At 58.1% G+C, this 139,543-nt stretch overlaps 3 protein-coding genes across 5 annotated transcripts; all 3 read right to left on the bottom strand.

Annotated features, from left to right (window-relative positions):
* Positions 1–7,906: 7,906 nt before the first annotated feature.
* Positions 7,907–119,835, bottom strand: DSCAML1 (DS cell adhesion molecule like 1). Its single transcript, XM_074162324.1, has 33 exons — positions 119,793–119,835; positions 110,886–111,203; positions 107,092–107,238; positions 41,418–41,564; positions 39,968–40,246; positions 38,962–39,237; positions 38,099–38,395; positions 35,899–36,171; positions 32,581–32,859; positions 32,189–32,308; positions 31,890–32,066; positions 27,364–27,563; positions 26,751–26,847; positions 26,521–26,649; positions 25,968–26,135; positions 25,725–25,795; positions 24,584–24,824; positions 23,491–23,637; positions 23,252–23,407; positions 22,483–22,622; positions 20,935–21,088; positions 20,588–20,705; positions 20,314–20,477; positions 19,928–20,026; positions 17,859–18,047; positions 17,474–17,761; positions 17,223–17,378; positions 17,071–17,101; positions 16,694–16,812; positions 16,200–16,352; positions 15,346–15,540; positions 14,062–14,373; positions 7,907–8,340 (listed from the first exon to the last, which is right to left on the bottom strand). Exons 1-33 carry the CDS (start codon positions 119,833–119,835, stop codon positions 7,907–7,909), a joined length of 6,117 nt encoding a protein of 2,038 aa, XP_074018425.1.
* An 8,774-nt stretch (positions 119,836–128,609) lies between these two features.
* Positions 128,610–131,244, bottom strand: FXYD2 (FXYD domain containing ion transport regulator 2). The gene is made up of 6 exons (XM_074162312.1): positions 131,151–131,244; positions 130,309–130,347; positions 130,130–130,204; positions 129,175–129,211; positions 128,995–129,025; positions 128,610–128,808 (listed from the first exon to the last, which is right to left on the bottom strand). Exons 1-5 carry the CDS (start codon positions 131,242–131,244, stop codon positions 129,001–129,003), a joined length of 270 nt encoding a protein of 89 aa, XP_074018413.1. The 3' UTR covers positions 128,610–128,808; positions 128,995–129,000.
* Positions 131,245–132,316: 1,072 nt separating this feature from the next.
* Positions 132,317–136,882, bottom strand: FXYD6 (FXYD domain containing ion transport regulator 6). 3 transcript variants are annotated; one of them, XM_074162310.1, is made up of 8 exons: positions 136,626–136,882; positions 135,754–135,816; positions 135,547–135,585; positions 135,343–135,417; positions 135,200–135,236; positions 134,893–134,942; positions 134,731–134,773; positions 132,317–134,178 (listed from the first exon to the last, which is right to left on the bottom strand). In XM_074162310.1, the coding sequence occupies exons 1-7, from the start codon at positions 136,660–136,662 to the stop codon at positions 134,745–134,747; spliced, it is 330 nt and encodes a 109-aa protein (XP_074018411.1). In that variant the 5' UTR covers positions 136,663–136,882; the 3' UTR covers positions 132,317–134,178; positions 134,731–134,744. The 3 variants fall into 3 exon arrangements, with proteins under 3 accessions (XP_074018411.1, XP_074018412.1, XP_074018410.1); XM_074162311.1 differs by having other exon boundaries at positions 132,420–134,178; positions 136,622–136,877; XM_074162309.1 differs by having other exon boundaries at positions 132,420–134,178; positions 136,428–136,681.
* Between the last annotated feature and the right edge of the window lie 2,661 nt (positions 136,883–139,543).

Below are 139,543 nucleotides of genomic sequence, written 5' to 3' on the forward strand. Positions count from 1 at the left end.
AGTTCCCTCTTGTGCCCGGGTGTTTGGGCTTCCCAGTCTGGGGAGCAAGTGCTGGGAATGTGCACCTCGAGTCTTGGAGCCCTCGGGGTTGGGGAGGAAGGAAAACCCTGCCCTATCCAGGGCTGGGGAGAGGAAAGGAAGCGGAAAGGTTTGCTAGGGGCTGTGGCACCAGCCTGACAGTCGTTCCCGGCCCTACTGACCGTGCCTCGGGCTTCTGTAGCTCCTTCTCCAGGGCTAGAGGGTCCTTGTCCCTGCTGTGTGGTGTGGGACGCCGGGGGAAGCGACTGTCCCAGTGTCACGGCGTGAGCCTGCAGCAGAGCCCTGAGCCCTGCCTCTCCTGCCGTCTCTAGACCAGCTCCTGCCCTCTGCCGTTCCCTGTCCCCAAAACCACCCCAGGGCAGGGAGAGGAGGCAGAGGTCTCTGCTTGTCCTGGTGGCTCCTGTGCCACCCTGGGCAGGTCTGGGTCACCCATAACTTGATGCGGAGCCCCATGGCCTCGGCCTTACCCGTGAGCTCTGCAGCCCTACTACCTCACGATGAGAATCGCTCATCGGTGTGGGACGGGAAGAGATGCTGAGCGTCGTCACAGCTGGTGGGGCCACCACGGGTTGCGATCGCTGTTGGTGCATGTGGAATAGCAGCTCTTTCTGTTGCTCTTCTCTGCTCTTACCTGCCGCGAATCCCTTCTGTGTCCAGCTCGGGACCAACCTGTTCCGTGAGGAGCCCCTGCCCTACCTCGTGTACCAGCCCCTGCCCTGGCAGATCCAGTGTGTGACCCAGAGCCGCCGCACCAGCCGGGACAGCGAGGTGAGGGCTCCTCCTCCGCATCTCTTGGGGGACAGGGCAGTGCCTGGAGCAGGAGGAGCAGCAGGTATCTGTTACCCAAACAGCCTGCTCGGAGCAGAAGGCTTGGGCAAGGGGGAGAGGTTTTTCTCTTTCCCTTGAAAGACAGAAAATAGGGTGATACCAGGAGGCAGGATAAGGTGAAAAACGTTGAGAAGGTATTTGTAGGAAAATTCAGGCTTATTCTTGGGAATGAAAATACTCCCGAGCAGACCTGCCATCCCAGGTGCTGCAGTGTCGTGGTGGGTGCTGGGGCTGAGGAACTAAACCCAGCGAGTCTGGTTCCACATGGATTTGAAATGCAGATGGAGTGAGGCCGGTGCCAAGGTACATCCTGAGATGCTACCAGCACAGCTCACGGAGCTGATTTCATACAAAGCTCTTCTCTGCCTCTCCTTGGAGGGCTTCTCACAAATGCAAATTAATTAATCAGTGCTCTGTAGTGCTCTTTAAGGGAACAACAGTAAGTATTTCAAGCTTCCCAAAGGGAACGGGGAGTGGAAAGCTCGGTGAGGCCCTTTCAGAGCTTCCCAGCTGGCCCGAAAGGGGCTGTTCTCGCCACCTCTCCCTGACACGTAACCAACTCTCTATTTTTGTTCTCTTCAGAGAGGCCGGAGCTCGCGGCACAACAGCATCTACTCTGTTTCTGGAGAGAGAGGTGAGTGTGGAGACAGCGCAGCAGGGGAAACTCAATGTTGTGACCGTGGGATGCCACAGAGGAGCAGGCACTGCAGCACCCGGACCCTTCTTGGCTTCTCCTTCAAAAAAAACCCCAAACCAAACCCTCTCTGACATTATTAAGAGGTATTTTGGAAGTCAGTTCTGTGGAGGGAAGCCCTCTCAGACAGTTTTCCCTCCAGCCCAGCCTGTGGCTTGCTGGCTGCGCTGTGCTTTCAGTCAGTTCCCCTCCCTGGGGAGGGTGCCCTTCGTGCCACCCCCAGGAGGGCACCTGGGCATGGACAGGATGGTGAGATGTTCCTCGAAACCTGTAGGATCAGTAAGTGAAGGGCCTAGCGTTGCACGGCTGAACGTACAAGGGTGTGTGTGCGTGCAAATCCCTGATTCCCACTGAACCCCATGGGTCAGACTGGCCCCTAAAACAGACCCCCCCCCTTCCTCTTTTTTTCCCTGGCCTGGCAAAACTACCCTCAATTCCCCCCTCTTTCCTGCTCTTGTCTCCGGGACTCTGCCCCCTCCGCTGAAGTCGAGCGCTCAGCAAAGAGGATTTGAGCGCTTCTATTCCGAGCGCGGCTCGGGCAGCAATCGGATAAGGGTCGGTGAAGCGATGCTGTGGCAGAGCAGGGTGCTGAGCCACGGTCCTCCTCCCTGGACCAGCAGCTCTGGCCAGCCTGGGCACCGCTCTGGGAGAGGTGAAGGTCCCCAGGGCTGACAGTGTTGTGTTTGTTGGGGCAGCGGGCTGTTATTGATGGGCCTGGCCGTGGCCGAGCTCCTTCAGTAGGTGTATTTCTTGAAGATCCGGGGGCTCGTTCCTGCAAGCGTACCGCAGGACGAGCCCTGGTGGCTCTCTGGCCTCTGGTTTTTTTGCAGGGGGCAGGATTTATGGCTGACGATGTATCTTGTTGAGCAGGGCAGGGGGGAGCCGCTTCCCGACATGGACTCTCTTTATGCCTCTTTTTACTTTGCGATTTCTTTTCGGGCGTGAATAAAAAGGGGTTCAGGTGCCGGCGATGAGTTTATACAGCAGCATCTGGCACCAGGATTCCTGATGGCTGCTCGGGGGGTGCTTAGCGGTGACACGCTCGCTTAAAGGAGCGCTGCTGAGAGCCTTTGATTCAGTTCCTGTTGAATTCCACAATACTTCCCTGATGCCACATTAAGCGTGGGGCGGGGAGGGCTCCCATTTGTCAGCGTGAGAGCTTTATTGCTGTACAGCGCCGGGCTTTATTTTATTTTTTTTTTTTTCCCCCCCCTAATCTTATTTGTGTGTGTGAAAGTAAGTGAGTATCATACTTGGTGATTAAACGTGGGGAAGCCGAGGTCTTTGGGGAGGAAAGCTGTGTAAATAGAGGGCTTAGCGCTGCCGGGGAGGCCGGGCTCTGCTGAGCCTCTCGCTCCATCTCCCTCTGCCACGGAGATGAGCCCCGTGAGCTGGTGGAGTCGGGGTTTCCTGCTGTGGATTGTCCAGCTTCTTTCATCTCCGTAAGAGTGAAGCCCCACTCTGGGGGGAGCCTGGGGTGCACGGGGGCCAGTCTGACCCCATGGCGGGGGATACCAGAGCCCTGCCCTGCTCGGTGGAGCCTGTTCAGGGCCACCGGCACCGCCTGTGCTCACTGGGATGCTCTGTTGTCGCTCCAGGCAGCGTGACCCCTGATGCCAGCAGCGAGGGCAAGTTCTTCAGTGATCCTTCCGAGAAGGCAGCCGTCACCATCCAGACCCACTTCAGGAGATACCAGCAGCAGAAGCAGGAGAAGAAGTAGACGTGTCGGCCCCCCCGTGCCCTGCGCTGCCCCTCCTCTTCGTCTGTTCCGTACCCCGGAGCGATTTGCGGCCATGGTGACTGTGAACCTGCTCCCCGATACGTAGCTCCTGGTGTGTCCGCAGCTGTAGATACTCGGCCGTTTGTCTTGGTGGCTGCTCGGAGTGAGACCTCTTTCCTGCTCAGTCCTTCCCCAGACAGCACTGCCTTGGGGGCCGGGGTGCGAGGGGCTGTTTGGTGGGACCTCAGCAGCCTTGACCAGCCTCGGTGGCATCACCCAGAGCTGCGTGGTGGCCGGCCGCGGGGCTGGTGTGGGGCTGGCTGAGCTGGCCAGCCCCCCAGGCTGTGTCAGTGGAGACCCCACACAGCTGATAGCGGTTGTGGCTGGTCGTTGCCCAGCTGGGGGCTCGTTTTGCCTGGTAGTAGCCCTCTCCTGTGCCTCCATCTCCACTCTGCCTCTGGAGCTGGAGGAGGGGGGAAGGACTGTCTTGTCCCCTGTTCCAGGCAGCGAAGGGAGCAGGAGCGGAGCCGTCTGCTGACCGTGAGCTGAGCCTTCTTTTCTTGGGGAGGGAAGGGGGGGCTGGTTTCAGAACGGGGATGGGGTGGGACTCTGCCTCCTGCAGCTGCGCGTGCCAAGGTTGAACCCGCTCTCCACCAAGTCGGGGTCCTGCCTGAGACAGCCCCCTGCTCGCTCTGGTGCTTGGGTTAGTGCCCACTGTCCCCCCAGCCACCCTGTCCTGGTCTTCTGGTCCAGCAGAGACCTGCTCCCGCTCCGACAGGGATGGAACTCCAAGGTTCTCTGGGGTTTTGGCACCAGTTTCTGAGTGCCGGCTTTTGGAGGGTGCAGAGCTGGTGAGAAAGGGGGGAATGTGGAAGCTCTGGGCCAGGAGAGAAGCGGGAGGAGGTTTGCTGCGAGCAGGTTCGGTGTGAAGCTGGTGATGAGGGGGTGCTGTGGCACGGTGGGCGCTCGGGGGGAAGGAGCGGGGCTCGGAGGAGCTGCTGGCTGTGGACGGTGCTGCCCTGATGGCTTGAGCGCGGTCGTAATTGCTGCTTTGCTGGGTCTGGTGCTGGATTCTCCGTGCAGAGCTGTGCCCCTGGAGCCCTGACTGCCCCCAGGCTGCCCTTTCTGTCCTCTCCAGCCACAAAAAAGTCTTCAGCCCTTCTTAGCAGGGCTCCATCCCCAGCTGCCCCTGCTTATCCTCAGCTTGGGAGTGCTGGTTTCTGGTATCCGGCTTCTGCTCGTGCTCAGTCGCTGGCTGTGGTGGGCACCCAGTGCTGCTCCTCTGAAGGAGAACTGGGAGAGCAGGTGGTTTGGTCCATCGCTCTGTGGTGGGGTGGGCTCTGCTGTGGGCAGCCTGACAGCGGGAGGTGTGTGTTGGCTGGCGTCCGGGGGCTCGGCTGGAGGGCTGTGTGGGGCAGCTGGCAAAGCGGACCCAAAAATCAACCCAGCTCTTTGGATTTCTGAGCTCGATGGGGCTTTTTGGGGGGCCTGTTAGAGGCGGAGTTTGGCTTGTGTGGCTTGAATTGGCTGTTTTCCTTCAACTCCTGGTGGGTTAGTGTGGGGAGGGGCGGGGGGGCTCACTGGGAGCTCGGGGGGGGACGCTGGGGTCTCATGGTGAGTGCTGGAAATTTGGACCGTCTTAATAAACTGTGCAAAGCCCAGGGCTGGGAACTGCTGGGGAAGGGGGAGGGTGGAGGGACCTTGCGAAGATGTAGAAGGAAATCTGTACTAGCCACTTCCAATAAAGATGTATTAATCGGTGTTAATCTGTTCTTCTTTTTGTCTTGCTAATCCCCTTACTCTCCCAGCTGAGAACACACTTGCCTTTTCTTGCCTCTTCTATTTAAAGCCTGGGCTGGGTGTTTGGGAGGTGCTGCGGGGGGGCACTGGGCTCTGGGCTTAAAATCGGTACCGTGTGAAGGTTTTGGAGTTTAACGCGTGCTCAGCTGTTGGTGAAATCCTTAGGGAGATGCCTGAGAAACGCTAGTTTGCTTGTCAGCGCTCTCCAGCGGATCTCGGGGGGAGACAGAAGGGGCAGGACTGGTTTCACTGGGTTGAAGGCAAGCGCTGACCGGTGTAAGACAGCCCCGATTTGGGGACGAGCTGATGTGGGCTGTGAGCGCAGCCACCGCTGCGGGGACCCACGGGTCCCCTGGAGAGGCGAGAGGGTCCTCAGGCCATCGGGGGGTTGCAGCAGCCTGTGTGGGACCCCACCTGCAGCCAGGAGGTTCCCGGGACTCTGCGGAGTCACTGGTGACCAGTTGCTGCGTGTCCCCCAGCCTCTCTGCTGCCTCGGTGTTTTCCCTCGACGACTCGCTTTAAGGTCAGCCGAAAGCTCTTTCTGGCTCGAACGGACCCTGTTGGAGCTCTATGGAGTGGTCTGCAGCCCTGAATCGCCTCGCTCGTGTTCCGCCTACGAACGCTGTGCAAAAATCCTCGCACGCCGAATTGGAAAATCGCCCCTGGTTTTGTCTCCAAAAAAAACCCGTGTTAAAATGGAGTGAATGGAGAAACTCGTGCATGGAAGTAAATGTTACTCAGGACAGATCTTGGGATTCATAAAAAAAAAAAAAAAACAAACAAACAAAGAACAACAAACCAAGGCAAGGTAAGTACTTGCAGAAGAACGTAACCCCACTCCAGGCATGGATTTGGAGGCTGCCTGACTGCTCTTGACAGGAACTCTCAGCGCATCAAAAGCAGAGGCTCCAGGTGCCGGGCAGGAACCCAGATCCTCTGGCCGAGCGCCCGGGACGCTGCGGGCAGAGGGAAAGCCCCTGGAAGGGTATTTGGTTCACCAGAAGCAAACTCTGCCTCTAAGGTAAGGTGTTGCTGGGGGTTTCGGTGGGAAAGAGCAACCCTGGCGCTTGTGGCTTCACGCGAGGGATCGGGACGTGATCCCTGGCGCCTTTGCAGCAGCCCGTTTGGGGAGGGTGCCCCTCTCACCAGGGATGCTCCTCAGTGCAGGATGGCTCCCAGTCTTACCAGAATAAGCACCAAAACTGACTTAAAACCAACCAAACAAAAAAAGCACAAGAAACTGTCATAATAGCTCGTTTCCTGAGCCTCATGGGGGAACAGCTGCCAGGCGGTTCCAGCTGCACTGGATTTAAGGAGACAGAACCAGAAGGGAAAGGAGGATTCGCTGACCAGCTGGGACGCCGGGATGGCCCCTCGAGCAGGGAAGTCACTCCAGGGTTACGTCTCGAGATTCGGAGATTCCTTGTTGCAACAGATCTTCAGTAAATGACTAACGGGATGCTAAACTTGGAACTGTCATCCAAGTGACGTAAAGGATCGAGTGTGCCCCTGTAATCCCTTAGCCATAAACCGTTGACCAAGTCTGGGACTAGGACCGGATCCAGCCGCCCCTAGACTCCTCTCCGAGAAGGAGTTTAGAAAGCAAGGGGGTCCCTTCCGAACCCCGTGACTCAACGGGAGGGTCTCCCTGACCATAAATAACCCAGTGTGCCTCGCCAGTGAATCTTGTAAAATACTGTCGCGTTTACTTAGTTGCGTAAAACTTAGTGTTGGTACCAATAAGTGTGTTGCTGCTGCGGCTCCACGAGAGCGGTGCGTCGCTCCAGCGGCGACACCGGCCTGACAACAGGAACAGGAGGGATCTGCCAGCTGGAAATGGAAATGGTTACGCTACGTCACCAGTGACACCGATTGCTTTATTTGCATACCATGGTTTGGGTTGTTCATTTAAAAAAAAACAACAAAAAAACCCCCACCAAAACAAAACAAAAACAAAACAAAAACAAAAACAAAACAAACCCAAAAAACCCCCAAACCCAAAAACCCCCACCAAACCTAGGAGAGGTATTAGAAATGTGAACTCTGTGGCACTTGCTTATAATTGATGTGTTAAACCAGCATTTCTTTCTGCCTCGGCCGTGGGTTTCCGATGGGTGAAAGGGGAAGGTGCGATCTGTGTTTTGGCTCATTGTTACGGCGGCTGGTGACAGCCGAGAGGGAAAATAAAAGCGAATCGAGGTGGGGCTCGGCTGGACTCTCCCACGCTGTGCGGTACCCGGTGGAGCTTCCCCGGGGATCACCGCGTCCTCGGGGTGTTTTACTGCCCCGCGCCGGGGGGCAGCGCTGCCGTCGGTCACGGTGCTCCTGGATTGACCAGCTCCTGCCCCGCTCACTCGACGGACGCCCGGGTATAAACATAACCTTTATTGCACACAGCGCTGGGTTTTTTTTCATAGAAAAAGGTATTAACACATAAGCATTTGCAAATTCGAAGCAACTCCTGTTGTTTTCAGAACAGTAAAATAGCATGCAATTGTCTTTTGAGACGTTCCTTTTTAAAACCACCGACAAGATTAGGGAAGAAGAAAAAAAAAAAAAAAAAAGTCGTCGCTGAGTCTTTCCTTGTGCCCCTTTCAAAATGATGTGAAATATATATATGTTTACATATATATTATATTTTTAAATCTGTAACATCAAATTCTTTGTGCCCTGGTTTCTTTTTCTGTTCGGAGAAGAAGAAAATAGCTTCATTTATACAAAAGAGTTCGTTATGTACAAGTTTGTTAATTAAATATAAATGGCGCGGGGGGGGGAGGTGGGTGGGGGGTGGGAAACGAGCAGCGTCCGGTCTCGGGCCGGTGCCCTCACACCAGCGTGTAGGACTTGGAGTAGGCTCCGGCCCCTTGTTTTTGAGACCTGCTCACCCCCGATGTGCTCATTTCTAGGAGGGAGTCCCTGGAGCCCCCCACTTTGGAGTGCGTGGGGGCGGTGGCCGGTGGCTCGGTGGCCGCGGCGGTGGCGGGTGCCGCGGTGGCGGCGGGCGCAGCGGCGGTGCTCGTCGTGCCGGGCATGGGGAGAGTCCGTTGAGGTAAGGTGGTTGCGGCGGAGGCCGGGGGGGGCAACCCAAGGGGTTTGGCGCCGGGGTCCAGCGTCATGTGGCGGGCTTGCGCCTGGTAAGCCCGGGCCAGGTTGCGGATGGAGGCTTCCCGCGGCGGCACCACCGGGCAGGGCTCGTGGGCATCGGGCTTGCGGAAGAAGGCGTCCGACTTGACGTAGAGCGGGAGGTTGCAGTAGTCGCCTGCGAGGGGAAGGGGAGGGAGGGTCAGACATATATATATAGAGATGGAGCACCTCCCGCATGAAGCCAGGCTGAGAGAGCTGGGGTTGTTCAGCCTGGAGAAGAGAAGGCTCCGGGGAGACCTCACAGCAGCCTTCCAATATCTGAAGGGAGCCTCCAGGAGAGCCGGAGAGGGACTCTTTGTCAGGAGATGTAGTGACAGGACAAGGGGTAATGGTTTTAAATTGGAAGAGGGGAGATTGAGATGAGATATTAGGAGGAAATTCTTTACAGTGAGGGTGGTGAAGCACTAGAACAGGTTGCCCAGGGAAGCTGTGGATGCCCCATCCCTGGAGGGGTTCAAGGCCAGGCTGGATGGGGCTTTGAGCAACCTGCTCTAGTGGAGGTGTCCCTGCCCATGGCAGGGGGTTGGAACTCGATGATCTTTAAGGTACCTTCCAACTCTAACCATTCTATGATATATATATATTTATTTTTTATATATATATATATAAAAAAAAATATAAAAATTGATAATAATTGATATATATTGATTATATATACATAACGATTGATGATATATATATATATATATAAAAAATATATATTATACACAGTGTGCCGTCGTCATCCTGCGGGGTGTCACCGCAACGAGCGGGTCAAACCGTGCTCTCCAGTGCCTTGTAGAACGTGCTCGAGAAAGTACGACCCTGCCGCGTCCCGTGCCCTCACTGCTGCCTGCGGTCAGCACCGCGTGCGTGTGTCAGGGCAACTTTGCCGCTTCCGCGCGGTGCGTGCCATCTGTCAGGCTTTTGCGCGGGTGGAGGGAGAGGACGGAGAGGTAATACATGGTGCGGTGGCAGAGAGCTGTGTGCGACGCGGGGCACCAGGATCCCACCAGGTGGGATGTAGCACCTTCGGCTTCGTAATGTGCGTAAACACCTGTACTACATTGATCGCAGCTACCCTGCGCTGCCCGCTGGTATAGATTCTATCCGACACTATGCCGTGCTGATGGCAATTTTGTGTGTGGTACAAGGCAGTAGGACCTATGGCGATAAAGAGCACGTTTTTGTTTTGTAACGTGTTCCGTGTAAACATCGGTGCTGCGTTTGAAACACCTATCGTACACCTCACGCCCCTGTTTGTTATATATTCCATCAAATTCTCTACGATGCTAATGTAAAGAGCACAGGTGCTACAGGAAACAATACATTGGCTCTGTTGTGTCCCATGGAATAACACCCAACAGTAGTGCCTCGACTGAGGGTTTATCTGTATGCACACGAGGCGTTGTGTTACTGCACTGTCTCGCATCGTATTGGTCTGTTTGTGTTATGGAACCCTTACTACTATATGAACATTTTTAGGTACTTCTGCATATAGCATGCCACCCGTTGGGCTGTTCAGATGGTGTATGATATGTAATCTATCGCACGGTGGCAGTAATTACTGGTGCCCCAGGGCAGCAGTCTCTATGGGGTATGTGCCACAGTCTGTTTTGTGTGGTCTGTGTGACCAGCCGTACCCCCGTCACAGCACCCACCCCGCTCTACCCGCCGGTTTATGTTCTATCCAATCCTGTACTAAATCTCAGCTTTGTGTGCGATACGGGGCAGCGATACCTGTGGTGATAAATATCACATTCCGGCTTGTAATGCGCTCTGTGGAAACATTTGTGCTGCGTTTGAAAGGCCTGTTATACACCTCCCACCCTCGTTATGTATTCTATCAAAATCTCTATAACGCTAACGTAAATAGTGTATACGCTACAAGAAACAGTAGAGCGTCTGTCACGTTCCATGGAATAATATACAACGGTAGTACCTCGACTGAAGGTTTATGTGTACGTACACACGAGGCGTTGCATTACCGTATCGTCTCGGGTTGTATTGTTCTATTTGTGTTATAAACCCCTTACTTTTATGTTACATGAACACTTTTCGGCACTTCTGCATAGAGCACGCCGTGTTAGGTTTCCAGACGGTGTATGTATATATAACGTATCGTACGGTGGCAGTAATCCGTGTGTGCTCCAGGGCAGTGGGGTCGGTGGTGATATACCACGTGCTGTCCTGTGGTCTGTATAAACAGCTGTACTGCATTCATAGCACCTACTCTACCCGCCGGTATGTATTCTATCCAATTCCATACTGTGCCGATGTTAACTCTGCGTGTGTGATACGGGGCAGTCGTATCTATGGCGATAGATATCACATCTTGTTTTGTAACGTGTTCTGTGCAAACACTTGTGCTGCCTTTGAAACACCTATTGTACGCCTCCCACCCTTGTTATATATATATATATATGTCAAATTCTCTACGATGCTAATGCAAAGAGCATATATGTTATAAGAAACAATACATTGGCTATGTCATGTTACGTGGAATAATATACAACAGTAGTACCTTAACTGAAGGATTTAGGTGTATGTACACGAGGCATTGCATTACTATATTGTCTTGGGTTGTATTGTTCTATTTGTGCTATATAAGCCTTACTATTATGTTATATGAATATTTTGAGGTACTTCTGTGTACAGTGTGTCATCTGCTATGTTTCTGTATGGTGTATGTGTATGCAATGTATCCTATGGTGGCAGTAATCCCTGTGTGCTCCAGGGCGGCGGGGTCTGTGGTGATATACCACGTGCCGTCCTGTGGTCTGTGTAAGCATCTGTACTGCATTCACAACGCCTGCTCTACCCTACCCACTGGTATAGATTCTATCCAATGCTATACCCTGCTAATGGCAATTTTGTGTGTGAAACAAGACAGGAAGATCTCTGGTGATAAATACCACGTCTGGTTTTGTAACGTGTTCCGTGTAAACATCTTGGGGTGCGTTTGAAACACCTATTATCCACCTCACGCCGTTGTTATATATTCTAGCAAATTCACTACTATACTAATGTAAAGAGCATATATGCTAAGAGAGACAATAGATGGTCCACGTCGTATTACACGAACAGCATACCATGTGTACGTGCAGAAGACATTGCGTGACTCTATTGTTTTAAGTTGTATTGTTCTGTTTGGGTTGTATAACCCTTCGTATCGTCTGTTCATACGAATGTTTTTAGCTACTTCTGCAATTGCGTGTCCCGTTCAGGTTTTTCAGGTGGTGCAGGACACGGAACACATTGCACGGTGGCAGCAACCACTGTGTGTGCTCCAGGGCGGCGGGGTCTGTGGTGATATATCCCGTTCTGCTCTGTACCACGTCCATAAGAGCTACTGCACGCCACTGCTACAAATTCCGCCAAATACCATACCCTGCTACCGGCAATTTTGTGTGACACGGGGCGGTAATACCGGCGGCGGTTTGTATCACGCTCTCTTTTGTCACATGTTCAGGGTACCTGTACGCCCCCCACGACACCTACTGTAGCTGCACCCCGTTGCTATATACTCTATCAAATACTCTGCTGTAAATAGCACATATGCTGCAGGAAACACTATCTTGGAATTCCATGGAACGATATATAATGATAATACCTTAATGGCAGGGTTTATGCGTACGTTTACATAAGGCATTGGGTTGTGTAAGAAAATACACCACTATAACGCTGTTACTTTTAACTGTATGTTTTGTAAGGCGGTTTGTGAAATACAAGCTATTATTATGATGTACTATATATATATACACTAATATATACTCTATATTTATATACTATTATTATATTATTACTATTGTAATATATTCTGATTCTGCTATGCAATATCCACTCCACTATGTAAAATGTAAGTATAGTGTCTTTGCAGAAAAATAATATACTATGTAATTTATAGTGTATAAATTAGCTGCCACTTATCATCACATCTGTAATCTTAGAGTGGATCTACTGTGTATTTTACACACATCCAATATATGTACTATGTTAAAAGAAAATTGCAGCTGCTGCAGTGTACTCCCCCAAACAGCACCCTGGAACGTGTGTATTAACTCTGGGAGGAGAAAGACAAGTCCTAAGCGGCTGTAGTGTTTCTGGTGGTGGGTGGGAGGGGTGGAAGGGTACTGGGACAGCTTTGCTGGAGTAGCTGTACGCCGCTGTCTTTGCTGCTTGTACTTAAGTGTATTGTCTCTGTTTGAGAAAGACAAGTCCTGTAAAAGGGTACAACTGCTGGAGACGTGGCCCTGAGCAACCACCGCCACACACAACAGCCCGTAAAAAGCCATAACCCTAACAGGACATCGCAACGCACTCAGTGGAGATGACCTTGTGCTGTTCTTGTCTCAAATTTTTAAATCCCTGCGCTGAACGGCTGTCGCCTTAGAGAGCGGAAACAGACGCTTGTCGTGCTGGGATGTATCCACGCTACAAGGGTTCTACTGAAAACATTGGAAAAAACCCACAAACTTGGTTTAAAACCTGCTTTTGTGTTATTACTTTGTGACGAAAAAGGGGAGGGAAGAGGAGAAGGGGAAAATAAAAGGACGATGCCAAGGGGGCCAAAGCATAGCCCTGGCGGGTCAACTGATGCTGCCAAGTGCCGAATTTGGGAGTGACAGCAAATTAAAGGGTGAAGATGGTGAATATAAGCCAATAACAAAGTAATTCTTCCCCACCCAGAGGATACCCCCCCCACCCCCTGCAGGAAAGCTGGGGAGGGACTCTGGATCAGGGAGGGGAGCAATAGGACGAGGGGGAGGGCTTTGGCAGTGGAAGAGGGGAGATTTATCCTTGTCTTCAGGAAGAAAATTTTTATAGTGAGAGTGGTGAAACACTAGAAGATGGAGTGGTTGGACTGCAGGACCTTTAAAGGTCCCTTCGAACCCAAACCTTTCTATGAATACTGAAAAACAAGCAGCAGCAGCAAGTAGGACCAAGGAAAAAAAAGTGGAAGAAACTATTTCTTCTGACTTCTGTTCACTTTTATATGATAAGAAATGATTTTTCTGTCCTTACACCGAGGCCAACCCAGGACCCTTGAGGTAGGAGAGAGAGCCTGGGATAAGGAAGACTGTCCTTCAATTGGCGGGGGGGGCAGATCGGGTTAGACATCATTTAAGATAACTTGACCCTCAAATCCATGGGCCTGATGGGATGCACCCGTGAGAGCCAAGGGAACTGGCAGACGTTATTGTGAAGCCACTCTCCATCATACATGAAAAGTCACAGGGAAGAGGAGGGGTGCCCGAGGACTGGAGGAGGGTGAATGTCACTTCAGTCTTCAAAAAAGGGCAAGGAGGAGGATACAGGAAACTACAGACCCATCAGCCTCACCTCCACCCCTGGAAAGGGGAGAATGCAGAGCACGTGAAGAGGGCACGGGACACGTGACGAGGGCACGGGGTAGGTGAAAAGAGCGTGGGGCACATGGAGAGGAGCTGGGTTGCCAAAAAAAAAAAAAAAAGGCAAAGAGAAGTCTTGTGACAAGAGGAGGAGAGAGAGGCAAAGAGACGTGCGGAGGAGAGAAAAGGGGAACCTTTAGTTAGATTCCATGTGTGTTCTCTTTTGTGTGGGAACCTCTTCCAGCTTGCGTTGGGATCTAGAAGAGCTGCCTGTGGGACCTACTGAAATCACCACCTCTACAGTGGTCACACACAGGCACGCCAGAAGGTACTGCAGGATGGAAAGATGAGCACTGGGGATGGTGGAAGCGAGAGATGTTTCCCCCTCCTCCTTTCCCCCCTCCCCAGGAGCCGTCCCCGTACCTTAAGTGTTTTGTGTAATGCAAAAATAAAGAGGAAGCGTACAACTAGAGCAAAATACCGAGCCAAAGCCCAGCTGTACATACTCTTGCTGGCACGGTGCGGGATGGGTACGGCCACGCTCTTGCCCCGCTCGCTGTCCTGGGGCTTGGGGGGGGAGGCTGTGAAGCGACAGATGCCCGGCTCGGAGGGGGTGCTCATGGAGGTCATGCTGTCGGCGTTGTCGGTGGTGCCCGTGGTCATCTGGTCGGAGGAGCTGTCGGAGATGAAGCACTCCGTGATCTCGAACTTGGCGTGCTGCAGCTGCTCCTCCAGCTTCGCGTGCTCGTAGGCACGTGCCAGTTCCTCGTAGGTGGATGAGGCGCTCTCCGTTGACACCATGCTGTTCCGCCCCTTGTCTGTGGAGGAGAGGACCCATCACCCACCTGGGAATTCTTCCTGGCCCGAGAACATCATTTTCCACATCATTATTGTGACTGAAAGGCCCAGGCTGTCCCCGCTGACCCTTCCTGCTCAGAGCCAGCCCAGAGCTTCTGGGGCAGACCAGGAGGTGACAGCACCCCCCCATATCTGCCACCGGGACAGAGCCCTGCCCACACACCCCCTCACCAGGGCAGCTGCGTCACTTAACCTGGAGCTCTACACTCCAGAGCAGAGCCAGGAGCACAGGGCAGGGGACGGCACCAGCAGCAGCTCATGGAGAGTGCCAGACCTGGCAGAAGAGCCTGTCCAGTTTACGATGCTATCGGCTGAAAGCAGTGGTGACTACAACATCTCTCTTGTGAGAGGGACTTGGGTCTTTTTAGTCTGGAGAAGAGAAGGCTGAGGGGGGATCTTATCCATCCTTATCAATACTTAAAGGGTGGGTGTCAGGAGGACGAGGCCGGTCTTCTTTCAGTGGTGCCCAGTGAGAGGACAAGAGGGAACGGGCACAAACTTGAACATAGGAAGTCCCATCTAAACATGAGGAGGAACTTCTTTCCTGTGAGGGTGGCAGAGCCCTGGAAGAGGCTGCCCAGAGAGGTGGTGGAATCTCCATCTCTGCAGATATTCCAAACCCACCTGGACACGTTCCTGTGAAACCTGCTCTGGGTGGACCTGCTCTAGCAGGGGGTTGAACTAGATGATCTCCAGAGGTCCCTTCCAACCCCAGATCATTCTGTGATTCTATGAAAACTGTACTCCAATTTCTAGTAAAGATTATGACTAGTAAGTGGCTCGCACAGTGGAAGTCCTGGTTCCACAATCCCGTTGACTCACAGTAAATTCTCCTTCTGCAGCCACCCTGAGTTCATGGTTTGGGGTCACCACCACCAAACACTTGTACCCCAAAGCAGCAACCCCCGGAGCGCAGGGTGCCCCTGCCCTACCTGTGTCCTGAGAGAGGCTGGCGCTGTAGCTGTCGCTCTCGGTGACCGTGATGCCATGCTGGGACCCCACCGTCCTCCAGTCAGAGGTGAGGGTCCGTGCCGGGGTGGACGCCTGGCACTTGGTGAGGGTCCACTGGCTGGAGTACCGGTTGCGGGTGCTGTGTGCGGACTTCACGCTCTTCCTTGACACAGGGTCTAAGGCACAAAGGTGACAGTCACGGAATGGTTTGGGTTGGAAGAGACCTTGAAGATCACCTCATTCCACCCCCCTGCCCTGGACAGGGACACCTCCCACCAGTCCAGGTTGCTCAAAGTCCCCTCCAACCTGGCCTTGAACACCTCCAGGGATGGGGCATCCTGGCACAACACGGCCTCCCAAGAAGCTGCAGGAAGCTTTGGAGGACCACCACCAGCTTTGTAGCCTGCCCTAAATTTCTAGGAAATGCATTGAGTTTGGGCGCTGTGGGCGTGAGCTGGGGGGCTGTATCCCCCATATCCTCCCCCACCCCCCGCCAATACCCCACAGAGATGCTTTGAGTCTGTCCCCAATGAGATCTGGCACAACACAGCCTCCCAGGAAGAGTCACAGTGGGTGACTCAGGATGCTGTCCCATGTCCCCAGAGCGCTCCCTGCTCCTTCTGCCTTAACAACATCCGCTTTTAGGCACGGCCAGATCCTGCCCCCCAACACCCCGCTGCAGGAGCACCCCTCTGGAAGGGGACACGCCAGGACTGGCCACGGTGCCCCTGTGCTGCCAGAGGGCACTCAGCCCCGTTCATCCCTACCTGCCTCGTGCCCGTGTCTGGCAGCCCCCCCACGTGCTGCTCCCAGCACACCCACCCCAGTCACTTACTGGTGCCGGGGCGGATGTCCGACATGTCGATGAGGGGCCCCGTGTTCTGGATGAGAGCGGGGTGATGCAGCGAGACGCCCGTGCAGAAGCTCTGGGGGTTCACCGCCTGACTGAACTCCGTGTCGGTCACCGGGATGGTGGCTTTGTCATCCCCTGCGGGGGAAAAAAAACTGGAGCTCACACCTCTTTCTCTCGCTGTAGGTGTCCACCAGCCCACACTTGGCACAGCCGCGGGGCTCCCTGGCTTCCCCGCTGTAGGGCACATGGGGATGGAGGACGGGTCCCCAGCCAGGGCAGGGGGGTGACAGTGGCCCCCGTCGAGGCAGAGCCCAGCCGAGGAGATTGCTGTGGGTGCTGCGAGCAGACACACAAAGGGGGAATAGAACCCTCCATGGGCAGGGGACAGCCTGGGGGCACCCCGGACTCCTCGGGGCCAGAAGGGGTGCTGCGGCCGGGGTCGGGGCCCCATATCACAAGAAGGGCACGGTGCTTACCCAGTTGCTTGATGCCCTCCTTGTCCTCAATGAGGAGCTGTACCCGAGGGATGTCGATGTGCAGTCGGGGGCCTTGCGGGGGGCCCTTCACCGGCGTGTCAAAGCTGCGGTTATTCTTGCTGTGAGGTAAGAGGGGACGCAGACCCCGCCATTACTGGAGAGAGCCCCCGCGGCTCAAGCCCAGCAGGGGCTGGGGGGTCCCTGCCGGCCAGCCCACCGGGGCTCAGCTCTCCAGCTCTCCCCCAAGCAAGCTCCAGACCCTCTGGCTGGCAAGAGCCACCAGGAGCACAGGCTTCCCCGGTCTGAGCCCGCGCTTAAAAGCACCAAGGAGGACCCCCAGCACCCAGCATCCCACCACTCGCAGCTGGGAGACCCACCTGATCAGCATTTCAGCCAAACTCTTCGCATCTGTGCAAGGGACACAAAAAGAACCAAGAAGGAAGTTGGTTTTCTTTACTTTATAAGAGTCATTTAGGGCATAACAAGCCCATTCGGGAAAGCACAGCTCTGCCCCTGAGCCCCATCTCACCTCGAAGCCTCTTCAGCCGCTTCTCCTTCCTCTTCTTGCGGATGATGAAGAGGAGGGCTACTCCCAGCGTGGCCAGGATCACGGGGCAGGCGATGGTGAAGAGCTTCTTCACGTCGTCGCCCTCCCCTTGGGCGGACTTGATGGGGGGGATGGTGCCTGGGGCAGAGCGTGGGCAGGTGAGCGGTGGGCGCTCCCGGCAGCCCCCCCAACCAGCCGTCCTCCCACCCCGTCCCCCTGTCGCCACCACTTACTGCCGTCGTAGTCCAGCGTGGCGAACTGGGTGGTCTCGTTGCCGCAGCCGGCGCTGTTGCAGGCCTTCATGCGGAGCTCGTACCAGGTGGCCTCCCGCAGCTCCGTCAGGAAGACCTCGCTGGAGCTGTTGGTGCGGAGGCTCTGCCAGACCCAGTTGCCCTTGGGCCGGTACTCCAGGACGATGGCGGTGATGGGGCAGCCCCCGCTGCTCCAGCCCTGCAGGTTCAGCCTGGCGTGTGTGGAGTTGATGTGGGTGAAGAGGTGCTGGTCCTTGCTGAAGGAGGGCTCTGCGGGAGAGGAGCCGTCAGGACGGTTGCGGTGGGGAGGGGACCGCACCGCAGTGTCCATCCTGAGCGGGGCAGGGACACCGTGGGGCAGGCTCACCTCTGCCGTGGGTCTTGGCTTCGATGATCTCACTGATGCGGCCGGCCCCCACGCTGTTCTTGGCCGCCAGCTTCACCTTGTACCAGGTGCCACACTTGAGGCTCTCCAGCTTGAAGGAGCGCTCGGAGGAGCTGATGAACACATCCTTCCACTCCTCGCTGTTGTCCACTGAGTACTGGAGCACAAAGCCTGCGAGAGACAGGACACGGCGGTCACCTGCAGGCACATGGAGTGCTGAGGGGGAGGCGAGTGGCACCCGGGCAGAGCAAGAGAAGGGTTACCACCGGCACGCAGAGCCCACGGGGTACCCTGTGCCCACCTTGGGGACATCCCGTGGCAGAGTCCAGTGCACCAGTGGGTTCCTGCCCAACTGCATGCACGTGAACGGTGATGGGAACGCAGCCTACGTGACCGGCACGGGTTACAATTAGCTCCAAACCATTAGCTGGAATGATCTACAGCCCTCCTGGACTCTGGACGTGGCCTCAATGGGGCTCAGCTCATCTGCCCGCCCTGCCCTCCACACGGCCAGGAGCCTCGGGGCAAGTGGCACGCGGGCACCCTCAGCAGCTCGCCACCTTCCCAGTGCCCTGCCAGAGCCCCCTGGCCTCTCCCCAAGAGCCAGCCCCCCTCTGCTCCCCTGCCCACACATCGCCCACCACGGCCCCACTGCTTGGTTCCACGCGGGGAGCACGGAACGTGACGGATCGAGCGAGGCTGTAAATCCGAGCCGGGATTAGCTGGCTCCCCCGGGAAGCCGCTGGGAAGTTGCTTCTGTCACTGAGTGCCGCCTCCTCTGCTGTGATTAAGAGTATTAGGAAGCACACCGTGTCCTAGATGAGCAAACCTGTCACACCACCATCTACAAGATGCTCGCTGGGCTTTCCCGGGGAGCACGGAGCTTTTTTGGGGGGGGCGGATACACCACCGAGTGCGTCGGTGCCCCCCAGGGCAGCGCGTCTGCTGCCCCGACTGCTCTGACCTTGCTGGCAGTGCAAAACCGCAAAACTTTCATGGTGCAGTGATACCTCTGGCTATTTGGGCAGGTTCTTTTGCCAGTTCTCAAATAAAAATAACAGAGAAGAGCAGGCTTTGTGTGAGCTTGCAGGACCGCCCCGGCTGCCGATGCTGCCCGGGCACCGGGGTGGCGATGCCAAAGGAGCCACGCGAAGGCACGCGTGTGCCTCGCATCAGCCCTGCGAACGCCCAGCTCCGGCTCAGACAGAGCAGTGCCCGAAGAGAGGCTTCCCTATGGCTGCAGGACAGGGGAACCAGGACATTCCCGGGTCTGCCCGTGGGCACAAGCTTTCCCGGGCACATCAAAGCCGGCCTCGGCACCCCCGCGCCGCCCACGTTGCCTGGCACCCTGGTGCCTGCCACCGGTTATTTATTTATTTTGTACAGGCAGCGTGTTTTCAATATTTCTAATCCAATTATAACCAAATTTATCAACAGAGTCCGCTGGAGTGAAAGGCTGCTGGCTGGGGAGATTTGCTTGTAATTACTTTCATGCTTTTAATTAATTGTAAGCGAGGCCTCCTTCCCCGCTCCCCCCTCCGTGTGCAGCTGTTTCAACGTATAATTCATGAGATGAATCAGAGCAGAAAGGAGGCTCTGGAAAGCAGGGACGTTCCTGGAGCCCTCCTGGAGCCCCCAGCCTGCCAGGGATGGGAGACACTGGGCAACGGGGGACAAACCCTGCCCCGTCGGGTTCAGAGTCACGCCAAGGCCGGGAGACACCGAGCAGCCACCGGGGCTGGCCCTGGCCACCAGCGCCCGAGCAATTAACTGAAAGCCCTTCATTAGCTACTTCAATCACTGCCTCTTGCCCAAAGCACCTTCCAAGCCCCTTCATTAGGGCCGGCAGCCCTTCTACAACCTGGGAAGCATCACCCTTAATCCGGAGCGTTCCAGAGAAGGAGAAACTGAGGCACCGAGATGAAAAAGAGTGCTCAGCGTGCAGGGATGTGCCTGAAAGCCCGGGCCACGAGCCTTGTCCCCAGGGCCAGGACCAGGGGCAGCCACGGCTCTGGGATGGGTGCCGACCCCATCGCCCGCAGCAGCCGTACCCCGGATGGAGCTGCCCCCGTTGTCCCCGGGAATCCAGGCCAGCGTGATGGACGACGCTGAGGTCTTGGAGACGGTCAGGCGGGGCTGGTCCGGGGGCACTAGGGAGGAGGGAAAAGCCCGTGAGCACCGTGCATGCATGGGCTGAAAGTGCCCCAAAACTGTGTCCCCCCTAAAAGGAAAACGACAACGAGCCCTCCCCCTCAGCCCTGGGGCAGTGAGAGCCCCTCACTCACTCAAGAAAGACCCTGGGGTGCTTCACCCACCGGGAGCAGCAGGCACACAAGAGCACGGGGCTCACACCGTCCATCGAGAAGGACCGTGACCATACGGGGCACAGATGGACACAGACATGGGGCCGCAGGCCACCCCCGCCAGCGCCCCTCACCTTGCACCAGCAGGTTGATGATGATGGTGTCGAAGCCCCAGGTGTTGGTGGCCGTGCAGGTGTAGTAGCCCGAGTCTTCCGCCTTCACCGAGCGCAGCACCAGCGTGCCGTTGGCCTGGATCAGGCGGTGGCCGTCCACCGTCACGGGGATGGCAGAGTCCTCGCTGTCAGGAGAGGACAGGGTCCATCAGCCGTGTACCACACGGCCAGGGCGATGCAGCGGGCACGGTGACCCCAGCCCAGGCTGTCGCATGGCTGCCCCACGCCTCGCTACCTGTCCTTGGTCCACTTGATGGCGGGGACGGGCTCCCCGACAGAGTTGCACGGCAGCCTCACGTCCTTCATCCACGGGGTGGTGACGGTGCCTCCGAAAGAGATGATCTTGGCAGGGGCTTGGGGGCAAGGAGGAGGTCAGCCTGGTGGGCAGGCCCTGTGCGCCGACCCCCCCCGGCGTGGAATGAGAGCCAAGACCCCCCCCCGTGCCATCCCCTCTTTGCCCCGGGCACGAGCTACCCCCGCCGTCCCCTGCTCATGTGGAGCAGCCAAAGCAACCCGAGGGGCAGGGGACAGCAGAGCCAGGGTGTTGGTCCCCCTCCCGTGAGCCGGTGGCCCCCGCCGTACCTTTCCCAGCAGGCTCGATGGTGACTTTCTCGCTGATGTTGCCACGGCCGGCGGAGGTGACGGCGGCCACCCACAGCATGTACTGCTGCCCCCGGTTCAGGTGGGCGATGCGGTAGAAGAGCTGGTCGGGGCTGGTCTCGTACTCGCTGGGGGCCTGCGGGGGGGAACGGGAGAAGGTACAGCCTCCCTGAGACCCTCAACTCAACCCCATCGCCCTCAGCCCGGGCACCCTGACAGCGGGAGCAACACCATCAGCTGCCTGCACCTGGGCATCCCCGCCAGCCCCCCCCGGTACCCCCAAACCCAGAGCATCCTTACCATCCCGCTGCGCCATCCCCGACCAACTAGCGAAAGAGATCTGTGGGTCCCGGTCACCCCACCTGGACCGATCCCTGGGGAGCTCCCTTGGCTCTCTGAGGGCCCCCGGCCGCCCCAGCAGCCTCCTCCCTCGAGGTGCCGTGGGTTTGTGATTCAGCCCCGCTCGGCATTTCTCAATGCCAGCCTAAACCGGCTGGTGTCGTAATTTCTCCAGGGAGCCCGGGCCGGAGCCCGAGGAACAGATGGCTGCGACGGCATGATGCGTTCCCGGCAAAGGACGCTTCCCCGGCCGCCCGCCGAGCTGCAGCGGGTCCGGGCACGGAGGCAAGCCCTGGCCGTGCGGCCAAAACCCCTCTGCGGTCACAGTCGGCAGCCGGGAGCTCCCCGAAACCCCGTGCGGGCTCATTTCCCGCAGGTGATGCAGGGACTGTCCCCAACCCCGCTGGCCGTCCTCCGGGGAGGTCTGGCTGGCAGCAAGGCTGCGCGCAAGCGCCGGTTCCATCGCGTCGGGGCCAAAGCCACCCTGCCCCAGGCGCCCTGCGCCCCACACAGCACCCACAACACCGGCCCCGGCGAGGTGGGGGGCAGGACCCAACGACGGGATGTCGCACGGGATGGATGTGGGTTCGTGTCTGCAAACACACAGGGATCAGCGCATTCGCCGCCTTCAAACACGCGCCCTTGTGGGGCCCGCAGGTGTAAACGTACCCCACAAGCAGACACCTATATGAATACTGTATAGTATACATAATTTTTTTTTTTACCCAAATGACAGCTTTGACAAGATGCCAAGAAAACAATATCGGATCCCAGCGGTTTTACCAGTCGCTTTGATGAAAAGATTATGTTGCCCTGGAAACCAGAGGCTCAGATAGTGAAATGAGTTTGAGAAGGAGCTTTTGATAAGCACTAGTCTGCAGACCTCCCATCAACCTCCCCCCTTGCAAAGGAGGGATGGGGCCAGGTTTGATTCCTATTTTATTTTCGGTCCGCTGCTGGCACGTTTCCCCTCCTAGAGCGAGCGCTGAGGAGGGGAGAAGCCGGAGGAAGGGAAGAGGCAGAAGATGGGACTATGCCCTGATGAAGAGTGTCTACGGGTACAACTCTCCAGTGCACGGACCTGGCCTGAGGGTCTTTTCCTGCTGCCGCAGCCTGGCATCAGCCCTCCCTCCCGTTCCTGCTTGGCATTCCTTTGGCACCCCCTGGTGATTCCCCATCCCCATCCCGTACCGGCTGCCCCGAGCCGGGGCTGGAGCAGAAGATGGTGTATTTCCGAATGATGCCGTTGGGCTTGGCCGGCGGCAGCCAGGACACCACCACGCTGCTGGCGGAAGACGGGACAGCCTTGATGCCAGCTGGGGGACCTGGAACTGAAGGAGGGAGAGGGTGGTCACCCCGCCATCACCCCACCGCCTGCGGGACACCTCTCCAGGGGCGCCTCCGGTCCCCTCCAACCTGGAGGCGGGTGGAATAATCGCAGCCCAGGCTCTGGTTAAGAAATGGTGATTGGCTTTTAATGGCCGTGTCCGTAATCCGCCGGAGTGGCTCAGCCTTACCCCTGCCCAGCTGCGGCTCCCCGGCATCTGGCGCTTCCCAGGACGGGCAGGCAGCAAGGGCAGCCCGCGGGCCCGGGAAACGCTGCGCTACTGACTTAATGGCATTAAAGTAGGGCAGGCAGGGGTGTAAATATTTAAATATCCACACTTAAGGAAAAGAAAAAAAAAAAAAAGAGAGAGAGAGAGTGGGAAATGCCCCGCCCGTGGCTGCGCACTGGGGGTTTCCTCCGCGCCCCCGCAGCCGCTCCAGCCCTTCCCTGGCCAGCGCAGCCACACAACACGCTGCGGCAGGAGCGAGTGCTCCCGTGGCTTTCTCTATTCGCTGCTGAGGGCTCCTGCTCAAGGCTCCATCCTCCTGCTTCTCATTAACACGCGTTGCTGAGGTTGATCAGCCGGGGCAGGAGGAGAGCGCAGCCGGCTCCCCCGGGCAGTGCCGCACTTACTGTCCTCCTTGGTCTGGATGTAGAGCACGCTGCTGCGGACGCCGTCGCCAGCCTGGGTGTAGGCCAGCACCTGCACGCTGTAGTTGGTGAACTTCTCCATGCCCCGCAGCTCCACTCGCTCCCGCGTGGTCGTGATGTTCTGCATCTCGCCCCACTCTGCGGGGAGACGGGGCCCGTCAGCCCCACGCCATCACCCGGCCGGGTCCCCCACATCGCCCGTTCTCCACCGAAACACTCACCTCCGTCCATGTAGAGGGACCAGAAGATGACCCGGTACCCCTTGAGCACCCCGTTGAGGGTGCTGCGGGGGGGTTCTGACCAGGAGATCACGGCCACGTCCGACGTGATGGAGATGGCCCGCACGTTCTCGGGGGGCTGGCTGGGAACTGAGGAGGGGACGGACAAGGGGGACAATCAGCAGGAGGATGGAGAGGCAGATGCCAGGCTGAAGGAGCCACGTCCCATGGGTCAGCCATCCCGACTGCACCCACATGGGACCCCGCTGCGCTGCAGCCCCCTCTCCCCTGGCTTCTTGAGCCTCTGGAGCTGGTCCTGCTCGGTGTGCGGGGCACCAGGGCCAGGTGAACACAGAAGTCTGTCCCCAACATGTATTTTTGCTCCTCCTGGACCACCCAGGTGGGTGCAACCCCCCTGCTCACGGGGACAGGGAGGCCACCGGGACACGCTGCACTTCCCAGCCAGGGGAGAGCGGGAGAGCTGGCTGGATGCGAGGTAATTAGATCCCATTGCCCCATAAGAGGTAACTCTAATTTTTATGAGCATTTAAATGATAATACATCACCGTAACGATCCTCTTTGAAAATGATTATTGTTTCATATTACTTAGGTGCAAAAATATAAGCACCATGTAATTAGGGACAGAGTATAATAAACTAATACAGATAGTCCGTTTGAACAAAATGAAGGTAATATAATTATGGAAAAGACACTATTGCTAAAACAGGGGCCCTTGAATACCCCAGGAGGAGTGCTAATGCAGCCAGGAAATGATCACGGTTTGACAGGCTAACGAGAGCCTTAATTAAGTATGAAAAACTGCTGAGCAAACACACTGCAAAACTTTTTCTTCCTTGTTTTTAAACTGACTGGGGCCACCAGCGGCCTCTCCCGGATGGAAACCTCCCTGGCACTTCATCAACATCTAAATCCACCTTGACATCCTTCTAAACCCGGTGCCACTGGCACCCCCGTGCTCACAACTCCTCCCCAGGGCTGCGGAGAGCAGCAGCCACCCCAAATCCTGCTGGGGACAGGGCAGGGAGTCCCCTGGGTGGGACGTGGCACCGGGGATGGGGACAGGGACAGCCTTACCGTCCTCCAGCGTGGTGGCGTTGATCTCGCTGGAGGAGGGTCCCGTCCCCGCACGGTTGAACGCCTGCACCACCACCCCGTACTGGGCAAACTTCTTCAGGTTGTCCAGCGTGTAGACCTCGCTGTCCCCCGTGGCCTTCATCTCCACGATGCTGTACTGCCCGTTGCTGCCGGGGCTGTTCTCCCGGTACCCGATCTGGTAGCCACGGATCACCCCGTTCTGCAGCTCCTTCTTCGGGGCCTGAGGAACCGGGGGGGTGTAAGACAGAGCGGTGTCACGCAGGGCTCCCTCGCCACGACCACCTCTCCCCAGCATCTTTTCTCAATGCTTTTAGACTTTCTCTCCCCACGGCAGCGCTCGGGTGGACACACCGAGTGGCAGAATAAAAAGGGCCACCAAGTTCTCAGAGGCCGCCGGCGAGGAAGGTGCTGGCTGGGCAGCAGGACGTGCTGCCCGTTCCCCGACTGGAGCAGCTCAACGAGAGGAGGGAAAAACCCCAAGTCTGACAGCTTTAAAAATACACGAGGCCAGGCTGAGATCAATCTTAACAATATTTCTCTGGAGCATTAAGAAATCAATAGGGTTGATTGCAAATTTATGTTACAAAGCCAGGGCGATCCATCTCACTGAAATACTCTTAAAACAAAGTGACTTATCTTTCAAGTGAATCTTATTTTCTATTAATCTGTTTTTCAGCACTTAAGGGGAAGGGGGGAGGGGGGAAGCCGGAACCCTAAATTTACCTATTTACCAGTTCATTCCAGAGTCCTAACTTTATAATCAATTTTATTTTTCATTAGGCACCTTCGGAAAAATAAATCCGATTCTAAGTTTTATCGATCTTTGCTCAAACACTTTGCAACCCAGCTTTCTCAGTTTTTACATATTTATCCTCTCTCCCCACGGCCCCCCACGGGCATCCTATGAGATAATGAGCCGGTTATAAAGCATGATTAATAAGGACGCTGAGCTGCGCGCCCAGCCTTCAGGCTTTCATATCGCCCGGGAAATGCCTTCGTACCACTGACGGGAAGTCGGGTCCCAGGACAAGCTGCCACCTCGGAGGCTTGGGATGGCGTTTGGTGCTGCCCAAGCCCACCTGGCCAGGAAAAACCCACTCACCGCCGCGGCCCCGCTCACCTTCCAGGTGACCTGGATGCTCTGGGACGTCATGGGCTGCAAGGTGACATCCATCGGAGGCCCGTCGGGAGCTGCGGAGAAACAGACCCAAAAGAGCATGTTGAGAAGCATCAGGGAAAGTATGGGGAAATACTCCGCTTCCAGAGAGCTCTGCCGCAGCCAGCTTCGCTCAAGGCTACTGCCCCCGCGCTGCCCGTGGCCACCGCTGGCCCCGGTGGCCGTGCCGCGAGCCGGGAGCGGCACCTGCTTCCTCCGTGCTGATGGTGAGCTCCTTGCTGGGCTCGCTGCGCCCGATCTTGTTGAAGGAGTACATGCGGATGCTGTACACGGAGGCCGGGTGGAGGTCCACGATGTTCGCCTGGTTGATGGTCGGGGAGATGTTGCGCGTAGACTGCTTAAAATCCCAGGAATCTGGAAAAGCAGGGGCATGAGGCAGGAGGAGGGTCAGTGCCCGAATCCTGCGGTACCAAGGGAGATGAAGTCCCCCAAAGCCTCCGTCTTTTGTCCCCAGCGCCCCCTGAGAGGTGCTGCTTCCCCGCTCCTCGCTGTTGCGCGCTCTGGGTTTGGCTTTTTGCAAATATTGTCTCTTTAAATATTCCCTTTCAAATGCTCCCATCCAGCAGAAATTAACATATTTCATTAATGCTGCTCTCTCCTTTCTTCATCAAAGGAACCGGGATGCAAAATATTCCCTTGGAGGCACCGGTGGGACAGCCCCACACCTGCCTGGGCAACCCAGCCCCGGGACACGGTGGCCACAGCACAGCCCCCAGCCCCAGCGCTTGCCATCACCTACCCGACTTGTTCTTGTACTCGATATCGAACCCCGTGATGATGCTGTTGCCGTCAAACCGCTGCGTCCATCGCAAATTCATGCTCCGGGCTTTCACCTCGCGGATCTCCAGCTCCGGCGGGTCCGGGGGCTCTTGGGGACACAGGGGCCGGGTTAGGGATGACAGGGAGAGAAGCCTCCCGGGAGCAGGGGGATCCTCGCGGCGAGGCTTCGCACCGCGGGGGAATGAGTACCTTGGACGGTGAGCTGGATCAAGCCCCTGTCCTCGCCGTAGGAGTTGATGGCGTGGCAGGAGAAGAAGACCGAGTCCCCGCGGTCGGCTGGTTTCAGCTGGGAATGTTTCAGAGAGAGAAGAGGAGCCAATTCAGACCGAGATATCCCCAGCACCGTGCCCCTGCCTCCTCCCGGTATCACAGCCAGCTCCCACCACCGGCCCCGGCAGGAGATGTGCCTCCGGACCCCCCCAGCTGGCTCAGATCTGGGCTGATAATTTCTTCTTCGAGGCATCCCTGGCGCTAGAGAGCACCTTCACGGTCGTCACCCCTTGTACGGGCGGCTGAGATTTAGTGCTCGTCGCAGCAAGCGGACGGTGGCTGGTTTTTAACGGGTGTAATTAAAATTGGAAGCCTGGCTCCTCGCGCGGGCCCAGGGCAGCACTAACTCTTACGCCGGCTGCAAAAGTCCAGGTGGTGGCCAGGTTCTTCGCCTGCCTTCCCCGCAGTGTGCTGGGGCCGGGGGAGACACAATCCCTCCGGCGGGTTTCCTAACATCCGTCCGCGTTAGAAACGCGATTTTGCCACCCTGGGAGCCCACCCCCCGGGGTGCAAGACCCCCGGGGCCCCTCACCTTGAGGGTGGAGATGACCTCGTCGCCGTTGTCCTTGGTGGTGATGGCGTAGCGCATGTTGCGGTCGGGATCGATGACGGTGTCGCCCTTCTCCCAGCGGATGATGATGGGCCGCTCACCCCGGGCGGTGCAGTTCAGCTCCTTGGTCTGCCCCTTGATGGCGATGGTGGTGTTGGGGTGGGAGGTGATCATGGCCGGGACTGCGGGGAAACAGGGGCTCACCCGTGTGCCCGGGGGGACAGCTCGGTGCCACCGGTGGCTGCCCAGCCCCGGCACAGCCCCCGGACCCCATCGGGGAGGAGGCGGATGTGGCTCTCACCGAGAGGCCACGCAGCCCGAAGCGGAATTGTCTCGCTGCATTATACAGCTCAGGATCATAAAATAATGAAGCAGATAAATTTTATAATGCATAGCATTACACCAGGGTAGACAATAAAACGTGAAAGACAAATAACCAAGCGCACACTATAATGAAGAGAAAGCCTCCAGTCTGAGACGTGCGGGTATGAATTATTGACTAAGGTTTTACACTCCCGAGGATGAGAGGAAGAATGTTTTCCATCACAGATTTGCATAATTCACTCGTATAAACCTGGGCAGAATATAGAGTGCGATTTCACATCAGCAAGGCCGCCTTTGCATTGCAGATGCCACATATATATATATATATTGTATTTTTTTCCCCCATTACCACCCCAATATGCAAAGGAGGAGGGTGGGGAGACCCCATGCCGCACTCACATCACCCAGGCTGCAGCACCCAATGTGGGCGCATCCCAGTGCTGCCCAAGCAGCGGCTGCAGCACGGCCAGGGATGGCCCTGGGGATGGTATGGCCAGTCCCTCTCGCCATGGGCAAGTGCCCGCGGCCAAGGCACAAAGCTGCCACCTCCTGTCCGGCCACCTGGGCCAGCGGGCTGGTGGTGGCACTGCCACAGAGGACCAGCACAGCCTCCTCCTGCCCGTCCCCGTGCGCTGCCGAAGCGCTTCTCCTGGCTACGAGGGATGGCCGTAACGAGCCCCATCCGGGCTCCTTCCCCAGCAGCCTGGGCCCCTCCGAGAGCCAAGCCCTCGCACCGCCGCGCAGGAGGAAGGGGCTGGGGGGGCCAGGGCAGCCTGGGTAAGCAGAAAAAAATGTAATGCATAAACAAACAGCACTGCTGAGTCCCGCAGTAATATATGATAATGACAATCCGCAAAGGCAACACACACTGTTATAATGGGACACAAGAGGCTCTAATGAGCTACGACTTCTCGGCTTTCTGTGGCAATGTAATTCAATTAACAGCTAAGGAAACCTTTCCTCCCGAGCTGCCGGTGTTTGAGGGGCGCAGGGCGGGCGCCCACACGGCTGGGACAGAGGGGTGCCCAGCCTGGCACCCGCTGACAATCCCGTGGCAATCCTGAAAAACAAGGGGGCCGCCACCACCTGGGATGGGGATAGCACGGAGCAGGGACGTTGGGGCAGCGCTCAGACCCGTGTCGCTGCCGGACCTGTGGTCCGGGGCCCAGGAGAAGAGCTACAAGAAACAGAGCAAGATTTCTCCATCCCATCCCCAGCCACAAGCCCGTCTTCCCCCAGCCCTGATGGCCCTGCCTGCCTGCAGCCCAACACACAGGGACAGCTGGGGGCTCTTGCAGGACAGCCCCCCCAGGGCTGCGGAGCCCTCGTCCCCCTTCCCAGCGAGCAGCAGCCCCGGGAGAGGAGCTCCGTTTCAGGCTCTGCTTCGCCGAAACGCACTTATTGATGTTTGATTAAAAGCAGCTCCTCGGATGTAAACATATCAACTCCTCTCGATTGCCGGGGTCCCAGGAGAGCGGCAAACAGTCCCGGAGTGGGGGAAGCAGCAAAACAAACCCAAAGAAAACCCCAACCAGGCGTGCAGAGAGCACGGACCGGGGCAGAGACAGCACCTCTTGCACGCCGGTACCCAACACCTTCCCTGGAGCAGCTCTGCAGCTTCCAGAGGGACAGCATCACTCGGGACCGGCCACGGGACCCTCCGAGGGCTGCCAAGGATGCGCCCAGCCAGCCCGTGGGTGCAGAGACATCGGTATCGCTGGTTCCTGGCCACCAGAGCACCAACACGGTCAGCGCTGCTCTGCAGACAGGCTTCCCTGGAGGAGAGCTCGCCTCCAACGCTTTCTGCATCCCCCCCGTCCTCCCCCCGCACCCACGGGCCTTGTTAACACGGCCCCGACACGCGGCTTGTCCCGCTTGCTGGGCAGAGATAAGGCTGGCGACAAAGGGAGGTGCGGGCTGGTCCCGCGCTGGGCTGGGCCACCAGCCGCTTCGCAGCCCGCTGGTGACAACTGAATGAGAACGGTGACAAGGGTGACAAGGGCTGTGCCTGCCTCCCTCACCGCCCCCCACCCCCCTCTTTCGTGTTTGGAGCTGGCTCTGTGATGTTAATTTGATTGCACCCATTCCAGCTTCCTTTCTACACTGATTAGCTGAGTTTCACCTGAAGCATGAGATTAATTCAAATTGCATGGAAGCAATCAGTTATGCTCTTGCCGTACGGCAGCGAACTCCCAAATACATCCGTCCCCGTGCCCCCAACGTGCAGGCGCCCACCCCTGGCCAGCCCCGTGGTGCCGGGGGGCTCCGAGCAGACGGACCCCCCTCTCCGGTGAGCACTGCCCACCGCACCGGCAGCCCCGGCACAGCCCACAGGGTCCCCCCCCGCAGGACATGACCCTCTCCATCCCTCACACTCCACTCTCGACACCCGGGGAGGCGAGCAGCCATGTGCTAAATGGCATTTATCACGCGCCGGTGGTCTCCTCACCTGCGCTCAGCCCAGCCAGCCGTCCCCCCGGGCGCACGCTCCCAGCACGGAGCACTCACCACCCTTCCCTCAGCAATTCACCCGACTGGACACTAACGAGGCTTCTCTCCAAATTAGGGATGGGCACGCTGCTGCCTTGCATCCAGACATGGACGGGATGGACCCACGTCCATGGGTCCACGGGTCCCATGGTCCACGGGTCTCCGAATTAGGGATGGGCACGGCTGGCACCCCAGGGATTACGTTGCCAGGTCGGTACGAGCAAAGCTGGGCGGTTTTTCCTTGCCCACCGCCTGAGAAAAGCAGCGGCCACCTCCTCCTGGCACTGGTGGGTCCATAGCCCCCCAGCCAGGGCTGATGCGTTACCTGGAGCCCATCGCTGCGGCATCAGGGATGGGGACGTGCAGGCTGGCTGCCCCTCGCCTCCCCTCTCCCCTGCCCACCGCCGGCACGCTTTGTTTGGGCTCTGATTAACTTTCATTTAACTCTGTCCGCAGTGGCCTGACTTTCAAGGAAAGCCGGCGCTGATCTCGCTTTAATTGGCCTGACATTTCACTAAACAAACAACAACGACAAAAAAAAATATCCAAAAATGAAACAAAACAAAGAGCCCCACATAATGCTTAATTGGCTGTGGCGCTTCGCCTACCTATTCATCCAAACCTTTTCAAAGGCTGCGAGGTCTCCGGGAAATGTAGAAGCACTCGCATAATAAGGTTATGTGCTATTCAAGTCAGCAAGCAACCTGTCCTGGGATGCAATTACGGCAGATCGCAGGGACGAGGCAAGAGGCCGGGCTCCCAGACTTCTGCACGCTCGCTCGGGATTAATCGCCTCGACTTTGTACCTGCGCCTTATTGAAGTGCCTCGTTTGAAGTGGCTCGTTTCGATTCATCAGTCGGCGGGATAAATTAAACGGCTGACAGGGGAGGGGAGCAGAAACCCAGGAGCGCAGAGGCTGGGTGGGGAGGGGAGAAGCCCTCAGAGAAACGCCTGCCGAGGCCAGAACATCAAGCGCTGGGCTGGGGAGGGGAGGCAGCAAGGGCTGCCCGAGCCAGAGCCGCTCTCTCCTTGCCTTGTCCTGGACGATTCCCCAGATGCAAGACCCTCACCCGGACACGGCGGCACCCAGGGAGGGCTGTGCATCCCCTCTGCCCAGGGGACAACCAGAGGGCCGGTGGCTGCCCCAGTTTGTTTCCCCCCCTCCCCCGGCACAGGCAAAGCGGATTTAGCCCTGCTCAGCTCCGGAGACACACAGGAGTGAAGCCGACCGGGCTGATCCCCCCTCTACTACCTCCTTTTTGAGGCTGGAGTCCTCACGGCAGCGACAATCAAAATAAATAAAGAGGAGCCAGAGATTATGTATTCTGCCGACAGCAGCGGGAGAGGGATCCAATAATAAGCACAGTTCAAACGCGGTGTCTAACGACACTTCCCGGCCCATCCCTGTCAAATTAGCCCGGCTATTTCCTTTCCTCCTGCATGACGTGGATTGATTGCTCGGTTTTACTCAGGACAGAGCGTGTTTAACAGCGAAAGGGAAGCGGTTCCCTGGAGGAGGGGAATCAATGCCCTCCCGGTGCCCAGCGCATCGATGGTGGGGATGCGCGGTGCCGAGGGCAGAGCCGGGCTGGCACGGCGGGGACCCTCGGCACGGAGCGGGGGGCTCTGCCGGACCGGGCTCCGCTGACAAGCGCCCACCCCTGGCCACCACGGCGTGGCCCTGGCTACTTACTCTTGACGGTGAGAAACATGGACTTGCTGATGTCGGTGCCCACCCCGTTGCTGGCCTGGCAGAGGTAGTAGCCGATGTCCTCCTCCAGCACGTGGCGGATGAGCAGGGAGCTGTTGGGCAGGATCTGGATGCGGCCCGTGAGGGGGATGGGGTGGTACTGCTGGGGGTTGCCGCTTCCTAGGAGGGGGACACGGAGACACGGGGCTCAGCCGAGGCAGAGGAGGGCATCCGAGGCTCGGTGCCGGGGTGGCCGTGCCAAAAGGGGACTCTCCCCACGCACTGCCGTCTCTCATCCCTACCTTTGGCGTGTTTCCACATGACTTTCGGAGGGGGGTACCCATCAACGGAGCAATTCAGCACCCCGGCTTTACCGTAAATGCCATCTTGGTTGTTGGGTTGGACCACGAAACGAGGGGGCACTGAGGAATTTGAGAGAAGAGATGGATGCTGGAGTTAAAAAGAAACCCGTCAGCTCCCGGCACCTCCGCCCTGCCTGCGGGCACGTGGCTCAGCCCCGCTCCTCACCTTCCCCGCCTCCTCCTGCACCGAGCCCTCGACCAGAGGACAACGCTATCTCCCTCCAGCCTCCTAACTTCTCTCTGCTCCCTCTCCATCGCCTCCCACCCCCCTGAGCCCAACGTGGTGGCAGCATCGGGGACCGGGCTGGGCTTTCCCCCCCCCTGGCACTCACCCCGCACGATGAGCTGCCGCTCGCGGCTGACGGTGGCGGCGTCGTTGCTGGCGATGCAGGTGTAGTTGCCGTTGTGCTTGAGGGAGACGCTGGAGATCTGCAGGGAGCTCATGAACTCCTTGCTCTCGATGGTGACCCCAGAGCCGGAGAGGATGACGTGCCCGTCCTTCCTCCAGGTGATGTGGATGGGCATGTCCCCGGAGGAGACCACGCAGGGGATGTAGAGGAGCTGCCCGATGGAGGCTGGCGGGAACTCGAAGGGCTGGATCAGCGGAGGGACTGTCGAGGGGAGAGGCAGAGCACGCTGGAGAGCCTGGCCGGGGAAAGCCTTCCTCCAGGAGGGATGGGCCACAGGGGGACTTGAGGGAGGTGTTGCCCCAGGAGGAGAAGCAGCCCAGATTAGGTGCCCAGGAACTCAGGCGGGCTTTTGTTTCCACCAGGAACACAGCCAGGGGAGAGTGGAAGGTCCTGCCGAGCGGAGGACAGCAGGAAGACATCTCCCACCCGTCCGGGCCACAAATGCTAAGAGCCGGAGGGAGAAATGCCGACCTCCCGTGCAGAGCGGGCCCTGCTCTGGGGAAAGCCCTGGCCGACCCCCCCGACACGCGCCAGTCGAGAATCCGCCTCAGCATTTATCTGCTCACAGAAAAGCAATTATTAGATGGATGCTTCTCTTAAAGGCACCGGATTCAGAACCAGCCATTATCTTTCTGATAACTTAATTAGGCAACCGCAGCATCTCTGGCAATGTGGGAGGGGGAAGAAAGCGGAGAGAAGGAGACAATTAGCTTAACAAGGCTCAGCACCTGGTAGATGAGATCCTCTTTCCGCAGCCTCCATAATTAAATTAGCAGGCTGCCAATTGTCCCCTCGGCAGAAATAAGCTGCCCTCTCGTACAGGCGCAGGAGCGGCTCCCCTCACCACCACGCAGGTCCCCGGGCTCCCATCTCCATCGGGAAGGTCTCTGTGCCGGGTCCCTGCCCCTCCATCGGGCAGCTCTGCAGAGCAGGGGGGAGGCGGGGGCGCTGCTCGCCGCCCCCCCGGGCTGCCGGCGGGCAGAGGGGTGCAGGCACCCCCGATCCTGCCCTTCGCCGGCTACAGCAACGTGGCTGGAGCCACCGGAGCCATGGAGCCAAGCGCTGCCTGTTTTCCATAATTAATGAATAATTAATTGGGAATGCACTGCAGTCTATTGCAGAGCGGGGACGGGCTTGTGGATCTCCAAACACGCCCCACCGGCCGCTTCGGTGCTGCCGGGAAGAGGACCGGCTCCCTCGACTGAAGAGCTCTCGCTGCTCGAGCTCCCCGCGACCACAGCTCGTGTCCCCTGCCCGGCCCACGTCCCGCTGCGACCCTCCTTTCTCCAGGGCTTCCAGGTCCCCGAACCGCCGCTGTCACCCCAGCAGAGCTGTGCCACAGCCCCGGGACGGCACCAAACCCACACCTGGTTAATTAAAATGTTCAGAGGTGTCTGGGGGAATAACGAGCTGTCAGGGCACCACGGACCACGCTGCCGGGGAGGCGCAGAGCTGATGCCCCAGCAGCATCACTGCAGCCCGAAGGAGCGGGGAGGTTTGAAGCTGGGACCCGGGGTCCCCAGGCTACAAGCAGCAGCTAAACCCGGGTGGGAGCTTCCCTCAACGCAGGATGGGGAGCGTGGCTGGGGGCGATGCCTCGCCAGCAGGGCTGGGGGCTGCCCACAAATCCCCGCTCCCCGGGGGAGAGGTGCCGGAGGGGAGCTGTAAACCTTTTACGGCCGCGTGCTCAGAAAAACCTGCATAACTCACTTGTGGCGCTTAACGTGGTCGCCAGGCACTTGTGGCAATAAAAGCTTTACGGTGCTCCACGCCATCCCGTGCTCCTCGCTCTCATATTTATTCACTCTGCTCCACGGAGCTAGCTGGAGCCTTTGCAGTTCTTTTCCACCGGCCTTTTATCCGATGGCCGGAGCAAATAAGGAAGCCGGCAAGTGGGGATGGGTGTAAATCTCCAGCAGCTGGTGGAATGAAGATGTCTGGCCGCGGCAGAGCCCGTGCTGCCGTCCCGCACCGCGCTTCCGCCCCCTCGCCTTCCTCCGCCTGTCACCGGCCACTAATCACCGCAGTAAATTCAGGCTCGGAAGCGTTCGCTAGAGGTTGCTTCCCAGAATATACAGATCCTCGGCTGAACCTCAGCATCCTGCATCCTCCGATGGCACCTCCCAGTGACTAACAAAAAGCGAATCCCGTTATTTAACCTCACTTGCACACGTTCCTCTCGATGCTCTCTCCACACCAGCCCTGCCTGTCCCATTCATCCCAGGAGAAGACCAGCATTTACTCAGCTCTGGCCTCTCTCCAAGCTCCCATGTAGAAGGGGATTTGGTATAAGGTGAGGAAAGCGGGGCTGGCCGTGCCCTGCGCTGCAGAGCCCAAGGGGGGGCGAAGTCCTCCCCACATCGCCCTTCGACAGGTTATCCACAGCCCGCTCTTCCCTTTGCAAAGCCTTGGAGAAGGGCATTAGCTAATCAAGAGGGAGCATCTATAATCAGCTTGATGCACTCTCTCGCCAACCTGATTCCTAATAAGAAAGTGGTGGATGGGAGGGGAGGGGGAGGGAGGGGGGGGAGGGAATCAGGGTGAAATCCAGTCCGTAAATACCCTGCTGGGTGTGAGAGAGGAAGACAATTGGCCAGCTCGGTCCCCAGCGCGGCTCTGCGTGTCTGAATGATTTACTGCAAACACCCAGCTGGCGACGGGCAGAGCCGACCCGGCAACTCTGAGGACGGGAGATAGGGGAGCACCGCACACTCACGGCGCAATCTCAGCCCGTCACTGGGAGGGAATGCATCCGGCTCAATTCATTAAGACTGATAGCTCCCTCAATGGGCCTGAATAATTGATGGCCTGGAGAAGCTTTTAAGATGTTCTGTGCGCTCGGAAGACCGAGAGTATTATTTTTTTAAAAGCTAACACACACAGAAAAACATCGGTGAAGGTGATCCGAGCAAAGGTTAGATGCTTTAATACGTTATGTTTACACCGTAAATCCTTGCTCCACCGCTTGTAAGGGGAAATGGATACGGCGTGGCTCGAGGCAGCCGCCGGCACACAGGCAGGACCAGGTAGCCACTCCGGCAGGAGCCGAGCCAGCTCCCGAGGGCTGCTGTGGTGGGAGCCGAGCTCCCACAGGCACAGCATCTGAGGTGCACGGTCCACGCCTGGCCACAGAGTCCCCTCTGTGACGCTTCTCTGCCTCCGTCCCGCAGCAGAGATGTCCCCAGTGCGACCTGGACGGCCTCTCCATCTGATCCAGGGAAAACCTCTCCACCCGCTTACCTTTCACCGTGACGTGGACGCTCTGGCTGATGGAGAGCTGGGGCTGGATCAGCACGCTGCACAGATACTCTCCTTCATCCATGCCTTTCTGGACGTCCATCAGCTTAAGGGTCCCGTTCTCAAAGACCACTTGGCGGTGGTTATCGGGCAGCAGCAAAGAGTCCTTGTACCACTTGATGGAGTAATACGGGTACCCGATCACCCTGCAGTTGATGAAAGTGTCCCTACCCGCTACCGCTGTTATGTTCTTCATGGCTCGGATGCTCGGGGGACCTACATAGCCGGGAGGAAGGAAGAGGCAGGCTAGGTTAATTCCGAAGGGCAGCTTGCTTGCATGCAGATCTGCTGCTATTTCAGAGCGAGCTTCACAGGCGGAGGAGGTAACCAGAACGGTTGGGACCCAGCCTGGTGTCGGGTGAGGAGCGAAGGAGGAGAGGGCTCCTCTCTGAGCGCGTGTGGGGAAAGCCGCTCACGGGCTGCAACCTCCAGCTAGAGCTACTCGAACACGTCCAAAGAGCACAGCTACCAGCAGGGGCTACAATCACGGCCACGGTGCAGCACATCCCACCGCAGTTTGGCAGGGGCAGCTTCAGCGCTGGGGGAGCCGAGGCTGCAGACACCGCTGCTGCTCCTCGGAGGAGGTCGGACGGTGCCTGGGAGCCCGGTGTGATTCCACGATGGGAGCCGTGGCCACCCGGAGCACCTCCACCGTGGCTCCTCCAGCGGCGCCTGTGGCCACAGGGACTGCAGGAGAGACGGGGAACGTTCCCCAGTCACAGCCACTCTCTGCCTCTCTCAGAAAGAAGCTGAATTGTGCCAAACATCCTCGACAGGAACCTGACTTCCATTGGCAAACGTACTTCACCTCCGCTAAAATACACCTCCACTGGCAACCGGAGTAGGGCTGAAAAGCCAGAGAGTCACCAGTTCGTGCCGGCTTAAGGGCTGGGAGAGTGCCGCAGGTGAGTATTTCAGCAAGAGGCTTCACGCATCGATAATTACACTGTTCTCCCAGCCACTGCATAAAATCGCAAACTAATCTAAAGATTAACTCTGCCTTGACTCCTCGTCCTAAGGACGTAGCGGGATAACAGCTTAGGAGACACTCAGGATAAGCTGATGGCCGGTCTCCCTCATACTGGGACACGTTTAGAAAAGGAGCAGGAAAAAAGGAATTAGCATCTTGCTCTGTAACCGTCTCTTGGGCCTGTCTGAGGGACTTGCTCCGTTCCAGGGGGAAAAAAAAAAAAAAAAAAGAGCCTGAGTCTTATCTAGTGACAGCCCGTCAAGAGCAGAGAGAAGGGAAAAAGGGAGACAAGGGAACGTCCTCGTTGAAAAGGCTGCTCTGGCTTCTCACGGCTGAGGGATGAACTTGCTCCAAATTCAGTAGCAAACGGCAGCAAAATTCAGACTCTCCCGGGATCCCAGCCAAAAAACCACCAGATCCATTTCAAACCTGAGACGCAGACAAACACAGCCCTTCAACCCTCTCTCTCAGCAGATAAATAAATGCTACCTTGTCTCTGTCTCGCTCCCACCTGTAAGGCTGGAAGCTTTAATTGGTGATTATTAATGGGCAGGGTCTTATACCGTACCCTGTGCCTGAGAGCGCTCCCTGTAACGCACCGCGCAACACGCTCCAGCCGTAATAACACGGTGATTAACGCGGCCATGGCTTTTAGCAGACAAAGAAAATACAGACATGACAAATCAAAGCTCATTTTCCACGATTTCACGTGCTGCCTCATCATCGTTTGTCATGCAGATCCCTGTGCCGGCAGGCGCCTTCGCTGCCAGGGAGCCGGGATCCCGCCGGGACGGGGGATGCTCGGGGGACCCGGGATGCTCCGGTGCCCGCCACCACCTTCCCCGTGTGCGGGGTCCCTCGGGGAGGTATTTGATGATCATCCACAGATCCGAAGGCAGGGGTTCAGTGGGGCAAGAGCCACCCCGACGGGGAGAGACCCCTGCAAGGCCCAGCTCCGGCTCTCCGGGGCTGCTTTGTCCCTCGTTCAACTCCCTGGGGGTGAGAGCGAGCGGGGCAGGAGCTCGGGAAAACGGGTTGGGGCACCACGGAGATCCACGTGGCTGGGAAGAGGAAGGGGAAGGGGAAGGCGAGGAGGAACGCTCAGCCGGGGAACAGAACACAACCAAAAGCCCAGTAAAAGTCCTATTCTGATATTTAAAAGTAGACAGGCACCTCTTACGTTTATTCGCGCTTGGTATTCGGCGCTGCCCACCGAGTTCCGCGCGGTGCACCGGTACACGCCGCCGTCCTTGATCTGCGGGCTCGTCACGTTCATGTGGCTGACGGTGGTGCCGTCTGACATGGTGTACTGGTTGGTGCGGTGCCCGCTGTCCCGCGGGATGGGCTCGTCGTCCAGCGCCCAGGTGACGGTCGGCGGGGGGGCCCCCTTGGCGGCACACATCAGGGAGAACTGCTCCCCGGGGTTGACCACCTTCTCGCTGAAGGAGGAGACGATGCGGGGGGTCCCATCTGGGGGGCACCCAGGGGGAGGGGGGTCAGGGAGCGGCAGCCACCGGCAGCAGCAGTCACCCGCCAGCGGGACAGCTGTGAGCCCCCATCTGGGGTGGCAGCCCCCATCAGTAACGGGCGCCCAGCCAGGCCCGCATCCCGGCAGGAGGAGGATGCTGAGAGGGGGCTCAGGGGTTTGCTGGTCCACGCAGGCACTGTTTCAAGGGGGCACCAGGGCCGGGGTGTCTATCCCTTGCTCAAACATTCAGTGATCTGCATCTACGCCTGCTCGTAGGGAGGGGATGCCTGGTGAGAGCCGGAGCCTCAGCCCAGGGGATGGGGATGGGCAATTCACCCCTTATTTTTGGTCCTTCCACCCCATCCCGGCTGTGCTGCATCCCTGAGCTGCTTGTGGATGGCACACAGAGCCCAGGAAGCAGGGTGGCAGCAGCGTGGCCCCAGGACCCCCCCACCCCTCCAGGTCTCACTGCCTTCCAGCCGTGCACGAAGCATCCCGACGTGCCCCGGGGATGCGGCAGCTTGACGAGGGGCAAAGAAAAGCCCCAGCCCCAAGGAATCCAGCTCACCCTCCAGCGTGATGATGGAGAAGTCCTGTGCCGTCTGGGACTTGCGGGTGGCGAAGCACTGGTAGGCCCCGGAGTGGCTCTTCTGCGCGGCTGTGATGAGGAGGGTCTCGTTGCTGATGCCCCGGATGGAGATGTAGTCATCCACCACCACGAGGTCCGTGTTGCGGTACCAGCGGATGATGTACTCGGGGGACCCGCTGAGGGCACAAGAGAGGATGACGGTGCTGCCGATGCCCGTTTTGAGCTTCTTTGGTGTGAGGGTCACACGCAGAGGGTCTGTGCGAGAAAAGGGGAGCGTGGGTGAAGGCGTTGGCGGTGCCGGGAGGCATCTGGGCATCACTCAGCTCTCTCTGCCTTTCCAGCCCCGGAATCACCAGCGCGGCTACGCATAAAATGTCACCGCACAATAAGACGGTGCCCCCCCCCCCCTTCCTCCCCTGCTTTTAACATCAGCCCAGAGCCTCCAGCGGGGGTGCTGGCACTGTCGGGGAGGCAGCAGGATGGTCGGTGAGCTGAGGGACGGAGCCGGGGCAGCTCCCAGCAGGCTGCCAGTGCCCACGGTGCTGGGCCAGGTAAGGCAGCCGCGGTGCGTGCCAGACCCGGCACCGCCGGGATCCCGGTGACAGGAGGAACCCCCAGCAACAAAGCACGTGATAAATGCTTGGCCTGCCCAGATGGTATTTACTGTTTGGTTAGAGCTTATTTTATGTAAATCAACCAAGGAAAGCGCAGCGGCACCTAACATAAAACTGATGTCACACTCCAGCAATTTACATCCCCCGGCATCGCTGGGAGCGCTCCCGACGCCCCTCTCCCTGCCCCGACCCAAGCGGTAAATCAGGGGATGCTTGTAGATGTGCTGCTGCAGCACGATAAACCTTCCAGAGCATTCCGAGCACCACATCGGACACGTGAGGCTCGTCATTTATACAGCTTTATATTTAAGAAGGCGGCAGGGCAGAAGCCTCCCCGCTGCTGTGCCCCGCTCCTCCCCGCCAGCTCTCACCTATGACTGTGAGGGTCCCCGTCACCTCTGCGGACCCGAAGGTGTTGGTCACCTCGCAGATGTAGGTCCCGCTGTCCTCCACGCGCAGGTCGCTGATGGTCAGGCCCGTGATGCGCTTGGTCCAGCGGCTGTCGGCGGGGAGCGGGCGCCCGTCCTTGATCCACCGGACAGCCGGGTTGGGGTAGCCCGAGGCGATGCAGGGCAGCTCCACCAGCCGGCCTGCCTTCACCTCCCGCGACTGGAAGCTGTCTAGCATCGTGGGGATGGACTCCGCCGGGTCTGGGTTTGGAAAGGAAACGGGCTCACGCGGCGAAGAGGAGGAGTCGAGGCTTCTCCCCACCCAGGACCACCACGTCCCCTTGGCGTCCCCCTTGATCAGCAGCTCTCCGTGAGCAGGACACCAGCCCCATCCCGCGCTGGGCACGGGGCAGGCTGGTGGGGAGGTGGGAGGGAAAGCGCATCTCTAGCTGATGGGATGAATAAACTCAGCACCGGAGGAATTACTCAAGGTGACACCTAATTGGTGCAAAATACACAAATTCTGTGGCACATTTCAAAATTTACAAGCAAAGGGGCCCATCAGGCAGCTAGGAAAGGAGAAAATTAATCACCAAGTCTCAGGCGTGAAATTAAATTCCAGGGGAAAGAAACCTCTTTCATTACTCCCAAGCAGAAGTAAAACGCCGTGACGTGTAAATAATGACAGTGACCAGGAGGGGACGGGGCTGGATCAAATGCACACGGAGAGGGGATGATACACGCGGTGGCTGCCCGTGCTCCTCGGGTGGGACACGGGACCCCCAGGGCTCTAAGAGGCCGAGGCAAGGTCAGGAAAGCCCCCCTGGCCATCCTGAACCCCTTCTCTACCCTCTGTGGGCTTAACTCCAAGAGCCAGTGCGGGAGCCCCAGCCCGAGCACCCGAGGACAGAAAAAGCATATGGCAGAGAGCGGGCACGGCGAGGCGGCTGGGAGTCGGACGAACTCCCTCCCGAGCGGAGTAATTTGGGCAGTCAGCGGAGCCGGCAGCGCCCCGAGACAACCCGGCACTACGGACTGCGCCGCAGTATCGCTTGCGTCTTCGTCACATCGCGTCAGGCTGCTCACATCGCCGGCTGTCACATCGCATCGCCGCCCGGCCCGTCACCCCGCGCTCGGGGTGCTGCGTGGCGCTGATGCCCGCCGTGGCCGGCACCGGGGCGGGGGGGGGGGCTTCAGGCTCAGGGGCACATGCGAGGCAGCACGGACCCCCTGCACAGCCCCAGCGGGACCTCCCACCCCACCCCCGGGATGTCCCCTCACTGCAGGGACAGGAGGTGGTGATGCCGTTCTTCCCTCCTGCACCGCCAAGCGCGGGCAGGGCTGGACACCCTCGTGGGCGCAGGAGCCCACCGTGTCCTGCGGGACAGGGATTCCCCCCCCCCACCAGCATGGCCCGGAGCCACATCCTCACCTGAGACGGAGAGCCTGGCTCCGTTGCTCTGCCGTGTCTCCCCGCTGTACTTGTGCTTGGTGATACACCTGTAGGTGGACAAGGCATCTTCCTTCTGCACGTCCGATATGTACAAACCTCCATAAGAAGTAATAAAAAACCTATTTTCTGGAGACACAAAGGGAGGAGAAAGGTGAGAGAGCCAGCCCTGAGCCAGCACATCGTCTCCCAGGCTCTTGGTACCCAAGTCAGGCAAAGCCCCTGCGCTCCGGGCAGGCACCGGAGCCACGGGCGGGCAGAGCAGGTCCTTCCTCCGCCTCCATGCACCCCAACTGCACTGGGGTGCAGCCGCTGGCTTCATCTTTGGGGGTGAAGTCTCAGGCTGGCGAAGTCAGGCCAAAATGGGTAAGCAGCAAAACGACGCTCCGCCGGCACCGCCAACGTCGCCACGCGCTGCATAGCAACGCGGCAATTAAAAGTGAATCCGTCCCGCTGAGTTAATAATTAGCTTAACTTACTTGGAAGCATGTGAAAACAAATAAGGGCTTGAGCTGGTATTTGAGCACCGGGGGGAGGACGGCGGGAGAGCAGGCAGGGCAGCACAGCCCCGGCAGCGCTGCCGGAGCCGCCCCCTCCAGCCAGCAGGTTTTGGAGCCCAGCACAGGCCAGAGCACGCAGGGGAAGAAGTTTCCAACTCTTTCATGAAGCCAGCCTGACCCCTGTAATTCCTCATGAATATTAAGAGTAATTAACTCGAATAGAAAGACCTGCGCTGTGGCACAATTCAGTGGCTATGTGGAGAGCAGGGTAAGTGGTGGCACTGGAGAGAAGGTCCCCTGCCACCCGGAAACCCCCCTCTCCTCCCCAATGCCAGCGCTGACAGCGACAGCAAGCCTTTGACCCCAGGTCCTGGGGCTCCCTTGGGGTTTATTCCAGCACCAGCCGCCACCGAGCCTCAGCTGGGATGGGGTGGTCCATCTGCTCGGCGGCACGGCGTTGCCAGCCAAACCACCCCCTGCCAAAGCCAGCAAGCGCAGAGGGGCAGAAGGTAATTAGAAGAGCTGAGCGTTCAGAGTGGAAACCTTTAAAACCTAATCTTTAAATCAGCAATGGCTGCAAATGGCCAGGACCTAGCGTAGGTCTCCTGGTTGCTGAGGAGAATCGACTGGTTTTTTTTCCTCGAGCACCTTTTGGAAGCACCTGAATATTCTTAATTTCAGTAGAGGAAAGTGCCACGGCTGAGCCTGTAAGAGCAGGAGAAACAAACGCGGGTGGAATTTGGGAACTAAAGGCAGATGCTCCCAGAGCATCCTGGCTCTGGCCTCCCGGGACAGGGCTGCAGGACCCTCTCCCCGCGAGTGCTTGAGGCCACGGGCTGCCAGAAGACAGGGCTCTTCACCCAGAGAAGCGGAGCGCATCCCCGGCACGAGCCGAGGCGATGGCAGCCCTGAGCTCTGCTGGCACTACCCCCTTCCAGCCGCGGCTTAGCTCGATGTGCGCGTTTGACTCTAATTGCTGGATACGAGAGCATTAGGGGCTCTAAACGGCAAAGAAATAGCAACCTTAATAAAATGTGAACCTGGGCTGCCGTTAACAGGAGGCAGAGGCAGCCGCCGGGCTGGCAGCCCTGCGCGGGTTCTCCCTGGCAGCGGCGGGAGCACGAGCTGGCAGCCCCAGGGTGTGCCATGGGCATGGGGGTGGCCGTCCCCGTGTCCCCCGTGAGCTCCCAACGCCACCACGGTATCCCAGGACCCACGTCCCCATCCCTGTTGGAGGGGTCAGGGGCTCCCCGGCCAAAACTTCAGGTGGGATTTTGCCTCCACGGCACAACACAGCACCCCCGGGGCAGCGGCACCAGTATGCAACTGGGACCAGACACGCAGCCCTGCGAGTCCCACGCTCCACGTCCCCAGCCAGAGGCGTCGAGGGATTCGTACAAACCTCCGTAAAAGGGAAGAAGGGAGGGGGGTTGGGGGAGGAAGCAGTCCCGCAAGCGCACTGAAATAACATGCAAATCAACCATTAATTTTTCATCTCCCATCAAACCAGTAAGCGAAGAACATTGGCTGCACTGGAATTTGAGATGGGAGGGTTGGGGGGGGGGGGGAGGGAGCCGGTTTCCATGGTAACGGGGGCTGGATTTCACAAAGCGCTGGCAGCCCCAGCTGGCCCCCCCCTGCTCCCCACACACTGCCACACAGGCACGCGTCCGTGCATGGTTAACCACAGCCCTGTCTGCGGACCCACCATCCTCCTCCTCCTCGGGAAACAAAGCCTGGCACGAGCTGGAGCGACGCGCACAGAGCCAGCGGAGGGGCAGAGGGCAGCGGTGCTGGGTGTCCCCCCACCCCCTGGGACCTGGCAGGGCCCATGGGAGCCGGACTCCCACATGTGGCCGGGAGAAGGGGAGAAGAGCCCCAAGCTCCTGCCTGGACGGCGGGAGGCGAGGAGGAGAGCGCTCGGGGCGAGCATCACTGCCCAGGAGCGATGCCCTGGACCTGCTTACCCTCGCCCCCCACCCTCCCCCACCCCAGCCCGTTGGAGGTCCCCAGCTTTCACAGCCCACGCACCCAAGATCAAGCCTCTGAGACGGGGCTCGAGCCAGAGCAGCAGCCCCAGAGACAGGAGCAGGCAGAAAAACTGCAGGTTTTGGCATCCACCTCTCTACCACGCAGTGGCAGGAGGCATCTGCCCCCTTGCAAGCCATGGCCTCGAAGAGGCCGTGGCATTAAACGTAAGGTCTACAACCTGACAGCACAGCACCCGCATTCTCTTTTTTTTTTTCAAAAAGGGCCAAATAACCCCCTCGAGGGCCGTTACACCGGTTCAAGGGAGAGGTGCAGGGCAATAATTGATGTGAGCGGCTCCAACAGAGACCTCACCGAAGTGACTTATTGCCGAGTTTGCCGGCGAGATTAACGTCGAAGGTCGCCGAATAAAATCAGATCTTTCTGCCTGCCAGGAGGTGGAAAAGCTTTATGGGAAGCAGAGGATTAAGTACATCCGTGGCCAGACTGGAGCGATGTGCCTCTAATAACTCTTCCAGCTAGACCTGAGCCTTCGGAAACGCCTGCCCAAAGCCCCCTGCGCCCCTCTTTCCCACCCCTGCAAGGGAGGAGCGGGGTGGCCAGCAGCCCCACCGGCCCCCAGGAGCTCGCCCTTCGCCCAGGGAAAAGCACGCGGGTGTGGGGGGGTCTCCTCCCCAGCAAACATTAGGAGGGTCCCCCACCGTGTATGTACACACAGACACGTATTCACTGACACCGAAACCCTCTGCCTGTGGTGGCCACAAAACTCCAGCATCAGTCCCAGGGGCCTTCCAATTGCCAGAGAAAAATTACAGTCGATACAGGTTACCAGCTACTGCTCCATCCAATATAGATTTATAAAAACAATGGGGTCAGGGCTTCAGGAGAGAGCACATTTTATAGTTCGTAAGACTAATGAGATAACTTTCCCTTGGTACTCCGGGGCCAATATTTCCTTACGCAGTCTATTTTAACTGCTAGGGAATCAATAGGTGCCAGCGTTTATGAATTAGCCATACTTTGAGCATATGCATCCCTAGGCTTCCCGGACAAATCCAATAACTGTTTGGTGCTATTTCTGGCCACGTTTAAAGTGACTAACGCCTCCCCTGGGGGGAGGGGGGGGAAGGCACGGAGGGGGAAGCCCCAAAGAACAAAGCCTGAGATTTTCCGAAGCCGTTGCAACAGCACTTTTTTGCTGCTGTTGCCATTCCAGGATGACTTTAGCCGGGCACGGGGCTCGCTGGGGGACAAGGAGCCTCCCCAGGGTGGGCCAGCAAACCCAGCCAGCGGGCAAACGCCTGCCCACCACCGTGGCACTGCTCATCCTGCCTCTCTGCCAGATGGATCACGGGCACCTCCATCCCCAGGACGGCCCGAGAACCGGGACTCGGTGCCCAGATGAGGGACGTGGGGCAGAGGAGAGGGCTGGCAAGTGGCGGCCACTCACCAGAGCTGCCTTTAATGTCAGCGGGCTGAGCCCAGCCCAGTGCCACAGCTAATACCGAAAGCAGAGGGGGGCTGGACTGGGCACCAGATTAAAGACCCATCCCTCCCTCCCTCCCTCCCTCCCCCCATCCCCGAGATGCTGAAGAGGAACCGCAAGTCGAGCTCAATGCAAATTTAATAAGAGCGGCACGGTATCTGACAGATTTATTTACATGTTTGCCCACAGTGGGGATCCCAGGGGAGCTGTAAGGCAGTCATAGAATCATAGAATGGTTAGAGTTGGAAGGGACCTTAAAGATCACCCAGTTCCAACCCCCTGCCACGGGCAGGGACACCTCCCACCACACCAGGTTGTTCCAAGCCCCCTCCAACCTGGCCTTGAACCCCTCCAGGGATGGGGCAGCCACAGGTTCCCCGGGCAACCTGTTCCAGTGCCTCACCGCCCTCACGGTAAAGAATTTCCTCCTAATATCTAATCTAAATCTCCCCTCTTCCAATTGAAAACCATTACCCCTTGTCCTGTCACTACACTTGCTGACAAAGAGTCCCTCTCCGGCTCTCCTGGAGGCTCCCTTCAGATACTGGGAGGCTGCTGTGAGGTCTCCCCAGTCGCCGCTCCCCAGCCCTTCCAAAGGCAGCACATCTCTCCCGCGCAGCCGAGCCAGCACCCACCCAGCCAGACCTTCCCACCGGGAACTTCTGTGGGCATCCGTGGGACAACCCGCGCCAGCCGAGCACGGGGCTCGGGCTTTGCACCAAAGGGCTCCCTCTCTCCTCCTCCTCCGCCTGAAGAGAGCACCGTGCTCCTGAAACCTCCTCTCCACAAGCTGCAGTAGCCACATCCACAGCAGCCCGGGCTGTGCCACATCCCGGGGAGGGCACGGCACCGGCAGCCGCCTGTCCCCGGGGTGCACCGGGGGTCTGCCGACGCTGCCGCTTCCCCCAGGAGCTGCCTGCTCCCACGGGGCACCCGAGGCCTTGCCGGGAGCATCCCCCTTCAGACCCAGAGATCCGGAAAGTAAGGTAGCCCCAATGCAAGCCCTTTCCTGGCCGCTGCCGAGCGGGAGAGGGGGAGACAGCCGAGGAGGGGTGGGAGTCGGGGAGTCGTGACGGGCTTTCTGCCTCCCCTCCTTAATCTCCTTTATAAGCACGGCTCCATCTCCTCCCGTTACAGGATTAACACCCATCTCTCATTCTCCTCTTGCAACAAGATTTTATTTCTAATTACGCTGTAATAAAACCGGGCGCGCTCCCAGGGCTTCTTCCAAATGACTTGTCGACACCAGGCGAGATTGGATCCCACTCGGGCCCCTTGCCGGCGCCGCTGCCTGAGATTCATTAGGCATGCATGAGGGAGAGGTTTTAAGAATGGAACTGCATTTAAATGGCTTTTCTGAGAGGGAGAGATGAAACAAAAAAAAAAAAAAGAGAGAGAGAAGCAAAAAGCAGGAAAGGTTTAAAAGGAGGATGTCATTGTCACATCCCTGTCACACCGCTGCCCAGCAGCCGCGGTGCCAGGTCCCCTCTCCCGGGTGCCCCAGGGACTCGGGGCAGGGATGAGCCCTCGGCCCCTGCGGATCAGCCGGGGACGGGGCTTTCCCTCTCCTCGCTCGGCCCTGGCAGAGCCCATCCCACGCACGGCAGAGCCGCAGCTCGGCGGCCGATGCTTTTCCGGTGAATTAGCTCCTGACGCGTTACAGAATTACCTGCAGAACCCCAGCCCGCCGGCAGCAAGTCAACGAATGCAAAAGGAAACACTGGGTTGTTCGGTTTTATTTTTTTTTTTCTGAGTGTCGAGTTTGGCTCTGACCACCGGATTTACGGCCCGGAGAGAGCCGGTGGCGCGGCGCTGCACAAACACCCTCCACGAACGGCTATCGAGAGATGTTAACCGCAGCTGCCGGCTGGCAGATCCTGGATTTCAGCTCCGGCCCGGGATGTGGCTCTGCAGCCAGCGTACGGCTCCCAGGCCCTCTCCTCGCACCCACAGCACAGACAGCACCCAAGAGGATGGCAACCAGGGACGCAAAGGGCTGAGCATCTCCCCCTGCCCTGCGATGCCCAGGACACGGGGGTCTCTCCATCCCCACGGCTGAGGGGCACCACCAGCAGCGGCGGTCAGGTTTACCGGCAGAAAAAAACCCATCCGGAGCCAGGGATTTTCTTGGCAAAGCTCAGGAAATGCGCACCAAAACGAATACGGGACGGGTAAACTCAGCTCTGGGCACCCGCGATCCCGCTCCCCGCAGTCGGGGAGCACGTGGCTCGCACGAGCAGTGGGGTCACCGCGGCCAGACCCAGCCTCTCCAGACCGCCCGGCTCCCGCCAGCTGCTCAGGTCCAATCCCCACCACAAAAAAAATTAATCACCGGCAGCACGACAAGTCTTTTCCAACGAGGCAGAGGAAGTTAATCTGCTCGCGGACGCTCCAATCGCAGGGAGCGAAAGTCAGGGGGAATAAATTACTGCCTTCACAAGGAACCCGCCGGGTGGGAATCACCTTGTTAAAGCTCCCCCCCGCCTCCCGCGCAGTGCCCTGCTCTCCCTGGCCTAAAGTACACATCGTCTCCCGAAACCTCACGGTCCACATAACAATCAGCATCTCTGTCACTTTACCGGAGCCCAAGAGAGGTTCCGATTTTGTGCACGGGAAGCTTTTTGGAAGGGAAAGCCAAAGGCTGCGCTTTAGAGCCGGGAACGCAACCCAGGTAGGTGCTTGAGGAACCCACAAACGCTACCGTCGTTTCACCTGAGAAAAGGCGAGATGTTGCCGTTGCTGTACAATTTCACCCACACGGTGTTTCCACTGCTCTTTGACGTTCCCCGTCCCCGCTGGACTCGCTCGCAGTGCCCAGTGGCCACCACCCGGCCACCGCTCCCCGGATACGGGCTCGCAACTCGGCAGAGGTGGGAAAACGGATGTTGGGAAAGATCTCTCTCTATCAGCTCCCTCGGAAGCATATCCCGCCGGGCTGGTAGGAGTTACTAAATCAAAGGGTAATTATTTACCAAAGGGCCAGCCTCGCAACGCGTTTTCACGGGCGTAAATCCAGAACCAGGCTACCCGGGGAACCGGACTCAGACGGGCACCAGCCAGAGCGGAGTTGGCCTCTCTGGGTTTTATTCCGCCTCCGGAGCTGTTTGCGGGCACGCGGCTGCTAAAACACGAGCCAGGCGCAAGCAGCGAGAACCCGGAGTGTTTGGGGACGCTTTCATCTGTTTGTGTACGTTACGGTGAAAAGGAGACACTTTCACTGAAACAAAGCGAGGAGGAAACTCACTTCGGGGAAGAAGAGCTCTGCAGAGTGGACCCAGGGCTGGGGGTCGCCCGCAGAGCGGCCCCCGGCCCCAGCCACGCTGGCACTGTCAAAGGAGGAGGAGGAATTAATCTCCCGAGGTGGTCCGGAGCCGTCTAATGCCAGCAGAAAATTACAGAACAGGATGAAGAGCATTACAAAATGAATAGGAGGGGACTAGAGATTTCCATGGCTAATCCTGTTAACGAGACAATTTCTTATCAAACTCATTATGTGGCAGAAAGCGGAGAGGAGGGAGGGGCCGGGAAGGGGGACCGGGGAAGGTGGGGAGGAAAGGGGACGGCAGGGAAAGGCATCCCGGGGTGCACCCGGACCCGGAGGGAGAGCAGCGCGTCCCCCCGAGCCCAGCCCACCGCGCTGCATCGCCGTATCGCGCGCATCGCTTCAGCGAGGATTGTATTTCTATTTCCAAGGAGAGCTAAATATTCCTAGAGTGACATTTACCACAAAATAGTGCCGTCTGCTTCAGATGTATTACCAGCCCTCTCCCAGCACCGAGCTGCAGCGGGCAGAGATTACGGCAGGCGTAAAGAAAAAATAAAAATGCAAAATCCATCGAGATAACACTCATTTAAAAAAATGATTTTTCTAGTGTAGTTTTTTTTTTAACCTCCTATTACGACGAGCCTCGTTTTCCAGCAGGAAGCAAAATGAAAGGCTTCGGTCCGCAGGTCGAACGCGCGTCTGCCTTTGCTCCGGCGGCGGCAGAGGCTTCGGTGAGGGCTGGGGGCTCGGCAGGCAGCGCGGCAGGGTCTCTGCTCCCTGGCCACCGGCACCTCTGCCCGCCTGGCACCCGCCGAGCTGATGCCCGTCGCCTCCTCAGCCGGGCAGGAGCGAAGCGGAGCAGCCTGGCACGGCGAACCGCCGCTGCCGGTGAGGCTCAGTCATTCCTCAACAATTTCTGCACGTTCCCCACCAGCCCCTCCACCTTCTGCCCCCCAGCCCCAGGGGCTGCACCGCTACTTTATGCGCCGTGTTTCTTTTTTTTTTTTTTTTTTTAATTTGCTATTTAAAAAAAAACCCACGGAACTAGTCAGATGTCATGCTAATGAGAAGAGAATCCGGATGGAGGACTGTGCAAAAATTTGCATCTCAAAGAGGAAAACAGGAAGTCACTGAGAAAGGAAAATCCACCGCCGAGGTAGCGTGTATGGCCGTAATTAGGCTAATGCTGCCTCTGTTCTGTCAGCTCATTTCCATCAGCCCCAGGGTAACTAACGGGGGACAACAGACTCCTCCACCACCCTCTGCACCGAGATGCCTTTCCCTGCCGTGGTACCCAGCCCCGGTGCGAGGGATGCCGAGAGCCAGGCTGGAACGAGGGATGAAGCACGGCACGGGATGAAGCACGGCAGCCCCAGCCCCCCAGGAGGGAGGGTTTGCAAGAAAGAACACGGATCTGGAGAGTCTCCCCCAACGGCACCACCAACGCGGTCTGCCATGGGGACAATGCACACCCCAAGGAAGAGAACGCCGCAGAACCCTGGTGTTACCTCAGTCATCACCTCCCCATCACCACGCTTTCCCCCAGAACGGCCCAACGAGGTGGCCCGGCTTGCCCACGCCAAGGTCACGGCAAACACACGGCTCCGCCCAGCCACAAACACGGCGCCGGCTCCTACCGGCCACCGAGCAGAAACCGGCGGCACAGAACAAGCCGTCGTCACCCCCCATTTTGAGAGGGGCCGATCTGCAGTGCTTCATCAATTTCCCCCTGATTTTTTAATTGGGTTTTGCTGCCGCTTTAGACATTACTGTACAAACAACTGCGAATAGCTCTAACCAAGATATTTGCTCATAAAAATCCATCACGGACGCCGAGAATGACACAAATGGAAAACGCCTAATGAAAACAAAGGGGAAAACAACAGGTACTTCAGTCCTTCGCCATCCATCAGCAACCTCGGGTTATTAAAAATACGGGAGGGGAAAAAAACCCTCACATCTGCAATCAGATCTTGAGAAATCTTGAAAAGACAAATACCCGCATAGGAGGAAATTCTTTGCCCCCACTTCAGTCTGCAGGAGTTTCGCCATAATTATAATAAGAGTAAGGCTGCTGGATAACACGAGAATTATTTTCCCCACTTACATTGTCAAATGATCATCTTGCCCTGCAGTGAAATCTCAATAATTATAATGCTGAACCATGAAAGAACAAAGAAATAAAAAAAATAAAAAAAGCGGTGTTTTCTTCCAGGGAGTTGGGGGGGGGGGGAAGGGGAGGGAGCTGCGATCGCAGGACTGAAAGTGCATCCTTTCTCTAATTATCTTTCTCAGGGCTGCGCATCCCTCATCCGAGCGGCGAGAAACCCTCTACTGCCCCCCCTCCCGCGCCCCCAGCGAGCCCCAGTGCCCCGAGAAGCCCGTCAGATGGAGCAGGCACCTCCGTGCCCAAGGCGGTGGAGTTTCCCCACCGAGAAATCAGCAGTTTGGGAGGAGCAAGGGGCACGGCATCGCCCGTCAGCCCCCCCGCACCCCAGCCCGAGCCCCCCGGCTCTGCGGGGACCCCCCTGCGCAGGCTCAGCCACGGGACGGAGGGATCGCCGGCCGCAAAGCCAGCCCTGTCCTCACCCCCGGTCCAACACCCGCCACCCGTCGAGGGGGGAAAGGAAGGGGAAATCAAAGAGAAAGGGGACAGAAAAGGGGAAGGGAGGTGGGGGGGCTGGGGAGGGGGGTAAAGGAGGCGAACAAGAAAAACAAGACGACAGAACGCTTGCTCCACAGCCCTCGGCTAAATTACAAACCAGTTTACTGAGGTGGAAAGCTGCAGTGAGCTGAGGAGGAATATGTGGAAACCATCTGCAGATTTAAAAATAATCTATTTTACGATCACCCTCGAACATATTCTTTTGCAGAAACCAAATAGGATTTGTTGTTGTTGTTTTGTGCAAACTGTGAGGGAAAAATTACTAGAAACATGCAGGGGGTTTTGCCTTCTTGAGTACTGAGAGGCTAAATATGCCCTTCCTTATGTTTAGAATAGTAACAGTCATCTTAAAATTAACTTGGTCTGCATCAGAGCTTAAAAACAGTTGCAATTCAGAGCCTGCAGAAAGCAGGACAAACCTGCACTGGGGTATCTAGCGCTTCTAGCTGACAGATGTCTTCCTACATACAGTAAATATAGGTCGTCTTTTCCTACCCAGAGAACTGTAGATCTTAATTAACCAGGCCACTAGCAGCATATGTAATGATTTTTTGCAGCTTGCTAAGCAAACCTTCCCTTGATTAGGCGGAGGGAAAAGAAGATGCCTGTGGAAGGGAACCCTCTCCCCCTGACCCGACGTCCCAGCTCCAGCCGCAGCAAACCTTGGGCTGCGGCTCCCGTCGTTATTTCACGCTAGGAAATCTGCCTAACGAGATCAGAAGGGTGCGGAGCCGGGCACCATCCTCTCCGCCGAGCGCAGCCAACAAGCCCTACCCCAAAGCTCGGCTTTTCCAGCGGCAGCCAGAGGGGGTTATTAAGCTTTGCAGACTAAACCGCGCTCCTCCTTGTAAGCCACTTCTGGATTAAATTATCTCCAGGCTCGGAAAGCCAGAGACAAACGAGCTAATGAAATTCGTGCTGCATTATGATAAAGCCGTGCCGAGCCCTCGGCGGACGGGCAGGCGGAGCTGGGATGGGCGAGGGCAGGCGGCAGCACCCATCGCTCTCGGTGCCGGCTCCCGATGAGAAGGCGTCGGTGAAGGCGAGCGCACCTCGGCCGGTCCGTGCCGAAGGGACGGAGCCTGGGCTGGCCACGGCTCAGCCTCGCCGCCGCAGCCCTTGGGGGAAGAGCTGGGTGAAGTTTCACGGCACAGCCGCCACGCACCACCTGAAACGAGGGCATCCGGCAAGCACCCAGCCTTCGCCCCGGTTTTCCCCCATAGGACGCTCCGAATCTGACGGCTGGTCTTTAAAAACCCCTTGAATTGGAGGGAAGGGAGAGCAGAGAGCAAGCACACGGCCTGGATCCTCTTGCAGACCGTATTTCTACGGCCAGGAACACACCTGGCAGGGCAAGAACAGCATGAACAGACCTATTCGCAAAGGTCGGGCTGTTGATAGAGCTGGGGATGCTCCGGCTCTCCAGAAAACAGAGCGAGAAGCTTCCTAGAGCCCGCGGGGGGAATTCTCGAGGCCAGAAAGCTCCCTCTGCAACATGGAAAACCGCAAGAGAGCTGCACGTCACTGCCCTGCGCCGGGGTTAAATGAATCCTGCTAAAGCCAAGACCTTGTTTTGATCTGATCAGAAAAAACGAAAGCCTCACAAAAAGAAATCCTGTTGCCTAAAATTCAGGAGTGAAGTGGAACGATCCCACGCTGCCGCTCACTGCCACAGTTCCACGTGTCCACACGGACACGCGTGGTGCATCCCCTCCTCCCCTCCCTACCACTCACCACGGGAAAAAAAAAAAGAAAAAAAAAAAATCAGTGAATGCGACTCGAACAAAGAGCAGAACTTCCTCCCCGCTCATTAGCGCTGGAAAAGCAAGAGAAAAAAATCCCCAGGACATAACCTCCTCCTTCAGCTCTGAAGTCTCAATGGCTCGAGGAAAGGGTGGTTGGGTTTATTCTTTGCGTTTCACCTTGCTCAGAGTTGGTCTGCAGGTTTTCATCAAGGAGGCACAGATAGGAGCCTGTGCTAATGAAGGCACCCCCAGAACCACCCGCCCCATGTGCTGGGTTTTCAAAAAGCCCACCCTGGGACAGGCAGATTCCTGCACACGAGTCCTTCCCGTGGGCACAGCAAGCCTGTGGACTGAAATGCGGGTGAAAGACGCCGTCTCTTTGGAAAGGGAAGAGAAGGGAGAAATGCCTCCGCAGACACAAAAGCCACCGGTGGGTTGCCACGAGCCCTTCTCCATTCACACGCGTTCCGGTCCCGAAAAGGTTCAGAGCGCGACTGGGGAGCTGCCGGCTTTCACAGGGGGAAAGAACCCCGGTGTTGCGTTAGCGCCGCTCTCCCTGACAGAGGTACGGCACAAATTCTCCACGGAGCATCTCTGCCACGCACGGGGGCTGCAGCGACGGCAGCGCGGCCGGGAGGAGGAGGGGCAGCCCCCTTCCCACACGGCACACGAGCCGCCGCGTCTTATCAATAATTATTAAGACAAGGCATACGTACGTTGACCTAGTTAGAGGTCCAAGAACAAACCCAGTCACGGTGGCTTTGTTCAATAGCCCAACAGTTCTGACAAGGACAGGCCTGGCTGGTTGCTCTGGGAGCCTCAGCATCACCACCCGCACCCCACAAGGACCAGCAACAGCCAAAGCACCGTGGGTCGGAGGAGATAACATCACACAAGACGTGGGGGGGGTTCTCACAGTGCCTGCGCCCAGCCCCGGTCCCACCACGGACCCCAGGAGAGGAGTCTGCACGTCAGCAGACGAGCACGTTGCCAGGGCAGCCTGGAAGAATTCCGGTACCTGCTCATCTAGCAGAATTTATGTACGGATTTGGCACCTGGGCCATAAATTACTGCTCCGCCGAGCGCAGCAGGCTGACTCGGAGCGCCTGCTCAACAGCACTTGGAGCAGGAGCAGGGGTGCCGGCTCTGCAAACCCGTACGGCTCGAGTGAGCCGCATCTGAGCTCTAACCCCACTGAAGGGTTCTCCTCCGCCAGGAAGGAGGATGAGAGCGTGCTACCAGGGGCCACCTTAGCATTACTATTGTCGGCATATTCAGCTGTTCTCACGAGGCAGCAGCTTTCATAAAGAAACGTACTTGAGCGCTGCCCTGCCTCCTTCAGCAGGGCTACAAGCACGGCCGCGCTGGAGGGCTGCGTGCTCCCTCTCCCTAAAAGCGGGGACCCTCTTCTCCAAGAAGATGGGCCACCAGCTCTTCTGCCATGACATCAATCATAGAATCATAGAATCATCTGGGCCAGAAGGGACCTTCAAAGGTCGTCTAGTCCGGGATAGTCCATCAAGCGGGACTGGTGGCCAGGATGCTGAAGAGGGAGCACAGGAGCCCGGCTTGCTCTTTGGCAGAGCAGGATGGAAGGGCTGCGACAGCCGGGGAAGGAGGAGCTGGGGTGCTCGGGCTCTGGGACCACACTCACTGCACACCCCCTGACTTCTGTCACCTTCCTCCTGCCACCACTCTCCAGGACTCAGCCTAGACTAGTTGGAAATGGCAACGTGCCTGCCAAGTCTCGGCCCAGTGCTGTTGGCTCTTCATCAACCTTCCAGACACCTCTCAAAATCCTTGCAGATGGATTTTGCCAGGTAGCACGGAGCCCTGCGGGGAGTAGTGACCAGGGCAGGACAGCAGGGCAGCACTGCCGTGATCCCAGCAGCTTGGTGACTCCTCACGCTCCACTGTGAGGCGTTTGATTCAGGGGGTTTGCAAGGAAGCCTTTGCTCGGAAGCAAAGCACTGCCTCCAGGTTTGGGGACCCTAACCCCAAAACCAGTGATGGGGATGGAACGGCCCCAGCAGGCAGCTCCCCGGAGCCAGGGTGCTGAGGCAACGCTCCAGCAAGCGCGGCATCAGTGAGGAGTCTTTTCAGTAACTGCTTATGGATCTGCTGTCCGTGGACGTACCTAATCAATCCCTCCCAACCTCGGCGATAGGATCTGTGTCTGTGGCTGCAAAGCTACAACCCGCTGCCACAGCGGGCACCTTCTGTCAAAGGGTTCCCCTCCCGGCACCGGGGAGCCCCACCGTGCCAGCGCTGGGGGATACAGTGAGTAACAGTTTACGCTTCAAAGGCGGCGGGGAAACACTCCGGATAGTTCAAAAGAGGATCACAAAAATGATTCAGGGCAGCAAGAATTAGTCAGACGTTGTGGGATGCAGCACAAGCCCCAGCACCCATCTGCGAGCGGCGCCTTGGTCACCACAGACACGGAGAAGAGAGATCCCGTGGCAGCAGCACAACAGCATCCCCGGCCTGGGAGCTCAACTTGGGCAGATGCAACCTTGAAATAAGATGCAATTTCCTAGCAACAAGTAATGAGATGCCGGGGCAACTTACCAGGAGAGCCAGCCGACTCCACGTGGCCCAAAGTCTTTAAATACAACGAGATTTTGTTACGACTCGCTTTCACCTGCCTTCTGAGCATCCTGGGACTGGAGCGGGCTGGGGAACACCTGAGCTGGGACCTCAGAACTCACCAGTGGCTCAGGTGTGACCTACTGCATCCTGCTCATCCTGCACACACACACACATAGAGTTTTATCCGAGACCTGAGCTCATTCTGTCCCCCTCCTGCCTCCGATTTGCTTCCCTGCAGTGACATTCAGGACGAATGCCTTCAACTCGAGCAAACGTGAAAGGCTCTCGAGAGATGCCCACCCCTGCAGACCCCCACCCCTGCCAGGTCGGAGCATCGCTCGGGGCAAGGGACGCGAGGACAGTGTGGACGCTGTCGTCACCGGCCTGGGGGGACACCTCCTCGGCCACTGGCCTTCTGCCCAAGGCTCCCTCCTGCTCTGCACGGTTCAGTGGTGCCTTTATAGCATCCACTGTGCCAGGACAGCCCGGGGCCTCAGCGGTCACGGCTGGCCTCCTGCTGCCACGGAGAGGCAGCAGCCCATGCCGGAAAGCCACCGCGGCTGGGTCGCCCCAGGAGGGCAGGTGAAAAAGGGAGCCACGGACACAGGGGTGCAAAGGGACAGCCCGTGGCACAGGCTGCAGAGTCCCTCCCTGGATGGCACAGAGCATCCAGCCTCACGTATCCAGCTCCGAAGGCGACAGACCACGGGGCGCTGCCCCCTAAAGGGCTTGGTGACAGGCCCCCCCCAACCACAGTCCTTCTGTCGAGGGCAGGGACCCAGATCTCCATCCCTCCCCAGCCTGGGAGCGCTCACACTTCTCCCCCGGTGCAGCCCCTGCTCTGTCCCTGCAGCACTGCAGCCACATCTCGCCTCCAAAAAGCCTTTCCAAACCGACGGGATACAAGTAATTCATCCCTTTGAGCTGCTGTTCAAGCCTTGCTGGCCACCGTTCTCAGCAGCTGCTGCCTCGCACACGCACCCCCCTGAGGCCGCCGGAAGGTGGGCAAAGGGCGGTGGGGCGAATTTGGGGGCAAGGAGAGGCAAGCACAGCATCGGACATCGCCGCTCAGGGAGGCTCCTCATCCCCAAGCGACAAGGAAGGCAACGTGAGCACAGAGCTGTGCCGCTGTCGGGCAGGATGAGCGCGCTTTTCCTGCGAAAGCTGGGCTCTGCCAGGGAAGGCGGTGGGGAGGGAGCACAGGACGGGGTACGGATGCTCCTCGCTGACACGCGTTAGCAAACGCACAGGCTAAAACAGCGGGGCCGATGCCCAGCCAATTCACAAACGTTTTATTCATGAAAACACTGCAAAGTTCACGCGCATTCACTATTCACTAATTACTCAACCTGCTCCTCTGTCAGGTGAATAACGAGGGGAAAAATAATCAGCAATTTGTTCAAAACCACACGGAGAAATCCAGTGAATGCGTTATTGCGGCGCTCTGCTCTGCATACTGAAACCCGGAGCCGACGTGTCCCGCGCAGCCGTGCTGCCGCATGTGTAAAAACCCACGGCGCGCACAAAAGAGCAGCCCATATGTAACGAGTGCCCACCATCCGGCAGTGTTTTCACCACACACACACCCCTGCCAGCCGGTTCAGGCTGCGCTGAGACACAGCTGCCCGCGGGGAGAGGCAGCCTCCAGCCCCTACTCCCGGAGACGCTTCTTGCAGCCGGGGTTCAGGGCAATCCGACTCGATCTGCTCGGACCAGGGCAGGCCACGGTGCTCGGACACCAGGAGCAAGGGCTTCAGCTCCCACCGACCCTCAGCAAAGCTGCCGGGCAGCATCCCTACCCCCTGTCTGATTCCCTATCCCAGGAAACAGGGCAGCATCCCTATTTCACACGGAGCTCGGACCACAACCGTCAGCAAAGGACAAGGGTGCTCGCTGCAGCAGGGTGGCTCCCGCGCCCCCGCCACAGCCCAGAACCACGACGGAGGCGTCTGGAACACGTCATCCACAGCCCCCTCGGTGCTCACAGCGAGCAAGGGACAAGAAAGCACTAAACTCCCCTCTTCCAGCTTCTTTCAGCACGACGGCTGCAGCAGGGGAAATCCCAGAAAAGGACTGCGAACATTAACACCCCCTCCGTGGGTCCAATGGTAAAAGGCAACTCGGCTCCCTTTCAGATTTCATTTACGTGCCTGCTCTTTACTGACTTCACCCTGATCCCCCACAACAAGGAGAGGTGGCACAAGGCAACGGCATCTGCCAAACACAGCCCCGCTTTTGAGCAAGGCAAGAGCCCCGCTTTTTCCTCTGCTCCCTTTGGGGTTTATTTTTCTGCTGTACTCGCTCTGAAGCACGACCAAGAGCAGCACGGCCGGACAAGCTGCCGCTGCCGGAACCTGCCTCCTCCGGTGCCCAGCCCTGCCCTAATGCCAGCTGCCAGCCCTCGCTTGGTGCTCAGGCCCCTGCTGGGAGCCCCACACAGCACCCCGAACCCCGTCCCACGTGGCCAGAGGGGGCTGGCACAGCTATACCTCAGCGGAGAGGTGTTTTTAAAAAGCAGCAAGGAGCTTCTACCTCCTTGGAGCGCTCGGAAACCCAGCCAGGCCTTGCTCTCTGCAGCGCTGCTAATTACCACCGCGTTTCCAGAAGGCAGGAATAATTAAAGCACCTTCCCTTTCCCCCGAGAGCGAGAGCAGGAGCCGTAGCGGATGGTGCAGGGAAAGGGAAACCGTTTCCCAAACTTCTCAGCCTTCCTGAGGAGCCGGCCCTGGGAGCAGGGCAGAGTGCGCTGCCCCGCAGCAGCGAGGAGCCTCCTCGGGGGATGCTCTTGTCAGCGCGCACCCGAAGGGGGAAAGGAGGAGAGAGAGAAAAAACCAGCTGGCACGGGAGGGCTGGGTGGGAAATCTCAGGATTTTTGGTTGGAGAGGCACTGAAGAGCCAGCACGTCTGCTCCTGAGGAGCCGCTTCAGCCAGGGGATTATTGCCTTCGCACACTAATTATTTTAAAAAGAAAATCATCCGCTAAAATAGCGCGAAAAAAGCACCGTAGACCATGAGCACGGGAAGCCTCGTGCACTCCAGCACCCCGACAGGCTGCGTCACCCTGTTGGTCCATGAGGGAGGAGGCGGGTGTAAGGGCAGGGCCACTGAGAGCCCCGAGGCCACCGAGAAGCAGCTCCAGGGACACGGCACAGGTCTCTGGCCAACATCGACTCTCAGACACGGGCTCTGCAACTCCAGCAAAGTTGCAGCCAAACGTTAGTGTCTCCGTAGCGGCAAACGGGAGCGTGTGTCTTCCGGAGCGTAATCACAGAGAGGTGAGGGGAGGATGGAAACAAAAGGCAGCAATAAATCACTTCCCTGCTGCTACCCGAGGAGATATAATTAAGTTTATGCCTAGAGTGGCGTTGCTGACAGTAGTCCTGGAATGAGATAAACATAACGCGTGAGGTTCGGCTGTAATAATACGGCGGCAGAGTGGCAGGTGATACGTGTGCTCAGTAATGGGCCTCAATTAGGGAGCCGCAATCTCCCAACGCGAGCTACAGGGGAGAGTGCCGTCAGATCCCTCACGAGTCGCACGTCGGATGGCGAAGGGGACCGACGTGCATCCAGAACGGGCTCCGCTGCCCCCGGTGAGGTGCTCACAGCTCCTACTGGCCTCACCCAGGTGCCCCTGCCAGGGGTGTCCCCCCTTCCTGGGTCCCCGGCCCCCACTGTCCCCCATGCATGGCGCAGAGGGCGGCACGCAGAGGTCCAGCGTGGTGCCACGCTCGCCAGCCCCCGTCCTACTCACACTTAAGCACAGGCTTAACTTAAAACACATGAAATGTCCACTGATCTCCAAAGGATTATTTGCAGGCTCAGCTGCCAGCACCGGGTGCTCTGCAGGCACTGGGCAGGGCTGCTCAGCGTCACACCCCGGGGACAAAAGGCAGTGACAAACCCCACAAATGGGGGGTGTAACCAAAATGCCAGGGTGGGCCCCTTCCAGCTGGCTCAGCACGGGGACCATCGCTGAGGTTTGAAACTGAGCCGGTCAAAACCTCCTTACGAAGGCCAAGAACATCTTGTACTTGAACACAGCAAGGTTCTTTCCAAATGCTTTCCTTCATTCTCTTTAAAAAAATTTCAGCAGCCCTGTACTGACTCTCCGTTATTTACACAAAAGAGGATTGTTTGGGGTTTTTTGGTAGCACGCAATAATTGAAGACGATCCCACAACAGGAGCAGATTTGCAAAGTAATATTGCAAGGTTAGACTTTCCAAACCTTATTTTAAAGTATCTGTAGAAGCCTCAGTCTGCCCTTCTCCACAGTATTTTAAAGTTTGCAGGAGGCATTTTGATGAACACATTTCTGCAGAAAGTTACACAGCTCCACTGATGCCGCCCCAGGTGATATTACCTGATGCCACCTCCACCGAGAAGCCAAACCTGGCCACCTACAGAGCTCGGACCAGAGGAGGACACCCCAAAGCCAGCCCAGCACCGGTGGGGTGGCATCTGTACAAGAGCCCCTTCCTTCCCTCCGGCGCCACGACACGAGGTGCAGACGCTGCCCGCGACGGTCGGCATCCCATCTCCAGCCCCTCTTCCCTCCCCGGCCAGGAGGAGCCTCCGAAACACAGAGCAGGGCCCAGCTCAGCTGAGAGCACCCAGCTGCCATCTGGACGGATAACAGGATTTTTTCCATGCGTATATGAAAGAGGGGGTGGGGGAAGGCTGAGGAGAAACGATGCTGCAAAATGAATTCAGCATCAATTATTCTAAAATATGCGTGTTAATATGGGAAGGGCTCCACGGCTGCATCCATCTCCGCTGCTGTTCATTGCAAGCATCAAAATGTGACCCGGGAAGATGACAGCATCTCGCGTCTCACTTACACAAACACGAGCCGGGAAAGGGGGGATATTAAAAAGGGAGACAATGCTGCATATTAAAATGCCACAGATGGAGCTTTCTGCAGCCTTTGCAGTCTGCCTCGGAGATTATTGCCGGGCCATATTGTATTAAAAATGGGGGGTGGGTGTGTTATTTATTTAATTTTTAAATAAATTCCATCTCCTACTCATGCCGGATGGATAAAGTGAGCTCTTGAGCTCCAGCCAGCTTTTCCGGCAAACCCACATGAAAAATGCATTTTCATTAATACAAACTGTTTGCAGTAGGTAAATTAATTCTGGAAATGGTTTTCATACATGGCAAATTATACGTTCAGTGAAAACACTAGACGACACTCTGCAGTCACAATAAAAGCCCTGCGTTCCCTTTAATGAAGCGGGATTGCCAGGTAAAGGCGGATGCCTGGAACGATTAAACAAATAAGTAAATAGGTGAGTAAAAGCTGGGGGGTTTGGTGGCACCGGGAGGCCGTCAGGCTCCCGCAGCGATCCCAGGATCCGGCCCCACGGGCTCGAGTTTCCCAGTGAGAAGCAGGAGGGGAAGGAGGAGCCCGTGGCCCTTCCCATCGCTGTGGTGCGAGGGCTGAGGGTCCCGTCACAGAAAGGGGACGTGAAGTCTGAGCACACAGCGGCGAAGAGCACAGCGCAGCTGGCTGAGGAGCAACCAAAGGGACCACCACCTCTCCGCCATCTCCCAGACGAGACACGAGCCCAAATATTAAACCCTCTCCTCACAAGTTTCTCTTTTGCTCTCAAACCTTTTTATGTCTCCTCTAACAGTCCCGTTTCCGAGCGCCTGCTTATGGCAAGGGAAGCGATATATAATTGATGAAATGACGATGTGCTACAGCCCCAGCCCCAGCTAGAAGACATCTGTTCTGCACGTAGACTCGCTCAGGTGCTGTCACGCTGCATTTACCGCAGCGTATCAGAGCCTGACTGCGTATGCTAATGTCGGGCCAGCCCAGATCCATAATACCGTACAGTTCGGGGTGTCGGGAGACAGCGAGGTATTGCTGTAGGTGTTTATGCCCCTCTGCTCGACTGTCCTGCCTTCTCTGCCCTGCGTTTCAGGCCTCTTCCTCAGCAGTTCTGACTTGTAAAAACGAGGGCCGAACAGAAGGCAGGTGCGGTGCCTTTGGAGGTGGAGGAACCATCGCAGAGCGATTTGAAGAGCGGAGCAAATATCAATCCCCGCGTTTGTCATGGGGAACTGAAAGCCACGGAAGGAGGGGGCAGCATTTCATAACAGCCTGCCGCATTAGAAAACAAAGAATGATAAGGAATCTTTTAGTCACCTCTTAATTACATATTCTGGGTACATTAAGAAAGGAGAAATGCATCTCAGGTCACTGCCTGTCACCGCGACAAAGGCCCATGATGAGTTCTGTATTCAAAATATTTGCACTAATTATCAGCACAGTTCCCCTTTGAAAGCGCTCGGAGGGAAGGATGGTGTTTCACCCGAGGGAATCAGCTCGCAGCCTGCACTGGTTTCACTGCACTACAGATAAATATACTTGTGCGCGTGTATATTTTTACCAACGTGCCCGCATATGTATCCATGGAGAAAAACCTATAAATGCCTAACACTCATCTCGTGGGGCTGGGGAGCGGGAGCAGAAGAAGAGGGGTTCTCTTCCCCTCTCCTGCAGATGCCAGCAGCGATACGGGCTGAGACACGACGGCCTCTGCTGGATTTCCAAAGGGGGGAGTGGGTACTCTCACCCCGGGGCAACGGCTGCAGCCACAGCTTGGCCAAATGGAAAACAACCCTCTGCCGCGGCAACCGCCCAGGGAAGGAGAGAAATGCGTTGAATGCAAATGGCGACTGACCTTTAATTAGTGCATAAGTAGGCACAAGGGGGGAAAAAACCACCAGAACTTCCCTCGGCACCTTCCCTTTCTTAAGAACACCAGGAATCAGTGTCCCCACGTCAGTGACTGACTAATTTTCCAGGCAGAAGCTCCCACAAAACATCTTCTTCCTCCCTTGCCTGCACTGCCACTGAACCTGCCTCCCAGGAAGGCCAAGAGGAGGGCGAGGGATGGGCAAACACAGTTCCCAGGCTCCCACCACGGGTGCTTGCAGGATCTTATTGTAAGCGAGGCAAGAGAAGGGTCAAAGGCATTCAGTACGTGCTGTTTGCCCCCCAGATCGCTCCTGCCACCCAGCAGGACACAGAGCAAAACTCCTGCCTGTGGAGATGCTCCTCAGTTGATGCAAACTAACCCATGCCAAAAGCCAAGCAGAGCAATTCCCGGAGAGCTCTGATGCCACTTGGTCCCCCCAAGACAGCGTGCTGGCCCACGTCGCATCTTGATGTCAGTCTCATGGGATTCGACATTATTTCCCCTATTTCTTGCTAGCCAATAACCCACACCGCCTTCCCGATGCATTGAATCTAAACCGTCCGTACGCTACGGAGCAACCCCTTTTCCTCAGCAAGCATTTAATCTGACTGGACAGGAGCAAAACCATGTAGATATAAATGGGGCAAGGAGAAAATAGTATGCTTCAGGTTCCTCGGGAAAGCATATGGGAACAGGAGACTTATTAATAAATTCTTCTTTGTTCTGTATTGTCTGTGATAAATAGCCGCACTCAGCATCAATAACTGCAAACATCCTTGGGAAAGAGAGACATGCAGAAACCCATCACGCTGCTGAAAGCGGAGAATGGATTCAATTTCAGTTTTGAAGGCAAATTTCACAGTCCTAAACAAAATTATCTGAGGGGGCTGCTGTGGCCACACATGCAATAAATGTAAGGTTATGGCTGCTAAACCAGGAGAACGTCTCCCAAGAGTTGTAATATCTTAAGCTAAAGGACAAGAAAGAATAGCCCCATTCAGGACGATGCCTTTAGAAAAATAACATTTATGTTTCCAAATAAAAAATGTTTTTATTAAGGGAACACAGAGCTTCTGGAATGTTATGGCCCTAGAGATTACTCAAACTCCCACCCCTTTGCTGGCATCCAAAAGCAAATTTCCATGAGATTTTAAACACTGCTGAGACCTCAATAATTTGGGGGTAGGAGGGAAAAGAGAGCAGTAGCAAGAGACATTCCTAATGGCTAAGACATGAAAAACGCAGCTTTATTTTTTGATGATTGCATTAGATTTTTTATCACAGAGATGAAAAATGAGCAGCTACCACCTCCTAATTCGCTGCCTGGGGACTGGATTCCTCTCTGCTGCCGTATGAGGAGAGGCACTGAAAGCAGCACTGTGCAGGAAGCGAGTTATATTTAAGAAGAGCCCACTGTAATGTGGAAAAACAGTAAGCTGGTGCGAAGTGTATGTACCGAGGGCAGGAGAAAGCCCAGTCCCATGCTTAGGACCTGTAGCAAACTCTAGGTTTCCAGGTGAACGGCTTTAAAGGCAATAAAGATGAGAAAGGGCAGAAACCATGTCACCCGGCATTGCCTGGGCTCTCAGCAGCCCAGCTGGCACCCCCCAGCCGTCGGGGGGAAGGCAGGAGGCACAGGGTTGTGGTGGGGAGCTACCCATTCCTCATGGAGGGCTGGAGACCAGCCTCATCCACGCTCCGTGGGGTCACAAACAACGACGTAACCCGCTCGCCTCAGCCTCGGCGGGGTGGGGGGTGAGGGGGAGGAGGGGTGTGTTGGAATGAGATGATCTTTAAGGTCCCTTCAAACGCAAACCGTCCTATGATTCTGTAATTCTATCTCACTGCAAACACCGAAGGGGCCACTACCCAGCTACGACCTGCGGCCGGTCAGCACCGCGGATAGCGCTCCGGGACCACGGACAGCGCCCCAGCACGGCCGGCGGGGACGCCCCCCCGCTCCCCATCCCTCCGGAGATGCGGGTTTTGCTTATTTACTTATTGACGCATACGTGGGGGAAGAACGGGTATTTTACACCCAAGACACTAAAGAGGTTTTCTCAACACTGAGGGCTCTGAGCGCGCCAGAGAAAGAATTTAGCTTTTCATCTCTTCTTCCCTGCGAAAACCTCTCAGCTGCCAGCATGTCTTTCCACCTACGGACATAGTGGCTTCCCTGGGAAGCTCCAAGGAGTAGGAAGTGCCATCCAAGATGGGCTGAATAAGCGGTACAACCACCCAGCACATGCACCATGGATGTGAGCAGATACAATCAACACAGTTGTCATTTTCCCGAACAGGTTCTCCCCCGAGATATCACCTGGATATATGCAAAAGTCCACCAAAGGCCACAAGCCCCAGGCCAGCTTTGTACCTACAGGCACACAAGAGCTTTCCTCCTGCCGCTTGGCTGTAGGGCAGGATGAGTTTGTGCACGCACCTGGGATTACTGGCCAAATCCAACCATAGCAGCTCTTTTCCAACAACATTAAAAGCTCGGTGCTGTTGCTAACGCTCCCTTTGGGCAACACGAGCAAGTTTCAGACGTTTGTCACAAAAGTGAACGTGTCTTGCTGGAGTTTAACCTGACTGAAAGGCACAAGTGCCAAAGGAAGCTGTTTGCACGTCAGTCTTGCAACAGGGCATCCCCCTTTTCTTTCTTGTTAATCCTCTGCTCTGTAACCACATTTTTCTCGTGCTTTTACTTAGAGCATCATGACTTTGAAAGGATAAAGTGCATTAAGAGTTTTAACGCTGGGGAAGATAGCAGCCTGACATTTTAATAACACTAACGCTCTGGAATTTGCAGAATTATCACTGTAATACATATCTCAACACCAGTCCCTCCACTGTGATTAGTAGAAGCTCTATACCACATTGAACACCACGGGCTTTCGTGTTGCTCAGGGTAAAGAAATCAGCCCCTTCTACAGTGGCTGAGACAGACACTGATTTTCCAGGGCCATGTGCAGAGGCATTCTGGGGGTTTCCACCTTCTCCTCCATCAGGTCATAGACAACTGTTCCTCACCCTCTCCCTCCTGGAGATCTCGGCTGCAGTAACAGCTAAAGCAACGGTGTAAAGATACGAAGGCTGTTTCTAACAGGCTTTTTTGCCTCGGCACAAGCCCAAGCACTCTTGAATGCCAGTTTCCTAGTCTGCATCTCGCAGAATCCTTCCCGAGTCTTTGCTTATCCATCCTACAGTTCAGTTTAATGTTACTCAAATTACTTGGTCCTTTGCCTGTGTCAAGCCTGAAATTCATCCTAAGCCAGTGCATCGAAATCAGCAAGGATAGGACGCAGTTTAGATGACGCAGTAAGGGACAGACGAATAGGAGGGACTCTCTTAAAAACAAAGAGGACCATTCCTGTCCACAGAAACGGGGTGGAAAGAGACGGATGTCAACGAGCTCTATTGTGGCAACCGCTCGAGCACCCCCCACGGCTGCAAGTCCTGACAGCCAGGACGGCCCCAGGAAATGTTGGGAGCTCGGGGAACGGCAGGAGCTGCTCCATCCCTGCGTGCGGGGGAGCTATGGGAGCCAGTAGCACTCCCTGCCCACTCTCATACCTTGTGTCCAGCCAGAGGAGCCATTAGAACCCTATAAACACAGAGGGAGAGACAAGCAGTGAAGGGAAAGACCTGTGTTCAGTACTGAAACGTGCCCCCACCTGCATCTTCTGGTGTCTCTGCTCCCAGACACCACCAAAGCTCCAGCCACAAAACACCTGCTCAAGCTCCTGTTCTGCTTCTTCAGAGGAAACTCGGTCCTTGCACTTTCTGCTCCCCCTTCTCTTATGTCCAAGTAAAAATAACCCTAAAGGAGCTAAGCACATCAATCAAATTCAATGTAAAAATGTAGCGGTATTAAAAAGTTATAAGCCCACAAATCTGTAAAAAAATACAGCTAAAATGCAGCCAAAGCCAAGGCATTTTGGGAAGTTAAGACCTTGTGATGGGAGGGAAGAAATTGCTTCCTTTTCTGTCTGTGAAACACACACACGCTGCTTTGCAAAGCCTAATGGCAATGGGCACCAAGGTAGCTTTTTGGCTTCCAAACCCCTCTTCTGTAGCCCACACACTGTGACTGGGTTTAACGAGCAAGAATTTGAAAGCAGAGTTCGGCAGAGGCTAAAAACGAGCTTAAGTTTTGCATGCAAAGTCAAACGCAAAAGAAACTAAGTGGCAGGAAGCCCGAAGAGTAAATGAGACTGTTATATCTTGTGTCTAATGAGTGACACTAGGTAACGCTGGCAAATTGCTCACCTAGAGACAGCATCGCTGAATTTCTGATGGATGAACAAGCCTTTTTTTTCCCCTCATCAGCACACATCACAGTGAATGATAGAGCATGTTTTTCTGATGGTGCTGGAGATTGTCACAATCGTTTGCTAAATCCAGTTCTGCTAGACACATTTTGTTAAAAAACCCAAGTAGCGCTAAGTCAAATCCTCGGCTGCCATAAGCTGGAAAAGCTCCCCAAGGGTCAGCTAAAACCAGCTGTGTGCCTCTCACCCTCGGCTCCTCGGAGACGCGATCCTGACTTAAAATAATCAACGCGTGGAAGACGGGGAGACGACGCGTTTGGTACGATGCTAACGGGCAATACCAAAAGCACCGAAGTAGCCTGGAGAGGGAGACGGTTCAGCACGCGAGAACAAGCAGGTCGCCGCTGATCCGCAGCCAGAGTTATGTAAAAAGCCACAGCGTTTTGTGGGCGCTTCACCCCAACGCGTGCGTGTAGTCGGCCCCAAAAGCGCCGTCGCATCCAACGTGGGCGGCTGCCCCTGCCCGGGCACCGCTGCCGGACCGGCACGGGCCAGGCAGCGAGCGCTGCCCGTCACGTGGGGAAGCCTCACGGCTGAGCTGCGATGCGTAAAAGGATTTACAGATGTAAAGCCACATCTCGATAACGCTTGGAACAAATCCCTGACATTCTTCACACAGCTCTGCACTAACAGGTTAGGCTCTAGCAGAGTGGAAACGGCAGCTCCCCGCTATCTCCACGGCTCCATTCCCCTTAACCGTTTGAAGCCTTCTCCCCTCTGAAGCAAGGTGGAGCCAGATCGGCGGAGGCAGGACTCTCCGCGCTGACAATTATTCTCCGTTCAGGACTAGCCATTTGCATGCAGTTCATTTGTGATGCAGAAAAGCTTGAACCTGTCATTATTGCTTGGCATCAGTACAGCGCTGTGAAAAGACACCGCTCGGAACATGCGCACAGCGTTGCACCCTATTTTCTTTAATCTAGGTTAAAATGACAATGAGAGAAAGCAGGAGGGAAGGAGGGAGGAAGGAAGGAAGAGGGAAATGGGGAAAACATCTTCTCCATAAACAAGAGTCAGATTCTCCGATGAGCCAGGCGCAAGTATTCTGCTCGGTGCCGTGAAGGTTGGTACGGGGATGATCAGGGGACAGGCTGAAAGCGAGGGGTTTTTGCAGTGCAGATGGGCAGTGCGTGCAGATGACATTGGATCGGTCCCCTCTGCGCAGCTGGAATTTGCTCGACAGAATTATGCCCTGGAAAGGGCTCCAGGAGCCACCATTTTGCTGCACGCAGCCCAGCCGAGCAGGCGATGCCCAGCGGTCCTCCCCGACACAGGCACACGCTCAGCACCTCCTCCCTCCCATCGTCCCCAAGCACGGCGAGATGGGGATGGCAGCAAAGTCAGGGGAGCAGATGGAAAGCAAAAGCCCCGTGAAAGCTCCTCTCCCCATGGCTATTTTCTGTCTCCTCCCAATGAGCAGGGATCACAAATGCCTCCTCACCCAGGCCAGGCTGATGCAGCGCGCGGGGAGGCAGCGGTGCCCTCCTTTGCCGAGGGGAGGGCTGTCACGGAACACAGCTGGGCAGCCCCAAGAGTGCCCTGGGGACAGTGGGGGACACCGCCCGGTAGCTCCAGCTCCCGACCTCTCTCTTAGCAAACACCCCCAGTGCCCAGGCCCCTCCCAAGTACACTGATGATATCGGTGGCCACCTGCATTTCGGACGGTGCCAGCACCCGGCCCCTCCAACATCTCTCGCCTCTCCTCACGCCCAGCACCCAGTGCTGGGCACGAAAACACAAGAATTCTCAGCGTGGGCAGATGAGGACTAACCCAAGTGGTCAAAGATCAGCTCGAGCCCTGCCTGCGGCAAGGGCTTTAACAGCTCTGTCAGAACATATGTCAGTAACTACTCTCACTCCGCAGCGTCTCCTGTCATGTCAACATCCATAACCCGACCTCCGTGACTGCTTCTGGCGAGATATGCCAGATCCCGGCCACGGGCAGCGTGGAAAAGCACTTCCCAGTGCCAGTGCTGACCTGGAAAGCCTTTGCTCCGTGCTGAGCACCGTGGCGGTTCCCCAAAGGCAGCAGCAACCTGGATGCGGCCGCACAGACCTCGCCGTCACCGTGCCTGCGGGGCGGCCACCTCCGGCCCAGTCCACTTTGGGAAGAGGCAGCACCGTGATGCACAGGTGATTTAGGAGCCCAGATCCCATTAAGATTCGTTGCCAGCAGGGAATCCAACTCCCTCGTTACCTTTCAAATGAGTGGAGCTACACATGAATATTAAACACCACCTCGTTCTAGTCCCAGGGAAAAAAAAGCCAGTCTTTGAGAATCCCTCATTAAGATGCACTGGACGCCTCACACAGGGAGCCCGAGAGCCAATTAAGCACGGCTGTAACAACCCTAAAAAAGAAGCTGCGTGCCTAGCTGGGCTCCGAGCCGTTGGCGGAACCGGTGTGGGTGCATTCCCCACGGTGCCCGAGCCCTGGCTGCTCCCAGACCCTCTCTCCAGCCGCCCCAGCTCCCCGTGCCGTGCTACAACGCAACACGCCGTTGCCACCACCGGAGCAAGGAGCCGCTTGGCACCTCCCTACCAGGGACGGGTCTCTTCCCAAACCTGTCCTCTTCCCCACCAGCCTCTCGGCTTCCCTCCTCCGCTTGCAGCAGGGAAAAGGAAAAGACCTTCAGCAAAGTTTATTCGCTGACTTTCAAACACCATTATTTCCATGCTGGATCACAGGTAATGTGATCAGACAAGCCCGACGTTTCTTTCTGACTTCGGAAGGACTCTCCTCTTATTCTGCGGCTCAGCCTCATCCTACCCGTCGCCATCCGCTCCCTCCCCGCCAATGCCAGCAGCCCCCGCTTCAAAATCAATTTCTATATTTCAGATACAAAGGTTGTTTTGCTTGAAAAATGAAGCTGCCCTTCACAGAGGTAATAGAGAGATCAATACTAGTTACATCAAGTTTCCCAGCGAAAACGGGGAGCTGCCTGTATCTTTATCCTCCTCATCCACCCGATGGTGCCTGCGCCCTGGACACAGGTGGGCACTTGGTGGGAGAATCCTGGCCCTCACAGGACCTCGGGAGCGGCTCCACACCGTCCCCTCTCCCTGCCAGGGACAGGAGAGGGCGGCGGGAAATGGAAGAGAAAATTGTGGATATAATTTATAATGCCTCATTAATTTGACAAATGCCGCTTCATGCGTGCTCTCTGTCAGCCCGTCACTGTCCCAGAAGCCACTACATCACCAGCTACGTCAGACGGAAAAAATTTACCTGCAGAATCCTGCTGTTTAAAGGATGGATTAATTGCCAGCGATTCTCACGTCGGCTGCACAAGCTGCCCTGACCGGGAGCCACCTCTCCTGCCCCGGCCGGCTGGGACCACTGCGTGGGGAGAGCCACTCCAGGGAGGGATGCAAATAGAGACAGAGAAGGCAAATATCACAAATAGCTTTCAGAGAAAGCATTTGACCGGCTGTAATAGCTTCTTACCGAGGCTTCTGTATAGAAGCAATCCCATAAGAAATACTCCTTCACCAAAATGAAGCTTTTGTGGAAATTTCTCATTTCGATCACGAACTGAATTCAATTTTGTCTGCATTTGAGAGAAAGTTTCCCTTCTCCCCACCTCTTCTCCTTTCCGCAGACCATTTGTTTCTCTCCCGGAAAGGCAGTAGATGGAAAGGGGAAGAGGCCAGAAGGCATCGGGAGCGGGCAGATCCTGCCCAGCACACCCCTTCAGCTCCCTCTCTGCCCCGAGAGCACACAATTAGCTCTCACCCGAGCGATATTTTGGGTAAAGCCAATGCAAGAGGCAGCGGGTCCCCAGGAAGGGAAACAGCCAACCCTACCAAAGCCAGGCGGCTCCAACCGAAATCCTACTGTGCCCGACTGAGTTTGTATCCACACTGACTGGCACTCGGGATTTTAACCCCAAAAGGAAAACAAGAGGAGGAGGTTGGAGAAGACGTATGTGCAGAAGGCAGCAGTAGCACAACTCCACTCGCTGTGCATTAAATAACTCTTCCAGGGCATGAGTTAAATGGCAGCACAGAGCAATCGGGGGACAATAAATCCCTGGCTATAAATTCTGGCACTAGACTGTAAGATTATAATCATCATCCCTGGCAGGCTGCAACTGCCCCCCAGCCCAGGAGGCTACAGGGCAAGCCCAGGAGGGAGGAACCTCTGCTCGGGCCCTCTCCCTCCACCCACGATCTTCCAGTCCCACTCATTTTCCCCAGAGACTTCTGTTCATTTTGTGCCCCACTTCAGGAACTCCCTGACATCATCCAGTGCTCCCTGGGGTGGTTTCAGCACAAACAAGGAGGGAGGTCCCCATTTGAGTCCATAGCAAAGCTCCAGAGGCCACTTCCCAAACCACAGAGCATCCCTCAGTGTCCTGCCGGCCACAGCCTTCCACGCACACACCCCCGCAAAACCCAAGCCCCAGGCACGAGCTGTCTCCCGAGCTAAGGAGAGAGCGCATTTCCAAAGCGCTTTAAGGAGCAGGGAGAAGAGAGGGAGGAATCCAAGGTGTCACCGATTTACCTTGTTGCGTTTCAGCTCTGCCTGCTCGAGCTGTTATTTCCTGCAAATATATTGCGCTGTGGGATGCCTGCGATACTTTATAAAGTTAATAACTTTTTTTTAATTGGATGAGTTTATAGAATCGTGTGAGCAATTAACAATAATTACGTTTAAGACACTTAAATTCCAGGATGCACCACAAACACTGGAATATTAAGCTATAAAAACCCTCGATTGTACATTCAAATTACATTAAGGGTCTGTTGGAAGGAATACACTCTCGGTTTCAAGAGCCCCGCTCTGTTCTGTTTATACAATGAGGTTACATCAGACGTTAAGATACTGCAGCAGCAGCAGCTCCATCCCCATTCAGCACTCGGGCACCGTACGGATGCCTGGGCTTGGCCAACCCTGCCCGGCAGCCCCGAGGGAGGCCCGTGTGAGGGCATCGCGCTGGCCACGAGGACTAGAAACTGGGGAGGGCATCTCATCGGGCTTCACTACGGACGCAGCCTCCGAGCATCGGTGCCGTTCCCCATGGAAGGGAGTTGGGCCAGCGCTTATTTCATTTTAATCACCAGGTGCCAAACTAAATTATTGATGTAGGTTCTCAGTGACAGGTAAGGCATTTTATCACTGCATCGTTAATAATGCAAGAGTCATGATCCTTCACGCTAAAATGTCAAGTAATTCTCAGGTTACCCTCGCCAGGCAGAGAACTTTTTCCCTGTCCTGCCTTCCTTGGCTGGTGCCGAGGGCTCACCACCAGCGCCCATCTGCTCCACGGCGATGGCACAGGCAGTACCCCGGAGCACGGTCCTGCTGCCTTCCCTGTGGGACCCGTCCAGCCCCCAGGTGGCACCTGGGCCAGGCTGCTGGCCGGCAAGTCATAGAGCAGCAGCATGATCAGAGAGAAAGGAAGGGATAACCACAACTGGCCAGTACCTCTAAGAACTAACCCAAACGCCCTCCTCGTGCACATCCACACTGGTGCGCTGCTGCCTCTGCCTCTCAGGCTTCAGCTGTGCCAGAACATCCTCAATAGAACCAGAGGCACCAAATATTTCCGTCGGGTGGTGAGCTGCTGCTCCCTGCTTCCACGTGGGGAAACAGTTTCTGTCACCACTGAAAGTCTGTGTGACGTTTACACCGTCATTCCCCCGTGTTGGGCACTTTCACCGCAGACCCCTTGTCTCAGGAGGCAAATACTCGCCGAGGAGCATGGGGGGCACGTCACCCAGCCTTGCACCCGCGCTCCCTGACGTGAGGAGCTGCCGTGCCCACAGCACCCACTCCCAGCCTGCTCCCGCTGCCCCTGCTCCCAGCCCTGAGCACCCTCCAGGCCACCGTGCAGCTGAAGAGCCAGCAGCGCGTGAGCCAGATGCACATCGCCAGGAGGAAGAGAGACCCTCTCGCAAGCCCCCGGTGCCTGCAGGGGTGATGCTCTGCCCTGCGCTTCACTCCCCATGCAGCGTGCTGGAAAGACTGCTTACAGACCCATTTTGTACGCCCCGACCACAGAAAAGGACAATTTTAGAGCCACGAAAGCTTCAGGCTGAGGAACAATAGCAGGCTAACGTCTCCATTTTGAGCCATGCACGTGCCTCCGGCAGGGAAAAGCCCTCTCCAGAGCCGGCACGGGGGAGCTCCGGGGAAAGCGGGCCGTGCTCGTTCCGAGTAACAGCAAGATCTGAACATCCCCAGGACCCCAGAGGGACACAAGCGCTATTTGGCAGGGGCAGCTCAGGAGCCACAAGCCCCGGGATGGGAAAGCCCATCTGAGACAGGCTCCCGTACAGCCGAGTCCCCAGGAAGCAGCGGAGCCAGTGACCAAGCCTGGGTGACACAAAGCCAGGAGGAATACAAAAACCAGCCTTCCCCAGCACCGGGGACGAAGGAGCACTACTGGCAGGACCCATGACGGGTGCGGGCAGGACCCATAGGGGACAGGCACCGGCCAGTCCCTGGGGTGGGCTGAGCGGAGGTGGCCAGCGTCCTCCCCTGCCCGGTGGCCAGCACCCTGTCCTGCCTCCGGACCCTCGCTGCACCCGGCGCCGGGTTTGCTCCAGCCTTTGTATTCCAACAGCACAGCCTGACATTTATAGGGAGAAGTTTTATTCCTGCTGTAAATAACCTCTAATAGTGTAGGTCATTACACTAATTACAGAAGATAATTAATTTTCTGATTCTTGTTAGACCGCTGCATATTCCAAGAAGAGCGCAGTTCATTATTTTCCCATGCAATTATGACCTCCCTTCTCCTTCTCCTGCCAGCCCCGCCTTCAGGATTTTAACACTTTGTCAAGTTGTTTATCATGCAGCCATCGAGCTGTTGCGAAGACGAGGAGGCGCAGGGGCTCCTCTCTTCCTCCCACCCCATTTCCGCAGACCACGAGAGCCTCGTGCTGCAGAAGCCACCTCTCCGCCTCGCACAGGCTCTTCCGGACGCTCTTTCACCAGGACGTGCTTGGTTTCCAGCAGGACCACACACCTTCCTTGCAGCTCCAGCCACATGCTGGGCGCAAGAGAGATGCGCCGAGGAGAGTCACCATCCCCTGGGCACCCAGAGCACCCTCTGGGGCTACAACACGTTTCCCAGACCCGGGTGGGATTTTCCTGCAGCCAACCAAGGCACGGCCCCATCAACAGTAGGAAAGCTTGCTCGGAAAACAGCCCCTCCAAGAGTCCGACCTGCTGGTGACTATTAATATGCAGCAGATTGATAAGGGCCCTCTCGACGCAACACTCGTTACCAAACCCAGGCTGCGAGCAGGAACATCTGCAGGATCCCATCCCGCCACGGGGCTGAGCGTTACAGGCATCTCCCACCTCTCCTGCACAGATGGTGGAATAGAGACAACCCGGCGCCCAGCAGCTCTTGCGACTTCATTGTCCTCGCCCTGTCCATGGCCGTAAACCACCGCAGTAAAACACTTTGCAGGGCGAGAGCTGCAGTACAACACTCGCTCCGCTCGCCCCGGGGGCCGCTCAGAAACGCCAAACTACAGCAACAGCACGGCCAAGGGAAGCAGCGGGCAGCTCCCGAGTCATTTCTTGCCTGTTATGGGAGGGTGAAGTATTTACCTCTCCTCCTTGGCCAAACACTTACGGAGAGACAGCTCTGGCTGGAAGAGTGTGCCAGATCCTGGCTGCTCGGGGCTGGAGACCGCCTGGCTCCCCGGCCACGCTGTAAATCTGGGTATCAGACGGGTTTTAGCGATAATCAATTGTAATAACGAACACGTATCCCTTGGCCAGATAAGTGGAATATTATGCTTTAAGTCCGGCTGCAATTAGCAGGGGCAGATGGATGGGAGCTAAGGCAGCAGTTCGGGCATCTTCCCCTCCCGTGAGCCGGTGCTTGGTGCTGGGTGCCCACAACCACCTTCTCACTTGCCCCTGATACACTCTTCAATGAAAACTCACAGACAACCCTCCCAGGGAAGCACATTTAAAGCCGGCAGAAGAGAGAGGCTGCTTTTGCCTGGCACAGCAGGAACCCGTGGAACTCACTGCAGCAGGACGCTCTCCGGGTCCGAGAGTGCAGCCGTGCGTCAGAGAGGCCCGGGCACGGCAGCTGATAACGTACACACCTGCCATTATAGCGCAGAGAATGAATTTTTAAAAGGCACATAAACCCCTGATGCTTCAAGGCATCAGCTGAGCGCTAAGGAGGATTAGGAGGAAATATCTCCTGTGGAAAGCTTATTCCACATGAATTCCACTGAAGGGATCCTTTCATCTCCCCCCGGAGCATCTCTTTCCCCTGGCCTGATGCGCCTTGGCACTTGCTGAGCTCCTGTAATATATTTGCAGGCGGCGATGCGCCCGCAAAGGTTGACAGCTGTCTCCGTTGCGATGCCGCCTCCTGACTGACGGCGACCTGACAGGCAGCGCGACAGCGGGACAGCTATCCGTCCCCGGCGGGACAGACATCCATGCCCTGGTGGGACAGACATCCATCGGACACGCAGCCACGGTGCCCGGCTTCGGGCAGGCGGGATGGGAAGGTGCTTTGCCCCCAAGTTGGGTGGCACAAAGGGGCCGGGAGCTGCAGTGTCAGCATCTGCAGTTCAGCACAAGTCACTGATGCGGCCATGGGACTCGAGGATCCCACAGGACTGCCCCCTTCCTCCCCACCGCCTTAGAAAGCCATGCCTCGGAGCTGGCGCCGGGCCTGGGGAATAAAAACCGGTCACAGGCATCCCCCCAGCAGCCTTTTCTGCTCAGCACCTCTCAGAGCACTCCCCCTGCACCGCTGTTCCTGCAGGAAAGCATCAGCCCTCACCTCAGAGGAAGGGAAAGGGTTAAAATGAATGCCATCTCCCCTCTCATTTGCCTCGAAAAGGAGAGGCACTGAGTGCATTAAAAACTGGGTTAAAAATGGCTCTGCTCTACCTATCTTATCTTCTTTGTACTAAAAGCCCTCAAAGAGCGGCAGGTTTTCACGCGGAATTTTCCCGTCTAATCCCCTTTTGTTAGCTCTGATACTGGCATTGCAATACAAACCTCGTCCAGGCGATTTAGGAGGGATTACACGCCCTCAATCCTACAGCATGTGGGAGAAAAATGTTTCCTCAAATCAAATTTTACACAAACCGGTATTTGAAAATAATCAAAGCGCAAATCCCCGCTGCGGGGATTTCTGGAGGGAGGCGAGCGGGGGGCGGGAAGCAGCAGGAGCCGGGGCACCCAGTCCCGGGCTACCGTGGCCCCAGCTCCCAGCCCACCGGCTCTGGCCACACCAGGTGCCCCGGCACACTCAAGCCCAGACCACCACGAACTCCGAGGACACCAAAAAATAACCCACGACGAAGCTCCAGACCGGGGTCCCACGGCCGGGGGACAGGAGGGGATGTGCAGAGGACACAAGAGAAGAGGGGCCGGGGGGAGCTGCTCATCACCCCCTTCCCATGCAACGGGGCACGGAAAACCAGTGTCACTAAAGCCAGTCAATAACTGTGTCTTTTACACGGCCACATGTGCTCCACGGGGCTCTGCACGCGCGTATTTGGCTCGGCTTTCCCGATGAAATATTGCTGGTGCCGCGCCGGTAATATATATGTCACAGATGCAACCTCATTTTATTGATCTCTCCTAGCTGCCGGGATATCCATAGTGGAATTAATACGTCTGTATCGCCGCAAAAAAAATAAAAAAAGAAAAAAAAAAAAAGGTAAAGCCCATCTGACAGTTTCAATTAAGGAAGCGTGAAAAGCGATTTGCGTAAGAGACTGGGGCTTCGTGGGGGAGAGGAGGGCAGCCCGCAGGCAGCGCGTCTGTACACTCGCATCTGGGTAAGTGAAGTGATTTCCTACAGGAAGTGATGGAGGCCAGACCGAAGACGGGGCCGGGGCCGTCTCTGGCTGACAAGCCCCCCAGCCTGCCTCGTGCCCGCTGTCGCGGCGAGCATCCGACCCGACAGAAGGGTCAGCGCCCTGCGCCCCCCCGGGGACCAGGAGCAAAGCCCCCGGGGCAGAGCCCTGCAGAGCTCCCCAGAGGGACCCATCCTGCACAGCCAAACTCCTTCCCTCCGCCGCACCGGCGCCCTCAAGCAGCCCGAGCATCACCAGGGGGACAAGCCGGGCATAGAGCTGGGGCATTTCCAAGCTCATCCCTCCCCGCGGGCCCGGAGGGGGTCTGCATTTTGGGAAGGGGCAGCGGGAGGCCCCAGGAGCGTGGCACCTGTCAAGCAAAATTATAACCACATCCATCCGCTCCCACCAAGCCCGTGGAGAGCCGTGAAATATTCATGCTTTCTGCCACTCGCAGGAGAAGGTCTCCTCGGTGCTTCCCCTCCGCTCTGGAGCGGGATCAGGGAGGGGAGGAGGGAGGGAACGCTGCCATCACCATGCCCTTCGCACCCCACCGAGCAGCCAGAGGCACACGCATCTTGGTCCACAGACTCCAGAGCACCCACCAACGGGATGGACAACCAGCTGCCCGGCTCTGGGAGAGGGATTCTGGGGAGTCCCCACCACACACAGTCCCAGCAGAACCCAGATCCCCTGCATCTATGGATGTGGAAACGCCGCACCACCCCATTCCTGTTGCTTTCCCCCTGATTTGGGGCAACGCTCTTAACTCCACCATAAAATTAAAAGTCATATGTCCAGATAAATCAATTAAGATCTTGTTTGCAACACCTACAGATAAATCCCACCCGACGCGGGGTCTGGCCAGCTGGCCCAACATTTGGCTTATTCTCAGCAGGACGCACAACGACACACGAGTGCTTAAAAGCACTCATCTAGGAAAGAAGTAAAGCCCCTTCCTAATCCACTCCCCCTCGGAACACGGGGCTGCAGGGCGGTCTGCAAAGCCAGTCGCCCCCCAAAGAGGGGAGGACAGCCTGCTCCTGGCCCCGGGAAGAGGAAGAGGAGGAGAAATGCAGGAGCTGCTGGGAACGCCTGTCCATCCAGGCACCTTTGAAACCTGCAGTTCCTTCCAGCTGCTCCGAGCATCCTTCCCCTTGCACCACCTCCTACTCCACAGCACCTCCAGCATCTGGACACTGCTCAGCACATCGTAAAGCGCCAAACTGGTCAGCCCCAGATACCCCAGTCAGGAAAACCAGCCCTGCTCAGTCCCTGGAAGCCAAGGCAGCGCAGCAGGGTTGGGGCAGGAGCTGCCCCGCGGTACCCAGGACCGCTCATCACCACTGGCAGACAACGAGAGATAAAAACCCAGGTGGAACTTGCTGGCTCTCTTCAGGCACAGCAAATAAAGTTCCCCCCCCACCCAGTTTCCTTGGACTTCTGCAGACCCTCAGGGGGCTGTCCCACTTACCAGCAGCCCCCGCCTCGCACACAGGCTCCCCGCCATCCTGCATTCACAGCACACGCCAGCCCGTGCGTACCCACAGCTGGGCCTTCTGGCTCCAGTCACAATTACCCAGGCACAATCACACTCTATCTTTTTCTTGGGGGCAATTACTTTTAAGTATGTGTATTCCAATCACGCTCAGAGGCCCTACGCGGGACTGGGAGCCAACCGTGCAGGCAGGATGGAAACCTGCGCGCGGCCACAGCCTTGCCCCGAGTTCCTCCTGCCCCCGGCAGAGACTGGGACGGGGAGCTACCAGTCAGCGGATCCGCATGGGCACAACAGACACCCTCGTGCCTTTCAGTGGGGTTTGGGAGCTGTAGCTTCAGGTGTGCTCTGCCACCTGCCTTCCACACCAGCCTTGCCATGGAAGAGCACCCAGCTCGCAGCACTCGGATGCCTTTCGCTTTCACATCCCAAAATGGCCCACAGGTCACACGCCCCATTCCTGCGGGCCATCCTCTCCAACACCCTCCCTCATTAACACTTCTGGGTTGTGTTAAAGCAGAACAAAAAGCCCCGGAATTAAACGGCATCAGGCATGGCCTCCCGCCCGTGCCACCCAGGAGGAGCAGTGCCCACGGCTGGCTCCACGCACGGGCACCGCGATAGCCAGGCTCTCACACACCAGCTTGGGGCAGCCTCCAAGCCTTGACTTCAACACAGCCTGTGGCCTCACAAGCTCCAGTGCTGCTCCCTCCCCTCCTTCCTTAAACCCCACGATTGAAAAACAGCTTCACGGTTTTAACACCTCCAGAGAGTAAAGCCGATAGCCCCTGCAGTCCTTGGCTGTTCCCTGTGCCCAGGCACGTCTCCCCAGGGAGCCCAGCTGCTCCAGCCCTCCTGGGGTGCTCCCCCGTGTCACCCCAGCAGCTTCTCCAGCCCTCCACGAGCACCGACACAACAGGCACCAGGAAGCTCTGCAGAGCAGGAGGGGACCTCCCGCAATAAAGGGGCTCGGGACACCCACACGCTCCCCAGGGCACAGCTGAAACAGGCTGGATGGCACCTCCCGGGGAGCTCCACAAAGCCCTCCTTTCCGATGGAGCACAGAGACAGGCTGCCAGCAGGCTCTCCGGCTTTGGCAGCATTTATGGTAAAGGCCGACCTTGGCTCCATGGCCAACAGAAAGGAGGACGCAGCAGCATCAAGGCAGAGCACACGAAGCCCAGGGTGCGCAGAGAGGGGTATCAGCCCTCATCGCTCAGACACCGCTCCCCCTGCCAAGGCACAAAGCGGTTCATGGTGCTGCCGAGAGGCACCAGCAGAACACCTCGCACCACCTCTACCTCCCTTTACAGAGAGACCTGGACAGGTTGGATCGATGGGCCAAGGCCAATGGGATGAGGTTTAATAAGGCCAAGTGCCGGGTCCCGCATTTTGGTCACAACAACCCCAGGCAACGCTACAGGCTCGGGGCAGAGTGGCTGGAAAGCTGCCCGGCAGAAAAGGACCTGGCGGGGTTGGTGGACAGCCGGCTGAACATGAGCCAGCAGTGTGCCCAGGTGGCCAAGAAGGCCAACGGCATCCTGGCCTGTATCGGGAATAGTGTGGCCAGCAGGAGCAGGGCAGTGATGGTGCCTCTGTACTCGGCACTGGTGAGGCCCCACCTCGAGGGCTGTGTTCAGTTCTGGGCCCCTCACTCCAGGAAGGACATTGAGCTGCTGGAGCGTGTCCAGAGGAGAGCCACCAAGCTGGTGAGGGGTCTAGAGAACAAGTCATAGGAGGAGAGGCTGAGGGAACTGGGCATGTTTAGTTTGGAGAAGAGGAGGCTGAGGGGGGACCTCATTGCCCTCTACAACTCCCTGAAAGGAGGGTGTAGAGAGGTTGTAGATTCACTTCTCCCAAGGGAATAATGACAGGACCAGAGGAAATGGTCTGAAGTTGGGGCAGGGGAGGTTTAGATTAGATATCAGGAAGAATTACTTCCCTGAGAGGGTGGTCAGGCCCTGGAACAGCCTGCCCAGGGAGGTGGTGGAGTCACCATCCCTGGAGGGATTTAAGAAACGTGTAGACATGGCACTGCAGGGCATGCTCTAGTGCCCGAGATTGTTGGGTTGGGTCTGTTTGTGGGTGGGTGTGCTTTGTGGTGTTTTGGGGGTTTGGGGTTTTTTTTTGGTTTGTTTTTTTGGTTGGACTCGATGATCTCAAAGTTCCCTTACAACCATGAAGATTACAACCACGTGATACCAGCCCTCCACGTGCACGGGTGGACGCAAGCGCAGTACTCATCGCCCTGGGATGCTGCCAGCGCCGAGCAGGAGAGCAGGGCAGGCTCTGGAATGGCAGGGCAGGCTGTGGGGCTGCATCCTTGGTTTCTGGCCCCCTTGCCCCTCCCTCCCCCCCGCTGCATCCCATCGGGGGGAGAGGAGACCCCAGGGAGTGCAGGTGATTGCTGACCTCCCCCCGCCTGGGCTTCCACTCAGCTCCAGTATCCAGGGCTATTCCTCCCTCTGGATTCAGGCGATGCAAAAAAAAAAAAAAACCCCTCTTGCCAGAAACCAAAGCGAAAGGGCCCCCGTGCCTCTGGAAGGCCGCTCCTGTCCACAGGGAAGCATCACTGCCGGTTTCGCAGCGCTGCAAAGTACACTGACAAGAATTGATTGACTTAGTTTCAACAGTTTAATCACCTTCTTCCCTCGCAGCAGCGCTGCCTTCCCTCAAATCCCCCGTGTGAAGCTTTCCGTGTTGGACTCAAGAAAAAAAAAAAAAGTGGGGAAAAAGGTAAAACACAAGCACAAAAAAACCCATAACAAAACAAAAAACCCCCACAACAAACTACATACCTTCTGGCAAAACCCAGAGCACCACTTACACAACATCTTTACTCTCTCCATTATTTATAGCGCAACTGAAACATTTATTCCTACACGGAACTACCCTACCCAGAGCCCCGGCATTCCGATGAGCCAGAGGAAGCGCTGCTGCCGATCCCCCACAGCAACCGGTGCCCGGCCACTCCGCCCCACACACCGGGGTGGATGCAGGTCCCCGTGGGCAGACCCCAGGTGGGACTGACCCAGTCCACAGGCAAAGCACGGCTCCAGGTACCACCAAGCCGGGGCCACCCCACCTCGCAGTGCCCTGGGACATCAGCTCAGACCTCCAGGAGGCTCGGATGGGAATATTCCCGTGGCCAAACCAGACCTGGCTTTGGCATCAGTAACACTATGAACGTAGCAGTGGAAATCCTCCTGGAAGACAGAGCTCCACAATGAATCAATAAGCAGGACAGTGGCATTGCTATTAATTGTGCTTGCCGGGAACCCTGTCCCACCCCATCACTGACTCTTCAACAGAAGAAATGTCAGCTGCATCAAACAAGTTCCATTCCCGGCACCAGGAAGAGGTGACAGTTTCAAAGCAGAAGGGACCAGGTCCCAGGAATTCATGTCCAAAACCTGCTGATCCCAGACCCTCCACACTTGTACAACCATGGCTTGAAGTTGGTTCTCAGGGACAGGAGGGTCCCTCACACCTGAGATCTTTCCCCTTTGACAGCTCAACAGATCACAAACTCTGCCCCAAAAGCCTCGAACCAAGGGCTGCAGCCGAACGGGCACCCTAATTCCCCAGCCCTACTTTTCCCGGTGTACAAACAACTTCTGAGTGACTGGGCAGAGCAGCCGGTGGCAAAGCCCCCACGGTCTGGTCAGCAGAAAGAGCTGGCTGCACCCCCAGCCCCACAAACACCTTTTCACGGCAACCGATCTCACGGCAGGACCAAGTAATTACTGACGGATTACGGGCAGGCGGAAGCCCGGCCATCTCAAAGCCACATAAGGCTAATCAATAGCAGTTCATCCACAGACCGATCAATCATCTCTGCCGGTAAATATATTTTGAGGAGGCCCAAATCCCATTACCCGTCTCTTTAGCCAAAACCCGGCGCTGGGTCCCCGGACATGCAGCCGGATTAAGGACAGCGTAATCTGCTATTCGGAGCACACAACACACAAGCCTCATGCCAAAGCTCGCAGCTGGGGCCGCCCTGCGTGTGAGGAAGGAGAGTTAAAAATGAAATTAAATTAATACAGGCCAGGAGCCAGCTCGGTGCGGGCTCCGGGAGGATGCTTTATGCGAGGGACGTGTGGAGCGATGCACCTGCGAGAGACAGCAGCTCTCTCCATCAAGGACACGGTGCCAGGTGGGGTCAGAGCCATCTGCCATGAGGGACCGTCCCTGCTCCACACCCAGGGCAAGGGCGAAGGCACCCTCACGCCCGTGAGCCACACTACCAGCACCCTCCTCCTCCTCCTCCTTCCGGGAGCCGGCGATGGCCAGCATCCCAGGACCAGCAGGACATGCCGTGCTGGAGGTCTCCCCTCCTTTAATAGGATCTGTCGTCTGGCAATCTAATTTGATCGGGGAAAACTAATGAAAACAGGCCCTGGTCTGCAGCACGGATTAGCCCAATCAGTCCAGAGTGGCTACTTTATTGTTCAGCTCCCTGGCACCAGCTGTGCGTGTGTGCAATCAGCCCCTAATAGCCATTAGGCTGCATCCGCCCCAGCTGCCCAGCCAGCAGCCCTCCCTCTGCAAAGCTCTTCCTCCGCCCCGGCAGGCTGGGGGCGCGGGGGTGTCCGCTTTGTGGGCTTCCACACCCCGGCTTGTACATCGGACTCAAGGGCAAACGGAAAGATCACACCGATAAGGAAGCAGCCTACACTAATACACCTTTTCATTAGCTTTAAGGGACGTCGTCTCTGGGTTAAAACCAAATCCTGTGACTCAGGAGAAGGGCACGGCCAGCACATCCTTAGGGCCCATCGGTATTAACGGGGCGGCTTTTCCCACCACAATACTCATTTGTCCCCTTCAGACCCCAGCCTTTGGTCCCAGGGCCTGGGAGGGATGGAGGAGCTCATCCCGGGCCTCCGGGCAGCCCCAGGCGGGCCGGCTACGTGCCCAGCAAAGCCGAAGCCCAGGAAAAGCCTCACCTCTACAGGCAACGGGCTCCTTCCTTAGCCCCACAAACCCTTTTGCTCTTGCTAAAACCCACACAGCATCGCATCCCGCGCCGTACAAAATGCCTCCCAGCCACCTGTGGGTGCTGGCGCCGCCCCGGCACCCAGCCCCGGGATGGGACCACGTCGGGGGGTCATCCTCCGAGGGGACAGTAACTCCACCAACGTCCCACCACCAGCCAGGGACGAGCACGCTGGACCACAGCACTGAAACGTGGCTCCGGCCAGGGCACAGAGACATTTTCAGCATCACACGGCAGCATCGCAGGGCACCGCGTGGAGGACTGGGGATGGAAGAGGACAGGAGAGGGGAAGAAAAGTATGGAAAACGCCCAGATGGCGAAAGCCGGTGCGAGGCTGTAGCGAGATCCCCGGTCTGGGGCTGAGCCTGCTCTCCCCGCAGAAGGGACCTCCCCAGCGGGCAGGGAGGACAGGTAAGGCACGGTCCCTCGCTCAGCCTGGCAGGCAGGGAGGCGGAAAGGAGCTGAACAGAACGGGTAAATACCTGTATCAGCAGGGATTATCTCCTCCTGCCTGCAAATATTTGCTCACCAGAGCAGATACAGCAGATGCGAGTCAGACGTTCAGCCTTACCTTACCCATGCAATCACACGCGCTCTGGCGCCTTCATAAACCGCACGGTGACCAAAGGTTGTAGGATCTGGGTATGGCTTAATCACACGGGCGCTGCACCCCGAGGGTCGGGGCCACACGTCCCAGCCCCGTTTTACACCCCCTGGGTGCAGCAGGAGGGAGTGATGCTGGAAACAACGCTGGCACCGTGGGAGCTTCCCCAGGGCAGGGCATAGGGACGTTCCACCGGCGGTGGCACCGTCACTGCCACCTCCAGCAGTGTCCGACACCCGGCAGCATCAGCGCTTGGGTCTGGGGTGAGACCCACAGCAAGGGCCGGACATCTGGCAGCGCTCAGATGGGCTTCTCAGCCTCTCCCCAGCCCCGTCTCGGTCCTCTCCCCACGCGTGAGACAAAAAGCCAGGGCAGCGAAGGGGTGGGAGGGTTTAAATGACAGGGAGGAACCTCCGAGCAAAAAGCGCTGGCAAAGAACTGCGGAGCTTTACGAATTACAGCACTGAGCCACCTGGGACATGTGCATATTGACTTAGACCCAAGCCTTTAATAAGGCAGCTAACAGCATTGCTTTTACATTCATCCCTGTTACAAGCTGAACATGCCCAGGACAAGTTAATGTTCCAGCTACAGCACTCGCCGGGCTCAACCGAGGGATTACCCAGCCTTGTAACTACAGCTCGCCTTTTTTCCCCTTTCTTCCCTTTTTCTGTTCTTCCTTGGTGTCAGGTCAAAGCGGCTCTTCCCTCTCCGTGCCGTGTTTTGTGCTTTGCTCGCAGATCACACGCTACCTCGGGGTCCCTCCTTGCTCCAGACTCGCTGGAGCCGAGGCCAGACGCCTCCCGCCCTCTCCTTTTGTCGCTGCTGAGGAGCTGCAGCTGACTTTTTTTCTAGTCATTTTAAAGGATTCACCTAAACATCTTTGTCACCGGCAGACGGGTCTGGAAAACTCTCCGAAATTCAAACGCCGCCCGCCTCCATCCGCACTCCCGGGGCCTCTCGCGCCGGTGGCTACGAGCACAGCTCGGCAGATTAATGTCACAGTCGCACCGCACAAACGCCCAGCGCCGGAGAGGCGATGGCAAAGGGCAGGAGGAGACTTAGCACGGACATTAACAGCGGCTGGAGCACATTAATATTATTGACAGGCTGTCAGTTAAGCTGAAGAGGCTCCACCATCCCTAAGCGGGGGCTCCAGGCTGGTTAAAGCCCCGCAGCGCGATGCTGGGCTGGCTCAGGGGCTGTGCGCCCACCGTGCCCATCTCCGGTCACCTTTGTGGGGTGGTGGCCGGCACCCTGAGCCGTGGCAGGAGCTGTGCCGTGCACACACGACGGCGGCACGGAGACACAAGGCACCGTCCGTGGCACGGGACCACCATGGGCTGCTGGGTGGGCTGGCAGCAGGCGAAGACGGTGGCCTCGGGAGCTGGGGCTGCGGGGCAAATAAGGGCCGGAGGAGAGGGAGGCAGCCGGCGAGTGCCCTGACCCGTGAAGGAGGGGCCCCAGGAAGCCCCCTCGGCCACCCACATGCTCGCTGTCAGCTCCACGTAGCCCGGTGCCCTGATGCCTTCGCCTCCCCGCACCGCGCCTCGCCAGCTTGCCCGCGGGCCACAGGGGAAGGCGATGCTCGGGCACGCTGGCACGCACGGGAGAGCACCTCCTTGCACCCATCGCCCTGTGGGACACGGCTCCCGCCCCACGGCAGGGACCCACGGCAGCACGGGCTCCGGCTGCCCCAGCTTCGGGCGACGGCTTCGGCGGCAGAGCACGGCCTCGCAGTCCTACGGCTGCGCTGAAATACAGCGGTGGGAAGTCCCCTACTGTTCCCTGTGTAGCATTTTATCTTAATAACATTTTATCTTGGATGACAAGCCGGTGTAATGTGGTTTAAAAGCCACGGCTACGCTGGCACCGTAACGGGGGAAAGGAAAAAAAAGCTCTTTTCTCCCGTCTAATACATTTGCTAAGGTCACAACTTTAAAACCTCTCGCTGTATCTCGCCCGCCAAGCTGGGAGGCTGCTTTGTAGAGCAGCTCAGAGAGAGCGGCAGGGAGCTCAAACCCTGCTCCTCCCTCCCATTCAGGGCTCCTGCAATAAAGGCTCCGGCTCTCGCTTCTCCTCTGCAGTTTTTGCTGGGGGAGCTCTTTTTTTTTCTTCCCCCTCCCCCTGCTTCGTGCAGTAAGCGCCAGAGGCTTTGAAGGGGTAACTGCACGAGGTTTTGCTGCGTCCCAGGGCCGGCAGGAGGCTGAGCCCCGTGGGGTGACAGCAGCCTTGCTCGGGGGAGCGGACAAGCCGCCCTCGCCAGCAGCACGGCCCCGGCACGGGCTGGATGGGCTCCAGCGACGCCAGCTGCAGGAGACCCGGTCCATCCCAGCTGCCACCAGCTCCACGGAGGGTGGCACCGCGTGTCCCAGCGGGACTGCTCGCTCTTCACAAGCGGCAGAGACCCCGCCGGAGACCTCCAGCCACCGCCAGCCAGAAACGGGGCTCAAACCGAACCGTGCTCCACATCCAACCCACCCCGGCAAGGCAGAACCGATCCCCTACAGCCACGCAGCAGCCCCGAAGCTTCTGCAAAGGGCCGGGTCCCACGCCACACCGCCAGCCCTGGGGCCAGGGTAACACCCCAGCCCCTCCAGAAGTCCAGCCCTCCCCAGCCCAAGTCCTGCAGCACCCCGACTTCTGCCGCGGCAAGCACCGCGGCGATATTGCGCCGTACGTTATCATTAGGGAGACAGCTATTCTGGTCTAATTGCCAGCGTTTCACAGCAAACATGGCAGCTTCTGCCTGCTCGGAACAGAGCTGACCCTGTGTAAGCACAGCAAAGACAAAGGATGCCCGAAAGAAGGAATAAAAATAGAGTTAAAAAAGAGAGGGGAATGTAAGCCGGGCTGCCTTGGGGAGGGAGGAGACACCGACCCGGGGGGGGAGCAATGAGGGTTAAGCTCTTCTTGTGAGAGCTAATTTAAGGTCAGGCAAATCCTGCTGACAGATTATTTTTCACCTAAAACGTCCAGATCGGTGGGCCGGCCACCGCAGCCCAGCAGGACCCGGAAAGCAGCTGGAGGAGCTGCTGGGAGCCCCACAACCCAAGCCGGAGAACGGGGCAACCCTGCCCAAGACCAGGACCAGAAGTCCTGCCCAATGTCGGGTTCCCTGGGACGCCGGCAGCGGTCGAAGGCAGCCCGGCAGCCTGTGCCGAGATGCGGGCAAGAGCCCACCCTGTGCATCCCACTCTCCGGTGGTGCCCCCGGGAGGGACAGGAGCCTCCCCCCACCCCAGCCTGTCGCTCCGTCACCTTTGCTTTGCTGTGACAGACAGACAAGCCCCAGCTCACGGGACCATCAATTATTCACACGCGCTATTTCTGAATATTGATGTTAAAAGCAAATTCCCGGCTTGCCCCTCGCCTGCATTTCAAATGAGATTTTCACGCCGCAAGGACCCAAGGTCCCACAGAGCCATCAGGGGTGAGGAGGGACCTCCATTGCCACCAGCAGATCCACAGACACCCCGTGCCCCTCAGGCAGCCAGGGCCGGGGGCATCGCCTCCTGCCAACCCCATCGTGCCCACCCTTCCGCCTCCCCGATCCCAAGGGATTCAGCCTGGCACCCACCCGCTGGCCCACGGGTGGCAGGGAGGAAGGCTCATGGAACGAAAGGATGTGTCTAATGGGGATAAAAAGAGCCTGCTCTCCCCCTCTCTTCTTCTTACAAGAAATTATTTGTAAATAAATGTTTCCCGCTTCTGTTTATACAACTTTAAGAGACTTGAAATGGAAGCCTGCTCCCCACACTGTATCATTACCCTTCATTATTGCAATTTTCCAGAGTTTAGGTGGCTGAAGGAGGAAAACAGAGGATAATGCACCACTCTGAAAGCTGCGGAAAGAAAAACAGGGAGGGACGCGAGCCCAACTTCCAGCCTTCTGGCCACAGCATTTCAGTAATCTCAACACCGATTTCCAACCTCTCAGCACCCTGGCAGGTGCCTACGGCTTGCTGGACCCACACAGAAGGGCACCCACAACGTGGTGGTTCCTCACCCTGCTCTTCTGCGAGCACCAAGCCCAGCTTCAGTAGGCACCAAGAGCTGCCGGGAGAGCTGGAGGGAGAGCAGGAGCCACAGATGCCATCCCCGGGGGACACCCAGGTCCCGCTAGCAGGACAAGCCCACCAGTGTGAGAGCTGCACAGCGCCAGGGCCACCGAGCCCGCTAATTAGGGTCCGCGCTCATAAACAAGCAAGGTAGATGTCAGCACATTTCTAATGCGCTCACAACCGCCGCTGGGCAAATTAAGCCATTTCCAGCTCAGTCAACCTTCTCGGCGGCACAGGGAGCCCCATAAAGCAGAGGCAGCAATCCCTGGGGGCTGGGGCTCGGCCGAGCCCCCTGCACCCCCGGGTGAGACCCCAGCAGCAGAGCGGTGCCCGGCTCCACGCTCCCACCAACGCATCCGCGCAGCACCCAGGCAGAGGTGGGCGAGGAAGGGGAGACCAGATAATGAGGAGCTTGGCGGTGCCGGTTTATTTAGTAACCACAAACAGCCCTCCGGAGAGACCGAACCAGCCCTGCTACACAGCAAAGACAAATTATCGTGTCGGAATTCAGAGAAAGAGCACAATTCTGACCCGACACACCAAGGAAGAACAGCAAAGTACCGCAGCCACGTACACCTCGGTGGAGAGAGAAGGACTGGCCCAAAATACAAGGTATTTTCCCTTCACCTGCGTGACCAGGCTGGGGTACACCTCACGATCCCCCAGTCCTGTGGGCAGCAACAGAGGCGGGGGGCAAGAAGAGCTCCCCCGGAGCCATCCCCACCCAACAGAGCTCTCCTTCCCTTGGCCACCACCGTTCCTCCGGTGATGGATTGAGTATCCATCACACGTGGACAGCTAAGGCTCCGCTGACTCGCTTTCCATCATCGCTAGAAGCTGGAACAAAGAACGGTGTTGCTGTGACCGCGGCAAACCCAACAAATTGTTAAAAAGACGGCTGTTGTGTTTGCCCAGACACGGCACTGACGGGCAGCTGACAAAGGCCCACGAGCAGGGACCGCTCCTGTTGCAACAGGGAAGGGCTCCAAGAAGAAGTCTCGTTTGCGGATCGTTGCTTTGGTATCTCGGGCATTTTTTTATTTTGCATTTCTGTTTTATACAGCCTTGTTTATTGCACTGATATTTCATCCTGCAGATTCATCTTGGATCATCGTTAAGGTTCCTCCCCAGTTTGCAGAGAGATGCCTCTGCTTACCATAAAAATCTATGTTGAAATTTCAGATTAATTAAAAGCTGTAAATTGCAAAGCCAGATGCGATAACTCACATCTTTACCCTTCCAAAAAAAAGAAAAAAAAATAGGAAGACAACGAGGAGAACACGAAGTCCTTTCGTTTTATAGCGTGGTCTGTCCCCTCAAGATGTCGCATTCGGCCTGGAGCCACGTTGCGCCGTCCTCACTGCGAGCCAGCCAGCACCCACGAGCTGAGCATCGCTGCCTCCGAGAGCCCCGAGAGACACCTCGCAATGCTCAAAAGACGGAGAAGCATTGCTCTCCTTCCCCTGGACCGCTGCCCCGCTGCCCCAGCCAGGATGCTGCTGCTCAGAGCGTGCCCGCGCTCCAGCTCCACGTCCAACAGAGAGAGAGGATGCTAGAGGATCCTGTAGAAGCCACCCTGGCAAAGGTGGCCCCGTCCCTGGGGAGGAGAGGACCCCCAGCAGCCACCCAAATCCACCCGACCAAGCTCTGCCTTCTCCAAGAGCCAGGGCGATGCTGGCAGGAGCAGATCCCACCCTGGCACCCACTCAGATGTGGCAGTCCGGGCACTAAAACGGCACAGACGTGATGTCCCCCCAGGGCCGGGGACACTGCTTTTTGTGCCCAAGGACACTCACGCAGCCGTGACCACCATCTGCTCGCTGACAGGACGCAAGCCAGCTCGGGCTCCAGCGCAACTGCATCGCCCCGAGTTAACGCAGGGATGAGGGTCGCCCACCGCTCCCCGCGCTTCCACAGCCCACCCCAAAGGAGACCTGCCTCACACTCCTCTTACACCCCTTAAGAAGACCTTGTTGAGGAAGAAGAGGCATTATTCGGCTCCTCCCACTCCTCCTAGTTCCCAGCTCCACTGCCTACAGCTCTCCTCCAGGCGCAATACCCAGTTGGACTCCCGCTCCCCCCCGTTGCCCTCTTCCCATCACTTCACGGGCAGGCTAACAGAAGAGGGGCAGGCAGCAGCATCCCTCGGTTCTTGAGCTCCTACTTGCTGCAGATCTCTTAATGCATTTCTTGGCCAAGGGTTAGGAGATTAAACACTCCATAGAAGGCGAGCTGACACAAGCTGACAGACCTGAATCTTCTGCACATGCATAAGTGCCAGTCCTCATCACAAGGATGCTTATTTGCCAGCCTCATACCTATCACTTTGGCTGGGAGTCAATCTAAATAAAGCAAACTCACTCGTTCTGATGGGGAGAGGGAGTCGCTGGGCTGTCATAAGGTTGAACTCAGCTGGCATCATTTTGAAGCGGAAGGTGCTGCAGAAAACGCAAAGCACAAAGTATTCCCAGCCTCCCAGCAGCAAGAGAAAGGGCGTTTTGCCTTGCTTCAAAGCCAGCGGCGCCATGAGACGGGAGCCGGCCCCAGCCCCGCGCCGGCGAGGAGCTAGGCTGCCGAGTTCCCTGCTCTTCAGGGTCGGGAGAGATCCCAGAGACTCTGCGCGAGGATTTCTCCTTGGGCGCTGAGGACCAGAGGTGACTACAGCCTTGCGCTGCTGCCTCCCGGCTCCCAGCCTTTCCCACCCCACCCAGAGCCAAAGGGGAGAAGAGAGAAGTGGCCTCACACGCTGTTCAGTCTCCTCCTGCCCACCTGAGCCAGCCCTGCCGAATTTCCCAGCCCTACCTCGCTCCGCTTGGACCCTCAGCCCGGCCCCCCCTTCCCTCCAACCCCCCCCGGCGGTTGGCTGCAAGGATTAAGACTCATTTCAAATGAAGTTTTCATTATTTTCCGCTCTCCTCCTTTATTCCCAAACTAATTTGCATTACAAAAAAATTAAACAAAAGCTGCTTTTTGAGTCTCCACTCATTACTCCCATTACATTTGTTAACATCATTATCTTCAGCTGAAGATGGCAACTATTATCAAATGTTGCAGAGCTTTTGTAGACCTCTTGCTATATTACTCTGGAAAATTGCTTTAATGCTTATGCTTTTAGTGGTTTTAAAAAACCGGCTATAGCATTAGAAGCCATAAAGAAGATAAAAAAGTGCATCATTTGATAATATGTGCATTTTTCCCCTTTACACTGAAATATAAATACATGGTGGGAACGCAGGATGCAAAAGCTTTTCCTCCACTGCAGCGATCCACCACGGATCCTCCGATTTGACCCTCCAAGTCCCTCCTCGGCAGCTCCTCCCTTCCCTAAAAACACTTTTCTCCAGGAAAAAGTACTGCAATAAAAGCCGGGATTAAAAGGAACACCTCCCGGGTACGGCACACGCTTGAGTTTTCCCAGATTTCAGCAAAAGAGATTCTGTCTGAAAAAGGAGAGACGCGGCCAACGGCTCGAGCGGGGCGGCTGCTGAATCCCTGTCTTGAGGGGGAAGGAAAGCACCGGGCGAGGGAGCTGCCGAGGGCACAGCGCGGGCTGAAACGGCTCTGGCAGAGGGAGGCTGGTGACAAGGGGTTCTGTGGCCACAGAAGCCACGTGGCCCGGGAGGGTGGCGGGGAAGCCCAAGAAGCCTCAAGCCAGGGCAGAGGCTTGGCTGCCAGCAGTCCAGACAGGAGGGATCAGCGCTGGAACAAGAGAGGTTTTGCCTGATTTTAAACACAGGCTACACAACTGAAAATCTCCAGCACAATTAAATGCAAAGCCCTGTCACTCGGAGGCTCCAGCCACAACCTCGGGGACGCACCCCACTCTCCCGACGTGACGCAGTTCTGGGCCCCTCACCACAGGAAGGACATTGAGCTGCTGGAGCGTGGCCAGAGGAGAGCCACCAAGCTGGTGAGGGGTCTGGAGAACAAGTCATAGGAGGAGAGGCTGAGGGAACTGGGCATGTTTAGTTTGGAGAAGAGGAGGCTGAGGGGGGACCTCATTGCCCTCTACAACTACCTGAAAGGAGGGTGTAGAGAGGTGGGTGTTGGCCTCTTCTCCCAAGGGAATAACGACAGGACCAGAGGAAATGGTCTGAAGCTGGGGCAGGGGAGGTTTAGATTAGATATTAGGAAGAATTACTTTCCTGAGAGGGTGGTCAGGCACTGGAACAGCCTGCCCAGGGAGGTGGTGGAGTCACCATCCCTGGAGGGATTTAAGGAACGTGTAGACGTGGCACTTCAGGGCATGCTCTAGTGCCCGGGATTGTTGGGTTGGGTCTGTTTGTGGGTGGGTGTGGTTGTGGGTGTTTGGTTTGGTTTGGTTTTGAGCGTTTTGGGATTGTTTTGTGTTTTTTTTTCTGGTTGGACTCAATGATCTCAAAGGTCCCTTCCAACCATGAAGACTCTGTGATTCTGTGACGCGGTGGCTTTCTGGGGTCCCTGTTTCAAGCCAAAGAAACCAGATTAGCAAAAGCCTGTTCCCACGGCTCGTAGGGCGTCTCTCCACACGGAGCAGCCGACACGACGGGTCTCACGCCCTGGTAGCATGCTCACAGCACGAAGGTCTCCACAAGACCTTGCTGAAGGTGCGGCAGGTTTCCAGGAGGAGACGGCAGCATCGCACCCCAGTACCCACCAGCAGAATGACCCAGGAGAGCCCCCTTATCCGTGTGGGTGCATCCCTCCATCCCCAGTTCAGTGGGTCTAATTACAGAGGATGCGTCTGCTGGTCCACACGCCTCTTGCTTTCAACTGGAAACCAACAGAGATAACCTTCAGAGCGCTGATAGCTGAGCCAAGCTGAGCAGAGATGTTATCTGGAGAGATGGTTTAAAAAAGAAAAGGAAAAAAAGAAAAAGAAAAAAAAAAGAGCGAGCTAGATACAAGCGTGGGGAATCTAGAGATGCAAGATCTGGGAAGTGGGATGGGGGCTTCCAAATCTCCTTTCCAAGGAAATTATGCGTCTCCAGGGTCGACACGAGAACAAAGGCTTCCGGAGGCAACTGCTGAGGAGCAGAAGGGGCAGAGACGCCCAGGGCAGAGGTGAAGAACAGGGAGAGGCGGAGGGGGAACAGCGAGAAGGTGGGAGCGCAGGATTCCCTGCAAGAGGTGGAAGCTGCTCGTACACCATAGCCCAAGCAAAGGGGCTTGAAACGCTGGCCCAAGCAGGTGCTGGCAGCAACGGAGAGATCAAGTACAAGAGACAGAGGAAAACACAAGCCAGGGCTGGGACTGTGCTGCCACTTGTGGGGCTCTGCTGCTCTCCCCGGGCCCTTCCAGCCCCGAGAGCCGCAATTTCAGCCCCAGCCCCGCTCCACCGGCAGCAGATTTACGGTGGCCGCGAGAGGTCAGAGCTCGATAGGCTTTCATTGATCGGTTAATTAAACTGAAGCAAAACAAACACAATGAACGTAAAAATTTACAGCCTCGGCCAGGGGTTCAGGTGCTTCTGGAGCTGAGACGGCTCCAGCTCAACCCACTCATCTTCTGTCCTAACAAGGCGGGACGGACCGGGCTTGGGCAGGAGACCCAGGCACCTCTCCGGAGCGGGCAGGACGGGCAGGGGCCGCAGTCCCACCTGCAGCACAAATACTAGTAACAGCAACAGGGAATTGCCAATGTTGAGGCAGCGCAGAGGTGGCTAAACCCCGCCAGAAGGAAGTTAAAAGCCCGGCTCTCCCCAAACCCGGGCATGCTCCAAGGGCGGCACGTGGAGCATGACACCAAAATGACCTGCTTTAACCGTGCACGAGCCCAAAAACCACACAAGCCTGTGCTCTAAGTTCACGCTTGGTCACACAGCCCACGAGACCCACACAAAGAGATTTAAATTATCGCTTTGTCTTCCATCAGGCTTTCGGTGTTGATTTAAGCTGCCCAAACAAATAATTACGGTCTTATCTCCATCACGCAGCAGCATTAGCTGCAATTCATCATTTTTAGCTTCTTTGTTTCATACATTGTGTATATATGTATAAATACAGAAGAAATTCAGCCATTCACATTTCACGGGACGCTGGCATTGCAAGATGCTCTTGCCAAAGCGATGGAGACGGGCATTTGGTTAAATCTGGTCTCGACTAGAACAAAAATATAATCTCCAAAGGACTCTTCCCTGCAGGAAAGAGAAACGCGTGTGCGTTTCTAACGGCTTCTGGAAATGAGACTCTCGGATCCGCAGCGCCCGAGGTACAGAAGCCACGCTCAACGAGAGCGCACAGGGATGCGGAAAGGGCTGCCCAAGCTGAAACACACCCAAAGCAGGGTGGAGAAGCCCCCCCAGTGGGAGCTGAGCCCCCTGCTCCTGCAGGGGAATGACAGTCAGAGGAGCTGCTGAAGGCTCCCGATGCCTGCACGGTGTGTGCAGCTCCCTTTGCGCACGGAGACCCGACTCCATCCTGCCCCGGGGTGGCCGCAGAGCCAACACAGAGGCAAACCCACCTCCGGGCCACGCACTTCAGATCCTTCCCTTCCCCAGCCTTCGGGCAGGAGATTGCCCAACCGAGCTTCAGGAGGAGGTTACGGAGCTGCGAACTGGAGCCGGAGCCCTCGGCGTGCCGAGGAGCCGAGCGGCTGCTCCGGGCTTTGCCGGGTGGCAGGGAGGAATCCTGACACAGGCACTATAAAACCTTGCCAGCCATCGATCTTACCCGGAGAGTCAGGGCAGAGGTAACTATAACTCACAGGCAACCGCTAGATAAGACACGACAGGTTATGCCAGAGCTCTGCCAAGAAAGATCACGGAGATGATTATGAAGTTAATTCTTGACACCGTCACGCGCGTGTTGTACATATATTGTATGCAATAGCCATAGCTCTTGTTTAAACAATGGGACGTGCCAGGATGTCTGATAGATTATACAATAGCCGAGCTCGGGGAGCAGCACTAAGTACGTGGAAGCCAGCCAAGAGGCAGAGACTTCACCTGGAGCAGCCAGCAATAATCTCCCTGGAAGGAGCCGCCCGTCTCGCACCCCGACCGGCGGCGCGGGGAGCACCAGGCTGGGCCCCCATCACCCGGGCTATCACCGGCCCTCGCCCCAGGGCACGGGGACGGCCAGCATGTCGTGGCAGGGACCGTGCCCGGCTGCCTCGGGGGTGACAACCGCCCCCTTCCGGCTCCCCCAGCCACCAGCCCAGCTTCTTGTGAAAATCTTTGCGCAGCTTCTGCACTGGGGTACGTACAAACGTGGAAAACAGGGTGTAGGAACGTTATCGCTTCCACATGCTCAGGAAGCGTTTACGAGACCGCAGCAGCAAACAACGCGCTACAAATCGCGGGCGCCCGTCGGACGCACGACACCGTTAAGTTCCTCCTGACAGCACCGCAGACGAAAGGCACGAGCCGCAAGTCAAATGGACGTTAAATGACACACAAGCAGCAATCTCCAGCGGTGGCACCAGCTCTCCTTGCCTGCAGCACATGGCTCCTCCGAGATGCAAATGAGATCCGGTTTGCAGCAAGCAGTAATCAGGCAGGGTCTGAAGCAGGCTCCGGCGAAGGCAGAGCGGTAACTAGCACCAAGCTTCTCAGCTCAGCTGCAATCAAAACTCCCCGGCGACGGGGAGACAAAGACGCCCGTTTCCCCTCGACCAACACAACAAAAGGTCTCGGTGCTGCCAGCCCAGGTCGGGCCGGTTCAATTTGCCACCTTCCCCGGGACCCAACAGCTCGGTGGGGTCGATGCCAGACCCCGACTTCAAGCCCAATGAGAGGATTTGACCGTTCTTCCAGGAAGCCACGAGCCTGTTGAACCACCCCTGTGTGCTTGGGGAGCCCGTGGCCATCTGGGGGTGCCTCGGGCAAGAGAAACGTCTCCTCTGCGAGCCCAAGCTGCCCACAGTGGGTACCCTGCACTGGGGATGCCAGGCAGGGAGGGGAAATCGGGCACGGGGAGCGATGACAGCGCCCGAGGAGGCAGGGAACCAGCCAGCTGTGAGGCGCAAACAACGGGTACGGCTCGGCCACCACAATTTATAGTTTCAAAGCTGCTTTCGGTGGAAAGACCCAGAACGGGCAAGGGAAGCTCTGGAAAGGAATATTAAACACCGCAGAAATAAAAGGTATTGCTCAAGAGAAAACATAACAAGGCTGAAACCCAGCGTGGTGCAGCCTTCAGATGAAATGGAGATGAGCTGCGAATGAATTGCTCCCTCTGAAGGGAATTTCTGGCTCTTTTCTAAGGAGGGAGGGCACACTTGTCCTTCCCGGCCTCACCGACCAGCCAGGAGCGGTGGGCTCCCGGGCAGGGGGTGACACGGTCTGGGGCTGCGCGGCAGCGTGTGGGAGCCCTCTCTCCGATGGCACCCAGCGGGGCGGAGGGGTGTAAAGCAGGAGGACAGGAGCCTGGGCAGAGCCGGAGCCCCCGGGAGCTCTCTGCCCCCTCCTCAGCCGCGCATGGGGTCCTGCCATTCCCAGCCTTCTCGCACGCCCCGTTTGCTGTGTGGTTTATACGGGAACCTCAGTTTCCAGTTAAAAATAACACCAGTTTCCAGCCCTCGAAGGTGCAGAAAAAACGTGACCTCTAAAAATTCAGAAACTGAAAGGCAAAGCAAATGAGTCCCAAATTTGTCTACGCTATAAACGTCAATTTCTTTTTGAAAGAAATGAATGTTTTTGATGAATGTTTTCTTGAATGCCTGCTTTTGGCAGCGCTGCCATCTGTGAAAAATCTCTGCCGCGCTTGCTATTAAGATTTCATTTCCAAGAAGAGTTCATAGCCGCTTTAATAAATGGTTAAAAGATTGTCAGGAGTCCAAAGGGCCAGCAGCTTGTTTACCACAAGTGGCTTCTGTCACCAAGTAAAGCACCTTTGACTGATAAGCTTATAGCCCGCCAGGCCACATGCAGCTTCCTCCGCAGCCCTCTAACAAGCACCGTTTTCAGAAGCACTTTAGCTATGTCGGGCACTTAGGAACCTAATCCCTATCGACTCTGAATGAGATTTATATTCCTGAATGGCCTGCTCGCTTGTGAAAGAGGTCCCTGGGTCATTTAGAGCCTTTCAGAGATTTCACCCCACGTCCCCGAGTCCTTTATTAGCCTTTTAATACCGTTCACCAACAAAAAGCACCAACGAGAGCCCCCAGCCAAGCAGAGGCTCCGAGGTCCGCAGAGCAGCCCCCGGCGCCAGGGGCCACACCAAAAGCCTTCGGAAGGCTCCGAGGACACGTCCAACAGCCCCAGCCCGGGCTGTGCCCACCGGCCGGGTGCTCCAGAGGCGCAGAGCCCCTCTGGACGGTCCTGGGGTGGCAGAAAGCAGCCCACCGCTCTTTAAGGCTGCAAACCACTGGCTGCAGAGCCCGTGGCTTAACGTACATCCCTGTCCCGGCACAAAGGGCGAAGGCGAGCGGTGTGAGGAGCCCCCCTTCAGCCCGGCAGCACCGCGGCTCGTGAGATGGAGTCCTGAAATGGCTGGTGTATTTGTAGATCTTGTGCGTGACTAAATCAAGAGGAACAATAAGATCTTTTTCCAGATTCGGCAAACATCAGTATAATAAAAAAAATTAATTATATGCTTGAACACATGCACCAGAGCAATGCCCTGTATTTTCTCCTAATTGTTCTCCAAGCCTTGCAGAGCCACATTTAAATAAAAATGAAGCAGTTATTTAAACCGCAATTAAAGATGGAGCAATTTATTTTTAAACCAGAACTATCGTCAGCAGAGCAGGAGAGGAGGAAGGGGAGCTGCGCGGGGACCACACCAGGGCCAGGTACTCCACACCGGGGCCGGCTTCTCGGCAGCCCACGGGCGCAGAGCTTCCCCGAGCCCCCCCGATGGGATACAGGCTGCATCCCTCTCCGTGCCGAAGCTCCTCGCTGGCACGGAGGGCAACCACAGCAGCCCCAGAGCGGCACCAACCCAGCAACCCCGGCACCTCAGGGGAGTCGCAAGAAGGAAGGAAGAGGATTTTTGGTTGTAAGCCCACGCAAAGGCTCAGCCCTTGCTCCGCCAGCTGAGATCGGCTCCTCCCCAGCAAACGTGCCGTCTCCGTCGCATCCCTGAGCGCGCCAGGGCCAGGCACTGCGGATGCCTTTCAGGGAGGCATCTGCACCACCCTGCTTGTTTTCTCCTAACCAGGTGCCTGCCGCCAAAACCCCAGGGTCTGCGCCCAAACCCCAGCCCTGCCGGTCCCCGGGAAGTTCAACCGGAGCCCTCAGCCCTCCCTGCCCCAGCAAGGTGACCGTCAGACGGTGTCCCACACCGGGAGCAGGGACCATCCTCCACAGAAAAAGGCTGCCGCTGCCGGGAGGGGGCTGGGGAGGGAGGAAGAGAAGCAACCACAACAAAAACCCACCCTCTCTTTTCATAAGACAGCAGAATTTATCAGCCTGCAGCCCTTCACATCTGTCTCCTCATACAAAATGAAAGAGGCTTTGAAAAACAGAGGAGATGAAATAAAGCCGTCTGTGTGAGGAAGCTGGCATCTCTGCCACTGTCACTGTCACCATGGTAGGAATAATGACCGTGATTGTTTCTGCATCTGTGTATGTGTGTGGGGGGGGGCGGCAGGGAGGAGGAGGAAAACGCACACCCGCACCACCACCACCCCCCTCCCCATGGGCCAGTGCCCCGACCCGGCTCCTGCCCACTCAGGACGAGCTGGCCACACACGTGCGAGCCTCCCCACTGGACACAGCAGCCACGACGGCACCAAGCGACGATGGCTTCAGCTCCGCTACACGCAGCGCTGGTTCCTCTTCCCTCCGCAGCCCAGCACAAGGCTCCCGGGAAAGGTGGCTCCAGCTCATACAAACATGTGGTTTGAAGAGCAGAAGTTTTGACCCGTGCGGTTTTCACACCACGTGGCTTCGCTGCAGGAATTACTGCCGCGCTGCCTGGGTAGGCGCAGCTCCCCGCGGAGACCGTTGGGGTCGCAGGACTGGAGCCAGCACCATCTTTACTCCATCAGATGACAATTAAAAAGGAGTATAAAAGGGGAAAGGTTTGGGCAGGGTGGAGGACCTGAACATGCCAGCAAACAGCTGGTGAATCACAGAACAGTTTGGGTTGGAAGGGACCTTAAAGACCACCTCGTTCCAAGCCCCTGCCCTGGGCAAGGACACCTCCCACCAGACCAGGTTGCCCAAAGCCCCGTCCAGCCTGGCCTTGAACCCCTCCAGCGAACCCTCTCCCTCCAAACGAGGTTTCTCAGGGCTGGCTTGGGCATTTTCAAAGGGCTTTTGGTGCTTTCCAAGCCCATCAAGCCAGCGGCAGCCTTGCAGAGCGCTCCAGGCGGAGGGGTGGCTCACGAGGACCCCTTAGGCAAGGCGGCCCGTCGCTGAGCATAGGCGGCAGCCCCCGTGCCCACCATCCTGCCTGGCACACACCGAGTGGCCATCACGGAGCTAGCCTGAGCCGCTCCAGTACCTGACAGAAACTCATACCCCAGAGGATATGGTTCAGCTCTCCTTCGGCAGGAAGGTCTTCAAAACGCACAAAAGCATTACAATTTAGCAAACGCCTTCTGAACAGGGAGACGAGAGCACAGCCTTCCTCGTTCAGCGAGGACCCGTATCCTGCGAGCTCGCCTCGGCGGGCAGGAGGGAGCAGCAGCAGGTTCAGCACGGAGCAGAAGGCACGCGTAGCACCAGACTTCGTGATACAGCTCAGCTCCGCTGCTGGCTGGGCCCCGTAGCCTTTTCCGAGGGCCGGTTTTTGGCAGAGAAACCTCTCGCAAGAACACACAGCGCACGGTCCAAGGATCCCCGAGCTCTTTCAGCCAAGCCCCACCAGGTGGAGAACACGCGTCACCTCGGGAGGTTCATCAGCACCTCCGAACCCCGCCTGCCCAGGTGGCTCCCTTCCCCGCTTGCCACCCGAGGGGTGCTCCAGAGGACTTTCCTCTTGTTCCCAACCTCCTTGCGATTCCCTGAAAAATGGCAATTTGCAAATCGGAGCGTAACTGGAACAAAATCCACCCTGGCGTAGAGTCACCCTGGGACCGGGGAGAGCCCACGCACCACACGTCCTGCCGGCTGCCACCAGCAGAGCCTGCCTCCATCCATCTCCTCCTGCTGCTCCCTGCACTCCCCTCTACCTCCTTCCACACAAATCACCTCAATCCTCACGCCACGGCCCTCGCTCAAGGTTTGTGCCCAGCGGGTATCACGGCTGCTGTCTCCAAAAAGGCAGCCTCCTCCTCGGGTAGCTCCAGCAGACACGGTGCCAGCGGCGCGATGGAGGAAAGGCACCCCTCGCTGGGTCTGGGTTAGGTGCCGGGGCAGATTCCCAGCCCAGCCGCCTCCCGCGCCTCCTCCAAACCCTCAGCCAGCCATCCCGCCCTCCACGTGCCGCTTCTCCCTTCCCTGCGGCACAACTGCTCCTCGGGGCGGCCGAAGATTTACGCCAACAGGTACACGCAGAGATGGCAGCTCCAAGAACAGCTACTCCTCTGCATCTCATGCCTCGGAGCTTGCTGTGCCCTGTTTGGCTCGTGCTTTATCATCCCGCAGGGCTTGGAGCCGGGGCAAGGACACCACGTGGGACTGGGATGCCGAGTGCCAGACCAACAGCACCTTCCCTTCTCCAAAACCCTCGGCATCCTTTCTTCTCCACCCTGCAGAGAAGGCAGCCAGAGGCTTCCTCGCTCTCATCTCAGACGAAGACATTCCTCTCCTGCAGAAGCTGCAACCGCCCGGCAAACAGCTTCGATTCAGGGTGGCCCAAGCCCAGTTTCAGGCAATTCTTCATTTGAGACTGGCCGCATGGGCATAAAAGCTTGGGAGCCTGCAAAAATCAGGGGAGAGTGGCCAGAGCGGCACCTGGGAAAGGGGCCTCTGGAAACCCACAGCTCCCGACCTTTCATCGCAAGCGTGGAATCCGAGGGACTCGTCCACCCAAAGGGCTGCCCGCGAGCATCTCCCCAGCTGCGTGAGGGCCACCATGGTGCAGCCGGGCAACCAGTAGCCCACGGCAGCCGGGAAGAGCCCGGCGGCACGGACCGGGGGCAGCCAGAGCCCGGCCTGGCCCGTGCCACTTCCCGGCAGCGACAGGGTCTCGCACCTCGCTCTTCACAGCCCTTTTATTTACTTGTTGTGGTCCCTTTTTTTTCGGTGTGTGTGTGCATGCGTGTGCGAGATTGTCTCCAACGTGACTCTGCATTATCAGGGCTATAATGAGTCCTTGTTAAAGTGGATTTGATGGAATAATTATATTCCAAAAAAACCTGCGGGAAAGCGCTCTCCCCTCTTAAAGGGCAGGATCATCAAACGTTCTCGCCACATTATTTGCAGTCACACCTTCTGCTGCATCTGCTCCTTTTAAAATCTCTAACTCCAATCTGATCTGAATATATAAATCTGAATTATCACAGCAAAAGGAGATGTGCTCACACCTTTTTTTATCTGTTGCCATGGCGATTAGATAAAATTCACGCCAAGTCTCTGGGGAAGGATGAAATGATTTCAGACAGAATCTCACCCCACTTGGTGAGAATAACGCCTGGAGCTACTTCCCTCTGTAACAGGTCTGGGCACATGTCGCAGCCGGAGAGGGTGGCAAGGGGTGGGGGAGAAGGCAGGACACCTTTAGAGATCTCGGCTTCGACAGGGGAAAAGGTTCTGCAGCACCCCCAGACAGGGAAGGGGAAGGACAACGCTCCTTCAAATCACATCAGGCTGCTCCAGGCTGCGAGTCAACCCGTCCCAGGCAGAAGCTACGAAATTTAACTGAAAAGGCCAATTCTTCGCCAGCCTTTTGCCCAGTGGTCACAGCTTCCCCGCCGGAGCTGTCTGTGCGGATTGCTCCCCGCGCGCGCCGGGAGGGAGCAGGGCAGGAGGCGGCAGCAGCCCGGGCTCCCTCCTCTCCCGGGGGAAGCCACCGCAGGTGACACCGGGGACAGGACGGCAGGGTGGCCTCGTGCCCGGCACGCTCGGACCCACAGGCTGCTTGGTCCCAGGCACCTCGCTTTAAAGCGGCCGGGGTTATTCCGCATTCAGGCGAAACCAAATAAAAATGCCAACAGCCGGTAACGATCTTCAGTCGCTTTTCTCCGGTCCCCAAACCATCTCAGCGAGGACAAACACATAAACAAGGGCCGCCTTTCACCTCGCCGTGTTTATTCTGTCCCAGCTTCCAGCTTTTCTCCCGTAACAGGAGACTGATGTCCCCCAGAACAAGCCTATTGATAGGAGGACAATGCAGAATTATCCAGGTCCTGGCTCTCCTGCCCCTTGGATGGTCCCTCCGTGTCCCCCGGCACGCAGGGAACGCTGCACCCATAAATCCTCGCCGGGTGTCTAACTGCCGGTAGCCTCAGCCTGCGTCCCTCCAGCCACCACGTCTGGAGAGGGGTTGCAGGGGAATTTGTGTTACGCTTACACTTCTAATATTTTAGAGAAAAATTTAGGGGGTGGCAGACGTCGCAAGGTCCAGCGGAGGAGGGCATGCGCCTTTGGGGTGAAGGGCCACGTTTAAGCAGGAGAACACTGCAGCAGTTTTATTTCCCACCTCACTACAGCAGTGGCTGAGAGGAGTTTAAGAATCCTGGAAACAGCCTTGGGCACGGCACAGGACGGGACAGGAAGGGCCACTCGGGTCAAATTCAGCTCGTATCAGAACCACCGCAAACCGATTAGCTTAGATATTTTTCAAACTCCTAAAAGGCTACTGTTCAATCAAGAACATACACAAAAACATACCTAAAACTTCACAGAACTCACTTGGGTTTTTTTTTTCCAGTTCCATCCTTCTGGCAAGCTTTACGCTTTGCTTTCCCGAGAAAGGACTTTGTGGATATCCAACGACTAACTAAGTACATCCAAGTATCTGCAGCCCTCAAAGGAGACACGTTCGGGTTGCTGAGAAAAGCATCATCCTTAGAAGTGTCTGCACCTTGAGAAAGGCTGTATTTAGATTTTTTTTTTTAAAGCAATCTATCAAATACACGACACCGAAGCATCAAATAGCAGCTCAGCTCGGGGCTTGCCAGTCCAGTAACGCTGATTGCCTCCAAGTCACCGCTCCTCTGTGCTGCCCTGGCGAGTCACAGGCTCCCGTGGGTGAGGCGAGACAGGATGACAAATGCCATCAGCTTTGCCTTGCAGCTGACCTGATGCCGTTACACCCGTGAGGACGTTGCTTCTGTTCTCCCAGGACACCCCGGTTATGCCTGTGCACCCGAGTGACGGCCACGTCCCCGCCGAGCACACAACCTCCCGAGGCGAACCCCGCTGTGCTCTCAGGGTGGGCCAGCGCAGATGTGCTCTGGTGGCCAAAGGGACCAGAGCCCACCGACCGCAGGGGGCCATCCTTCCCAGCCAGCACAGCGGGCACGGCCTGGGCAGGGGACATTTTTGTACCAGGAAAGGCAAATCTGGGTGCATCTCCATCACCGAGCCGGCTGAGGAAGGGCTTGGGTGCAAGCGTCCAGGCACACACGTGCTCACGGGGTGACAAAAGCCAAGCGGCGTCAAATGAGCTCCTTGTGACAACGGAGGAGGGGCTGAAAATTGCTCAAAAATCCACTCTTTCCAGCGTCTCATTTAGCTCCCCGCATCACCGCTCGCCTTTGTGAACTGCAGCTGGGGACACGCTCCAGGAGCGCCCGCGCCATCAGGACTGACACGTGCCCAGCTCTGCAGGGCCTGCGACCGCTGACATCCAGGTACAGCCACGCAGGGCCTGAAGAGAGACAAGGCAGCGTCCCCAGTCCCCATTTCTGTGCCACAGCAGCCAGAGCACGGCGACCAGAGCAGCCCCGGTTGCGTGTGAAACACGGCTCCTCCCTGACAAATCAAAGCCACGCACGTGTCTGCGAGACTCTTCGCGTTACCCAGCCCGGTGACAGTGCTTCGAAAAGAAATTAAATTTTAAAAAAAGCTGTTTACCGTTCTTAAACCCGTTCGTAGCGGGAGTTTCTCCCTCTTTCCCTATGGAAAAGGGAGAAGGGTCTGTAACCCATTCTGCTCAGCCGCAGTCCTCCCATCCTCCTCCCATTAATTCCCCCCCCAAAACGCATATCAAGATTCATCAATAGCAGCAGAGTTTGAAATCACAGCCTGGGTGTGAAGCGCCATCTCATACACAGCCCCCGATGCGGCAGGCGCTGCTGCTCTGCTCCCCGTAAGCCCCAGCCTACGTCCAACGCCACGGTCCTGCGAGCGGTGCCGCACGTTTGCGAGGAGGCTGAGAACCGAAGGCAAGATGGATTTTGATGTGAGCACCAGCAAAGCAAATGGGTTTTTGAAAACCCTATAATTTCCCCGCAACCCTTGACTTCACTAAACACACATTTTTAGACTACAGCACAGTTAGGTAGGCATTAAACAAAAATGAGCTGCGCTAATGATGATTTATGTGCGGGACAACCTTCCATAAAGAATTTATCTTTGATTCCAGGGTAAGTTACAGCGTTGCCAAGTTAACCAAATAACGCGAGTCGCCACCAAAAACCCCCTACCGCAGCCGGGCAGCGCGGACACAGCGCCCTCCCCTGCAACTGCGTCCAGATTTCTTCCGGCGTGGACCCAATCGGTGCTCCCAGGAAGACGCGCTGGCCAGGAACTCAGCTGGGGAAAAAGCCAGGGTCTTCAAAGGGAGCCCTCCGGGGCCAGTAAGAGCATTAGCAGCCCCAACGGGTCCTGCATCCCTGCATCCCACGCCGTCTGGGATGCTGCTACTGCCTCCCGTGCCCCAGCAGCAGGACACCCCGGGACCCCCCCAGGGATGGCAGGTTTGGCCCCAAGCAGCTCCCCAGTAAAGCAGACAGCTCTCCAGCCCGGCCCCGCGGAGGCCCTTCACCCACCAGCAAACTGCCATCAAAAGAGCATCAGGGCTCGTCTGAAAAGACAGGGCTCCAAGGCCCCGGCAGCAGAGGCTGGGAGCCCTGTCGTCCCAGTTAAGCGTGAAAAGAACCCCAGGAAGCTGGCGAAAGGGCACCCAGCCCACGCACGGAGCCGGAGGCCTGACCTGGAGAGCAGCAGCCCCAGGGGAAGGGCTCGCTCCCCCCTCCTGAGCTACAAGCTGTTTTGGTTTGGTGGGGGGGAAAAGCAGGGACGCAGACATTTACCGTGAAAATAGTCACTTCAAACAGAGTTTTCTGCCACAGAGAGGTCTGGATGGAGATTTTTCCTGCTCCTGCGCGGTAGGACTGTTCATCCCCTGCTGCGCCAAGGGGGTGGTGGGGAGATGCACAGTTCCCCACGGGAAGCACCAGGGGGAAGCTTCAGGAAAAGCAGCGGGTTTAAGGTCCCTTCCAACCTAAACCGTTCTAGGATTCATTCTGTGATTCTCTTAGGCCCCGGCACCACATTTCAGCTCTTCTCAGCCTTCACGCCGTTCACTCCGAGCGGCAGGGACCCCCCTCCTCACCTCATCTTCCTTGCTCAGATTTAGGACAGAAGCAGAGGTTCACCGGGGGTCAAGAAAAGAGCATGTTTTTGGTAACAGCAAAGCCAGTTTTAGCTCTAACACAAGAGCAATAAAAAAAATAAGCTTCAGGCAGATACTATATTTGTAATCCAACAGCAAAACATGTTTGCTTGTGTTGACTCTGCACTGTAACACAATTTATATGTTCTGTCTTTAGGGTAATTATTGCTTTAGAATGTTAAAATCGTTCCACTCTAATTAAATCACCATATTAAAAAAATCCACTGCCACAGCAAACTTGAGAACAAGTCTGGTTAAGATCACGCAAGTGCACGGGGGCTCGGTGAACAAACTTACTGCCGAGCAAACCAGCCACGCTCTGCATCCCGAGAAGCGGAATCCTGCAGGATTTCCAGGAAGCGCTGACGGAGACGGCACAGCACCTCCAGCCACCCAGGAAGGAACGCCGCAGCCTCTCGTGCTGATGGACATGGCCGTGCCCTGCTCAAACAGCACGATCCTGTGGCAGGACACAGCATCCCCACACCAGCAAGTCACCCCCCCGCCAGGAGATGGGTGCCACGAGCTGCCGATGCATCCCGGACCGGCACGAGCCCCAGAGCATCGCTTCCCTTCGCCCACCTCCAGACTCTGCTGAGTCAGCAGAGCAGATGCCCTCAGGAGGCAGGGGCCGCCACCAAGAGCCACCACAGCCCTCAGGAGAACCCGTCACCCCCCTTCCAGGTGAAGGCACTTTGCTCCGTAAGCTCCTTAAGGGAGAACCGTCCCCTGCAAGAGGGATTAGAGCAAATCACCTCTCATGCTTGGTCAGCGGTTGCCCCGGCTCGCGCCCCGCTCCCGGTGGCATCTGTGGCATCTGCCCTCCGGCATCTGGTCCCCGCGGCGCTGCCAGTGCGGCAACGCTGAGCCCTTGGAGGAGCATGGGGACTTACTGACCTGTGAGCAAATATCAAGCGCGGAGCATTCACTTTGGGCAAAATCCTTTAATTCTCTCTGGATCCCCCCGGGGAAAGCGGTATTGATTGCTTTACTACGAGCTTACACATGCTGCGCCGGGCAGCCAGCGCTGCCATCAATACCGGCTCTGAGGAGGGAGCCAAAAGGTCACCCCGGTACACGAGGACACGGGGCCGGCCCCACGCTGCGCCCAGCACCTGCCCGCGGTCCCCGTGCCACTTCCAAGCCTGTGACAAAGCCAGGCAGAAGCCCAGAGACAGTGCCGGGATGGCTCAGGCAAGCAGTTTGCCCCGTTCCTCTCCCGTCCCACCAAGCCACAGAGGTCCCTGGCAGGTCCTGTCCCATCAGTGCTCCTCCGGCCACCGCTCCCCAGGCAGGGGGGAGACCCCGGTCTCAGAGGTTCTCCGCTCCCGCGGGAACCCAGGCGGTGCTGCATCTGCCAAAAAAAATCACAGGGGACTACCCAGGGGCAACACAGCCAGAGCTGCAAGGTCCCTGCACGCAGGCGGGCGCTGCTGTCCCTCCCGCCGGCCCCTTCCCCTCCGATCCAAGTACAGCAGGGCCGGCGCTGAGGGGGACACATCTGGATCGGGAGGCCGAGCAGCCTCCAGGGAAGAGGCGCACCGTGCCGTCTTTGCCGAGTTCCTTCCCCCGTGGGCCGAACCAGTTGTGAAAACTTGCAAGAGAAGCCGGAATATTTACTTGCGCGTCATCCTGACGACACGCAAACCCGCTCCCGCTGCAGGAGTCAGGACACGGACCCTTCTCCTGTTGTCCAAGCCCGGCTGACGGGTACCCAAAGCGAGGTGGCCCGCAGGCACGCGGGAGAAGCCCAGACGGGGCACACATCCTGCCGTGCTCGCACCAAGCATCCGCGAGCCCCGAGACACACAAAAAACCACAGCACCAAGGAGGCCCTGAACACAGCACGTCTGCTCCCACCACCAGCATTTTCCAGTACGAAACCACGAGATGCTCATCAATAAAAGCCTTTCTTTGGCCAGCACGGACACAGACAACAAGCCAAAAAAAGACCCTCCGTGACTGAGTTTCACACACGGCAAAGCCGGTCGGATTTTCCAAGAGGACAGCAGCTCCTCTCTTACCTGGGATGATAGAGACGGTGTCTTTCTCCCAGGACACAACACTAACGTATTCCTGCACTGAAGAGGGGATGAGGCACTTGAAAACAGCCACGTTTCCACGCATCGACCTTTGGTCCTCCACCCGAACGGTGTACGGTTCCCTGAAAACTGTGGAGGAAAGCAGATGGTTGGTAGCATGACAGTGCTGGAGGAAAACACACTTTCTCTTGCTTTAATCCCACGTTTCCCAAACAAACCAACCCACCCAGCAGCAAACTGCTTCCTTCCACAACACTTGGCCCGACATCCTGGGGAAGGGAGCGGCTCTCCTTGGGAGACCGCAGCCTGCAGAGGGGACGCCCGGCCCCAGCTCCTGCTGCTGGGATTGTCCCCAACATCACCTGAGCTGGCCACCAAGGCAAGCTGCTGGCTTTGCAGTCACCGAAGCCGCTGAGGCGGAGGTTCGCAGCACCCAGACCTCAGTAGAGGGCGTTTTGTGGCTCTAAGGTTCAACCTCCCACCTTGGAGTAATCATTTCTCTCCTGGATGAGTGCTGACAATGCAGCTGTGAGGCACCCGGGAGAGACAGCCTGTGACAGAGCCCGGCACCCCCCTAAAGAGGAATATTTAGGGAAGCAGACCATAATTTTCCAAGCCGTGCCACAGCGGGAGGCGTGAGCTGTCCCCACCACGTGCCCTGTGCCTCGGGGAGATGCACATCCCTTTGACAGCTCCACGCTGCTCCCTGGACCGGTGACAAGGAACCCCCCAGTGCCACAACCCTCCAGCAGCGCTCGCTGGGTGTGCTGGATCCACCCCAGCCTCTTCAGAAAGACAAAGAGATCTCACCGTGCCCACTACCACATGCAGACACCTTAAAATCCTGAAGCTTAAGCATAAAACGCAGTGAGGGCAGGTGCCTCCTCGCGGTGACAATAACTGCGCCCTGTAGGACACGGGCACCTGGGCATCGCTGTGGCGAGACAGGGAGCTGGCCCACCTTCTCCTGCCCGCAGCTCAGCCGCCCTCCCGGCAGGCAGAGCCCCCCCAGCCCCGGGGGAAGCAGGGATGGGCATTCGGAGTGGCCTCCGGCTCGCTCCCGTTATTTACCCGGTGCCCCGGCGGGGAGGACAAGAGCCGGCGCTGCGAGGACACGGGGAGAAGCCAACCACGGAAAGGGGCTCCAGAGCCAAAGCAGATTAGCCAGCCAAAGCCTCCTTAATCACATGGAGCAGGAGGTTTATTCACGGGCTTTAAAGGCCAGCAGGGACCAGGAGGAGCATCCAGCCCAGGCTCCTGCACGCTCAACGCCGCTGTGACTGCCCCAGCCCGGAACCCACCTCATGCCCAGGCACCCACAGTGGCCCCTGTGTCTACCCCAGCAGCTCTGACCCACGCCAGCCCCCACAGCCAGAGCTTCTGGCCTTTCGCTGCCCCCGGGAATAATTCCCACACAGGTGACGTACAGCCACAACTAGCAGGCTTAAAACTTTCCATTGGCTGGAGAGATTTGCTCCGTGCGCCCACCAACATCTTTTCCAAAGCTTCCAGAGGTTTTTCCAATCCCTCGTCTTTCCAACCGCGTTTTGTTTCTTTGCTTTCCTTACGCAGCATTAATTGGCTTTACTTGGTGGATTGCCATTACGAGGCACTGGAGAGTGACTGGGATGCGAGATGACCGGGAGGGAAGCAGAAGCGGCGGAATGCTTCACAGCCCTTTCCAACTGCCGTAAAAGCCGGAGCACTTCACGCTGCCGCAGCTGGAGCCGTCCCGGTGGCCCTCGCAGCCCTGCGTGTGGCCCTGCTGTGTACTCGCTGCACCTGCTAAGGGCCAGGAGAGGCTGGCTCCCAGCTGAAACCCCACTGGCAGGAGGGGTGCATTCAATCTGGTATCGGGAGAGCGGGAGGAAAGCCAGGGCTCAGCGCTGCTCCTGACTTGCCGTGGTCCCAAGGAAGTCCTCCACAGCGAAGCAAAGGCTGCCAGCCCGGCAGGAAGGCAAGGACCAAGACGAGCTCTCTCCCCTGCAGCACATCCAGAGCACCAACTCTCGGACAGCCAGAGGAACCATCCCCACCACTCGAGCCCGGGGCATCCGCACTCCCGGCACCCCCATACCCCCGCCAGGGAATTCTGCAGAACTCCAGTTTCAAGCCACGTCGACCCAGGGTCACCACCACCATGATTGTCCGCTCAGCAGCACAAGCCATCCCCACGAGACAAATCGCTTGTGGCGCAGCACGGGGCCAGCTAGGGTGCCACAGCCCTCGTGGCCGCACGGGACATGGGGCCACTGCTACCCCCTGGGCTGGTGGCAGACCCCAGCTGGCCACAGCCCTCGCCGCTGCCCCAGGGGGAGCCCAGCCCCTGGTCCCCGGCACCAGGAGGGCAGCAGCTCCGTGCTGCACACCCACATTTACACCCCATCTGCCATCGTCCCTCCTCCACCGAGCTGTGGTTTATAGGTAACCTGATAGAGCTGGTAAATAATTCACCCTGCGGAAGGGGGTTAATACCAATTTACTCTGCGGTACAAGGTATTAAAATAAAAAACCCTGTAGTCACTTCTGTCATGTTCCCCCTGCTAGCCCCACTTTTAATAGGTTACATAATGAAGCCATTCCTGGGCTATTAGCCCTCCTCAGCCTGGTCAATAATTTACTATAATGGCTTTTGGAATCAGCTCTTTACCATATTCCTCCTTTTTTCTTTGCTTAATAAGCCTTGGCGTGCTGGGCCTGGATGCTACAGTGGGAACAGAGAGGCTGGAGGAGGGTGGGACACAGTGGAGGTCTCCCCACCATGGACAGATGGTCCTGGCTGGTGGTCTGGCTCCTCCCGCAGCCCTGAAAAGCCCCCGTACGTGGTTGGTGCAACAACATCGGTTCAAAAGGGAGAGGACCTTTCCTGCCATGAGGCTGCAGCCACGCCATGGCCTCCAGGCACCTGCTGGAGACCCTCAAGCTGTGGGTCCCCTTCCCTGCCGGTCACCCCAGCCCTCTCCCAGCCGGTAACGGGCGCGAGGGACAGAGCTGGCTCTTGGCTGGTGCAGGATGCTCTTTTGCAAACACGTATTGGCAGAGCTGCTTACCCGGCACCCTGCTTACCCAGCACCCTGCCCTTCTCCCTGCTCTCCATCTGAGCGGCACCCATCGATCCCCTCGCAGCGGCACAGCACAGATAGAACCACAAAATGGTTTGGGTTGGAAGGAACCTTAAAGATCATCTAATTCCAACCCCCCTGCCCTGGGCAGGGACACCTCCCACCACACCAGGTTGCTCAAAACCCCCTCCACCCTGCCCTTGAACCCCTCCAGGGATGGGGCAGCCACAGCTTCTCTGGGCAACCTGGGCCAGGGTCTCACCACCCTCACAGCAAAGAAGTTCTTCCCCACATCTCATCTCAATCTCCCCTCTTTCAGTGTCAAAGCCTTCCCCCTCGTCCCACAGCTCCCCTCCCTGACCAAGAGTCCCTCCCCAGCTCTTCTGGAGCCCCTTTAGGGACTGGAAGGGGCTCTAAGGTCTCCCCGGAGCCTCCTCTTCTCCAGGCTGAACCCCCCCAACTCTCTCAGCCTGTCCCCACAGCAGAGGGGCTCAGTCCTGCTGCTCCGCACGGGATGGTGATGACACCCCTTGGCAGCAGGACTGCCTGCTCCCATCCCCACTAAAAATATCCCAGCTCTGCTGTCCCACCACCAGCTTGCATGATCCTGCCCATGCCAGGGTTGTGTTCGACGGGCCAACCGGCAGACCATGGAGAAGACCGGAGAAAAGCCAGCACCTCGGTCAAACCCCAGCGCCCCCAGAGAGCTCCTACCTGCTTTAACACGGATATTTGGGCTCCTGATTTTGCCAGCCGAGTTCTCCGCGGTGCAGAAGTAGTCGTTGTCGTGGATAAAGCTATTGAAGGCTGATGGCGAGAAGGGGTAGAGCTGCAAAGTCCCATTGGCATGGACATGCCGGATGTGGGGCACATCGTAGATGTCGTCGCCCGTGGCCAGGTACCACCGAAGGACGGCGCTGGGTGACCCTGCTGCCGGGCAGGGGATCACCACCCCCACTGTGCTGGAGAAGGTGACCTGCTGGATAGAGTCGTTCACAAAGTAGAGGCTGGTTCCAACATCTTCAGCATGTGCTGTGGAGAAAGCAGAGGCCACAGCGGCGGGGGGTTACTGCAGAAATCGCCAAGCCCCACCGGCACAGAGAGCACCCCCCAGCCCAGCCCCTGGCCCCCACACGCAGCAGAGCGGGGGAGCAGAGGAGCGTCAGCGCACGGGCTGGAGGCGGAAAGGCCACCTTCACAGACCAGCGCTCTTGCTGGCAGCACGGCTCAGGGACCACAGGCACCCGAGCAGGACAACCAGGGGCTCTGCAAGCCAGGAAGGGTACCCAGGGCATCCTCCCCGGGTGGCTGCGAGCGCATCATCTGACCGTGCCTCAGCACCCACAGCCCCCAGGACACCCATATGCAACAACAACGATGACAAACCGAGCGCAACAAACCCACACCATTTCTCCTGCACACCCCAACGTCCCCCAGCCCGGAGCAGCAGCCGGCCGCCCCCCCGTGCCTCAGCGCAGCCCCATCCAAACTGGAGACGCCTATCGGCAACGCCGACGCATCCAGTGCAAGCCTCCCCCAAGCAGGGCAGAGACCTTTCCCACTACCCTACCACCGCCTCCAAACGCTGCAGCCACCCCCAGGAGAGCAGCAAAACCGGGTTCAACGCTGCTCCCCTCTCCCAGAGGGAGGGGAAGCCCCGTCCCACCCTGCCCTAAGCACAAGCCTGGCCCCAGGCATCCCTGCATCACCCAAGCGACGGCTGAGACACGCAGGGTTCAAGGGCACGGTCCACGGCAGAGCCTGTAGCCACCTGGATGCCCAGGAGCCACTCTCCCGGGCACCGCGAGCGCTGCAGGAAAGCGCTTCCCTTCCTCAAAAGGAGGGAAGGGACCTCTTCACCCAACTCCTCCAATCTCTCCTTCCCGCTCTCCAGGACCACGAGCTCCCCCCTTCTCAACCAAAGCAAGCGAGATTGGCTATAAATAAGGCTGAGGAGGCCCCCAGTCACTTAGATCCGCTTTCTTTTTTTAGTCGCACTCTTTCCAAGTGGGCGGAAGGACAGGGATACGGAAAGCGGCCCTCGGCGGGTGTATTAATAGCTCTGGCTGAGAACACCGCTCGTGGTGCCGCAGAGCCAATAAGCAGATCACTACCGTGCCGCCGGTTCACAACGAGCCACGGGGGACCCTCCGTGACCTCGATTTCTTAACTTGGGGAGGAGGGGACGGGAGCAGGGGGGAGAAGGAAAGCCTCATCCGTACAGAGAGCCTCGTGCTGCGGCTGCTCGCCCGAGGAAAGACTGGTTGAGTGTCACTGGCCACGGCCACTCGCATCTTCCCCATGAAGCTTCCTCCAGCGGTGAGCGCGTGCCTCTCCTGGCGCGGTGCTGTCCCACCGGCCTGCTCCACACCATCCTCAACCGGGTCACCATGGGACACCCCAAAGCACCTCACCCTTTCCCAGAGCAGAGCCCTCTCCCTCCTTCTCCCAGCTGGAGGTACAACCTCACACCTCTGTCAGCTCCCATGAAATCAGAGGCGAGAGCATCTGGTTGTTGCTCTCTGCATACTCTGCGCTGAATCGTCACCTAAAACCACAAAGTCTTCTCCTTCGCCTTCTCAGAGCCCTACTGTCCCACATCCAGGGCATCACACAGCCAGAGCCGCCCAGCAAAGCCATCCGTGTAAGGGATTAGCTGACTAGAGAGGTCCAGCGCTGCCACCACACGAGACAACAGATTTCTAGGTCAAGAAAGCATCTCCATATGTCCCCCACACACAGGTAGAAGTAGACAACGTCATTTATTTCTCCCTCCCTCCCTGACAAGCGCCAGAAGAAGGATGGACCAGAAGAGTGAAGGTCTCCAGCCCAGGCTCCGGCACAGCAGCCAGGCTTTGCAGAGCTACGGGGCCACCGCACGGCCCTGCAGATGTCATTTTGTGACATCTCCAGGCTGGTTTGTCGTCATGAATCAGCATTTCCCTTCATCAGAACAGCGCGGTGCTTCTCCCAAATAGATGAAAGAGAGGGAAAAAAAAATAAATATAAAAAAAAAGCACATTTGCAGGCAGAGGAAGGAAAACAAAGCAGGCGCGAGCAGCAGTGTGCTATTTGTGGCAATGCCTGGCGCCCGAGCAAAGCAGAAGATGGCTGGAGCCGGGGCAGGCGGCGTGCAAGGCGCACAGCGAAAGCCACCCTTCGCCCGGCTTTGGACCGGGAGCATCCCGCTGGGTTCAGCACCCCGTCACCCAGCCAGCTCTGCCCCGGGCTCCGTCCAGCATCTCCCCCCCGGACCCCAGACCACGGCTTGAGAAGGCTCCTGCCATCACAAAGATCGGAGAGCATCCGCATCCACAGCTTCTTCCCAGGCAGCGCCCAGGAAGGTTTAGAGAGGGACGGGTGAGGGGCTGGGACAAGGAGTGGAAAAATACCTCATAAACAGAGAAATTCAGATTACCCATAAAGCTTTTTCAGGTCAAAGGGGGAAACGGATTTTTAATAGAAAATGGAAGTTATGGGATTGGCAATAGTTATGTGACAGACGCATAGAGTTAAATCCATATAATCTCCTTTACCATTTAGCATTGAGCACCATCCTAATTCCATGTTTCATAAAACTGTCTCCAAATCACTGAGCGAGATTAAAAATTTAGAAATAGCTCTGCAATATTTTTAAACCAGAAATCACTGCTCACATCTGGTCAGATGTGCTGACCCTAACCTAAATACGGAGGGCATTAATTCACATGAACCTGAAAAGGGGAGGCCAGAGGAGCCAAAATGGAACAGCTTCTGCCGGGGAAAACGCGGGGACGCAGGCGCACAGCGCCGAGCCCGGTCTGCCGGGAGCTGGAAGCCACACAAAGCCCGGCGCGCAGCCGGACGCTGTCTGGCTCGCTCCGAAAGGCAGGTACTTTGAGTTATCAGAGTGCAATCTTCTTAAATTGTAGTAAATTACAACCCAGAGGTATTGAAATATTAATATCTCTGTCTGAGCTGGGAGAAGCAAGTCATTTTGCCATCATCCCTTCGGAATATTTACTAGTCTGGACGGCTGGACTTCCCAAACTCCGGAGCCCCGCGCCGCACAGAGAGGTCTCCTCTGCTCTAACGAGCGGCCAAGGAGGAGCAGCCATAAGCTGACCCCATCACCGAGCCACGTGTCTCTGGAAGAGGCAGCTGAGATGTAGGTGCGAGCCCCGCACGAGGAGAGAAACCTCAGCCCGCGCTAAGCACAGAAACGCCACCATCAGCTCCCAGGCCAGAGCCCAGCCACACAACCCCTCCTCTCCTCTCCTCCAAGCCTCACAGGGAAGAGCCCGTCCTTTTCCACGGAGCGGATTTAGGACTGGTCTCAGACAATGACCAGCTTCATGCCAGGGCGATTAGAGAGCCGTTTCTCCTGAGCTAAGAAGCTTTTTCTGCCCACAACACACACACATCTGTGTTAGCGAGCCAGTCCCGTACCCACCCAAACCCAGCACGTTTCTCAAGGCAGAGCAAGGCCTTTCGCACATCAGTAACCGGGTGGAAATCCAACAGAGAGGGGAAAAGGCTAAACAAGCTGTGTTTCAAGGGTGTTCAGTCCTCTGGGCATGGGCAACCCAGCCTGGGCTGATACCGTTCCTCAAGGGGTGGCAAAGGTCCGTGACTGCCCACGTAGTTCTTTACACAAGAGAAGCCGTGGAGGCTTCACTATTTGCTATGATTAAGAGCATCGCCGGCATTCAAAAGGAGATCTTGCAGCACCTCAGAAAGGGCAGGAGCTGCACTCGAGTTCATGTCACCCCTCTGGCAGCACCTTTCCCAAGACCTACCTCTTGGGCTTGGTGGTCTGACCGCCCGGGCGCCCACCCCAGCCTTCCTCAAGGCCAGGCGAGACGCTGCCGAGGCACCAGCGCAGCAGAAAGCCCACCCACAGGGCAGCAAAGGGGCCGTCGGAGTCACCGGGGCTTCTCCAGCCACCAGCTGTAACGGGCTGCAGGGATGCTGTGAAGAACAGCAGGCTAATCACCACCTCGCTGCTCATTTATTATCCTCATTAAGGGTGTTTGACACCTGCCCTGTTCAAGGAGAAAGTGAACCGAAGCCTGGCACGCGTTGCAGGGTGGGAATTACAGGTAGGTGGCAAGTCCTAATCTTTCCTCTCTACCGCCTTAAGATACGACAGTAATTCCGTCACACACCGCCTGCACATTTGTAATGCTGGAGCAGTCTTTGGCCTTCCGTGGAATGAGCTCCCTCCAAGCCCTCATCTTCAGGACATTCTTAACAGCCTTTCTCCTAATGAAGGGAGTGACCTTGGAGCTGACAGAGGGAGAGGTGGCGTCTCCGAGCGTGAGGGCAGGGACGGGGAGAGGAGCGGCTCAGACGTGGTGAGGAAGGCAGGAGGCTGGTTACCCTTTCTAAGCGCAGCACAAGAGATGCGCACACCCTGCCGGGAGTGCAGCCACACGGGATGCCACCCCACCGCGGTGCCTTTCCGGCCCAAAGGGTTAAAGCCGTGACTCCGCTCCCCACCACGCTGTGCCCCTTGGCGGGGGGGGGACCGGTGCCACGAAATGCCGAGCGTGGCCCGGGGCGTTCAGCTGGTGCCCAGCGCTGCGGCAGCGATGGCAAGTACCTGCCACAGCACCATCCCTGCCCCGGCATCGCCTTTTGGCCACCGGCAGAGTCCCAGCCTTGTGGCAGAGCCCCTCCGGCCCGAGCATCACGGTCGTTCCCGACACGCAGCCGCCGTCCCCGCGAACCGGAGAGGGAGCTGGGGAGAACGCTGCCTCTGGTCCTCCCCGGTAAGGGCACGGCTCAAACACGCTGGGAGCGCAAGCTGCCCGCTCCTTAATGCATCTGCATGGAAATTAAGGCCTGAACCACCTCCAGCCATTACGACAGCACCCAGGCTGAGGCTGTAACCCTTGCCTGGAAAATGAAAAAAAAGAGGCTCTCCCCGCTGATTTGCCTGGGCCCTGAGCCTCCCACCTCAGCTTGCTGGAGGTACCAGCCTCACCACCCCATCCACACAGGGGCTGACCCAGCGCTGGGCATCCCCCAGCTCTGCGCCACCTCCCGAGCCCCCCAGCCTGCCTGAGCTCCCCCCGGGGATGGGGAACGAGCCCAGGGACCACCGGCAACGGCCTCTCCCTCTCCTTCCACAGCCGTGCCGAACAGGAAGCCCGAGAAGCTGCAGCCGAGTCCCAAGGGGACATCTGGTGACGTTACTGAGCCAGGGTGACAGCGGGGAGGTCGGGGTCCAGCCAAGCAGGTACGAGGGGCGGGCAAGGGGACGCACACGTGCCTGCTGCCAGGCTCTCTCCAGAGCCACCGGTCTGTGCCACCCAGCACACGGCAGCCCACACGCCGGCTCTACGAGGCAGAGACGAGGATTTCCACCCTGCTACGAGAAACGAGGGGCACGGATGGATAGAGCCGTCTCCGAAGCCTCGCTCACCTTCTCCTCCCACCCTCCAAGTCGTGCCCGCTCCCTTCCCTCGCGGAGCGGAGCCGACACAGCCCTTTCCAAGAGGCAGCAGCTGGGGCAGGCAGCAAGCGTTAGCAAGAGTCGGGAAATGGATTTCCTAAATATTTGGTACAGCTCGGCTGGCAGATGATGGCGGCAATATGCAGATTGTATGTGGTGGGGATTCTTCCTTAAGGATCTACAAGCAGGGAAAGGGTAACTCACAAAATCATGATTATGTAAAAACACGCAGCTGGCTATAATCTAGATTTCAAAGACAAGAAACGCTCTGCGCCCAAACCCGCCGCTGCAAACGCCTCCCAGTAAAGCACACGCCGTAACGACTGCAACAACCGAACACCTTCCTCCTCCGTGCCCTCCTAGGACGTCGCACTTATTAACAGCCTGCTTATTTGGGTGTGAGATGACTTCATATTACCCAAGGCGCAGCCCAGGACTCGCGCGCTGCCATGGCAGAAGAATTCCTGCCACAGAGAAAGGCTTCCAGTTCCATCCTCACACTCGGCTCGTCAGCTGCCTCGAAGGAGGACAGAGCGCTCCCCATCCATCCATCCATCCCTCCCTCCCTCCACCTCAGCACCATCTGGGCAGAGAGCAGAGCACTGGAGCAGAACGGTGCCCTGTGCCACGGCTGCCCAAAGCTAAGCCTACAGCTCCCCAGTAGCCCCCGGCCCCGGGAAAGGCTGCCCCATAGCACATCCCTGGCACCGGCCGCCCGCACGAGGCAGAGCCTCTTCCTCCAGAGAACAAACGCACCAGGAAACACGGGGGTTGCCCCGCTGGGTTTTCTCATCCCGAGGCAGGAGCAGCCCTAAGCCCGCGCCAGGTGCAGGTAAGGGCTCCGGGCGAGTCGCCATCGCGGCTCCTTGTGCTGGGAAGTGATGGCAACCCGCAGGATAAACAAACACCGGGCACGGCGAGGAGTTCAGCACCGCAGGCTTCTCCTCCGTGCGTTTAATGAGGTTTCCGTGTTTCATTTCAGAGACAAACGAGCGCCGTGCCACACTGGGGGGCCGAGATGGGGAAGAGATTAAAAAACACGAGCTGCATAGTTCGCTGCACCCAATACAGGAACATAATGTAAATATAATGCCAATATAAATCAGGCGGCGGAGAGGTCCAGCAAGAAGGCGCAGGGAGATGCTTCCCCAGCTCCAAGCCTCGCAATTCTGACCAGTGTGTTCCTCATCACACCGCTCGCCACTCGCCTCCCCTCCTCCCCCGCCTGGCTGCTCTCGCTGCCAGACCATCTTTCTGCTCAACGCCCTGTTTGCTCGCTTGCCAACCACCTATTTCTGTTCATTTCGGGAGCGGGGGAGAAATAAGCAGCTACAGCCCGTCAAGGGATTTCTGAACTTCAGCGGTCCCCCGGATCAAATGTTTATTTGGTTTCAGTTTCTACTCGAGCTCTTCTTCTACAGCAGGAACGCGTTAAAAGGATGTGCCTCGATGCCCAGAAATATTAAGTATCTGAAGGGTTTATCATGCATTAAGCAATTCATTTTTTTTATTCTATTATTATAATGAAACTTCCATTGTATCGCTGTCCTCTCTCTGGAACCGTTTCACTTTAACACTTTCCATCACCAGGACTGTTCAACACTAAAGATACATTTTATTTCTTAAAAAAAAAGAGAAAATGAGGCCACGAGGAGTTGTGCTAATGGAGGCTTTTAATTTGCTCTTCTCAGAAGAGATAGCTCTGTGGGAAGAGATCTCTTTTCCAAGAAGCTGGGGCTCAAAACATGCAAAAGCGACAAACCCTGCGCAACTCTTCCTTATTTTGACTATTGGAGGGGGAAGAAATTGTAGCGTCCTCGACGGGTATTTGCCGTCGGTTTTGTTTTTTCCTTTTCGCACAGTAAAAAATGCAAATGTAAGCAAAGCAGACGCTGGCACGTTCAGCTCGGCGGATCCGAAACACAATAGCGATTTGGGGTAAAGCTCCCAAACGCAGCTTTACTCCAGCTCGAATAAAGCGGCTATTCCATAATTAATAATTGATGGAATAATTGATCATCACCACACAACCGGACGGGATGCCCTATTAAACCTTGGTAAATATTTTTCATTGGATTAACGTTCAGATAAGAGGCAGCAAGAGAAGTCTCAGAACGGAGCTGCCTCCCTACATTTCTTTCACTTCCCTCATTTCCTAAAATTTCCCCCTCGCTGTTCTCAAATGTCAAAAAAGATAATTAGGGCAAATGTCATTTCACATCCTCCAAGCAGACAATTTCCCGAAAGGTGGGCGCTTCCACCGCCACATCTGCACGTTGGCTCATGTGTGAAGAGGCAATTTTTTTTTTTTCCCCACAGAAACACAATTAAAAATTGCCACAGATTTGGAAAACGGGCAATGCCTTTATGTAACATCGATTGATTGTCGTAACAAACGCTCTGCGATTTAACTACCCGCGGTACATGCAGCTCCTCGGCTTTTTTTTTTTTAATAATTGCATCTATAGCAGAGACTCAGATCAGAGTATTACCTCTATAGATTTGGGCAGCATTCACTTAATCTCCAACTTTAAATTAATCTCTAATCTTTAAGTGTGCATCTCCTTGACACACTTGTTTCATTATCATTCCCACCCCCCACCCCCCCCCCAAATCTGATTTATATCAAGCCGCCGGGTTACACTTAATACGGCGTTCCTAGAGGAAAGGATGCGATTTTTAAAGCACCGCTGGATGTAGCCTGTTTTACGGGATTAAGCTACGGCTCTAAGTCCCCGCGGGAAGCGGGGGACGCGGAGCTCGGCTCCCGAAGCCCCGCCGCCAGCCCCGCTCCCGAACGCCGGCGCCGCCGGGGGGACGCTGCGCCCGTCGGTGCGGTTCTCCGTCTCCGCGTAACCTCCGCGGGTTCCTCCGAGGAGCGGCTCCGGGACCGCTCCGCCACCGGCCCGGCCCCGCTCCGCGCTCCCACCGGGGCGAGCGCTCCCGGAGCCCCGGCGAGCTCCGGGCGGCCCGGGGCGGGCGCACCGAGAGCCCGCTGCCCCGGAGGGGCGCACCGGGACCCCCGGGACGGGCGCAGCGGGACCCCCGGGAGCCCTAGAGCCGGCTCGCCCGGAGGGGCGCGCCGGGACCCCCGGGAGGGGACACCGCGCCCGGGGCCAGCCGCTGGGTGCCCGGTATCCCCCCCCCACCCGCCCCCCCGTTCCCCCCCGGGGGCGACCTACCTTTCCGCAAAGAGTACAGCAGGAAAAAAGTTACCAGCCACATGCCATAAAGAGCAGCTATGGCCCCGGGCTGCGGCGCAATTGCGGGCGGTGCGGTGCCCCGGCGTGCCGCCTCCCTGCCGCCGCGCTGCCAGCCCGGCTGAGGTGCCCAGAGCCCGGCTCGCCGCCGCTCCTCCTCCTCCTCCCCTCTCCCGCCGAGTGGGCCGGGCTCCCGCACACTCCCCGCCCCGCTCCCCGCCGGGCCCGCCGAGGGGTGGGAGGGTCGGCAGCCCCCCGCCGGGCCGGGCCGCCCCGCTCGCATCCTCCTCTTCCTCGGGAGGGTGCGCCCAGAGGGGCGCTCGCCAACACCCTCTCCCCCAGCCCGCCGGCCACCACACGGAGACCGTAGAGTGGTTTGGGTTGCAAGGGACCTCAAAGACCATCTCACTCCAACCCCCTGCCCTGGGCAGGGACACCTCCCACCAGCCCAGGTTGCTCCGAGACCCCTCCAACCTGGCCTTGAACCCCTCCAGGGATGGGGCAGCTGCAGCTTCTCTGGGCAACCTGGGCCAGGCTCTCACCACCCTCACACCAAAGAAGTTCTTCCCCACATCTCAGCTCCATCTCCCCTCTGTCAGTGTCAAACCCTTCCCCCTCCTCCTATGGCTCCCCTCCCTCATCCAGAGTCCCTCCCCAGCTTTCCTGGAGCCCCTTTAGGGACTGGAAGGGGCTCTAAGGTCTCCCCGGAGCCTTCTCTTCTCCAGGCTGAACCCCCCCAACTCTCTCAGCCTGTCCTCACAGCAGAGGGGCTCACAGCATCTTCATGGCATCCTCTGGACCCCTCCCCAACAGGTCCACGTCCTTCTGGTGCTGAGGACTCCCAAGCTGGATGCAGAAAGGCTCACACCTGGGCAAACACCCACAGCCACCTGCACCCATGAGGGTTAATGACAGCCAGGTTGTGCCGGTCACACTCCATAAAGCAGAGCTCTCTGCTGCAGCCCAGCAAATGCTCTCTCCATCCCCTGCAAGCCTGCGCCTCGTCTGCGTAAAGGAGCTTTTCCCTGGGGTGAGCTGTGTCCTGGCCACGGAGCTGGGGATACAGAGCTGGGCCACCTGGGACTCGCAGCACCGCCCCTCCCTGGGCCTCCCAGACACTTTTTAGCAGCTTGAGGACCAAAATCAGGTTGGGAGTTTCTTTGTGTCATGAAAAAACACAAAAAGTACCATCCCGTGCCGCTCCCACGACAGGGGACACAAGCAAGATAAGGCCCAGCAGACTTCATTACCCATTCATCCCTCCAGCCAGCAAATAACAAATAAATACCACTTAATGCTTCACTTTGGGGTGTATTTATCTACAGGCTTAATGCAAGCCTAGGATCTCACTCCCCAAGACTTAGTCGCACCAAAGCCAATTTGTCTGGACCATTAGAGCAGTTCAGAATGTCTTCCCTCCAAGTGATTATAGCAGGTTTTCTGTGCTTTCCAAAACAGCCTTTCCAACCCCAATTTGTTGGAAAATAAACAGAAAGATTGAAGCATTCTGTTTCAAATAAAACAAGTCAAAAAAAAAAAACCCAAACCCACTCTGTACCGATTTTCTTTAAAAAGCCCTGTTTAGATGCAGTTTAACACCTAACCAGCATCACCCAGTCAAAAATTAGACAAACAGCAGCTCCTCAGTCACCAGTTCAATGTGATTTTTCCTACTCGGGCATCCCTTGGAGGAGCCGGAGAGCTCACCCACAGCCCCGAGGTGGGACTTGCACAGCGTGGGTGGACAATTCCCATTCCACAGGGGAGGGACCCAGCCAAAGGACACGGAGAAGCCGGCAGGGCTAAGGCTCCCCCACACCCACCCCGTGTCCCCCTTCCCTATGTCAGGCCACCCACACCAGAGACACCCTCATTTTACTGATGAACACGATGAGGCCAGCGTCACCCAACCCACGTAGGTGCGCCCACCCAGACCGCAGTGCCAAAAACGCCACCAGCAGAGGCGGGAGCAAACGCAGTGCCCGTGCCGTGCGGGTCTGACACACCACGGCCTTTCTCCTCCTCCTCCTCCTCTCCGAGGATGTGCTTCCCTTCCTCGGTGCTGAGCTCCGTCACCACCCTCTAACTCAGCCGGTTCCCCGGCCACCTCAGCAGCTCCGTCACGGTGCGTGGGTGTCCCCGGCACACAGCCCTCCCACGCCTGCACGTGCTGCTCCCCGGCCCCACGCTGCTGGCTCACTCGCGCCCCTTGGCCGCGCCATCCGCGTCCCGAGAGGCGATGAAGCAGCAGCTGATGCACACCCGGTGCCCACGCAGCCCTCTAGGAATCGAGGTGCGTTTCAATCGCCACCTACATCCCTGTACAGATGTTCACTGATACTTAGCAAGGAAATTGGAATTCAGGCCCACACCCAAGGCAACAAGCAAATCCCAGGCTCTGGGGAGCCCCAGCCACATGCCAGGCATCTGCCCCCCTTCCCTCCCCGGCATCTGCTGCAGGATGGCAGCACAGGCCAAGCCTGCTCATAGGAATCTGCCAGCCTCAAAAACTGCTACAGCATTTTGCTACCCGGCACGCAATGTGTTGGACTCAGGTGCGGTTTCTACCCTCCTACGCTCAGCAGTGAATGAAACGGGGACGCGGGGGCTGGCAGGGCACTCGCTGGCACAGCACCCACAGGGGCTCACAGATCTCCATTCGAGGCACATGTGCGGGGGGAGTAGATGCTACTCACCGCTTCATTTTTAGCTCCCTTGGCTGTTCAGCATCTCCAGCGAGTTTCCTCATCATCCCTAGCTCACAGAATCAGCCTCTACCGAGAGCACTGAGCTCCCCCTGCCAAAAGCTCCCTCCTCCAGGACAGGACAGCATCTGCTGGCAAGAGGAGAAGCAGCGCAAGAAGAGACAAGAAGGTGAATGACCAGCCCGGGGTCACGCCTGGGGAGCCACGGCGAGCCCTTGAGCTCTCTGTGCCGTTCATTACGGCCCCGTTTGCTCCTCCATCGATTGTTCAGCCCAGGCCATTTGTCAGCCTCCCGCACCCGGACACACACACGGGTCTGGCAGGGGAGGGCAGGCAGCCAGGCCCTCCCGCGAGCCCACAGCTGGGACTCAGTAGCCACCATTTAGGGACATCAGCCTTCCTGCATTTGAATATGCACAAGAAGCATCTGTGCGTCGCCTTTGCATGAGCGCTCAGCCCGGAAAGCCGGAATCCTGCTAACGTCCACCCCATCAGCATCGTGTGCTTCATACAGCTGTGACCAGGAAGGGCTGAAAACCATCACATTCTTTATTTGGGCAGTGCCGACCCGCTCCTCGGCAGCACACAGGAGGCTCCCAGGGAGCGAGGCCAGCACTGACACGCCGAGGGAAGCGTGTCTCACACTCCCTGTAACCGCTGACCTGCTAACAGGCAGCGAGCAACCTGCCAGAGCCAGCAGCAAAGCCAGCTAAAAGGTGAAGCTCACACTAAGGAATTATTTCCCTGTCTGAAATGCCACACAAGACAGAGGGGGAATTTTAGCAACGCATGGGCAGTCCCCAGCCCATGGGGCTTCCCCTTTTGGGAAAAGGAACCTGCCACACTTCGCCACAGAACACAGAGCAGGATCTTTCCCACAGAAGACACGCTTCTGCCCCTCCCCGAGGGCAATGGCCAACGCTGGCACAACCACTCTAGCCCAACCAGTCTCCTTTAACTCTCCCCAGCGTTTCTTCTGGCTCTGGGCAGCATCCACACTCAGCTCCAGGATGCCCCAGAGCTCTGGGGATTACAGGGGTGCCCTGTGGCCACGTACCCTGTTAACCAGCCGAGCACTCTTCCCTAAGGATAATTCTTCTAGCGCACAAAACACCGCCTTCCATACAAGCGCACGAGAGGGTCACTGGGGAAAACAGCCAAAAGGAGGGTCCTGACAGGCACCCCCACGGCCGCCAGGGAGAAGGGGCTGCAGAGGGACACGCAGCGCTGCGGGCAGCATCCCTCACCCCAGTGTCCCCGTGGGCAGGGCACGTCTCACCTCCCACAGATCCCCGGCCCCGTGCCCTCAGCCGCCCTCCCAGACAAATCCCCCGGAGGAAGCAGTCATTAAAACAACGAGGCTACTTACCCGGCGCTAGCCGATTGCCACAAAGCGCTTCCCACGCGGGCAGGGACTTAGCCTCACAGCACCCAGCCCGCTGCCACCCCTCGCTGGCCACCCTGCTCCGCGGGGGCCGAGGGACAGGCTTTGCCCAGCATGGTGGTCCCCAGCCCTGCGCAGCCAGCCCAGCCCCACCGGCGAGCCCCCACAAAAAACCGAGCACCTCCAGGGCGGAGGAGGAAATAGGCTTTGGGGCTAATTGCAAACAGGCTGCAGCTGGGCTAACTGTCGCCAGCATCTGGGCCTAAAAGGACCGGCGTCCCCGGCAGGGTCTGCCCCCCCGGGCACGGTCCCCTGCAGCACAGCCTGTCCTGTCACCCTTTGCCCATCCTCAGCCTGGACAACCCCTCACCCCTGAGGCTGGCCCTGTGCGGGTACTGCCCAGGGGGATGCCGAGGGGGGAAAACGTCCCCCGCCTTGCCTTTGGGCATGTTCTAACCCCGCTCCGTGCCTCAGTTTCCCCGGCAGCAGAGGGGACCGAGTGGGTGCCACAGGGGCGGCGGGAGAACGAACGCCCTGGAGGTGGCGAGGGGCTTGTACCCTGATAAAGGGGGCTGGCAAGTCCACGGCCAGGCAGACGCCAGCAGGTCAACGAGATCCCCCTTGGGCCCCGTGGGTCACTGGCGCTACAGAAACGGCTGCGTTTCCGTAAGGGACCCCCCCGGACCCCCTCCGGGAGCCCGTGCCCGGAGCTTTGCCGCGGCCGGGATGCTCGGGGACCGCACCGCGCTCCCGCTGCCCGGGAAAGACTCTTTCCAGGCAAGAAGCTGGATTTTTGGTTCCCCCTAGCGTCGCAGCCTGAGCGGGGAAGCGGGGCTCGGCTTCTCCGCGGCTGCGGCTGCTGCCAGGAGCCCGCGGGCCACCGCTTGCCCCCGAGTCCCCCCGGGTGGCCACCCCGCTCTCGGCTGCGAGCCCGGGCACAGGGTGTCCGTCCCGGCCGGCCCTTGCGACCCCGACACGCAGCCGCGGGCGGGATTTTCCCGATGCCAGTGATTTAGGAGCACAAGGCCGGGAGAATCGCAGCAGAGCGTGTACCCCTGTCGCTGAGCGGTATTTCCACGACCCGGCGGGGTTCCGAGCCCGGTCGCGGTGACGGGGGGTGAGGTGCGTGCCCGGGGCCGGCGGGGGTCCCACCGCAGGGCAGGGGTCTGTGTCCTCCCCAGCTCCGGCACGAGCCTGGAGTCACCGAAAAGTTGGGGCAGGGCCAAGGCACGGTCCTGAGGCACACGTTCTGGATTCACGAGGCCCCTTCTTTGCTTCCCAGCTCCAGCCCCCGGTGAGACCCGCCGTGGGGAGCCAGCCCGTCCGTCCCTGGGCTCGCTCTGCCGCAGCTGAGCCGCCGGGCTGCTCTGCCGGCCCGGCTCCGGGGCAGCTGTCTGTCTTAGTGTGAGCACTTATTTCCTAATAACCACCGCTTTGGGGCATGTGCGACATGGAAATGAGGGCTGAAATGTTATTTGCTTTGGTTGGGAGGGTAATTTAAGACCGGTGGATGGCTGCTGTTTTGCCAGACACGATGCTGTTGATGGATGCGCTGCCTTTTCGGGAGCAGAACAAAGGGAGAAGGAGGCGTGTGGCTGGCTCCCCGCCAGCCCGGCCCCATCTCTCCCCGTCCTCGTCAAGTGTTCCTCTTTGGCTCCGTTCGTCACCATTTGCTGCTCTCCCATTTTAACTAACGAGGAGACATTTTGCATTCGCATTTCCTCGCGGGCCAAATGCGTCCCTGGCATCCCGGAGATGGCGGAGCAGCGCTGGCGGGCTCCAGGCTGGGCGAGCGGAGCAGCCTCCCTGCCTGCTGCTCCTCCTCTTCCTGCCCCGCTGCCTCGTCTCCTCGCATTCAGTCGCGCGTGAAGCACAAGAGCTGGCCAAGCCACAGCCGGCCAGAGCCCCTCTCCCTCGTACCTGTCCGTCCAGAGACTGGCGATGCCAACAGGGAATAGCCAGTGCCAAGGGGAAGCTGTTCAGAACTGGAAGTCTTCCTGGAGGAAAAGGACACTCCAGTTGTCCACTGTATTATTTACCCAATCCCCTTTGTGTCATAGAAAAGATTTACTTTGAGAAGATTAATGGCTCAAGGGACTGCGAGAGAAATCCCCCAAGATTGCCTGGTTCAGGGGAGAAGACGAACGCCTCCTCGCCGAGGCCGCGGCTCCCAGCTGACCCCCGGGGCTGCGGGCGCAGGGAAAGGGCTGTGGGGCTGGGACTTAGCCCCCAGGGCACCCTCTGATGGGGACCAGGACTGCGTGAGAGCAGCAGCCTCTCACCACGGCAAGGACAGGAGAAGGGCAGCCGAGCGCAGGGAGGTGGCCTTTCCCTGTGGTCTTCCCAGCTTCCCGCTCCCGTAGCTCCCGGGCTCAACGTCCAAAGCAAAGGACAGTGGAGGTGTGGAGAGGAGCAGAGAGCCTCAGGAGCGGCTCATGCCCATGTGCCGGCCGGGCGAGCAGGGGCAGCTGGCAGCACCCCTGCCCCTGGCACAGGGAGGCCACATTTACCACGCGTCATATAATTTCCTTACGCCTTTCCCCCGTTCCTGGCTCCCGGATTCCCTGGCTCTATCCCGGAGGGCCACCTAGCTGGGCTGCTTGCAGTTTAGCTCAGATAACGGCCTGGCCTCCAAACGTAACCCCCAGGGCAAGTCTTCAGGTGCCGGCAGCGCGTCCTGCTCGGCCGCTGCACACCCCCTCAGCGCCCCTGACCCGTGGCACAGCCCCCGAGCCCCAGCCCGGGGTGCGAAGGGCTGGGGGAGCGCGCACGCACACGTGGGTGTCCGCGAGCCGCGCAGAATAATGCTATTAATGCCATCTGGTGCCGAGACAGAGATCCCCCTGTGCAGGGAGCCAGACACGGCTTTTCGCTCCCCTTAATCTCCTCCCTTGGAGCTGCAGGGGTTCCATCTGCGGGGCTCTCCGGGGGGCTGGGGGTAGGGGACGTGCACCCTGAAGGGCATGACTGTGCCCCGAGCACGGGCACGGCCGAGTGCGGGGCAGCCCTGGCCCTCAAGGATGAGGGACCAAGCTGAGGACAGTCTCGTCTCATACAGCTAAGTGTCCTTTAGCTCCTTCTCCGGGGGGACACAGCCATCCCACACTCCTCGCCGGGGGTCGGAGCGGGGAGAAGGAAGGGCCACCTCTGCCGAGAGCAAACCCTTGAGCTCGTCTGTGCTGTACAACGGGATCTCTTCTCCCTCCGCCGAAGGACCCTGGCTCCCCTTCGAGCTGTGCGGAGCCACGATGAGTCTTTATTAGTGGGTCAGTGTCAAGTCAAAATTATATTTCAAAATAATCTCCTTACTGTGTTAAATAAGCACCTCAGATTAGACAAATTGCACGGATTTTGTCTAATAACCTCCCCCCAGCTAATCCTGTTTTACTGGCAATGTCTGACCTCAATCGAAGCCCAAAGGGCCCAGGTGAGCCCGTTCCTCCTCCGCCAGGATGGTTGGGCTTCCAGAGCACCGAGCAGCCCCCGCGGGGCTGTGGACCCCGCAGGGGCTTCAGATACAGTGAGAAAACACCCGGAGCGGGGCAGGAGCCCTTATGGACCCATCCCTGCTCCTGGGGCTCCTGCGGGCTCCCCGCTCCCGCAGCGCTGCCCTCGGGAGCCCAGGCGGGACCGTGAGCTGCCCGCAGGGACCCGCAATCTGCCGTTTCTCACCCAAAGCCTTCCCTGGCAAAGGGAGGGGAGCAAAGCTGCATCCCCCCCAAGACGGCCTCAAGCTGTGCCAGGGGAGGTTCAGGTCGGATATTAGGAAGAATTTTTACACTGAAAGGGTTATCAAGCCTTGGAATGGGCTGCCCAGGGAAGTGGTTGAGGCACCATCCCTGGAGATATTCATAAGGGAGTTGACATGGTGCTGGGGGGTATGGTTTAGCCACGGTTTTTTTTGTCAGAGTTAGGTTGATGGTTGGACTAGATGATCTTGAAGGCCCCTTCCAACCTAGATGATTCTATGATTCTAAGATCCCCACCTCCCCGCCTGTGCGGGGCGACCCGCTGCAAAGCCCCCGGGGGACGGGGATGGGGGGGGTCGGGGGGCGCTTGGTGGGGGGAGCCGGGGGCCAGTAGAGCCGACAGCGAGTTTGCCCGGCTGGTCGCTAGGTGTCTGTATCGGTCCAGCTCGCCCGCCCTCGCCCGGGTGAACCTCCCTCCTCGCTCGCCGCCCAATCGCCGGAGAGTTTTCTTCCATTTTTTTTTTTTCCCTTTAAAAAAAAAGGGCTGTTTCCGTCTGTATCCGAAGATGATGGAGGCTGTGAAGCCACAGAGCTGGATGCGCCATCCCAGCCCCGTTCGTGCCCAAGGAGGCCGCCCGGATCCAGCGCTCCGAGGGCACAAGCAGACAAGCACCCCCCCCTCAAACAGCAGATTCCCCCGGGGGCATCCGAGCGGCCCCGCAGCCTGCACCGCGGGGCAGTGGGGCAAACCCCTCGCTGGGTACCCCGGGAAAGGGCATGTGCTGCAGGATTTGGGCATCCTCAGCCAGAGGGGTGTCTCCTCCAAGCAGCCAGGGTGGCTGGAGCAGGAGCGTCCCTCCCTCCGCACGCAACCGCGGGGGGAGACGGCCGGCTGCTCTGTGTGCGGAGCAGCCAGCGGAAACTTTTCCCGAGTCCGTGTCGGAAGAACTCTGCAGGGCAGAAAAGTCATTGGTGCCGAGCCAAGAGCGTGGGTGATTCAAATGCCTCGGGCACAAAGTTTAACCTCTCTCAGCTTGAACTTTATTAGCCAAGGAACTCTTGCTGGATCTAACAGAGGGGAAAGCACGAGGGCAATTTGCGTTCTGGCCTGGCCTGGGGTGAGCGGGAGAATGGATCCACTGGAGCGGGGCAAGGGGTGGCCCTTGGCAAGGACTTCTCTGCTTCGGATGAAGCTCTGCTTCCGCGGCGGCATGGCAGCTCTGAAACCAGAGAGAGTGGGAGGGTTACACGGCCACAGAGGCCACCGTGCCCCAGCTCCTCTCCTCCCGAGACAAACCCCCACGCAGGTACTTCCCTGAAGCACAGGTGCCTCGAAGCATCGCTGCCCGGCACCGGCAGACCCAGGGATCCTGGCTGCCAGCTGGGTGCATCCTGCTGCAACCTACCTGCGGCTACAGGTCTTCCTCGTTTCCTTGTCTGTGGAGCGAAAAGCAAGAGGAGACGTGTTACGCTGGGCAACACGGCTGAGACGGGAGGGAGCACGAGCCGAGACCCCAGCACTTTCAGCTGGCAGGACTGGGACGGGGAGGAGACACGAGGCTGCCTTAAAACCGCGCAATACCCACCTCCTCTTCTTCTTCCCTCCACAGTGGAACCGCTGGCCTGGGGGCAAGAGGAGCAACTGAGGCCTCTCGTGGCCGGATCCTTCCCCCCCTCCACCCCATCTCACCTGCCCCTCTCTGCTCCGGTGAAGCAGTCCTGCTCCTGGGCTTGTCCCCTCGGCAGGGACCCCCGGGTTTGGCTCCTGCGGGACGCTCCGAGCCCCCTGCCTCCACGCCGGGGCTGCCCTCCTGCACGGCTCCCACCGGTGTGGGGAGACACCGACCCCGTGTACCGTCTCCTGGCCCCCAGCTCAGCCGTGCTGCCCAGCCAGACCCCCCCCGGCCACCCCAGACCCCAAAGCTTCGGCCCCTGGCACTGCCCAGCAAAGCACCAGCCCCGAGACCCTGCTCAGATGTCTGTCTGTCTCCCTGAGCTGCCCCGCGATTGCAAATGCGGGTGGTTTTTCTTGTTTTTCTCCCTAAAACCGCTGGGACGTCCTCATGCGTGGCTGCGGTGCTGTGGCCGCCCCTGGCCCCGTGGAGCGAGGGGGGCAGCGCCTGTAGGCGCAGGCAGGGTCGCAGGGTGCCCTGCACGCTTGGCACCGGGTCTCTCTGGGAGCTGCCGAGGTCTGAGGGCTCTGGGAAAGCTGGTTTCTCACTCTGGAAACGGCCGAGTTTTCTCTGCTATTTTTAATTAGTGACCTTCCCTCTGAAGCCTTGACGCTGGCAGGGAAATGCTAAATATTTATGTGGTCTCCCTCCCAACTCGCTGTCTGTTGGGAGCTTGCCTAGGTGGAAATTTCCCAGGCGGCCCCGGCCGCGGGTGATGCCCACCCCTTGCGTGGTGGGGCCAGGTTGGTGGCCCCCCCCCTACCCCAGCACCCAGGCGGTGCCTGGCGCAGAGGGAGGAGAGCGGAGAAGGGGCTGTGTGCAGGGGAACGGAGCTGAGGGGGGCTTCCAGCCCGCCCGGGGCACTTACTGAGGATGATGAGGAGCCCTACGACAAACGCCACCACGGCGAAGATGAGCCCCCCGTTGCGGATGGTCTCATAGTCTGGGGAGGAGGAGAGCCCAGCAGGCGTCAGCCCAGCTGGGAGCCCACGGGCAAGCGTGGAGGGGTCTGCCCGTAGCCCCCGGGCTGCAGGGGCACGCACTCACCGTAGCTGAACCTGTCCAGGCCCTGCTCGGGCGCTTGCTCTGGAAAAGAGGAGAAATCCAAGTGAGAGCCAGGGCCTGGGCTTGCGGTGGGCGCCTGGACGGGGGAGGCGAGGTGGGAAAGGTCAGGAATGAAGACTGTAAGCAAGAGGGCTCTGACTTCCTTAAAGTCCAGCTGAGCCAGTAAAGGATTTCCAGATTCCTGGGTTCGACCCCAGGAAGTTTAAAGTTCACGGAGCGTTCGCGGGATGCGTTCGCGGGATGCACGGGAGTCCTCGAGCTCCAGGTGAAGCTGCAGAGGGGAACCCAGCTCGATGGTTTGCAGCAGCCGGTTGCTGTTTGCTAAGGCTGCGCCGTCGGCAGAGCAGCTTCCGCGGTGCCCTGGGGAAGTGCTGCTGCCCATCGGGACTCGGCGGGGCAGCGATGGCTCCGCTCCCGCAGCCAAACAACCCCTGGGGCTGACACCTCACAGCGGGGCACGTCCTGCCGGCCTCCTTCGACACCAGCAGGCTCATCCGTCTGACGGCTGCGTGTCACCGCTCGAGCCACCTTACCTGACTGCACGTCCCTCTGCCAGGAGCTGTTTGGAAGGAGGAATCCCCCCGAGAAGCCAAACACCGGCCAGCACCAGCGGGCTGCAGAGCTCTGGGGACTCATCCCCACGTCTCCCCCAAATCCTCCGTGAGAGCTTGCCCCGTGCAGGCTCCTGAGGGCAGGAGGGACCAGCCCCGCTCCTCCCACGGAGATGCCCCCGTGAAGGCGTCTGTCCCCTCAGGGAAGCCCGTTTTGGGTGGCGGGAGCAGGGTGCCGGCTGCCACCCGCCCCGCTCTCCGGAGCACCCTTACCGTCACCCATCGTGTCGGCGTGCCGTCCGGCGGGTGTCTCGCTCTGGGAGTGGGCACCCGCGGGGAAGCACATTAATTGGGAGACAAACCTCATTAAACATTAACGGCCGCGGTGTAATGTTTATCGCGGTCACGAGGGGAGGCGCAGGGCTCCCGCCCACCTTTGGAAAGGAGGCCCGGGAGGGGATGGGAGGGCAGGGTGAGCAACCATCGTGCCAGCGAGCTGGGCACCCCGGAGCCACCGGTGTCCCTGCCCCAGCTTTCCGAACGTCAGGCCAGCTGGGCTTCACCTCCCGCTGCGGAGGCGAGCCCGAGGCGGGGGGCAGAGGGATGGGCTGCGACTGCCTGTTGCTGGAGAGAAGCGGGCACCATGCCCTGTCCCCGCAGCCTGGCGCCGCAGCTCCCCACAATAGCCTGCTCAGTGCCTGCCAACGCAGTGTCGAGCCATCCCGGGGGTCCCTGTCACCCCCCGGCATAGCGATGCCCGTGGTGCATCCCATCCCGGCAGCGGGTACCGGGATGCTGCGCCCCTCGGGGCTGTGCCATCCCCGGGTGCCCAAGCCAGCTGCCAGGCGGGCTGTTCAATCCAGTTTGCTCTAATCTCACAAACAGCGAGCCGCAGTCACGCGCCCGAGCCCACGGGCACCGCGGTGGCCGGGGGGAGCCGGCTCCAGGGAGCGCTCCCCTCGCCATGCCCAGGCGGAGGAGCCCACGGCAGCTCCGCTCCAGCACCGTGGGGCAAAGCCAAGCCCTGGGAGGGTGCTGCGTGGGGCCCTCCTGCCATCACGGAGCCCAGGCGGTGCCCAGCATCCCCCTCGATCGGCTCCCGGAAGGCCAGGGGACGAGGGGGGCTCTCTGCCCGCGTCCCTCGGGGCTGTGCAGCCGGGGCTGGCCGCTCCCTTCACAGGGTGGCTGGCTATTGTTGAAACTGCTGCTGGCTGCAGAAAAGAGCGCAGCAGGGAGGGGGAACGGGACAGCCCGCCGCTGGGAGCACAAAGCCCGTCTGTGCCGGCCGGGGGACGGGTTGCCACTGGTCCCCTCCGCAGCGGGACAGCGTGGGAAGCTGCTCGCCCAGCAGAGCCGGAGCCCTCGGCCCCGTCCCGCTCCCCACAGCCTTTCCCTCGAGCCCTGGAAACGCCCCGGCCCTTGAGACGAGGCAGCCAGGCACCGATAGAAACGATATTTTATTCCTTCCCCCCCGCCGCCCCCGTTTTGGGTCACAGCACAGAACACACCAGTCCTTCACCACAGCAGCACACTCGCCTATTTAAAAGGAAACACAATAGCTCAGTTTATTTTACAACAGTGGGGATTTTGCCGTTTCTACACACCACAGGGGTTTCTTTGTTTCGTGTTAACACCGACAGCACACTACAGACACCACGGGCACTCCGACGCGGGACACGCACAGAGCTGACACTCGGGGGCCGGGCTGCCCCGGGCTGCGGAGCAGCGGGGAGGCAGGAGGGGAGCGGAGCAATCTGCCCTGGCCAGGAGGAAGGGAAGGGACGCAGGACCGGGGACACAATCCCTCTGCCTCACGCAGACGGGACAGAGAGCTCTTCCCGGCCCCACCGAGGGATGCAAAGCACACAGAGACGCAGCCCAGGCTGGAGGCAGGGCCACGGCGGTGGGGTGGGCGCAGCCGAAAACCCCCTCAAAACAATCCCGGAGGACAAGACGGTGTGGACGGCGTCTCTGACGTGTTTCTGTGCAGCCCTGGGGACCCCCCACTGCTGCCCGGGCTGGCCCTGCCTTGGAAAGTGCCCACGATTAAGCCGGCCGTCCCCAGCCCCAGCTGAGGCCACGGTTTTTCTTGCCCAGGGGCTTGGGCGAGGGGCCAGGCTCACAGGTTTGCCTCCGACCCGCGAGCGCACACAAGGTGACGACGGACTCTGGGCACCACAAAGCCCCGTGCGCCGCTCGCTGCTGCTCCCGCGGGGAGAAGGGGCAGGTGGCACCAGGGGGTCGACGACACGTAAGCGCCACGGGGCGACACGCAGCACGGACACGGGTGGCCGTGTCCCGGAGCGCGGCACAGGGAGCGACAAGGCATCGGGAAGGGCAGGGAGCACCGGGAGGAAACGCCGCTGCCCCTTCCCTGCCCGAGACAAGCAAGGACGGGGTCTTTAGTTCAGTCCGTGTTTCTCTTTAGCCCTCGGAGACTGTTTAACCTGCCCGCGGCCAGGCAGAGCGTTGGCGAGGAGCTGGTTTGTGCTGGCTAGCAGGGTCACCGCCGCGCAGCCCGCCCCTCTTTCACAGTGTCACCGTGCCGCGGGACGTCACGGGCTTCTCTGCCGCCGCGGCATTTCCTCACCTTTAAAACAGCATCCCACGCGGACCGGCTTGGTTTTAGCCAGGGACACAAAGAGGGGAGCGCCAAGCAGGTGAGGAAGGGGAGCCTTAAATCCCGCACCCAGGTGCCACCAACCCGTGGGATGTCCCCCCTTGACTCACCCCCCACACACCGTGGCTGCCTTTGGACTGGGGGTGCGCAGGAGGATTTATTGCTGAAACGGCAACGCGCGGTCCAGGGTCACGCTGGGCAAGCCCCAAAACGCTCGACTGGTCCCCAAGCCCTGCCCAAAGCCAGCCAGGGTGAACCACGAGCCCCCAGCTGCGGGCCTGGGAAAGGGCGGAGGGACACAGGGGTCCCCTGGGCAGCCTGTGTCACCCTGCCCTGTGTCCCCCCTTCCGGGCTGGGGGTTGGGGGAGCAGCGCCTGCCAGTCGTACAGAGCCCGAATCACACGCACAGCACGAGAAAGGTGAAGAGAAAGTCACTATTACAACATCAGCAACGACTAGCCCTAGAGGTAACGATCATCTCACATCAACATTACACACCACTGGAGGCAGAGAGGACGGTGAGCGGAGTTTAGTCAGGTTAGTAAACAGAGAACCGGTGCTGAAGTACAGAGGGTGACACAGACAGGGCAGCTTCGCCTCTCCTTAGAGGGACCTGCTGCTGCGATTTCAGTTGCCTCGCAGGCCACTGGGGTCCGAGCATCTCTCCTCGGGTCTCTGGGTCTGCGCGGGGAGGAGAGCGGCGAGTCAGGCTGGGAGCAGCACTGCTGCCTTTTCCCTGCGCGGGGATCATCCACCAGCAGCACAAACCACGCTCCCACCGGCACGGGCTCCAGCCTTCCCCCCGCTCCAAACGTGGGCCACAGCCCGGGAGCTCGGGGGAACCCGAGGAACCCCCTGGGACTCGCACTCAGCTCTCCAGAGGCCCTAAAAATAGAGCCGCTTTGGCGCGGAGAAGCAGAAGGAAAGGAAATGCGATGCGAGGGAAAATCTGGACAGATGCTTCCTTTTCCTGCTGGGCTGACCGAGCACGGGACACCTGGGACCTCCCCGGCACGTTTCCCTGCCGCGGTCCCTACCAAGCGCTCGCTCCCGCACCGTGCTGGGGATGCAGAGCTGCCCAGTCCCAGCAGACGGCTCTACTCAGAGCCCGCAGTCACCCCCTGAGCACAGTCCCAGCCACCCCTCCCTTCCTGCCCAGCACTGGGGCTGTGGCAGCCCTGGTGCCACCGCTCAGGCTGGCCTGGGCCGGTCCGTGGCAGCCCCGGGACTCACCGCACGGCTCTTGTTCAGTTCTCCGCTTTCTGCGCTCCCGTCGCTGCAAAGGGAAGAGCGGAGCGGTTGCGGCGCCTGCCCACGGCTGGATGCCCCCTGGGCAGGCGGGTACGACACAGAAGCGGCGGCAGAGGACACCCGGCGTGGGACAGGCGACCTTACCGTTTGAGGTGATCAGGTTCTCAGCCTGAGCCTCCTCGTCCCCCGGAGCTCTGCAAGAAGAGGGGCGGAGTGAGGATTGCGGGACCCGCACCCCGTGCTGTGGGGCGGGATGCCCCAGAGGGCAGGGGCACCCCGAGGAAGGTGCTTTGCACCCAGGAGCTCCGCAGCAGAGCATCCCTCCGCTTTGGGCACCGGGCACCCGAAAGGGATGCTCGGGGAGCGCAGCCGCTCTGCCAGCGGCGGGAGGGAGCCCGGGGAGAGCTCTCCCTTGGAGAGGTTCTCCAAAGGAGATGCTGCCCGCACTCACCTGGGCTTCTGGTTGAAACTGCACCTGCACCTCCTGCCTGCAAGGGGAGAGGAACACCGTGAGCGTGGCCAAAGCGGGAAGGGGCCACGGCCTTTCCCAACAGCCGCCCCCCACGCCCAGCACCCGCCTGGTCCCCAACTTACTGAGTATAAGGAGAATGCCGACAGTGAACAGGACCACGGCGAACACCAGCCCCCCGATCCTCAGGCTCTGGTAATCTGGGAGGAAGAGACACAGGGGCTTGTTGCTGCTGGGCTGAAGGAAGGGGGGCAGCCCCTTTTGCTCCCCATGGCACAGGCACACGTGTCCCTGCCGGCACGCCCATCCCCGTGCACGGCGACGCTCACCATAGTTAAAGGGGTCCTCCTCCTTCTCCTGGGTGGCCGCTGGAAAATAAGCAGAGAAGGGGTGTAAGGTGAGCCCCTGCGGCCCCCCCACTGCTCCCATGCCGCTCCGACCCCCCTTGGATGGGAGGGGTGGCTGTCCCCTGGGGCCCCGCAGCCTCTTCCCGCGCCCCTGCCACCTCCTGCACGCGGAAAACACTTGGCACCTACCGTCTGCCACGGCCGCCGGCACCAGCAGGGAGCACAGGAAGATCAGCGCTGCCTCCATGGCCGCTGCGAGAGAGGGGAGAAGCGGGCTCAGCACCCGGGGGGCTGGTGGAGGGCACCGCGATGGGGCTGGGGGGCACGGGAGGGACCACAGGCAACGGTGCCCGACTGCGCACAGCCCTTGCAGCCCACGCTGGGAGAAGGAGCCAGGCTGGCCATAGCTGCACCCAGCCCCACGGGGACACAGCGGCTCGCAGGTGCGAGGGAGGGGAAGGGTTTGAGCAGACAGAGAGACGTTTAGCGGGGTTCTGTGGTGTATTTTCGACCACCTCTCCCCCTCTGGCTCCGCTCCTGGCGCAGATCTGGGCGCAGTCGCAAGGTTGCACTGCAGGCAACGGGGCCAGCACAAGGGCTGCGATCTCTCCATCAAGGTCAGTGCTGCGCCCTTCACCCAGAGCCATACTTTAATTTGTCCCAATTAGCATAGCAATTACAGCACATTCCTACAACGAGGCCAGTGGCCCTGGTGGGACATGAGCTGGAAGCTGCACTTGCCCCTCCCGGCTCCCCACGCTCACCTGCGGCAGAGGAGAGACCGTCGATACCCCTCGGTCCCCCCCTCGCCCCCGAGCTTCTCCCTGCCCCTTCACGAGCACCCACACACCAGGGGCACCCACCGGAGCAGGGACCCGTCTCGAGGGATGCCAGCCCGGGCGTAACGAGGGGCCGTGACAGTCCCTGCCAGCTCGGGGCTGCACGTTTCCGTGTGCCGAGCTGCTGCTGCACCCATCGGGGATGGGCACCCTCGGGACCAGCCGACACCAGGCACCGCCGCTCTGCGAAGGGAGGGCCCTGCCAGCACACACGGTACCTACGAACTGTCCCCGAGCACAGCGGGGCCGGCACCAGCATCCTTCCTCCTCCTCCTCCTCCTCCCGAGGGGCCAGGCAGGGGCCAGGCTGCCCTCCGTCCTGCCAGCCGTCCCGGTGGGTGGCTGCGTGCGGGGGACACCTCTTGCCGGGGGGAGAGGGCTTGGCAGACGTGTCTCCTTCGAGGGAGCCGGGCTGGGGGGCGCGGAGGGAGGGTGGGCACTGCCCCCCTGGCCGCCCGCAGGCAGGGCTCGGCTCGTTTGCGCTCTGCGGCTGCCGGGCGGTCACGAAGCGCCCCGATGACAGGGCTTGGTGGCCATACATGGTGCGGGAGCACGAAGAGGGCTTGCTGCTGGCTCGGGAGAGGAAAGGGGGGGGGGGGTTATCGGGCGCCCTGCGCAGCACTGATAGCACCGAGTGCTACAGAGCTGCTGCAGCTGCTGCGCTGGATTAGTGCCGATAAGAAAGGGGCCCTCGGCAGAGCAGGAATTCAGCTGGCTGCTGGATGCAGATCCCCAGCGTGCTGCTATTCAGCCCCTCCAGAGCCTGACCTGATTTGGATGCGAGCTCCATCCCAGCCCGCCCCGGCTGCCAGTGACGGGGGCAGGCAGCTCAGCTGCCCCAGCCCGGCTCCTTGGGGCACCAGGGTCCCCCAGATCCTGCTGCAGGTCCTTGTCCCGGTTTGTGCTGGGAAGGTGCCCGGGGAGCGGGCTCAGCCGTGCCCGGCAGCCCGCCAAAGCTGGCCCCTGTGGTGTTTCGCTGGTCCCGGAGCTGCCTTCGGGAGCCAGCTCCCGTCGCGCCTGCGGAGGAAGCATCACCACGTTCAGCCCTGCGAACGCGGGGCGCGGGTTCCCAGCACCCGACGCATTCATCATAACGAGTTGCCTCCCGTGACAATTCACGCCCTTCCCTCCCTTTCCATGTCTTGTCATTTTGAAGCGAACGTGGTTTATCTGAACGCCGGAAGGTTTCGTTTCCCTCGCCCGCAGCTGCCGCTGCCATTGTGCGGCGCAGGGCTGCGCTGCCACGCTGCGCTGGAGCGTGCCGCTGGCTCCCTGCACCCAGACGAGCCCTCTCGTTTGCCGAGGCACGTAATTCTGGATAATTACCAGGTCTTAGAAACACGTACAAAGAACCCAGCAGCTGGCGATACGGTGACTTGTAGCTGCACATTTTCCCCCCACGTCCTTTATCTGCTTACCGCCGAGGCTGCCAGCGCAAAATCAGTGTCATTACCCGATGCGAGGGGGGCGTACGTGCACAAGGAGCTGCAATACAGCACACGCCGTTGCCAGATGAACGGTATTAATTGGCTCTTATAGCGCATTAATGATGCCTTGATTTTTTGAACAAATCATTCATCGGATTTTTACCGTTTATTTTGCCATCACTATTGCAGGAGCAGCTCAGTGACACCCCCCAGAGCACACACGCGGGAATTTTGCATTATTCACAACCGTCCTTGCCCTGCCCTGCGCCCCGCCACCCCAGCCAAGGTGTGTGGGAACCCTCTCCCTGGGGCAGAGCTTTCCTGCCCGCAGCCCCAGTGCCAGTTCGGGGAGGGGGGGCCAGCCAGGTGCCCTCACCCCACTCACACTCCCCCCCCGCAGCCCTGGGGCTCCATCTCTCGCCCCGCACACTCAGCCTGAGTCACTCATCACATGTGAGCCACACGCCCCCCCCCCTTCTATTTCGGGGTGCTCCCGTTGCCACCCAGGAAGGTGTTTTTGGGCCCGGGCAGGCACGTCGCTGGGTGCCGGGGTGTGTTTTGCCAGCACGACCAGAAGCGAACATCTCCCAGCCGGAGGCTCCTCTCTCCCGCAGCTGCCGGGGCCCCGCTCGGCCCCAGACGGTGTTTCCACTCCTCTGCTCAGCTCTTGGCTCCTTGCGTTCAGCAGAGCTCGCTAGGTTAGGGGTTTTTGGGGTTGTTTTTTTTTTTTTTGCCCAGCCAAGCACACATATGGCCTTTGGTTTTTTCTAACTCGGTTCCCAAAACTCACACGCTTCCGCAGGCTGCAGCTTCTCCCCGCACGAGTTAACCAGCAGGATTGGCGGTGTCCCGGCTAGAAAAACAAACACGCCATTCTGGAGCGTGGTTCTCCTCCAAGGAAGCATATGCTTTGCGAAGCGCCACAGGTTTGGTTTGGGGTTTTTTTTTGGTGGGTTGTTTTTTTTTTTTTTGGCGTTGTTTCAAGCTGGCCCACCCACTTTTCCATGAAGCTGAAATAAAGCGAGAAGAGCAAACACGGCAAAGGCTTTGCCGTTTCCCCCTGCTTGCGCCTTCAGACGGCAGCGTCGGAGGCAGGAAGGGGCTGCTCCCTGCCCTCCGTTCTCGCTGAATCCAGCTCTGTCCTCGCACAAAGGCAGCAGAAAAAGAAGAGCTGCCCCACGAGCGACGGAGCCCCGCGCCCGGTCCCACCACAGCCCGCTCCTCGCCCACACTGCGCCGTTTTCTCCCCATTATTAGTGACACAAAGCTTGCGATCACCAAAGCGAGCAGCCACGCGCCCGTACGGCTCACGGGGAGCCGCGCACTTCGCATGAGACCCGAATCAAAACATGTTTTTTTCCTGTTAGAGCTGCAAGATCTGCCTTAATACGGGGAGGGGCAGAGCGGCACAGGAAGCGGGGCAGCGGTGCCCAGAGCTCTCCCTCCCTCTCACCTCAACCCAATCTGTGGTTTTAAGAGGGAAAACCAAATATATTTACCCCTGAATCCCCGCCTGCACGGCTGAGCGAGAGCGGGCGCCAGGAGGAGGACATCAGGCATTGGGGAAAGTGAAGGTGGCAACGACGCAGATGGAGGGAGTAGGTGGAGTTCGCTGTTTGGGGGTTACCTGTGCTCTCCCTGAACCCCTCTCTGGTAGGATGGGGACACGACCAGGCTGAGGGACTAACCCCATGCCACAGAGGTGGCCAGGGCT

The sequence above is a fragment of the Numenius arquata genome, chromosome 22, assembly GCF_964106895.1.
Source record: "Numenius arquata chromosome 22, bNumArq3.hap1.1, whole genome shotgun sequence".
Classification (NCBI taxonomy): Eukaryota; Metazoa; Chordata; class Aves; order Charadriiformes; family Scolopacidae; genus Numenius; species Numenius arquata.

Bases quoted from the DNA above. Each gene is read 5' to 3' on its own strand.
- FXYD2 (XM_074162312.1), bottom strand. From the start codon at position 131,244: ATGAGGTTTGTCTCCCAATTAATGTGCTTCCCCGCGGGTGCCCACTCC. The intron at 130,348-131,150 runs GTAAGGGTGCTC...CCTCTTTTCCAG, and splicing joins CGCCGACACGATGGGTGACG to AGCAAGCGCCCGAGCAGGGC. The intron at 129,026-129,174 runs GTGGGTATTGCG...TTCGCTCCACAG, and splicing joins GGAGGGAAGAAGAAGAGGAG to ACAAGGAAACGAGGAAGACC.
- FXYD6 (XM_074162309.1), bottom strand. From the start codon at position 136,662: ATGCTGGTGCCGGCCCCGCTGTGCTCGGGGACAGTTCGTAGGTACCGT. The intron at 135,586-135,753 runs GTAGGTGCCAAG...CTTATTTTCCAG, and splicing joins GCCGGCGGCCGTGGCAGACG to CGGCCACCCAGGAGAAGGAG. The intron at 134,943-135,199 runs GTGAGTGCGGGC...CTCTTCTTGCAG, and splicing joins AGTTTCAACCAGAAGCCCAG to AGCTCCGGGGGACGAGGAGG.
- DSCAML1 (XM_074162324.1), bottom strand. From the start codon at position 119,835: ATGTGGCTGGTAACTTTTTTCCTGCTGTACTCTTTGCGGAAAG. The intron at 23,638-24,583 runs GTAAGGCTGTCC...TCCCCTCCTCAG, and splicing joins CGCCACCACGCTGGAGGACG to TTCCCAGCCAGCCCCCCGAG. The intron at 20,027-20,313 runs GTGAGGGGCGCT...CCTCCTCCCTAG, and splicing joins CATCAACCTGCTGGTGCAAG to TGCCCCCGGACCAGCCCCGC.